This window comes from Schistocerca piceifrons, chromosome 10 (assembly GCF_021461385.2).
Source record: "Schistocerca piceifrons isolate TAMUIC-IGC-003096 chromosome 10, iqSchPice1.1, whole genome shotgun sequence".
NCBI lineage: Eukaryota > Metazoa > Arthropoda > Insecta > Orthoptera > Acrididae > Schistocerca > Schistocerca piceifrons.
The window spans coordinates 79,517,093-79,661,271 of NC_060147.1; the positions used below are offsets into that span (position 1 = coordinate 79,517,093).

At 43.1% G+C, this 144,179-nt stretch overlaps 1 protein-coding gene across 1 annotated transcript; it reads left to right on the forward strand.

Moving 5' to 3' along the window:
- The first annotated feature begins 13,212 nt into the window (after window positions 1-13,212).
- Window positions 13,213-97,635, forward strand: LOC124718708 (homeobox protein Hox-C4-like). Its single transcript, XM_047244329.1, has 3 exons — window positions 13,213-13,675; window positions 41,654-42,035; window positions 97,338-97,635. The coding sequence occupies exons 1-3, from the start codon at window positions 13,213-13,215 to the stop codon at window positions 97,633-97,635; spliced, it is 1,143 nt and encodes a 380-aa protein (XP_047100285.1).
- Window positions 97,636-144,179: the final 46,544 nt, after the last annotated feature.

The window sequence follows — 144,179 nt, forward strand, 5'->3', positions numbered from 1 at the left end:
GTAGGGTCAGAAAATGGTTCAAATGGCTCTGGGAACTACGGGACTTAACATCTATGGTCATCAGTCCCCTAGAACTTAGAACTACTTAAACCTAACTAACCTAAGGACATCACACAACACCCAGTCATCACGAGGCAGAGAAAATCGTAGGGTCAGTATTGCCTCATGTGCTCCAATATTTCTACGGAATCCAAACTGATCTTCCCCGAGGTCGGCTTCTACCAGTTTTTCGATTAGTCTGTAAAGAATTCGCGTTAGTATTTTGCAGCCGTGACTTATTAAACTGGTGTCGTATCGCAAAGAATTATTCCGGTTCCGACAATAAAGATGGCCGATTACATCCCATGGTCAGTTCCCCATGTAATTCGTTTTCCGTGCGGCAGGCGACGCCGCCGATGCTGCCGGGACACAGGGGTGCCGGAATGTTTCGTACGAAACGACTGGTTATGATGATTAGCAGACGTGCGCCTGCGAACTACAACGTGTACCTAGCAGCAGTAGGCTACGCAGCAGAGGTCCGGGTTCCCACAAGCCGGGCCCACAGTCCGTCCCGACTACTTGCTGCTACCGCCGCGGGGTCGCTGCGTCAGACAATGCGGGCTGCCTACCGCGTGATTACAAGACGCAGGCCGCTTTGATGTCCGCCGCCCCGCGGGGGCGGGGCGGGACCCGGAGATGTGGCGGGGGATCTGGACCCACGGACCCGCCGGCTGCGGAGGCGGACCTATCGCCCTCTCCGATCTTGACTGCCCGCCGCAGGGCTGCCAACCTAGGTGCTCCACGACCACCACAGTCTACCGTTTCATACCGTCACTGAAAACAGCTGTCCGCCATAGGTTTATTTTTTATTCTACTGTATGCTATCTGTCAACCACTCGCAAACCCTGATGAGGTCATATTAAACCACTTGATGTAGTATGCCTCACAGCTACTTGTTATCAACAACAACAGCTAGCGTTATACAGCGCGTATCAAAATCATCCGATCCGTACCCTGCAGGCACTGTGAAATGCATAGCACCAATTGCCAAGACGCAACACCATTCAAATGAGAATCACATACTCATTCCGTGTTGACACGTACACTACTGGCCATTGAAACTGCTACACTACGAAGATGACGTGCTACAGACGCGAAATTTAACCGACCGGAAGAACATGCTGTGATATGCAAATGATTAGATTTTCAGAGCATTCACACAAGGTTGGCCCTGGTGGCGACACCTACAACGTGCTCACATGAGAAAAGTTTCCAACCGATTTCTCATACACAAACAGCAGTTGACCGGCGTTGCCTGGTGAAACGTTGTTGTGATGCCTCGTGTAAGGAGGAGAAATGCGTACCATCACGTTTCCGACTTTGATAAAGGTCCGGTTGTAGCCTATCGCGATTGCGGTTTATCGTATCGCGACATTGCTGCTCGCGTTGGTCGAGATCCAATGACTGTTAGCAGAATATGGAATCGGTGAGTTCAGGAGGATAATACGGAACGCCTTGCTGGATCCCAACGACCTCGTATCACTAGCAGTCGAGATGACAGGCATCTTATCCGCATGGCAGCGGATCGTGCAGCCACGTCTCGATCCCTGAGTCAACAGATGGGGACGTTTGCAAGACAACAATCATCTGCACGAACAGTTCGACGACGTTTGCAGCAGGATGGACTATCAGCTCGGAGACCGTGGCTGCGGTTACCCTTGACGCTGCATCACAGACAAGAGCGTCTGCGATTTTGTACTCAATGACTAACCTGGGTGCATGAATGGCTAAACGTCATTTTTTCGGATGAATCCAGGTTCTGTTTACAGCATCATGATGGTCGCATCCGTGTTTGGCGACATCACGGTGAACGCACTTTACAAGCGTGTATTCGTCATCGCCCGGCGTGATGGTATGGGGTGCCATTGGTTACACGTCTCGGTCACCTCTTGTTCGCATTGACGGCACTTTGAACAGTGGACGTTACATTTCAGATGTGTTACGACCCCTGCCTCCACCCTTCATTCGATCCCTGGAAAACCCTACACTTCAGCAGGATAATACACGACCGCATGTTGCAGGTCCTGTACGGGCCTTTCTGGATACATAAAATGTTCGACTGCTGCCCTGGCCAGCACAATCTCCAGATCTCTCACCAACTGAAAACGTCTGGTCAATGGTGCCCAAGCAACTGGCTCGTCACAATACGCCAGTCACTACTCTTGATGAACTGTGGTATCGTGTTGAAGCTGCATTGGCAGCATTGTACACGCCATCATAGCTCTGTTCGACTCAATGCCCAGGCGCATGAAGGGCGTTGTTACGGCCAAAGGTGGTTGTTCTGGGTACTGATTTCTCAGGATCTATGCACCCAAATTGCGTGAAAATGTAATCACATTCAGTTGTAGTATAATATATTTCTCCAATGAATACCTGTTTATCACCTGCATTTCTTCTTGGTGTCGCGATTTTAATGGCCAGTAGTGTATACAGTGATTTTTTTATGAACAGGAGCCCGTATCTCGTGGTCGTGCGGTAGCGTTCTCGCTTCCCACGCCCGGGTTCCCGGGTTCGATTCCCGGCGGGGTCAGGGATTTTCTCTGCCTCGTGATGGCTGGGTGTTGTGTGCTGTCCTTAGGTTAGTTAGGTTTAAGTAGTTCTAAGTTCTAGGGGACTCATGACCATAGATGTTAAGTCCCATAGTGCTCACAGCCATTTGAACCATTTTTTATGAACAGGAAACTCACAAAGTTTTTTGTTATACATTTTCATAGGTGTTCAATATGACCCCCCCCCCCCCCCCCCCCCTGTTGAGATGCATTCCGCAGCGTGTGGCCTAGCGGTAGCGTTCTCGCTTCGCGAGTGTGAGGTCCCAGGTTCGATTACCGGAGCGGTCAGGGGTTTTCACCTGCCTCGAAATGACTGGATGTGTCGTCTTCATCATCATCATCATCATCATCATCATCACCATCATTCATCCTTATTGCGGTCGGAGGAAGGCAATGGCAAACCACCTCCACTAGGACGTTGCCTAGTACAGCAGTGCAGACCTCCCGCACTTTTCCCCTACGCTCTGTCAAAGAGTATGGGACTTCATCATCATCATTGAGATGCCCGACATATGTCAATGCTGTATTCCAACTGTTACCCCATTGCAGCGAGCATGTCTTAATTTACAGCATCCACAGCTACTGCTACGTGGTGTCTCAGTTCATTCATTGTTGTTGATAATGGAGACACATAAATAGTCTTTTATAAACCTCCACAAGATATAATCACATACAGTCAGGTCCGGTGACCTTCGAGGCCAGTAATGTAAGGCTGAATCATTTGAACCAGTGGGACCGATCCATAGTTCGGTAATTCAGTAATTCATCCTGTTGCTAAATGAAGTCTTTAGAATCAGTCTCGAACTGTGGGAAAAGGAAACTCTGAAGCATATCGAGATATGTGCTTCCTGTAACAGTGTTCTCAACAAAGAAAAATGGACCATACACCTCTCCCTGAGAAACTACACAAAACACATTAAATTTTGGAGATTCCCTCTCATGTACAACGTCATGTGGTTGTTAGGTACCCCATATTCTCACATTATGACGGTTCACCTTTCCATTTAAATGGAATAGCGCCTTGTAAGTAAACACTACACGTGGAAGAAAACTGTCATACTCCATTTTTCCACGAACGAAATTACAGAACTCCACACATTGTTGTTTGTCACCTTCTCGGAGAGCTTGCAGTAGCTGAATTTTGTGTTGTTTCACGTGTAAACTTCAACTCAACAAACGCCAGATGGACATCGGGGGCATGTTGGGCTGTCGAGCTGCACGGCGAACGGATTTCTGCGGACTCCTTGTGAAACTATGGAGGATGCGTTCGACGTCTGTGTCAGACACTCGGGGACGGTCCGGCCATTTTCCTTCACATAAACATCCTGTCACTCGGAATTGTTCATGCCATCGTGTAATGTTCTGCGCTGCAGGAGGATCCACACCATACCGAGTACGAAAGTCACGCTGAACAGTTATTGCCGACCCGCACTGCGCAAAAAGTACAACACAATACGCTTTCTGTTGTCCCTACACCACTTTTACTAGAACTGAACACTGCTGCAACCTAGCGGGAACCATGTAAAACTCGAAAGTTTGTCTTTACAACTAAACGTTGTTCACGCACGTATCTCAAATAACGTGATAGTTGTATTTTTTTTTAATCGGATGAGTCTTTCTGATACAAACTGTATCTATTCATGATCGAATCAACTGGCTTTATTTTTGCTTTTGTGTATACAATATGTCATCGATTTCTGAGTTCTATAGCTCCATTTGGTTTCTGTTTGACTGTTCAGTCAATTCACTATGGTATACGGCTAACTGTAATATGTGAAAAATATAGAGTGTAGTGTAAGCATGAATTCTTCCCTTAATGCAAAAATTTATTTCTAACAAGGGAACCTCCCCATCGCACCCCCCTCAGATTTAGTTTATAAGTTGGCACAGTGGATAGGCCTTGATAAAGTGAACACAGATCAATTGAGAAAACAGGAAGAAATTGTGTGGAACTGTGAAAAAATAAGCAAAATATACAAACTGAGTAGTTCATGGGTGACATAGGCAACATCATGGACACTGTCAACTCAGGAGCGTCGTGGTCTCGTGGTAGTGTGAACAGCTGCAAAAGGAGAGGACCATGGTTCAAGTCTTCCCTCGAGTGAAAATTTTACTTTCTTTATTTTTGCATAGTTATTATCTGTCCGTTCGTTCATTGACGTCTCTATTCACTGTAATAAGTTTGTGTTTTGCGACCGCATCGCAAAACCGTGCGATTAGTAGACGAAAGGCCGTGCCTCTCCAATGGGAACCGACAAGATTTGACGCAAGGTCATAGGTCAACCGATTCCTCCACAGGAAAACACATCTGATATATTCTATACGACACTGGTGACGGCATGTGCGTCACATGACAGGAATATGTTGTCGACCCACCTAACTTGTACACTTGGCGAATGGGTAAAAAGATTCTTCTACCTTGCCCGATTTAGGTTTTCTTGTGGATGTGATAATCACTCCCAAAAAAGTGATGAAAACGTAAGAGTTTGTCACATAAACTGAAAATAAAAAATTAAACTTTTCACTCGATGGAAGATTTGAACCAAAGACCTTTCATTCCGCAGCTGCTCACGTTACCACGAGACCATGGCGCTCCTGCGTTTCCAGTGTCCTTGATGTTGCCTATCTTCCCATGAACTACTCAGTTTGTATATTTTGCTTATTTTTTCACAGTTCCACACAACTTCTTCCTGTTTTCTCAATTGATCTGTGTTCAGTTTTTCAAGGCCTATCCACTGTGCCAACTTATAACTAAATCTGAGGGGGGTGCGATGGGGAGGTTCCGTTGTAAGGATCTGGACGAGACAGCTGTGCAGTTTGTTGCAAGTGGTTGATTAACTCATCAAGTTTTTTATGGCTATGTCCACCGTTTGGCGCTCGTGGAAAGTGTAGACGACACTCAATTTGTCTCCACGTGTTTGTCAGTATCTCTTCCGCCACTGCCGCTACAGCTTCTCGCATTCATGCCCCTATAGTCTGCACGTCATGAACTGGTCATCTCAATACGTTATCCTTAACGTAGCCGCACAAAAAAAAATTCAAGATGGATCTTGTCTGGTGAATGGGGCGACCATACTGTTGAACAGTGTCTAACGATTCGCGTGTCCGGAAAGGTTTCATCCAAGTACTGGAAAACAAATAACCCCAGTGTGACTTTGCACCGTGTTGATGAAAGACTGCCCATTCCTGCAACTGAGGCGGTAAAGTACAAGCAGAAGTGTACTCATAAATACTTCTTTACTCCAGCTACTATTTGAAATAAAACGACACAGGCACGCGTGTAGATTGTAAGCTTTCTACGTAATTTATCTATAAATATAACAGTGACTATTTTCTTTCAAGAACTTTCTCCTCGTGCAACGCGTCCTTAAGATATCCTATTCAACTGCTGAGCAAGATTGACGGTTGCTTGGCCCTGTACTGTGCCTCTGAACAATGTCGTTAAGAAAAAACAAAACAACAAAAAAACTCGAATCTTAGTGAAACGCTGAATTTGGAGTAGTGAAAATGAATCTAATTAAATTCGAAAGGAAACTAATTGTGTTCCCACTGAAAACTATTTAACTGAAATTCAATACCGAATTAAGTTATGAAAGTTACGCAGCATGAACGTCCATATCTGACTTTAAATATCCACAAAATAAAATACTGTTGAACTCGGAAAAAATTTGCTGTTTAAGATTGCCTTCACTGTTCACTATAAATTAATCTGCTTATTAGCACGACACCCGAAAGTTCTAACTACGTGCTGTTTGCTCACAAGAATGCAAAGTGAGATCTGCCCTGAAAGAAATGTAACTTTTGCTCAGCATGGTATTTTGTTTCTAATGTACGACTTTCTCGAAAGCAAACTGAAATCAGCAAATGCAGCAGCTGATAAAAAATAATCTCCTCACTAATAAATTTTCTTTGCTTGTCAGCAACAATCTATGGCTGCGCGTGGCGTAAGGTGCAATCCACACACGACAGAACGTTAATGAACTACCTATTGACTTCTGTCTCGGGTTCTTCGGTCGACGTTCGTCTGATGATTTTACTGACGTCAGTAAAATCATCAGACGAACGACGCCCGAAAAACCCGAGAGAGAGGTCAATACGCAGTTTGTCAGCCGACCGCTGTGGTCGAGAGGTTCTAGGGGCTTCAGTCCGGAACCACGCGGATGCTACGGTCGCAGGTTCGAATCCTGCCTCGGACATGGATGTGTGTGATGTTCTTAGGTTAGTTAGGTTTAAGTAGTTCTAAGTCCAGGGGACTGATGACCTCAGATGTTAAGTCCCATAGTGCTCAGAGCTATTTGCGGTTTGTCAACAACTGGCCACGAAAGTCTTAACAATTTTGTAGAACGTTAATACTTTACTAACAATGGTGGAGGACAGCTTTTTAAAGAAAAGACTTCTTGAAAAATTTAATTCTCGTTATTATTAAAAAAAAAAAGAAAGAAAAAGAAAATTAACTGGGGTATGGCAACATTGGCGGGCAGGCCCCATCCGGGGAAGTTTGGCGGCCATGTGCAAGACTTATACCAGTCGACGCCACATTGAGCGACTTGTGCGCCAATGATGAGGATGAAATGATGATGAGGACAACACAACACCCAGTCACCGAGCGGGGAAAATATCCAACCCGGCCGGGAATCGAACCCGGGCCCGTTTGCATGTTAGGCGAGCACGTTACAACCCAGTAAAGCAGGCGGAAATTCTCAAAAGAGACTGTACAGCATAGGAACACTAACAAGTCACTCATTATAAAAATTACAGACCTTTAAAGCAATTGCGTTATTTGTGGCATAATAAAAACAAAGAGATTAAATTAACACTAGTCATGAATATTATTATTTACCTAAGGGACAAAGACTTCCTTCAGTTAATAGGTCTGACAAACGAACATTTCATTGCTGGGCATGCATTGGTTAGATTTTAGTATTCAACAAACATGTTATGAAGTTGCTGAGAAAGCAGAGAAATTTGCACAGTCGTTTTAAATGTAGTCACTGCCCCGCTGACAAACAGAAATTAAGCGAAATGAAAGCAGCTGTCAGAAGGATTCTTTTAACGAATTTGAAAGGAATATTTTAACTGCAGATTCTAAAAATAACCCCAAAGAATTTTGGCCGTACATAAAATCTATGAACGCTATAAATAATTCAATACCTTCATTGTTGACAGTACGGGTAATGTAACTGACGATGATAAACAGAAGGCCGAAATACTAAACCTAGCTTTAAAGAAATTCGTTTACGTAGAGAAATGCAGCACCATTCCCCCTTTTAATTATCGAACAAACGCAAGGATGGCTGACATGGTATTTAGTGTATCTGGGATTGTAAAACAGTTAAGATCCTTAGACGCGAGGAAGGCATCTGGCCCAGACGGTATCCCCGTAAGATTATATGTTGACTGTGCTACAAATATAGCACATTCTTATCCATCATCTATAAGAGATCATTCGAACAGTGGAACGTTCCACGGGACTGGAAGAAGGCGCAGGTCATAGCAATTTACAAAAAGTGTAGGAAATCGGATGCACATAATTACCGACATCGATTTGTTGTAGAATCATGGAACATATTTGGTATTCAGACATAATGGACCTTTTTAGACCGAGAGGCTCTTCTGCAGAAACCAGCACGGTTTTAGGAAACAGCGGTCATGCGAGACACAGCTGGCCCTCTATGTCCAAGATATACAACAGGCTCTAGATACCGGCTCCGAGGTTCATGCCATATTTCTCGACTTTCGAAAGGCGTTCGACTCAGTTCCACACTGTCGCTTGCTCCAAAAAGTGCGTGCTTACGGTCTATCCGATGACATATGCGGTTAGATAGAGAGTTTTCTGACAGGGAACAGTATGTCGCCCTGAACGGGTAACTTCAACAGAAACAAGAGTAACTTCAGGTGTGCCCCAGGGCAGCGTAATGGGTCCTCTGCTTTTTACGATTTACATAAACTATCTGGTTGATGGTATTAACAGCGTCATTAGACTGTTTGCCAATGATGCTGTAGCCTACAGGAAAGTAGTATCACACGAAAGTTGTGAACAAATCAATGAGGATTTGCAGAAAATAAATGCGTGGTGTAATGCCTGGCAGTTATCTCTCAAGATTAGTAACTATAACCTCCTGCGTACAACAAGGCGAAAATCCCCATTAATATACGAGTACAAAATAAATGCCCAGTCTTTGGAAGCGGCAACGTCCGTCAAGTATCTGGATGTGACTGTTCGAAGTGATCTCAAACGGAATGATCAGATTACACAAGTAGCGAGTAAGGCGACCTCTAGATTGCGGATTATTGGTAGAATCCTGAAGCGATGCAGTCCTTCAGCAAAGGAAATGCTTACAATACGTTAGTTCGTCCAGTGTTAGAGTATTGTTCGTCCAAAGAAGAGCGGCAAGATTCGTGACTGTGGTACATTTAGCCACCGCGAGAGCGTTACAAATCTCATAGATTTGTGGGACACACTTGCAGATAGACGGCGCACTGAACAGAAGGGGCTGCTCACTAAATTCCGAAATCCGATCTTCACCGAGGATGTAGAGCATATACTATTACGACCAACTTTCACATCGCGCAATGATCACCATTCAAAGACAAGGGCAATTAGAGCTCTTACTGAGGCGTTTAGACAGTCGTTTTCCCTCACGCGATCCGCGCGTCGAACAGAGGGGGGGGGATATGACTTCGGCGCGAATTGTGCCCTCCGCCACACACCGCTTGGTGACTAGCGGAGTATATATGTAATGTAGATTCTTCCAAAAATCTTTTCCACCTATACAGTCAAGAAAATACCTTTACTAAGAAATTTGCATCTCCATAATAAAGTATTCCAGATAATTTCTCCCAGATTCACAAATATAAGATGTCCTTCTCAAAAACTCAACTGCTTGCTACTGTGCCTATAATAAGAATGCCCCAACGCTGCATAACGCTGCTTAGCTGATTGTCAACCAAGCGCACCACAGATTACAGTGAAAACAGAGTAAAGGATCTCATCCACTATTTCTCCAGAGCGCTCATGCATCTGCGTTCCAGCAGAGTAAAGGTGAAATATTAGCAATGGCAGAAAACACATGAATACGTCACACACACACGCACACACACACACAAACACACACACACACACACACACTCACACACTCACTGGTCATATCGGACTCGAGAGTCCATTACCGCAGCAACGTATTTTCGCCACCTGTCCCTGTCTTGGGCTATTTCCTTCCATTCACCTTCAATACCTAGGCTTTTCAATCAGCCTTCACATTGTCCTCCCATCTACGCCTCGGTCTCCCCACAGGACGTTCTCCCTCTAGGTGCCCTACCAGTACTTGCGCGCTGCCCTGCTCTCATCCAATCGAGCTACGTGTCCCGCCCATCGCAGCCTACGTGATGTAATAATACTGGTTATGTCAGGTCTTGAATAGAGTTCGTGAACCTCTTCGTTATGCAGTTTTCGCCAATCTTCGCTAATGTCATCCCTTTTTGCTCCGAAAATTTTCCTCAAAATTTTGTTTTCAAATACTCGAAACGGCTTTTCATTTTGCACATTGAGAGACCATGTCTCACACCCATACAGTATAACTGGTAGAATAATAGTTTTGTGTATTCTAATCTTTAAATTCCTAGACAATACACGTGATGAAAGTAATCTCTTCAGTGAGAAGTAGCACGCATTTCCCGAACGTAATCATTCTTCGGATTCAATCTCATTTCTCGAAGTGATGTCCACGCCTAGATACTTAAATGTGTTCACTTTTTCAAACTGCCTGTCTCCAACTCTTAACATTTCCTGAGCTACTACTGTTGACATTCTAGTAGTAACCAGGTATTTAGTTTTGTCTTCTCTTATCCTTAGACCTACATCTCTACTAGCCTAGATTAACGCATTCGCATTTGCTGTTACAGATTCTTTCCTATCGCTAATGATGTTTGGATCATATGCATACCCTTAATATCTTAATATTTCCATTTAACTCCACACCCTCTGAATTATCGGCTGCCATTCGTACAATATATATTATAGGACTAAATTAAAAAGTAGCGGAGACAGGGCATCTCCCTGCTTAACTCCGTTATTTATTTCAAATTCTTCTGACTCCAATTTCCCCACGCTTACTCCACCTTTTGTGTTTATGTATATGAATAAACAATTCCGAAGACGGCAAGAGCTGACAAGTGCGAGAATTATCGCACAATCAGCTTAACAGCTCATGCATCGAAGCTGCTTACAAGAATAATATACAGATTAATGGAAAAGAAAATTGAGAATGCGCTAGGTGACGATCAGTTTGGCTTTAGGAAAAGCAAAGGGACGAGAGAGGCAATTCTGACGTTACGGCTAATAATGGAAGCAAGGCTAAAGAAAAATCAAGACACTTTCATAGGATTTTTCGTCCTGGAAAAAGCGTTCGACTATATAAAATGGTGCAAGCTGTTCGAGATTCTGAAAAAAGTAGGGGTAAGCTATAGGGAGAGACGGGTCATATACAATATGTACAACAACCAAGAGAGAATAATAAGAGTGGACGATCAAGAACGAAGTGCTCGTATTAAGAAGGGTGTAAGACAAGGCTGTAGCCTTTCGCCCCTACACTTCAATCTGTACATCGAGGAAGCAATGATGGAAATAAAAGAAGGGTTCAAGAGTGGAATTAAAATACAAGGTGAAAGGATATCAATGATACGATTCGCTAATGACATTGCTATCCTGAGTGAAAGTGAAGAAGAATTAAATGATCTGCTGAACGGAATGAACAGTCTAATGAGTACACAGTATGGTTTGAGAGTAAATCGGAGAAAGACGAAGGTAATGAGAAGTAGTAGAAATGAGAACAGCGAGAAACTTAACATCGGGATTGATGGTCACGAAGTCAATGAAGTTAAGGAATTCTGCTACCTAGGCGGTAAAATAACCAAAGACGGACGGAGCAAGGAGGACATCAAAAGCAGACTCGCAATGGCAAAAAAGGCATTTCTGGCCAAGAGAAGTCTACTAATATCAAATACTGGCCATAATTTGAGGAAGGAATTTCTGAGGATGTACGTCTGGAGTACAGCATTGTATGGTAGTGAAACATGGACTGTGGGAAAGCCGGGACAGAAGAGAATCGAAGCATTTGAGATGTGGTGCTATAGACGAATGTTGAAAATTAGGTGGACTGATAAGGTGAGGAATGAGGAGGTTCTACGCAGAATCGAAGAGGAAAGGAATATGTGGGAAACACTGATAAGGAGAAGGGACAGGATGATAGGACATCTGCTAAGACATGAGGGAATGACTTCCATGGTACTAGAGGGAGCTGTAGAGGGAAAAAACTGTAGAGGAAGACAGAGATTGGAATACGCCAAGCAAATAATTGAGGACGTAGGTTGCAAGTGCTACTCTGAGACGAAGAGGTTAGCACAGGAAAGGAATTCGTGGCGGGCCGCATCAAACCAGTCAGTAGACTGATGACAAAAAAAAAAAAAAAAAAAAGAATACGTCACAGCGTAAAAACCTTTACAGGTTAAGCTACCATTTGCAACTAACCACATTGCTGTATCTAACACACTTTTGTAATCAGCGAAAGACTGTGTTCATCCTGTAATGTAAATAGAGCTGATCCATCAAGAATCGAAAGTGGTAAAATGGATTAAAGGAAAATACAAATAGATCTTAAAATTCCCACTCACTACAAAAATGTCCTTCGCTGGGGTTCCTGTGTTTCCATTCTCTGGGATGAGAATTTGGACAAAATCACTGGATTTGTTTTTTATTCCAGTCTTTGATCACAATATCAGTTCTTTTGACGACGACCGGTTTCAGTCCGTAATGATCATCCTCGGATCTTTTGTACATCACGTCCTAAAGTGATAAGGCTATAATGGCATGGTCAAAACATATAAATATAGTCAGCACAGTATTGTCACATAAATATAAAATAAATTGTAGAATAGGCTACATCGTCCACACAGTCACTATTGCAACTCAGTAATGACTGTGTGGACGTTGTGGCCTGTTCTACACCTTATTTTAGATCTATGTGACAATGCTGTGATGACTATATTTATGTGGTTCAAATGGCTCTGAGCACTATGGGACTTAACGTCTGAGGTCATCAGTCCCCTAGAACTTAGAACCACTTAAACCTAACTAACCTAAGGACATCGCACACATCAATGCCCGAGGCAGGATTCGAACCTGCGACCATAGCGGTCGCACGATTCCAGACTGTAGCGCCTAGAACCGCTCGGCCACTCCGGCCGGCTATATTTATATCTTTTGACGATGAAATTACGGCCTTATCACTTTAGGACATGGTGTAAAAAATATCTGAGGATGGTCATTACGGACTGAAACTGGTCATCGTCAAAAGAATTGATATTGTGGTCAAAGACTGGAATAAAAAAAAACTTTTGAGAGTATTCGATTACTGTTCATACACGCGACTATGTCGCAGCTGGTATCCCTGGATTTTATGTGTATGTGATTTTTCTTTCTTTTTTAAGGCAGAAGCGATAGGTTCTCATTTTATACCACAGAGTCCGGTTGGAGGAGCAACTTTTTTGTAATGCGACTGACTCGCAGGAATGAACTGCCGTCCCTGGCGTCGTCTCTGCCCCCCTCGTGACTCAGCAAGCAACCCCCATGCGGGATAAATTCGCAGCCCTGCAGCCGCCGCCGTCGCCGCCGACACTGCCAGGTCCCGTCCGGCGCCCACATTCCGCCCCCTGTCGGCGGCCAAACAACAGCCTGCTGCTGCCCTGTGGGAGGGGCGCCGCCGGACGCCGTATATTGGCTGCCGCCGGCGCTGCCTTCTCTTTTTTTCCGCCTCCGCCCCCCGCACCCCGCTCCCATTCCCGGAACGCGAGGCACGCCGCCTCCGGCCTCCCAGATTCCGCACCCCCAGGATTCCAGCCGGACAGTGTCCAGGGCAGGGAATGCGAGGCCCGAGCATTCCGACAGCTCCACACTGCTATCCAGTTCTCTCCAGCTTGTTTGGATGGAGTGGCGGCTCCAGCAGAGGCCAGCGGACGCTCTGGCACGCACTCTATTGTCTGGCCGACAAAGTCTGCTCTCAGGAGGAATATGATAGCTTCTGTAGGTTCCAGTAAGAGCCGAGAGCATTAATCAAATACATATTTTTGTTGCAGTAAAAAATTTAAAGGAAGCGCGGTTGAAGGGGCTATTCCTCTCTGCGAATAATAATTATTCGTTAATAATCTTTTTTCCAGCACAATCACGTGTAGTGTCAACGAGATATTACTAGTTCCTGCCATGACTGGCCATCTTCTGACTATAGGAATGAAGCAGTACTTCACTCCCAGTGACTTTCCTTGCTTATGATTTTCTTTTTCTTTAGTACTATTTGGTCATCCACAGTCAGCCATCCATATACTTAGTATGGACTGAAGATGGCTCCTCAGGGTTGAAATCGGTAAATTCTTCGAACTGCGTTTGTGCTGGAAACAAATCCATTGCCTGAACAAAAAAAAAAAAAAAAAAAAAAAAAAGGAATTGCGATGGTATCTGATATTATTTCAGTAATTACAGTATCGCGTCAAATATATAAAGATGGTTCAAATGGCTCTGAGCACTATGGGACTTAACTTCTGAGGTCATCAGTCGCCTAGAGCTTAGAACTAATTAAACCTAACTAACCTAAGGACATCACACACATCCATGCCTGAGACAGGATTCGAACCTGCGACCGTAACAGTCGCGCGGTTCCAGACTGAAGCGCCTAGAACCGCTCGTCCACCGCGGCCGGCAATATATGAAGGACTTGGGAGTGTGAGCTCAATTGTCAATATGACCATACAGTTTCTTTAGCCTGATACTGTTGGGAATGGCATCCAACGTATGAGCTGATCCGCCTCGAGTTCGAAGAGGACAGTTCTAGGGCCTGGCCACGGAAGTAAAGCCGTCGGCACACGGACCGTGCTATGGAACGTCAACGTTGAGCGTGCTAAGTTCAACGTGCTGAAGAACGCTCAGAAATGATGCGACTTGTGCATACGGTACGTGGGCCCCAACGTGGGATATGCCATCACAGCGCACTCCAGCGGCAGTTGCGGGATGTTTCTAGTTCGTAAATCACACTGTTTACTCCACAGGCGCGCGGAAAATTCCTACGCTTAGCTCTATTAAAATGCACATTTCCTTCATCGTCCACGAAAAGGAAAGTACCATGTCCAATCAATAAGGACACAGGCTTATAAAAGTTCCATTACAAACAGTGCGGTACAAATTTTGAATACTTCTCCGCATAAGATAAACATTACTTCATCATTCCCACATTTTAGTGAAACCCCAAGGTCAGTCTTACTTGATCACTGTTCCTAGACAGTAGCAGAATCTTTGCAACTTGTGAATTACGAAGCGTAAAAGAAAAAGGAGCAAAATATCTTTACACAAGTAGCACAAGCTATCCTGTAGATTAAGCCGAAGGAATAGTCACCCCTCTGAAAACGGTGAACTTATATTTACATAACATCATATACTTACATTAAACTAGTAATAAAGTATCAGAACCTAATAAAAACGCTAATGTTACGAAAAAAACTTGGAAGTGTAGAGACGCGAACCACCGCCGTAACAAACAACACAATACGAATTACTGACGATACACATCACGCTAAACCAACAACACACTGCTTCTTTCAAATCTTAGCATGTTACAACTTCCTGAAACCCTTAATCGTAGATATGTTACCAACTGAAATTTAATTATAACATGTTGTACCAAGAACAATGCGTTTTGGGTGGATGTTCAGTGTGTCGCTGCCTTCAAATAGCATACTCTCATATACGCAAGTTACAATAATTATTTTGCCCCGTATACGGTGTTTCTTATTATTTTATTGGAACGAATCTCATAGTTAACAACGGGTTTTCCAGTGATTCTCTATTTGCTGGTGCTTATAAACGGCATATATACGTATAGGCTTGAAATAAGCCTCACAACTCTGTACTGAAGGGAGACGGCGTGCGTGTGACGCAGGTGGCGTTGTGCTATCTGATTGGTCAACGCTCAGACGCACTCTCAGAATATCTGACGTCAGAAACTTGGCACGCTCAACGCTCAACGATCGGATGCACGGTCCGTGTGCCGACGGCTTAACCAAGCTCCACGCAGACAGGACTTAAAAACACGGGTCGTCTGCGGACTTGCATTGTCCTGTTGAAATTTGGCACCACTGTCGAATGAGAGCTGACACCTGAAGAAGGAAAGAGGAACGAAGATTGGGTTTCAAATGGTTCAAATGGCTCTGAGCACTATGCGACTTAACTTCTGAGGTCATCAGTCGCCTAGAGCTTAGAACTAATTAAACTAACGTAAGGACATCACACACATCCATGCCCGAAGCAGGATTCGAACCTGCGACCGTAGCGGTCGCTCGGCTCCAGACTGTAGCGCCTAGAACCGCACGGCCACTCCGGCCGGCGATTGGGTTTAATGTCCCGTCTACATCGAGGTCATTAGAGACGGAGTACATGCTAGGATTGTGTCAGGGATGGGGAAGGAAATCGACCATACCAAGGAACCATCCTGGCATTTGCCTGGAGCGATTTAGGGAAATCACGAAAAACCTAAATCTGACTGGCCGGACGTGGGTTTGAACCTTCGCCCTCCCGAATGTGAGTCCAGTGTGTTTTACACTGTGCCACCTCGCTCGAAATACCTGAGGACGCAAGATGAGTCTGGCGTACCGTTGTGCTGTCAGTGTTTTCCCAATCATTACCAGCTGTGATAAGTCACATCCAATGGCTCCCACACCATCAATCGAGGAATAACACCGCAGTGCCTTTCCGAAACAAAGACTGGGACCTCTCCCAAGGTCGTAGCTGACGACAGTGATTCCAGGTAGTGCAGAACCGCGATTCATCACTGAACACAATGCGACGCCAGTCATCAGACGTCCATGCTTCCCAGCCACGCACCACTTCAGAGCAACCAGTTGTGGTATGGCGGCCGGCAGACGTGGCCGTGCGGTTATAGGCGCTACAGTCTGGAGCCGCGTGACCGCTACGGTCGCAGGTTCGAATCCTGCCTCGGGCATGGATGTGTGTGATGTCCTTACGTTAGTTAGGTTTAAGTAGTTCTAAGTTCTAGGGGACTGATGACGACAGCAGTTAAGTCACATAGTGCTCAGAGCCATTTGACCCATTTGGTATGGTGTTAACAGCAGCTTACATATGGGATCGTTATTTCCTACTCTAGGTGGTGCTAGTCTCAGACCAATGGTCTGGGATGACACAGTGTTACAGGGGGTCCGTTACTGCGTCTCGGATGGCAGACGCTGAAGTGAAGGGGTTAGATGAACTAGCACAATATGGTGGTAGTGTGTCGTAATGGTCAGGCGACGACTATGCCCGCTCTCACCTTCCCAGACGGGCAACATCGTGTCACGGTCACATTCAAATGCCCCACAAACCTAACCGGTTTGGTGCAGAATCGTTTCGACATATTCTCAATCTAAATATATTAAACTTTCTTGAGGCTGAAGAGCTTACGTCCACGGATCAGCACGATGTAGAAAGCATCACTTGTGCGAAACTCAGTTTGGCCTTTTCACACATGAGACACTGAGAACTATGGATGGGCAACAGGCAGATTCCTTATTTCTACATTTACGGAAAGCATTTGACACGGTGCACCATTGCAGGCTGTTAACGAAGTTCACAGAGACGTGAGTGGCTCGAAGACTTTTTAAGTAATAGATCCCAGTACGTTGGAGTGTTCATCTGAGGCAAGGGCATCGTCAGTAGTGCCCCAGGGAAGTGTTCCCTATATAGATAAATGATTTGGTGGACAGGGTGCGCCGTTGTTCGCTGATGATGCTGTGGTGTATGGTAAGCTGTCGAAGTTGATTGATAGTTGGAAGATACGACTTAGGCAAAATTTCTAGGTGGTGTGATGAATGACAGCTAGCTCTGAAGAGGAAAAATCTAAGTTAACGCGGGTGAGTAGTAAGAACAAACCTGTAATGTTCGGATTGTCCTACTTGACACAGCCAAATCGTAAGTGTCTGGACGTAACGCTGCAAAGCGATATGAAATGGAACAGGTATGTGAGAAATACGGTAGAGAAGGGAAATGGGCGACTTCGGTTTATTGGGAGAATTGTGGGAAAGAGTAGTTCACCTGTAAAGGGGGACCTCATGGAGGACGCTGTTGCGACCTATTCTTGAGTACTACTAAAGTGTTTGGGATCAGCACCGCGTCGGATTAAAGGAAGACATCGAAGAAATTCAGAGGCGGGCTGCTAGATTTCTTAGCAGTAGATTCCAACTACATGCCAGTATTACGGAGATGCTTCGGGAACTCAAATGGGAATCTTTGGGGGGAAGGCGACGCTCTTTTAGAGAAACACTACTGAGAAAATGTAGAGAACCGTCATCTGAAGCTGACATCCGGACGACTCTACTACTACCGCCAACATACACTGCGCGTAAGGACCGCGAAGGTAAGACACGAGAGCCGGCCGTTGTGGCCGAGCGGTTCTAGGCGCTTCAGTCTGGAACCGTGCGACCGCTACGGTCGCAGGTTCGAATCCTGCCTCGGGCATGGATGTGTGTGATGTCCTTAGGTTAGTTAGGCTGAAGTAGTTCTATGTTCTAGGGAACTGATGACCTCAAATGTTAAGTCCCATAGTGCTCAGAGACATTTTTTTAAGACACCAGAAAATAGGGTTGTTTTTGATTGGAACAGCAAAGGAAACGAGTAGTAGCGGTACTGGGTACCCTCCATCACGCACCACACGGTGTCTTGTGGAGTATCTATGTAGATGTAGATGAAACCTGACCTGCCCGCCAAATGGAAACTCGCAATGAGGTCCCCTTGAAACTCTGCCAGGTGCTGATAACGCTGTCTCATACACGTATACGACTCCTCCGTTCCTTCACAGTGGTCTCTCAACATATTGCGCTGTTCACGCCCCTTATGTAGGCTACTTGGCGTGGTAACGACACTAAACACGGACAACATTAATACAGTCTGGTTGCCTTACTACGTGTCATATAGAATTGCAACTTGCAACACCCTCCGACGGCGCATACGCGTGCGAAGTTACACAAACATCGGACCGTGCTTTCACACTTTTTGTAAGGCAGTATATTTTTCAAAAGGATTTTAACAGTTACGTCGTATCTAGCACAACGGAAAATTTTTTCTTCCCGAAATATTTATTTCTTATTCGTAACATCAACTAACAGATTATGTAGTATAACACGATATTCAGTTTAATAATTCGCACTAGCAGAAACTAGTGCGTATTATTTACAGAGGTACCAAGCCACTGATACCTGAGCTCGGGAAAGAACAGTTTGGGTACTCGAGAAATGTAGGAATTCGTGAGGTGATACCAACCGCACGACTTACAAAGGGACCCTCCATACTGTAAATTACGGATTTTGATGCGCTTCAAGTATGTTGTAGAGGCACTTACCCCGAGTACCTGGCTGTCCGGTTTTTTTAGCGACAGGCCTTGGTTCTTGAGAAAATCGATTTTGAAGTTTGTGCACCTGTAACATTAGGCTACATACATTCCGAGAAAGTCAGCGTAGCGCAGCGGTAAAATTTCACAGCTACCGCGCTATAGGTACCGTCTTCGAATCCTGCTCGCGTACTTTTTTTCCTTCAAAATCGACAGAACTTTCCAATTTTATTTCAAAGAATATCAACAAACAGTGTAAAGTGTGCGAAATTATAAAGATATATTCAGTTATTAATTTTTTCAGATATTCATTCCGTTTGTGGTTCGCAGTTGGAGTTCGAAATGTTCGTACAACGGTCGTTTATTGTATTACCTGAAATCGATCTCGGCCCATTATCGTGCCCTCTTCCGTGAATTCCGTTAGCCGTAACGGGGACCCCAGCTCCTAGTTGCTGCCAATGAGGATGCGAGTTGCATTCCTTTACGTTCGCATCTAACTACAGCGTCAGTTGCTCGTAAAGCATCTCTAGTGCCGTGAGTTAGAAAAATTCTGTGAAATGGAAGAACCAAGTGTTTCTGCAGTAGTGCAGCCAGAAGAAGATCCACAAGTAGAGGAGTTCAACGAAGAATCTAAAGGCGACATCACTGATGCCATTAAATACGCCGAGAATCTACTCCGCGAGCAGGATTCGAACACGGTACCGTCAGCGCGGTAGCCCTGAACCTTTACCGATACGCTGATTTGCTCGGTATATATGACATGTTACGAGTATACAAAGCGCGCAATGAACTTCAAAATCGATTTTCTCAAAAACCAAGGCCCGTCGCTAAAAAACCGGATAGCCAGGTACTCACCGTAAGTGGCTCTACAACATATTTGAAGTGCATCAAAATCCATGATTTACAGTATGGAAGGTCCCCTTGTTAATGTGTATCATACGAAGGGCGTTCAATAGTCCATAGGATTAGATCGAGAGAGCGTGGAGGCCGTGACATGAATTGCTGACCATCAACCCCACCATGACCGATTCATCGGCTTCCCAATTTTCTGTTCAAGAATTCACGACCATCGTGCTGGAAGTGGGTTGAAGCACCATCCTACTGGTAGATGAAGTCCACACTGTCGATTTCCAGTTGTGACATGAGCCAATTTTCCAACCTGTCCAGGTACATGTGTCATGTAATCGTCCTTTCGCAGCAGGAAAAGGAACCGTAAGCTTTAAACAGTGAGACTAAAAAGAAAAAAAGGATTTTGGTGAATCTCGAATGCGATACACGATAGAATGGCGATTCTCTGGCACCCAGATTCACACATTGTGACTGTTGATAGTGCCATTCACAAAAACGTTGATTCATCATTGAATATGAGTTTCTGATAAAACCCATCCTCTTCCATAAAGCTGCTGCAACTGTGCCGAAAATACTGACTTTGTCGTGGCGAGCCTGGGCTTGAAGCAATTGCAAGAGGTAAGGCTTCGGCCCTGCTTGCTCTGTTCGTCGATTTCTGTGGGCTGCGTGCAAAACTCGCCCGCAGGCGGTTAGCCATATGGGGCTCTGAGCACTACGGGACTTAACTTCTGAGGTCATCAGTCCCCTACAACTTAGAACTACTTAAACCTAACTAACCTAAGGACATCACACACATCCATGCCCGAGGCAGGATTCGAACCTGCGACCGTAGCGGTCGCGCGGTTCCAGACTGACGTGCCTAGTACCAATCGGCCACACTGGCCGGCGGTTAGCCATATCTTCACTGCAGATCGACCCATTGATTTCCCCTTGCTTTTCTGAAAGTCAGTCGGTTTTATTGAGGAATCCAGTGCACCAAATTATACCCAGTTGATTGGCTACAAATCCTTATTTTTCAACATAATCTCTGTTCAATGGCATGGCCTTACGCCACCTTACTGGGAGGGCATTTATGCCCACATGATGCCACTGATCGAAGTCGGAGCCAACGTCTAACTACATCAGTAACCTCGCCATCATCCACCCACTGCCTCCTGCAGAGAGCATCCTTCCTGAACGCTTGTGTTTCGAAGTTAGCCGCCAAGCATTTGCATTCTGGTGCGAAGACTGTGGAGATTGCGACTTTCCTGGCAGTGAGCAGCTTCAACGAAGGGTATTCTGCAATTCTGAAGACCATGACAACGATGGACCCCACCCTGGGACTTCATTCGACGCAGTTCACCAAGCATTCGGACGACCACCGGTTTCAAGCGGCCGAAAACTGCTTGTCACCGGCCGTACGAGCAGCTCTGGAGCAGCGCAGGGTGGTCCAGATCGAGCAGAACGCCCTCTATGAGGAAGAGGAAACACTAGTTTACGGACCCGAAATAGCAGATTGAACGTACGTTGCATAATATTGCATTTACATGTAGTCAAAGCTTGAAACCCGTATTCCTCGAGCCGGCCGCGGTGGCCGTGCAGTTTTGGCGCTACAGTCGCAGGTTCGAATCCTGCCTCGGGCATGGATGTGTGTGATGTCCTTAGGTTAGTTAGGTTTAAGTAGTTCTAAGTTCTAGGGGACTGATGACCTCAGATGTTAAGTCCCATAGTGCTCAGAGCCATTTGAACCATTTGAGCCGTCTTCCTCGAAATATCACGCGGTATGGTAACTTCAAATATACTGAACCGGTTGGCATGATTCTTTGTTTCCGACGAAGCTAACTAAATTGTCTAGGAGTTGTACCACTTTTATTCCGATCCATCAAATATAAATATTTTTACTTGGCCGATGAAGTCGAAAGATCGATGAAAAAAGCACTATTTTTTTCAAATGGCCGCCATTTTGTTTCCTATGGTCCAGATAACTTAAGCGAGGTACAACTCCTGAAGAATCTTATACACTTCGTTAGCGTCAACTCAATTTTGATTTCAGACGTGCCGGCTGACTTGTGACATACCGCGCGTGGAGGACTAAATCGAAATTTTGCTTCGTTCCGACGGCACTTCCGCCTTTGCTGTTCGACATTTCAGGTCGAAAAAATTTCAGTTTGTGTAGGAAATATCAATAAACATTTTGTCCAAATTTGACATTGATATCTATAACACATTCCGAGGATAAAAAAAACTCTCAAAGAACGTGTTTTTTTCGGACTAAAGATAGTAAACCTACCCTTAAATACATTTGAGATTGACGTGGTGAGTCTGATGTTGGTCAAGAGTGACTTTAAAACGACGAAGTCGCCGTTATCAACAGCTCACTGAGTTTGAACGAGACGATGGATCTTGCTTCTGCGATCCTACAGAAAGGCTTAGCAGGAATAGCCACTGTACATGACTGCTGGCAGCGGTGGATACGGTAAGGTAGGGTCTGCCGCGTTTCACTGCCAGAAGGGAAGATCATCGTGTTTGTCCTGAGGCTGTGGTGCATCGTACTGCATCTGCAGCAGCAGTCTGAGCAGCAGTTGGCACCGCAGTGGCGCAATGAACCGTCACAGAGCTCTGAGTCAGTCGCCCTGCATCGTGCATTTCACTGTCCCCAAAGCATCGCCGTCTGCGAATTAAGTGGTATAATGCGTGAGCTCATTGGAAGGCGGAGTATAGGTCCGTTGTGTTTTCTGAAGAAGGCCGATCCTGCTTCGATTGCACTGACGGCCGTGTGTTGGTTAGAAATAGGCCAGATGAGCGCCTGAAACCAACCTGTCTACGCGCTAGACACATCGCATCTACCACTATAGTTATGGCCAGTCCTAAAAAAACTCTTACATCTGGTGAGCAAAATGTATGAGACAGGCGACATACCCTCAGGCTTCAAGAAGAATATAATAATTCCAATCCCAAACAAAGTAGGCTTTGACAGATGTGAAAATTACCGAACCATCAGTTTAATAAGTTACGGATGCAAAATACTAACGCGAATTCTTTACAGTCGAATGGAAAAACTGGTAGATGCCGACCTTATGGAAGGACAGTTTGGATTCCGTAGAAATATTGGAACCCGTGAGGCAATACTGGTCCTCAGACTTATCTTAGAAGCTAGATTAAGAAAAGGCAAACCTACGTTTCTAGCATTTGTTGACATGGAGAAAGCTTTTGACAATGTTGACTGGAATACTCTCTTTCAAATTCTGAAGGCGGCAGGGGTAAAATACAGGGAGCGAAAGGCTATTTACAATTTGTACAGAAACCAGATGGCAGTTATAAGAGTCGAGGGGCATGAAAGGGAAGCAGTGGTTGGGAAGGGAGTGAGACAGGGTTGTAGCCTCTCCCCGATGTTATTCAATTTGTATATTGAGCAAGCAGTGAAGGAAACAAAAGACAAATTCGGAGTAGGTATTAAAATCCATGGAGAAGAAATAAAAACTTTGAGGTTCACCGATGACATTGTAATTCTGTCAGAGACAGCAAAGGACTTGGAAGAGCAGTTGAACGGAATGGACAGTACCTTGAATGGAGGATATGAGATGAACATCAACAAAAGTAAAACGAGGATAATGGAATGTAGTCGAATGAAGTCGCGTGACGCTGAGGGAATTAGATTAGGAACTGAGACATTTAAAGTAGTAAAGGAGTTTTGCTATTAGGGGAACAAAATAACTGATGATGGTCGAAGTAGAGAGGACATAAAATGTAGACTGGCAATGGCAAGTAAAGCGTTTCTGAAGAAGAGAAATTTGTTAACATCGAATATAGATTTAAGTGTCAGGAAGTCGTTTCTGAAAGTATTTGTATGGAGCCGTGTGTGGAAGTGAAACATGGACGATAAATAGTTTGGACAAGAAGAGAATAGAAGCTTTCGAAATGTGGTGCTACAGAAGAATGTTGAAGTTTAGATAGGTAGATCACATAACTAAGGATGAAGTATTGAATAGAATTGGGGAGGAGTTTGTGACACAACCTGACAAGAAGAAGGGACCGGTTGGTAGGACATGTTCTGACGCACCAAGTGATCACCAGTTTAGTACTGGAGGGCAGCGTGGAGGGTAAAAATCGTAGAGGGAGACCAAGGCATGAATACACTAAGCGGATTCAAAAAGATGTAGGCTGCATTAGGTACTGGGGGATGAAGAAGCTTGCAGAGGATAGAGTATCATGGAGAGCTGCATCAAACCAGTCTCAGGACTGAAGACCACAGCAACAACAACAGTTATGGTCTGGGGCTCGGTTTCTTATGACAGCAGGAGCACTCTCGTGGTTACCCCACGTACCATCACTGCAAATTTTTACGTCAATCTGGTGATTCGAAATGTTGTGCTGCCATTCATGGACAGCGTCCCAGGCGGTGTTTTCCAACAGGATAACGGTCGACCACATACTGCTCTACAGAGTGTCGAGCTGTTGCCTTGGCCTCCTCGACCATCAGGTTTGCCCCAATCGAGCAAGCATGGGCCATCATCAGACGAGAACTCCAGCGATATCCACAAGCAGCATTAACAGTCCCTGTATTAATTATACAATGTAGGCTTTCACGGCCGGTGTTGTCTTCAGTTAAAACTTCCAGGCTGAGAGGCCGTGGTCGACGTATAAAATTTCCACCTAACGTTTCGTCTCCATCTGCGGGAGACATCTTCTGAGGTCGTCTGGCTACTGTTACTGAGGATCCAGGTACTCTCGCATTTATAGAGCGCTTAGAGGTCACCAACATTCGTCGACGGTATGCCCATCTTTGGAAGGCGTCATCATTCTCGATTAAGAATAATCAATTGTCATTCTGCTGGCGCAACGTCGACATCCGTATTTTGTCTAACTTTAGAGCTTCCTCTTCTCTGTTAAAATTGTTATGATGTTTGTGAATCTCTATTGCCTCTGTATACATGCGCTCATGATAATGGGATGTTCGTGCTAGAACGAAATTTAATTTCGTGGTTCCCTTCACGAAAAACATGCTCAGCTACGGCCGATTTCTCGATGTGTCCTAAGCGACAATTTCTTTTATGTTTGGCCAAGCGGGTGTTTACAGTTCTTTGTGTTGTTCCAATATATACTTGTCCACAACTGCATGGAATTTTGTATACCCCAGGTGTTGCTTGGGTGTGTCGGGCGTCTTTTGCAGTTCTTAATTATTCCTTAATCTTCTTGGTGGGCCTGAAGACTGTTTCGAATTTTTTCCGACAGACTTGTAAGAATAATGGAATATATGTTTGTGACTCACTCCTCTCCCTGTTTCTCGGGCATAAACAAGACATTGCCACCACCCTCACCTAGCCACTTCGTCAGGCAATTTATATTCTATGTAGTAGAAGTGTCTCTTCACCAAAGAATTTTATGAAACCGCATGGTCGAGTTTCTGGGACACCTATCACAGTCACACCAGCAGTTCCATCAGGTTCGCCGCTCAGACGTTTTACTTCAGCGCACACTCGGAATAAACCTCGCGCTTGTAACGCTTCACGCCTGCCTCTATTCGGCCTCACCTGCGGCTATTGTTCTCGCCTTTTTTTTTTTTATCTTCTCCTTCCTTCCTCCAAGCACAACCCGACAGTCACAACAAAGACACGCAATAACCACAATCGGCACTGAATCGATTAATCGATCGATCTCGGGGGAAACGGCCCGGTCGACATTGCCGTCCTGATGTGTATTCCCCTGCAGCGCGCAACACAATAGCCACCACCAGCCGCACGCCGACTGGCACCGTTTCATTTTCATCTGCCCAGTTCTACCTTCCTACTCTTTTTCTCTGCCTCCTCATCGCTACCTCCTTCTCCCTTCATCGCCGCCCCTACCTGTTCGCGGACTCTTCCGCCACCTGCCGCCGCTCCGACAACAGAGGGCCTCGTACACATAAAAAATAAAGGCTCATCTCTTTGTCTCATTTTTTTATTGTTTTCCCCCCGGAGTTCTCCGCTGGGCGGCAGGAGTGTCGTTGCTGTTCGGTTGGCCGCCCTGCCAGTCCCTTCCCCGGCATCTCGGGGAATCCCCCAGCGATCGGCTCCTCCTTTTGTCTGGCGCGCCGGGCAAGACGTGGCTATTAAGATCCCCGGGAGAGATATCCCGCGGGATTAAGGGGCACCGGCCGCTTCTCCCGGTGGGTCCCTGTCTGTTCCGGGGACCAGCGCCATAGGCAGATACAGTATTTTCTTCTGTTCGTCCCCAATACACTCCCACTCCACCACTGCCTAACTCCATACCTCTCTGATGTTGATTAGTCGTTTGATTATAGACCCTTCCACTAAAAAAGACTACATACACATGTACATCACCGGCCGCTGTGGTCGAGCAGTTCTAGGCGCTTCAGTCCGGAACCGCGCTGCTACTATGGTCGCAGGTTCGAATCCCGCCTCGGGCATGGATGTGTGTTATCCTTAGGTTAGTTAGATTTAAGTAGTTCTAAGTCTAGGGGACTGGTGACCTCAGATATTGAGTCCCATAGTGCTTAGAGCCATAGTGCTTAGAGCCACATGTACATCCATGCCATTGCTTCTGCATAGGGCCAAGGGGCATAGGGCCTGAGACACATAAGTTCTACTGAAGTTTTGGTGAGGTCGGTATGAGTGCACTCTTTAACGTAGCACGCTGGAGTGAAATCAGTCACATCCAGGAAACATCACTCCAATCCTATGTAATAGAAACTCCAGCGTTGATAATGACGTCAATTCAACTAGGTACGGAAGCGAGAAGTTTCTGCCGGCCGGTGTGGCCGAGCGGTTCTAAGCGCTTCAGTCTGGAACCGCGCGATCGGAACGTTCGCAGTTTCTAATCCTGCCTCGGGCATGGATATGTGTGATGTCCTTAGGTTAGTTAGGTTTAAGTAGTTCTAAGTTCTAGGGGACTGATGACCTCAGATGTTAAGTCCCATAGTGCTCAGAGCCATTTGAGAAGTTTCTTACGGTATGTAAATCTTGGCTGTTGTTACTGAATGTCAGATCTTTTGTGAAGTCCGTGGCAGATTAAAACTGTCTGCCAAACCTAGATTCGAACTCCGGACGTTTGCCTTTCCCGTACAAGTGTTTTGATCCCTGAGTTCGAGTCACGGTATAGCACACAGTTTTATCTGCCAGGAAATTCCGCATCAGCGCTTACTCCACTGCAGAGTGAAAATTCATTGTGGTAATATCTCCTAGTCTGGTAGGTTCCGTCATGCTCCCTTTCAGTTCCTTCTACACGACAGACGCTTCGATCGCTCTGCTGGGACTTTCTTCAGGGTTTTGTGTTGTTGAGAGTTGGCTGAAACCGTCAAAGAACAGTCTTTTGTCGCATTCATTTATAAAAGTGAGTTATCCCTCGCTTATGCCGAACAAGTGGTGGAATTGGGTAAGATTCTTCCGGCTTCTACTGCTGGGCCATCACAATAGCTTCTCTCGCGCTGTATTAACCTGTGCTCTTCAAATTTTAATCAAATGTGTGTGAAATCGTATGGGACTTAACTGCTAAGGTCATCAGTCCCTAAGCTTACACACCACTTAACCTAAATTATCCTAAGGACAAACACACATATCCATGCCAGAGGGAGGACTCGAACCTCCGCCGGGACCAGCCGCACAGTCCATGACTGCAGCGCCCCAGACCGCTCGGCTAGTCCCGCGCGGCCTAATTTTAACCACTTAAATATGTTACGTAGACAAATGTATTCCGCAAATTACATTACTCTACATTAATTATATTTTGGTGCTGCAATTTTTTCCGTCAATGTATAATACAAATATTGTTGTTTGCCTATTTAAGCCAGGATTGAAGGAACTACCGTATTTTACGGACAATAACACGTTAAGGACTATAAGACGCACCTTAATTTTTAAGCATTTTTAAATAACATTTTTACCATTTTTATTATTAGACCGAAAAGCCAGACTAAAAAAAATTCTTTGCGTATGAAGCAGAACAGACCTTTAACATTCAAGAAAATCGACGTCTGAACTTTCTTCTTCTTCTTCAACTTCTTCTTCCTCTTCGTCGTAATCGTTGTCCTCTTCATACATACGATGGTCTCCACTGCCATAGAGAGCGTTACCTGTGCCACACTTCTTGAAATATCTAACAATAATGTCTTTTCTCACTGTAGACCGCGACTGTTTTATCCAACGATGCACTGTTTGATTATAAATCGTTGTAAAGTTTCCTTCACAGTGAATTCATGATGGTTTTCATCCATTTTTCCCATTCCTCTCTCATACGCACTTTAATTTTTTTTTTAACAGGAAGCTCTGTATTTCCCTGCCTCAATTTCTCTTTCATAGCACCTTTGAAAATTTTTCTTAACTGATCTAGCACAAGAAGAGAGCTCTTCTTCAATACAACACCTTTACTTCTCACCCGCACTCTATGTTAATTCATAATTTTATACTAGTCTCGTCCATCCAGCCGTTGTCTTGTATGTGAACAACTGCACCTGGCGGTATTTTAGAAGGTTTTGGCATTGTTCTGCGCTTGAAAATAATCGCTGTTTTACGTTTAGTACCGTTAGTCAGACATGAAAGGACAACAGCGTAGAGTATTTTTTCGTGTACACTTGTTTTTACAATTGCAGATTTGGCAACCTTCATGGCAACAGTTCTCTTACTGGGCACGCCAAATGTCAGAAGCGTTTCGTCCAAATTCGCTGTTTTGCTTGGTTCTGCACTGGTCTTCTTTAGATATTGAATAATAAAGCTATGGAAATAATATTTTCTCTACGTGACCTTGTGGAACTTTCTGAGATATTTTGGTTTTGGTTCGCATGCTAAGTCCATTACGCTGTAGCGCTAGCCTTACGAGGGGGGACTTGAATCACTTTTTATTAATTCCAGTGCCATTTTGGCGCTTTATTCGAATCCATTTCGATACATCTTCTAGTTCAAACCATTCTGAATTCAGTCTTCTACAGGGTGTTACAAAAAGGTACGGCCAAACTTTCAGGAAACATTCCTCACACACAAAGAAAGAAAATATGTCATATGGACATGTCTCCGGAAACGCTTACTTTCCATGTCAGAGCTCATTTTATTACTTCTCTTCAAATCACATTAATCATGGAATGGAAACACACAGCAACAGAACGTACCAGCGTGACTTCACTTTGTTACAGGAAATGTTCAAAATGTCCTACGTTAGCGAGGACACATGCATCCACCCTCCGTCGCATGGAATCCCCGATGCGCTGATGCAGCCCTGGAGAACGGCGTATTGTATCACAGCCGTCCACAATACGAGAACGAAGAGTCTCTACATTTGGTACCGGGGTTGCGTAGAGAAGAGCTTTCAAATGCCCCCATAAATGAAAGTCGAGAGGGTTGAGGTCAGGAGAGCGTGGAGGCCATGGAATTGGTCCGCCTCTACCAATCCATTGGTCACCGAATCTGTTGTTGAGAAGCGTACGAACACTTCGACTGAAATGGGCAGGAGCTCCATCGTGCATGAACCACATGTTGTGTCGCACTTGTAAAGGCACATGTTCTAGCAGCACAGATAGAGTATCCCGTACGAAATTATCATAACGTGATCCACTGAGCGTAGGTGGAAGAACAAACTAAAATGAGCTCTAACATGGAAATTAAGCGTTTCCGGACACATGTCCACATAGCATCTTTTCTTTATTTGTGTGTGAGGAATGTTTCCTGAAAGTTTGGCCGTACCTTTTCGTGACACCCTGTATTTGCACATTTAGTTTTCCTCATTTTTTTTGTTCTTCTTTACTAGCCAGGCAATCGCGAATGGCTTTTTCTGCTGGTGTGGGGCCGAAATCCCGCTCAATTACTCTGTTCCCATGTTCTTCTGCATATGCCATTGCTTAAAATTTATAGCCTGCATCATATGTATACATTTAATTTTTTGCATTACGGAAAGAGCTACTAACAAAAATATTGCACTTTTACCGATAACAGAAATCACTTGCCAGTTCACCGGTACCGTAGACTGCAATATCGCATCATGGGCTAGACATGTTCAGTGTTTTTAATGGTGGGACGGAAGGGAAACAGTGTTAGTAAGCTTGTGATCCCTCAATTGATGTTCGTCGCATCGGTTCACTTCTGCTGCCGGTTGAATCCAGTGTTGGCCAGATAGAGGTACGTTTCCCACGGTATCGAATATATGGGCATGTTTAAGACTGGTGAGAATTTTAAAGAGATGCGTGCCAGCTCCAAATTTATAGATTTCAAAGCAACTAATGATAGCATAAATAGAGAGCAGTTATATCAAGCTCTAGATGAACTCGGAATCTCTAGAAAGTTGGCAAGGCTGGTGAGAATGACAATGAGCGAAACACAAGGTAGTGTAAGAATGATGTCCAACACATTGAGTATTGAAAATGGAGTGCGACAAGGGGATGCATTGGCATGCCTTCTCTTTAATGCCGCCCTGGAGAAGGTGATGAGAAACGCAAACCTTCTGAACAGAGGAACGATCTTCTATAAATCAGTGCAGATACTGGCCTACGCAGATGGCATTGATATAATAGCAAGAACCCAAAAAGCAATGGAAGAGACATTTACAGCTCTTGAACAGACCAGTAGGAACATGGGGTTAATTATGAATGAACGAAACACAAAATATATGGCAGCTGGAAAAGCATACAGAGAAAATATGCCAAATGCAATAACAATGGGCAATTATACATTTGAGAGAGTTGAGTATTTCAAGTATCTTGGCTCGACAGTTACACATCTAAATAATACCTCCTATGAAATTAAGCAGAGATTAATACTAGCCAGCAGAGGCTATTTTGCCCTAACAAGACTTCTATCCTCAAGGCTCCTGACTCGTACCACGAAATTAACTATGTATAAATCACTTATACGACCAGTGCTTACATATGCCTCTGAAGCCTGGGCATTAACAAGACATTGAAACACTGGATGCATTTGAAAGAAAGGTACTTAGACGAATTATCGGCCCAATCTGTGAAAGAGGAAGATGGAGGAGGAGATACAACCATGAGTTGTATATCATATACAAAGACCAACCCATCAGAAGGACAGTGAAATCATCCAGACTGAGGTGGGCGGGACATGTGGCTCGCATGAATGATACAGAAGTACCAAAAAGAATATTACAAGGAAAGCCAGGAGGGCAGAGAGGACGTGGTCGAGCAAGAGCCAGATGGGAAGATGGAGTAATCGAAGATCTTAGGAAGATGGGCTATAGAACCTGGAGAGTATTGGCAAAGGACCGAGAGAGATGGAAGGAAATTGTAGAAGAGGCCAAGGCTCATCATGAGCTGTAGAGCCAAGAAAGAAGAATAAGAGAATTTTAAATCAAACACTGTACATTTTAATATAAATTTCGAGTATAAGACGCACCCGAATTTTGGAGGCAATTTTTCGGAGAAAATAGTGTTTCTTATAGTCCGTAAAATACGGTATGTTTTATACATAACAGAGCAAAATATTAAAAAGAGTTTTTGTCTAATGCCAGAACATCATCCATATAAACCGAAGCTAGTAGCACATTTCAGTAAAGTTTATACAGCAGCTGATAGTGTATACAAGGTCATTGAGAAGTATATCTGGGGTTTCAGAAGGCGATCGTGCGTAAACTACAAAACACGCTGAAAAATTACTCGTATAAGCTGAAATAGCATCCTTCCAAGTTTCTATTCGTAATACATGCCATGGTGTAATTGCAGAAGAAACCACTAGGGAGCAGGTGTGTCAGAACGTATATACAAATTATCCGCTCCGTACTGTTGCATCAAATTAGTCCGCGCCTGCAGATAGGCAACCAAATGAACAGAGTGGGGTTGCAGCCGCCGCGGCTTCCCAAGCTGAAAGCGAATTCAATGTACAGCTCGTCGGTAACGGATGTTGCGTAAGAGCACGGCGTACGTGAACACCCTAACTTTTGACACCATGCTCATTAATTGGTTATATTTCTTTGAATGCTATTGAACGTATTATAATTGCACTAAATCTACTTCGCTACGCTACATCGCTGCTCTTCTAGGCACCATGGAACTTGGCATCAGGGTCATGAGCGCATCCTCAGTTGCGCACGTTTTAAGGGGTTTTTGTGCATGAGCAAACGGAGTGACGTAATTGCTTCACGGGCTAAATAAACGCGGATTTGATAGAGAACGTGCATTATTTACGGCGTACACAGCTACCTCTCTCCACTCAACTACAAGTTTACGTCTATGCCACCAGGTGGCAGCACGCTGCAGGAGATGTTTAGCCCCGTTCGCTTCGCATAAACCCCGCTAGACGATATCACACTCCTCAAATATGCCAATTCACTCACTCTGTAGTGAAATTAGAGCAGACGTCTGTATATGTTATAGTTATACTGGCATAAAAACCTATTCTGTCCAGTTCTGAACGAGAAATAGTATATCAAGTTCTGGACTTTATCATACAGTACTTTATTTAGGCACTGAGAATCGTAAACCCCATCATCGTCGATTGTGAGACTGTAGCATTTACTCACGCTTCTGACAGCTGTTGACCTTATGGTGGGTCATGTTAGTGTGTGCTGTAGGCCGACTTTATATTTATGGACATTCACGAAAAGTTGTCTCACTGGTTTCTCTGATATTCACTTAAATATGGAGTCGACGACGGTGTGGTTTAGGCCCTTAGCGCAATCGGCGCCTCATTTGTATTCTGATCAGATGACTATGTTGGTAGACAGTACTACCTGAATTAATCATTTCCACAAATTGCAGTTTGCATTTGGAGTTGGTTGTTTACTGTGCAGGAATCGGGTTTCGTGTGCAGTGACAACATGAGCACTGTTGAATCTGATATACAGGACATAAAATCCCGTCTGAGGCCTGCGATCATTTTTATGTTAATAATTGGCAAACAATGCTGTACAACCGCAATAAAGTCATCAGATGTTCAATTGACTCTTTTATTACATCATGTTAGGCGTTTCAGGATTACACTCAAAGACATCACAAACTCCAACTCCTTCCTAACCAACCAGGCGTACAGCCATGATAACTCAAAGATAGTGTCCAATAACATATGACTATAACTATTCGTCGCAGGTATAGTCATATGTAATTGGACACTTCCTTTGAGTTGTCAAGGCTGTAGTCCTGGTTAGTCAGCAAGGAGTTGGAGTTTTTGATGTCTGAAGATGGGTGTAATCCCGAAACGCGCAGCATGTTCTAATAAAAGGGTCAACTGAGCATCTCATGACTTTATTGCAATTGTACAGCATTGTTTGCCAATTATTTTTGTTGAATCTGTTTTAAATGCTAACAAAACGAAAAATTACCAGGAAAAGTTAATCACAAAAGAACTAGGGCCTCCAGACTAGATCTGTTGACTGAGAAAGTGACGAAATCAAGTAACTGAGTTCAAGCGAACATTTAATAAAGAAGTGTATAATAAACTTAAGCCGTTATGCGGCTCTAGCGTAAGAATGCCTGATTTTCAGCCCAGAAGTTAATTCGTTAACTAATACATGGATTGGGAATCTTGTACATTTGCTCGAAAAAATAAAAAAGCACAAAAACTCCCACTTACACAAAACTGCAGAACGGAGAGTAGCGAAAGCTTAAACAATATTTCATCCTTGCCATAAACTTAATTATGTATAAAACAACAAAATTCCACGAAAACAATTATTTAATTTTCAGACATTTTACACTAATTATTATTTCTTTACTTTCTCAGACGTTAAGTCTGGTTAAAAATGGAAAGTGACGCGGACCTTGATCAAGCGTCACTTCCTTTTAACTGTACGGTATATGTTATATTGCATTTAGGAACTTTCGGGTAATTGAACATGTATCAATAATTACAGATTTCTGTAGTTGTATATATTATTATCATTATTATTATTATTATTGAAAGTGGCTGTGATTCTATAAATCTGTTGACAGGCATAACAGTTATGGAGCACATGCTATTAATTTCACAATCTCATATTTATCTGAATCTAAAAATTTATGAATACGCAGAATTATATTCACGGGCCAGCACTGTTGCTCGCACTTGGTCCTTCAACAGTATTTTCTGCCTCACAAATGGTACCGGTACTGAGCACCCGTGCTAATATACGTCTATTTACTGTCTTTTTCTATCGTGCAGTCGTCTTCTGAAACAGTGGAGTTACTTATAAGCACGTTCTTCATCATATGTGTTACAACTGTGGAGCATCCTCAAATGGTTCAAATGCCTCTGAGCACTATGCGAGCCCGCATCTCGTGGTCGTGCGGTAGCGTTCTCGCTTCCCACGCCCGGGTTCCCGGGTTCGATTCCCGGCGGGGTCAGGGATTTTCTCTGCCTCGTGATGGCTGGGTGTTGTGTGATGTCCTTAGGTTAGTTAGGTTTAAGTAGTTCTAAGTTCTAGGGGACTGATGACCATAGATGTTAAGTCCCATAGTGCTCAGAGCCATTTGAACCAGCACTATGCGACTTAACTTCTGAGGTCGTCAGTCCCCTAGAACTTAGAACTACTTAAACCTAACTAACCTAAGGACATCACACACATCCATGCCCGAGGCAGGATTCCAACCTGCGACCGTAGCGGTCGTGGAGCACCCTCTTACAAAAAAACCATACTAACATTATGAATGCGAAAGTAACTGTCTTACGCTTTCACGACTTAACCGCTCAACCGATATCCATGAAATCTGGTACGGAGATAGCTCGAACGCTGAGGAAGAGCATAGACTGCTATAGAACACGAAATATAGAACAATAATTACTCTTTGGAATCGCTACTTACTCGTTGGCTTTTAAACTTCATAATATTTGTGAACATGCTTTTATTGGTTAATACGTTCTACATAATACGATTCAAAGTAATGAATAAAATCTTTATACACTCCTCTAGCCGACCGCTGTGGCCGATCGGTTATGGGCGCTTGTGTCCGGAACCGCGATGCTGCTACGGTCGCAGGTTCGAATCCTGCCTCGGGCATGGATGAGTGTGATGTCCTTAGGTTAGTTAGGTTTAAGTAGTTCTAAGTCTAAGGGACTGATGACCTCAGATGTTAAGTCGATTAGTGCTTAGAGCCTTTTGAACCATTTGAACACTCCTCTACATGTTTAATCCAGACTTCCATACTAATATCAGTCACTAGCCTGACGCATTTTAACCGCTGAGCGACACGCGTCCCTTGTAAGTTCTTTGTTGCGTTCAAATTTCTGTCGTCGGGTGGCGGCCATACGTTTATCGTTGCAGATTCCCGATCGTGGGTTTCCGGGATTAGTTGCCAATTGGGTCGTTTCTTTTTTCCTGCTTGTGTCTGGATATGAACCCTATGCTCATCATCATTTTATCATCATCGGCGTGCAAGTAAGGGTAGGGCGTCAAATGAAAAGATTTGCACCAAGGTCCGGAACATCTCAACGGGGCGTCTCCTGGCCAGTTAAGCAATACGCATATATCATTTCATTTTACTGAAACGAAAGAACAACAGCTACGATACAATACTTAAACAATCCTGAACGTGGTTAATCCACGGCAATCAATACTTCCATTCTAATGTTATAAATGCAAAAGTAAATGTTATTTTTTCACGATTGAACCGGTGAACCGATATCCATGAAATTTGGTGTGAGATAGCTTGAACCATTATGAAGAAAGGTTAGTCTACAAAGTGAGTAGTGCAAGATTGGTTTGAAGAATATTACGCAAATTAATTAAAGTAATTACTCTTTTAAAGGGTTACTTTCCCTTTACTTTTGAATTTTGTCATATTTGTGAAAATGCTTTCATTGGTTGATCTGTTGAACATAATATGATTCAACGTGATCAATACAAGGTTTTTTTCAGTTCTCAGCGTGTTTAATACATACTTCTAATACCAGTATTATTAATAGCGAGAGCAACTCACTTTGTTACCTTTTCACGACTTTAGCGCTGAACGTATTCCGATGGTATTTAGTTTGTTGTGGAGACAGGTTCAACCCTGACCGCTGTGTCTTTTTCAGTATAATCAACATTTTTAAATATGGCGTAAGTGAGTGGCATGCAGACGGTTCTGGCGCGATGGTCGGCGACTCTTAGCGTCTGTACATTATTCCCTGACACTGCAAACCCGATGTTATTGTGCACATGGTTTATGATACTGTGTTTCTACACCATCTGGCATAGCTGGAGTGTTTTGGTGGAGATACAACAATAAAATCAGAGGGTAAGCCCGAGTACCATACTTAAAACTATTCCACATCTACATCTACCTGGTTACTCTGCAATTAACACCTAAGTGCCTGGCAGAGGGTTCATCGGACCATTTTCATACTACTTCTCTACCATTCCACTCTCGAATGGCGCGTGGGAAGAATGAACACCTAAATCTTTCCGATCGAGCACTGATTTCTCTTATCGTATTATGATGATCATTTCTCCCTACGTAGGTGGGCGTCACGAAAATATTTACGCATTCGGAAGAGAAAGTTGGTGATTGAAATTTCGTAAATAGATCTCGCCGCGAAGAAAACCGCCTTTGTTTCAGTGACTGTCACCCCAACTCGAGTATCATATCAGCGACACTCTCACCCCTACTGCGCGATAACAGTAAAAGAGCTGCCCTTCTTTGCACTTTTTCGATGTCCTCCGTCAATCCTACCTGGTAAGGATCCCACACCGCGCAGCAATATTCCAACAGAGGACGGACAAGTGTAACGTAGGCTGTCTCCTTAGTGGGTTTGTCGCCTCTTCTAAGTGTTCTGCCAACAAAGTGCAGTCTTTGTTTCGCCTTCCCCACAATATTATCTACGTGGTCTTTCCAATTTAAGTTGCTCGTAATTGTAATTCCTAGGTATTTAGGCGAATTGACAGCCCTTAAATTTGTGCGATTCATCGTATACCCAAAATTTATCGGATTTCTTTTAGCACCCATGTGGATGACCTCGCACTTTTCTTTGTTTAGTGCCAATTGCCACTTTTCGCACCATACAGAAATTCTCTCTAGATCATTTTGTAATTGGAATTGATGGTCTGATGATTTTTCTAGACGGTAAAGTACAACGTCATCTGCAAACAACGTAAGGGGACTGCACAGATTATCAACTAGATCATTTATATAAATGAAGAACAGCAGAGGGCCTATGACACTACCTTGCGGAATGCCAGATATTACTTCTACTCGATGATTTAGCGTCTATCACTACGAACTGTGACCTCTCTGAGAGGAAATCACAAATCCAGTCACACAACTGAGACGGTACTCCAAATTTACGCAGTTTGATCAATAGTCGCTTGTGAGGAACGGTATCAAAAGCCTTCTGTAAATCTAGGAGTATGGAATATGTCATTTGAGTTTACTGATACGCAAGAGCAACAGCTACGATACAATGCTTAAATAATTATGAACGTGTTTAATCCAGGCAATCCATACTTCCATACTAATTTTTTAAATTCAAAAGTAACTCTCTTATTTTTTAACGACTAAACCTGTGAAACCATATCCATGAAATTTGGTGTGAGATAGCTTGAACCCTGATGAAGAAGATAGGCTACTTTACAAAGTGAGTAGTGGAGAATATTACGCAAATTAATGAAAGTAATTATTCTTTCAAAGGGCTATTTTCTCTTTACTTTTGAATTTTTTCAATTTTGTGAAAATGATTTGATTGGTTGATCTGTTCGTAATATGATTCAACGTAATCAATATAATGTTTGTTTAAATCTCAGCGTGCTTAATACATACTCCCGTACTAATACCAGTATTATTAATAGCGAAAGCAACTCACTTTGTTACCCTTTCACGACTCTACTGCTGAACGTATTCCAATAGTATTTAGTTCGTTATGGAGACAGCTTCAACCCTGAGGGGTGTGTCTTTTTCAGTATTATCAACAAATTTTAAATATGGCGTATGCAGACGATTCTGGCGCGATAGTCGGCGATACTCTTAGTCTGTATACAATGTTATTGTGCCCGTAGTTTATGATATTGAGTTTCTACACCATGTGGCATAGGTGGAGTGTTTTGGTGGAGATACAACAATAAAATCAGACGGTAAGCCCGAGAACCATATGTAAACCTATTACTGTAAGTATCGCAAATATAAGTCTGATTTAGCCCATTGTACTAGCTTTTGAGATGTGGTGGTACAAAAGAATGTTGAAGATTACATGGACAGATCACGAAAGTAATGAGGAGGTACTAAATAGAATTGGGGAGATGAGAAATTTTTGGTACAACCTGACTAGAAGAAGGGATCGGTTGTAAGGGCACATTCTGAGGCATCAAGGGAAGCGTGGGGGGGGGGGGGGGGGGAGGGAGGAGTAAAAATCGTAAAGAGAGGCCAAACGATGAATACAGTAAGCAGATTCAGAAGGATGTACGTTGCAATAATTACTCATAGATGAAGAAGTTTGCACAGGATAGAGTAGGATGGAAGCTGCATGAAAGCAGTCTTTGGACTGAAGACCACAACAACACCAACATCTAGTGGTATATGTGAATACTGTATGCGAAATGTATCAGAAATACTGGCAGTAGTAAAGAAGTAGTAAATTAAAACGTCATACTTCATGTGGCGGTTTTACTGCATGAATAGCGAAAATGTAGTAAGCGATAAACAATTTCCTTTCATCAACTTATGATGGTCATCAGTGGAAAAAGTTTCTTAAAGCTTTGAAATTTTGTGTCAAGTTTGTCGCAAGTCTCTAAGAGCTCTCATTCTGAAATACTAGATGACTGAAATATGGGTATTCTCGCGTAATGGGCTACACTGTTTTTTCATCCTCACATCCTTTGATAGGTGGATGGTTCTTATCTATAAGGTGATTATTTCCAGACAGTAAATGATATGTGTACTAAGTTTGGTTGAAACTGGTCCAGTGGTTTAGAAGCGGACGTGGAGCATACATGCATATATACATGAAAATTATTATAATTTGTATGGATTCAGTATAAATGGTTTTGGAAATGAAAGCTACATCGCCATTTCTAACTCGGGAACTGATTGGACTGTCCATAAAAATGTGACTAATATTGGGGGTACTGCCACTCAGGTAGGTGTTGCATTGCCGTAGGCACGGACAACTTGTTCGAATAGGTGTGTGAAGGTAACTGGCGACACCTTTGGGTTCGATGTCCGGAATGAAGAAATTGACAGATATCCCCAACTATGTATGAATGCATGGTTTCGCGGCATTATGAGTTAATACAATTTTCTCGGTCTTCCACCCGCGTCAGGTGGTTAAAATCCCACGAGCTTACCACCGAGCTCTCCCCGGTCATTGTCAAGTGATAAGAATGACTGCTGTGTAGCCGTTGCCGCGTCGTTATTCAGTCGCACTGCTGGCTGTGACGTCACTAGTGCTCTCTTCCTCGCCATATATGGTAATGTTTTCATCCCGCGTCCGTCGCGCCCGTTTCAACCTCGCGATAGCCGGCTCCCAGGCTGTGCTGAGCTGCAAACCTCCGTCCTTGTTGATGGTGTTTTCAGAGATTTTTATTTCAATAGCGTGTTGTATGACGCTATCCCAAAATCCCTTCGTCTTCATAAGGACATACGTTCCGTCGAATAGAATTCGGTGTCCATTTTCCAAGGCGTGTTCTGCCAAGGCTGAATTTTCTGGATAGCGCAGGCGTAAGCACCACTCGTGTGCCGTCCGGCATTGCTCCACAGTGCGTACTGTTCGGCCGACGTAGTAACGGCCACACTGACATGGTATCTTGTACACTCTAGGCGTTCTAAGCCCTAGATTGTCCTTCACAGGCCTCATGAGCTGTTGAATTTTTGCTGGGGGCCTGAACACGGTTCAATGGCTCAAATGGCTCTGAGCACTATGGGACTTAACATCTGAGGTCATCAGTCCCCTAGAACTTAGAACTACTTAAACCTAACTAACCTAAGGACATCACACACATCCATGCCCGAGGCAGGATTCGAACCTGCGACCGTAGCGGTCGCGCGGCTCCAGACTGTAACGCCTAGAACCGCTCGGCCACTTCGGCCGGCCCTGAACACGGATGACGTGTTATATCTCTTCAGGAGTGGATTATTGGTAGTCCAGGCAAAGAAGTATTCTACCGCGACTAAGGGGCATTCAACACAACTTCAAATGACGCACTATTTGTCGTCATGGGAATCATCCACATAGATATCACCATCAGGTACCGCGCAGCAATGTACTGGCTTAGGATGGAGAGAATAGACCAGGTTCGGCAGATCACTGGTGTGCCGATTGAGATAACACGCCCACCCAGAGCATGGCGAGTGGATACCTGGCAGAGCGAGTGGGCCAACAGCGATAAGGGCCGCCGTGTATACAACTTCTTCCCTGACATCCGGGGAAGACTAAAATTAAAACATATCGATCCCAGCCGCGGTGTGGTACATTTCATGACAGGACATGGCCTTATCCCCTGCACGTGTACCGTGTGAATTTGCAGCAGACTCATAGATGCACATGCGGGGAAAAAGGTTCCCCTGAACATACTGCCTTCTTCTGCGGACAACGCACGAACACAAGACACACAGTACACATAAATCGCCTGAACACACAGAACGGAGTACATGCCTTAATACGCGACCCGGAAAGGTGGACTAGTCTCAACAAACTAACTGACGAAATCTCGAAGATCCAACAAATAGAATACTTGCGCAACAGACCCTACCGAAGGCATGTCGGTCCAAACAGACGTCACGATGCCCAGGGGGTCACAGATATGATTAGCACCACGAGTGATGAAGAAGAAACAGATACAGACCAGGCCACCAACACAGATATTGAAGCGCCCAGCGCGGATGATCCATAGTGTCAACCACGTCCACTTCAAAGAACAGTCTGGAACAACCGACAAGAGGTGCACAAGTCACACACAATCCTAAAAAGAGATTGCACCTTATATGTAAATAGTTAACAGTACCTCCATGTCTAATGATAGCTTAAAGCTAGGTACCTCTTCAAGGGACCTACGCCTTCCGTTAAGAGGCAGCACACAGTCTGGATGGAAGGATCTTAATTGTGGTCCCTCTCTTTTGAGCCCAACCCGACGGATACCTACGGTAGATCGGGGAAAACCACCGTTCAGGTCGTGTTGTCGGCGGGGCCGGGAGGTGCTTGCGCCTGATGTACTCTACTGGGAGCCTTGTAGGCTCAACACAAACCGTTAGCGTCATTACCTTTATTACTATTACCACAAGAACCCTTTCATTAGCAACTCTGAGCCAAGCACGAACTCAGTTACCTCTCTATTGTATATCGTAAATAGTTTAGCAGGCTGGACATGGAGGTCTTAGTCTTAGTTTCTAGCTTTAACGTACCCTAATCTCTTCTAGTTATTTACTTTTTAGGATGGTAGATGATAAAGGCATCGTGAGCGATGGCCAGCGTCTTGAGGGTCATTCCAAGACCCGGGCCGCCGCCCACAACCAGGTGACGGGCAATATTATACCTACCTCTTCTCTATTCAATTCTCTTCCTTCCTTCTTTCTGAATATTTAATTCCGTTTTTTATTAATATCTCACTTGATTTTGTATTAGTTATAAGTTTTTATAATGCTGCACAAAAAAAGATATCAAATGGATGTAAACAAATAGAGCCCGCCTCCACGTGGCGGGACACGGGCAACGGTGTGAGTGGGGACGGGAGCCGGGGTGGTGTCACTTTCAGTCACATCGGCCTCCGGACCCATTCACAGCGGCTATATGGCAACATACGACCCACCATAAGAAATTAGACGGTGGGTCATAAAAGATAAGCAGCTAGTGAAAAAAAAATAAAGAGTAGGTGGTCTCGGCGCCTGAGGGAGGAAATTCTTAATAACGTCCTCTTCCAGTGTTTGTTTTAGAAGCTCTGATGTCTTCCTCATTATTCTTGATGTCGGGTCCTCTTCCTTTATTAATCCCCCTACTGTGTGTGTTGCAGCGAACGGGTCGTACCAGCCGGGCATGGAGCCGAAGCGCCAGCGCACGGCCTACACGCGCCACCAGATCCTGGAGCTGGAGAAGGAGTTCCACTACAACCGCTACCTGACGCGCCGCCGGCGCATCGAGATCGCGCACACGCTGGTGCTGTCCGAGCGCCAGATCAAGATCTGGTTCCAGAACCGCCGAATGAAGTGGAAGAAGGACAACAAGCTGCCCAACACCAAGAACGTGCGCCGCAAGACGAACCCGGCGGGCGCGCCCGTCGCCGCCGCCTCCGGGGGCAAGGGGAGCAAGTCGAGGGCCAAGGACGCCGGGGGCGGGGGCGGAGGGGGCGGAGGAGGCGCCGCCGTAACCGCCAGCGCCAAGAGGACGGCCAACAGGTCAGTCTCTCCGGTCTGTATTTCTCACTAAGGTGACGAAAGTCATGGAATACCTCCTGAAGTCTAAATCTGTATCTTGAGCAAGCAGTAAAGGAAACAAAAGAAAAATTTGAAGTAGGAATTGAGATCCATGGAGAAGATACAAAAACTTTGACGTTCGCCGATGACATTGTAATTCTGTCAGACACAGCAAAGGACTTGGAAGAGCAGTTGAACGGAATGGGCAGTGTGTTGAAAGGAGGATATAAGATGAACATCAACAAAAGCATAACGAGGATAATGGAATGTAGTAGAATTAAGTCGGGTGATGCTGGGGGAATTAGATTAGGAAATGAGACACTTAAAGTAGTACAGGTGTTTTGCTATTTGGGAAGCAAAATAACTGAAGATGGTCGAAGTAGAGAGGATATAAAATGGAGACTGGTGATGGCAAGGAAAGCGTTTCTGAAGAAAAGAATTTTGTTAACATCGAGTATAGATGTAAGTGTCAGGAAGTCGTTTCTCAAAGTATTTTTATGGTGTGTAGCCTTGTATGGAAGAGAAACGTGGACGATAAATAGTTTAGACAAGAAGAGAATAGAAGCTTTCGAAATGTGGTGCTACAGAAGAATGCTGAAGATTAGATGGGCAAATCACATAACTAATGAGGAGGTACTGAACTGAATTGGGGAGGAGTTTGTGGCACAACTTGACAAGAAGAAGGGACCGGTTGGTAGGACATGTTCTGAGGCATCAAGGGATCACCAATTTAGCATTGGATGGCAGCGTGGAGGGTAAAAAACGTAGAGGGAGACCAAGAGATGAATACACTAAGCAGATTCATAAGGATGTACGTTGCAGTAAGTGCTGGGAGATGAAAAAGCTTGCACAGGATAGAGTAGCATGGAGAGCTGCATCAAACCAGTCTCAGGACTGAAGACCACAACAGCAACAACAGTGCTGTAGCTCAACGTAGAGTCCCCTGCAGAAATACTGAGTCTTACTGCGTCTATAGCGGTCCATAACTGTAAAAGTGGTGCCAAATCGAATGGCTCTGAGCACTATGGGACTTAACATCTGAGGTCATCAGTCCCCTAGAACTTAGAACTACTTAAACCTAACTAAAGACGATACACACATCCATGGCGGAGGCAGGATTCGATCCTGCGACCGTAGCGGTCACGCGGTTCCAGACTGAAGCGCCTGCGTGCCATGTAACTCAGGCGGAACGAGGGGACCAGCCCAGTATTCACCTCATGCAATGTGGAAAACTGCCTAAAAACAACATCCGGGCTGGCTGGCACATCGGCCCTCGGGCCCTCACCGTTATTCCGCCAGGCGGATTCAATCTGGGGCCAGTGCGCCTACCAGAGGCCAGGTACCTAGAACTTAGAACTACTTAAACCTAACTAAGGACAATACACACATCCATGGCCGAGGCAACATTCGAACCTGCGACCGAAGCGGTCATGAGGTTCCAGACTGAAGCACCTGCGAGCCATGTAACTGAGATGGAACGAGGGGACCAGCCAAGTATTCACCTCGTGCGATGTGGAAAACTGCCTAAAAACAACATCCAGGATGCATGGCACACCGGCCCTCGTCGTTAATCCGCCAAGCGGGGCCAGTGTGCCTACCAGAGTGCAGGAAGCAGCGCGTCAGCGCTCTCAGCTACCCTGGCGGGTATTTCCACACATAGCACATTCCTTCAAAAAGAACTCCCTCACACTTATATCTATACTCGCTGTTAATAAATGTCTCTTCTTCAGAAACGATTTTCTTGCCACTGCATGTCTACTTTGTATACCCTTCCTACTTCGACGATCAAACTCATACTATTTTAAGTGTGTCATTTCCTAGTTAATTCCCTCAGCATCACTTCATTTAATTCAACTAAATTCCGCTATCCTCGTTTTGCTTGTTGTTCATCTTATATCTTTCAGGACACGGTCCATTCCATTCAACCGCAAGGCCACAGCGAAAAGTGGTGCCGTTGCAGCATTTTCTACACCAGCTAATCTTCCGACTGTGTCGCATAAATGTCTGATTCTATCATTTCGCTAGCCAAACCATTCGTTCGAGTTGTCCAGAATATTATTCAAACCAAACGCGAACAGTTGTTGCCCGGTGACACGTCGCATTGTGATCCATAAAAATTCCATCGTTGTTTGGGAACATGAAGTCCTTGAACGACTGCAAATACTCTCCAGGTAGCCTAACATAACCACTACCAGAATGAGATTTTCACTCTGGTGCGGAGAGCGCCCTGATATGAAACTTCCTGGCAGATTAAAACTGTATGCCGGACCGAGATTCGAACGGGGCCGGACCGAGACTCGAACTCGGAACCTTTGCCTTTCGCGGGCAAGTGCTCTACCATCTGAGCTACCCAAGCACGACTCACGCCCCGTCCTCACAGCTTGAAGTTTGGAAGGCAGGAGACGAGGTACGGGCAGAAGTAAAGCTTGGGCAGCTCAGATGGTAGAGCACTTGGCCGCGAAAGGCAAAGGTCCCGAGTACGAGTCTCGGTCCGGCACACAGTTTTAATCTGTCAGGAAGTTTCATAACCACTTCCAGTTAATGATCGGTGCAATTGGACCAAAGGTTCCAGTCCACTCCATGTAAACACGGCCCACAGCATCATGGAGCCAATACCAGTTTGCACAGTGGATTGTTGCAAACTTGGATGCATGGCATCGTGGGGTCTGTGCCACACTCGAACCCTACCATCAACTCTTACCAGCTGACAACGGGACTCACCTGACCAGGTTTTCAGTGGTCTAGGGTCCGACTGATATGTTCACGAGCCCAAGATAGGCGGTGCAGACCATGCCGTGCTGTTAGCAAAGGCATTCGCGTCTGTCGAATGCTGCCGTAGGCCATTAATGCCGAATTTCCCCGCACTGTCGTAACAGGTATGTTTTTCGTACGTCTCACATCGATTTCGGCAGCTATTTCATGCAGTGTAACTTGTCCGTTAGCGTTGATAACTCTACGCAAACCCCACTGCTGTCGGTCGTTAAGTGAAGGCCGTTGGCTACTGCGTTGTCACTGGTGAGAAATAATGCCTGAAATTTGGTATTCTCGGCATGCTCTTGACACTGTGGATCCCTAATGATTTCCGAAATGGACTGTCCCACGCATGTAACTCTAACTGCCATTCTGCGAGATGGAAGAAAGGAAGATATTTAAAAAAAATCCTATGTCCTAAAGTCCATAACAACAAACTAATCGACATCAGGAAGAAACTCTTTCCCACATAACCAGAAAACTCACAAGCAAACTGATTTGTATACACTCATCCTCAGAATGAATCCAAAATTAGTAACCAAAAGAATTTCAGACTACTTCCGCTACAGAAAAAACCAAACCGAATTGTTTTAAGGAAACAGGGAATGAATTAAAACTGGAAAAATAACCGACAATATAGAGAGGTTCCAAGTCAAAATCAAAACCAAACGAATTATGCGAATGTCTGAAGAAGAAATGAAAGCAATAACAGAAAGAATGAAATAATACTGGTCTAAAAGAAAAGCGTAGAACTCAAATAGCCCACCCAACGTAGATCATAAAATAAAAAGTCGAATACGAAAAGAAATTCGTGTAGCCGTAAATTTTTGTACATTAGTGGAAGAACAACGTACTAAATACCCTGTCAGGTTGGGTTTTAGCGTGGGAGTGGGAAAGAAGTGTGGCATTTCAAGGTATCTTTCTATCTTTTCCTCGAATAGCTCGAAAACCGCGGTCTCTAGCAAAAATGTATTCCGGTATTGAATTGAACTACGTTAAATGTCCTATAGTGAAGGTCCAATTCATTTTTTCCCAGTACTATCAGTTTCCATGTTGCAGAGGATGGAAAAATCGCAGGTTATTAAAACAGAGTTTAATATTAAAGAATTTGACGTTTGCTGTTAAATGAAGTGGGTTAAGAAGAAATATTAAATGTGTGTACCATATACAAGGACAGTAGAACCGCAATTCATACCAGTATTGTACATACGAAATTAGCTCTGTCTGTTACGCTTTCACGACTAAACCGTTGAACTGATTTTGATAAAATTAGGCATGGAGATAGCTTGAATGCTGAGGAAGAACATAGGCTAATTTACAAAGTGTGTGTACAGCCTCTTTTTTCATTTGAAGAATATGTGGAACAAGCTATTTATTCTTTGACTTTTGAACTTACTGGATCCAGAAGCCAACGGACCCTGGATCACATCTATGAGGGGCATTGTCTGTTGATTGACGTAGGCCGACAAGAACATATTTTAATCAGAAAAGTGATAACACTTCGTGATTTTAAAACAGACAAGACATTCATCATAGACGATTGTTTTTTATTAACTCATGGCTGAGAATTTCGCCTGGTCACGCCAATAGTTACTCCGCGGCATTCTGTAACTACTCCCAACATCATATCACATAGCACTCATATACATCAGAAGATGCAACTTAAAAGTTTGGAAACTGGTTGGGTGGGTCAGTAATTGACTTGAATAAATACGGCTACAGCAGACTATTGCACTTTTCATTCAGTTTCGTATTTAATAATTTTAATACCCGTATTAAAAAATTTTGTTTACTGTATGAATTGTCAATGAATCACGTGTATTAAAACGGTTCTAAGGCGACAAAACGATAGCAGTCTAGAACTGTGCGTTCAGAACTAAAACGAATAACATACACTCCAACGTTAATGAAAAACGTATAGTTAACACGTGGAGTCTGCGTGCGGTAAATCAAGTTATGTAATCAGACAGAGCTATGTAATACTTAGGCAAGTACAGCAGGAAAAATGCCGTACACTGAAAACAATGTCATAGAGCCGTAAAGACATTACAGTCACCGGTAATTTCCAAGAATGATTGCCTCTCGAAGTCTCGGGGTCCAAACGATACATATAGAACTTGCGATCCTAAATTGATCAGTCGACTTTGGTGGCGGATGTTATGACTATGTTTACGGTGGTCTCTACAGCAACGACAAAAGAAGAGCGTTACAAAAATACTAGTCATTACAAAGGAGACGACTTACCTCTGTCGTTGTCGGTATTGTCATCATGTGAAAGTCCATGTGATGTGTATGCTACGGGAACAGTTCTCTTTTTGCCATTAATTCGCGGAGGTGTGTAACTTAGAGCAACTAAGGGAACGACGGAAAACAGATAAAAATGACGATCACAAATAATTGATCATAACCTCGCCACCAGAGTCGCGTGATCGATTTTGCATCGCACTTTCGATGTGTATCGTTTGGACCCCGCGACTTCGAGAGCCAATCATCCTTGGAAATTACACAGTCACCTAATAAGAAGCTTAAATAGACCACTCATCTAGAAGCGGGAATCTCTCTATCGGCTGCTCATGTAATCCCAGCTCTCAGCAAGAGGAATAATAATTATTCTTGCCATTATTTTCGGAGGGGTGACTAAATCAAGCACTGTACTCTTCTTGCCTTGAGTATGAACGTATTGACTTCTCATTGCACCGTCTCCCACTGTTTTATAAAAATTTGAACAATACTTCCTGTTACATGGTCAAGTTTTCTTTTTCTCTGAAACTTTATTTTTTTTGATCGGTGTCTTCATCTTCTCCTTTCCAAGCCGTAGCCTCATTAACGGACGTCTGACACCGTACCAAGCTTTTCCACGAACACTTCGGTCGTGACTGAGAATGGCGTTGAAACTTTTTTCCACTGTGGCTCCCTGACGGCACTCAGCTTTCAATAACAGCGGTTATCGGACATTCTGTACGTGACAGCGCCAATTACGCCGGTAAATAGGGCGGAAGGCGAGCAGTTAATGGCTTGATGAGTACATCTGGACCTACGAGTGCATCTACTTACATACTCCGCTAGCCACGGTACGGTGCGTGGCGGAGGGTGCACTGTCCCAGAACTAGTCATTTCCTTTCCTGTTTCACTCGCAAACGGAGCAAGTGGAAAACTAGTGCGGATCCCCAACACTCGAGCAGTAATCAAGATGGCGTCGCACTAGTGTCTGTATGTGGTCTCCTTTACACATGAATCACACTTCCCTAAAATTCTCCCAATAAACCGATGTCGATCATACACTATCCTTACTATAGTCTTTACATACTCTTTCCACTTCATATCGCTTTCTCGAGTTACGCGTATATATCTAATCGAAGTAGCTGTGTCACACAGCACGCTACTATACTCCGAATACTATCTACATCTACGTCAATACTCTGCAAATCACATTTAAGCGCCTAGCACCTTCACAATTCTCTGTTAATCCAATCTCGTACAGCGCCTGGAAAGAACGAACACATGTATCTTTCCTTACGAGCTCTGATTTCCCTTATTTTATCATGGTGATCGTTTCTCGCTATGTAGGTCGGCGTCAACAAAATATTTTCGCATTCGGAGGAGAAAGTTGGTGATGGGAATTTCGTGAGAAGATTTCTCCGTAACAAAAAAAGCTTTTGTTTTACTGATGTCCATCCTAAATGCTGTATCATTTCAGTGACAGTTTGTCTCCTATTTCGCAATAGTACAAAACGTGCACCCTTTCTTTGAAGTTTTTCGATGTACTCCGTCTATACTATCTGGTTAATATCCCACACTGCGCAGCAGTTTTCGAAGAGGACGGACAAACGTAGTGTAGGTGGTCTCCTTAGTAGATCTGTTCCATTTCCTAAGTGTCCTGCCAATAAGATGCAGCCTTTGGTTTGCCTTCCCCACAATATTTTCTATGTGTTCCTTCCAATTTAAGTTGTCCGTAATTGTAATTCCTAGGTATTTAGTTGAATTCACAGCCTTTAGATTTGACTGATTCATCGTGTAACCGAAGTTTAACGGATTTCTTTTAGCACTCATGTGAATGACCTCACCCTTTTCGTTACTTAGGTTCAAATGGTCCAAATGGCTCTGAGCACTATGGGACTTAACTTCTGAGGTCATCAGTCCCCCAGAATTTAGAACTACCTAAACCTAACTAACCTATGGACATCACACACTTCCATGCCCGAGGCAGGATTCGAACCTGCGAACGTAGCGGTCGTGCGGTTCCAGACTGAAGCGCCTAGAACCGCTCGGCCACACCAGCCGGCTTTACTTAGGTCAATTGCCAATTTTCGCACCACACATATGTCCTTTGTGAATCGTTTTGCAATTTGTTTTGATATTCTGATGGCTTTACTAGTCGGAAAACGGCAGCATCATCTGAAAAAACAACCTAAGACGACTGCTAAGATTGTCTCCGAAATCGTTTATATAGATAAGGAAAAGAAAAGGGCCTATAACACTACCTTAGGGAATGCCAGAGATCACTTCTTCTTTACTCGATGACTTTTCGTCAGTTACTACGAACTGTGATGTCTCTGTCAGGAAATCACGAATCCAGTCACATAACTAAGATGCTATTCCATAGGCACGAAATTTCACTACAAAACCCCTTGTGTGGTACAGTGCCTAAAGCCTTCCGGAAATCCAGAAATACGGAATCAATTTGAAATCTCTTGCCGATAACAGTCAACACTTCGCGCGAGTAAAGAGCTAGTTGTGTTTCACAAGGACGATGTTTTCTAAATCCGTCTTGGCTGTGTGCCAATAGACAGTTTTCTTCCAGTTAATTCATAATGTTCGAACTCAATACACGTTACAAATTCGTACTGCATATCGATTTTATCGATATAGGCCTGTAATTTAGTGTATTACTCCTACTACCGTTCTTGAATAATGGTGTAACGTGTGCAACTTTCCAGTCTTTAGGTACAGATCTTTCGTCGAGCGAAGGGTTGTATATGATTGTTAAGTGCGGAGCTATTGAATCAGCATACTCTGAAAGGAACCTAATTGGTATACAGCCTGGACCAGAGGACTTGCTTTTATTAAGTGATGTAAGTTGCTTCACTACTTCTAGGATATCTACTTCTAGGTTAGTCATGTTTACAGGTGTTCTTGATTCGAATTGTGGACTATTTACTTCGTCTTCTTTTGTGGAGGCATTTCGGGTTTGTTTTTCGTGCTCATCTACAGTAACCTACATTTTTGTGCATTTAAATCCAGTTGCCATTCATCACACCGGCTATAATTTCTAAGTCGTCTTGTATCCTCTTACAGTCACTCAACGACGACGACTCCCTCTACACCATGGGATAGTGAGCAAGCCGGCCGCTGTGGTCGAGCGGTTCTAGGCGCTTCAGTCCGGAACCACTCGACTGCTACGGTCGTAGGTTCGAATCCTGCCTCGGGCATAGATGTGTGTGACTTCCTTAGGTTGGTTAGGTTTAAGTAGTTTTAAGTCTAGTTGATGTTAAGTCCCACAGTGCTTAGAGCCTTTTTTTTTTATATAGTGAGCAAACATCCGTAGACTGCTGCTTATCTTGTGGGACAGATCATGTATGGGTATAGAAAATAACAGCGATCCTATCGCACTTCCTTGGGATACTCCTGACTATACCAATGGCTCTGATAAATATTCATCGTCGAGTATAACGCACTGAGTTCTGTAACCTAAATGGTCTTTCAGCCACTCACATATCTGGGAATCTAAACCGTATTCTCGCATCTTCGTTAACAGTCTGCACAGTGGGTCGGAGTGTCAAACGCTCTTCCGGAAATCTAGCAATACGGAATCTGCCTGTGGCTTTCCTTCCGTAGTAGGGTAACACGTGCAAAAACAGCAAGCTCAGTTTCGTTTGGGCGATGCTTTCTAAATTCGTACTGATTTGTGGACAGAAGCCTTTGTGTATCAAGCAAATTTATTACATTTTAAGTCAGAATGTGTTCAGTACAACTTACTGTGTGGAATAGTATGAGGCGGCACTCTCTTACCGGTGTGAAGACAGGGCAGCCCGGCGTTGGGAAGAGTAGAAGTGGCCGACACGAGTGCCTAACATGGACTAACAGGGTGGCGGAAATTGAAACTGTCTATGCGGACGGTGTGACGTCATGGACTCATAACCGAGGCCTACGAGAAAGACAGGCCGCGGTGCGCACATCACGAAGGTAGTCCTGCGCTCGGTCGCTCAAATCAGCAGACAAACTACGTTTCTACACCTGTTAACTCGTAACTAGGCGTGTCCGTACGAACGAAAACTGAATCTTCTGTTGGAATCCGCTATCACGGAATCTTACTGTTATTAGTCCTATAGTGATGAGAAGTCCTTGGGCCTACTTATAATTTGTTACGGCTGTACTGGCGTACAATAAAATAAAATCATGCTAAAATGATTATCAGTTGCATAAGGCACCACTTCCAGCATGTAATGAGTACTGTTAAGCAGAAGAGAGTAAATGCTATAAAGAAGCCGCTATACCGTTTATACCGAGTATTGATCTTAAAGTTTGCTCTAGTACTGTTAATCAGTAAGACTTCATAATAGCCGATTCCAGTGGAAGGTACAATTCTCGTTAGTACTTACACGCCCAGCTGGGAGTTGACAGGTTTAGAAACGCATTTTGTCTGCTGTGCTGAGCTGAGCGAGCGAGTTCAGGACTACCTTCGTGACGTAAGCGCCGCGGCCTGTCTTTCTCGTGGCCCTCGCTCGTAACTAGCAGCTCTGGATCGCGCTCTCTTTACAAGCCAGGTTAATACTGAATTTTATCGCGTTGAAATACTTAATTGCATAAACAATCAAACTTTGTCCCTGCATGATAGAATATCAGTTTAATAAGTCACAGCTGCCAAATACTAACGCGTATTCTTTTCAGACTGATGGAAAAACTGGTAGAAGCCGACCTCGGGGAAGATCAGTTTGGACTTCGCAGAAATGTTGGAACACGTGAGGCAATACTGATCCTACGACTTATCTTAGATGAAAGATTAAGGAAAGAGAAACCTACGTTTATAGCATTCGTAGACTTAGAGAAAGCTTTTGACAATGTTGATTGGAATACGCTCTTTCAAATTCTGAAGGTGGCAGGGGTAAAATACAGGGAGCGAAAGGCTATTTACAATTTGTACAGAAACCAGATGGCAGTTATAAGAGTCGACGGACATGAAAGGGAAGCAGTGGTTGGGAAGGGAGTAAGTCAGGGTTGTAGCCTCTCCCCGATGTATATTGAGCAAGCAGTAAAGGAAACAAAAGAAAAATTCGGTGTAGGTATTAAAATCCATGGAGAAGAAATAAAAACTTTGAGATTCGCCGATGACATTGTAATTCTGTCAGAGACAGCAAAGGACTTGGAAGAGCAGTTGAACGGAATGGACAGTGTCTTGAAAGGAGGGTATAAGATGAACATCAACAAAAGCAAAAGCAGGATAATGGAATGTAGTCGAATTAAGTCGCGTGATGTTAAGGGTATTAGATTAGGAAATGAGACACTTAAAGTAGTAAAGGAGTTTTGCTATTTGGGGAGCAAAATAACTGATGATGGTCGAAGTAGAGAGGATATAAAATGTAGACTGGCAATGGCAAGGATAGCGTTTCTGAAGAAGAGAAATTTGTTAACATCGAGTATAGATTTAAGTGTCAGGAAGTCGTTTCTGAAAGTATTTGTATGGAGTGTAGCCTTGTATGGAAGTGTAACATGGACGATAAATAGTTTAGACAAGAAGAGAATAGAAGCTTTCGAAACGTGGTGCTATAGAAGAATGCTGAAGATTAGATGGGTAGATTACATAACTAATGAGGAGGTATTGAATAGAATTGGGGAGAAGAGGAGTTTGTGGCACAACTTGACCAGAAGAAGGGATCGGTTGGTAGGACATGTTCTGAGGCATCAAGGGATCACCAATTTAGTACTGGAGGGCAGCGTGGAGGGTAAAAATTGTAGAGGGAGACCAAGAGATGAATACACTAAGCAGCTTCAGAAAAATGTAGGCTGCAGTAGGTACCGGGAGATGAAGAAGCTTGCACAGGATAGAGTAGCATGGAGAGCTGCATCAAACCAGTCTGAGGACTGAAGACCACAACAACAACAACAACAACATGCTATAGTTCTTTAATTCTGATTATTCGACGAGAAATATGCATTTTTCTTTTTATACTTAAAAATTTCCACTCCTTCTGATATAACCAGACTATAGCTTTCTTTCTATTTCATGAGGGATAGTTAAATACATATTCAAGACAGGCAAAAACACAGTCTCGCGTCCCACAACAGAGGAAATAGTATAAAATGCCGGACACCTCTTATGGTTGTCGTTGGTACACATTTTTCATCAGTCGCTAGACTGAAACAACGGCCACGAAAAGTCATTTGTTCCTAGATACTCTATCCTTCAGGTACAACACTCTTCCTTATGTTTCATCTCTATTTATGTGGATACCACATAAGCACAAGGGCAATTGTAGAAGAGGAGAAATGGAACGATCAGCTGTTGCAGAGCATGCTTTCCAGCCAGGTAACCACCATATTCGTTTTGAGGAGACGCAAGTACCGGGTGATCAAAAAGTCGGTATAAATTTGAAAACTGAATAAATCACGGAATAATGTAGATAGAGAGGTACAAATTGACACACATGCTTGGAATGACATGGGGTTTTATTAGAACCGAAAAAATACAAAAGTTCAAAAGATGTCCGACAGATCTTCATCTGATCAGAATAGCAATAATTAGCATAACAAAGTAAGACAAAGCAAAGATGATGTTCTTTACAGAAAATGCTCAATATGTACACCGTCATTCCTCAACAATAGCTGTAGTCGAGGAATAATGTTGCGAACAGCACTGTAAAGCCTGTCCGGAGCTATGATGAGGCATTGGCGTCGGATATTGTCTTTCAGCTTCCCTAATCATGCCGGTCGATCACGATACACTTGAGACTTCAGGTAACCCCAAAGCCAATAATCGCACGGAGTAAGGCCTGGGGACCCGGGAGGCCAAGCATGACGAAAGTGGCGGCTGAGCATACGATCATCACCAAACGACGCACATCTGTCGGACATTTTGTGAACTTTGTTTTTTTTTGTTCTAATAAAACCCCATGTCATGCTGAGCATGTGTGTCAATTTTTACCTCTCTATCTACATTATTCCGTGGTTTATTAAGTCTTCAAATTTATACTGACTTTTGTATCACCCGGTACTAGCGGCCACAAGCGGTTTTTACGAAAGGCTCTACAGGGAGGCAATCGAAATCGCCAAACGCCCCAATAATAAGGAGGAGGGTGTGAAATTAAATGGTATATGGATGCCGGTGTTGAAGAAGATGTGTACCACCCGTCCACTACTTGGGTGATGGCAACGGCGATCGACCGCAGCGGACAGCGGCCAATTGCACTGACGTTTTAAAAACACGTGACGTCACGCCGCGGCGCGGGAGCGCGCGGACAAGGAATTTAGCGGCAGTCAGTAGCGAGCCAGTGGGTGTGTTGGACCTTCCATCGAGCTACAGACCCCCTTGAAGATGTCCTCCGCAGACGGGGACGAAACGTTGGGAATTGACACAGAATTCATCAACAGACCACGGCACAACAGCCCGGATAATTATAATGGACATTCTATTTATACTGCCGAAAAAAATAGTACACATTTTTAGAAGTTTCCAATTCACTCAAGATTTCGTTGCAGCAAGAGTGCGCATAGAGTATATGAAATGATTATATTTATAGATCAATGGCACAATCGGTCCTGAGGTACTATTTATTGATCCATGTTGAAACACCCATATTAGTACGTGGTGCAGTCTCTGCGGATACCAATGCCGGCGCTGATTCTCGCATCCATTTGATCTTACAGGTGACGAATAATGTCCGGCGATACGTTATGCCACCTCTGCTCGTCCTGTTCACGTAGTTGTGTAAGAGTTGTTGGCTGACAAGTCGCACGAGTCACTTCTCGTCCCATCGTATCTACATCCACATCTCTACGTGATTACTCTGCCATTCACAATAAAGTGTCTGGCAGAGGGTTCAATGAACCATCTGCAAGCTGTCTCTCTACCTTTCCACTCTCGAACGGCACGAGGGAAAAACGAGCAATTAATTTTTTTCTGTGCAAGCCCTGATTTCTCTTATCGTGATGACCATTTCTCCCTATGTAGGTGGGTGGCAACAGAATGTTTTCGCAATCGGAGGAGAAAACTGGTGATTGAAATTTCATGAGAAGGTCCCGTCGCAACGCCTTTGTTTTAATGATTGCCACTCCAGTTCACGTATCATGTCTGTGACACTGTCTCCCCTACTTCGCGATAATACAAAACGAGCTGCCCTTCTTTGTACTTTTTCGATACCATCCGTCAGTCCCACCTGGTGCAGATCCCACACCGCACAGCAATACTCCAGAATAGGGCGGACAAGCGTGGTATAAGCAGTCTGTTTAGTAGACTTGCTGCACCTTGTGAGTGTTCTGCCAATTAATCGCAGTCTTTGGTTTGCTCTACCCACAATGTTATCTAAGTGTCCGTCCCCGGTAGCTGAGTGATGAGCGCGACAGAATGTCAAACCTAAGGGCCCGGATTCGATTCCCGGGTGGGTCGGAGATTTTCTCCGCTCAGGGACTGGGTGTTGTGTTGTCCTAATCATCATCGTTTGATCCCCATCGACACACAAGTCGCCGAAGTGGCGTCAAGTCGAAAGACTTGCACCAGGCGAACGGTCTACCCGATGGGAGGCCCCAGTCACACGACATTATCATTATCTGAGTGATCGTTCCAATTTAGGTTATTTGTATCCCACACGCGCTCGATTGAGGACAAGATCGTGATGAGCAGAGAAGTTCCTGCAGGTCCTGCGGAGCATGTTAAGTTTCACTGACAGTGTGCGGGTGAGCATTATCCTGTTGGAACGACACATCACCTTCCTATTGGAAGATTTGCAGCAGAACGGATCTAACAACATTCTGCATGTGCCGAGCTCTGGTTTTCGTCCCCTCCAGAAACACCAAAGGTGAACGAGAGTTGTAGCTTATCACGCCCCAGACCATAAGCCCAGTGTTGTGAGAATGTGTTTTGAACGCGTGCACTCTACGAGGCAGCGCTTACCAGGTCTATGTCTTAGGTGCAAACGACTGACACTTGCGTGCAGGTAAAATCTGCTTTCATCGCCGAAGACCAGACTGCGCCATTCCAAGTGATCATCCGTCGGTACCGTCGATGTTGCTGAGGAGTGTCCAAGCGGTTCTAGGCGCTACAGTCTGGAACCACGTGACCGATACGGACGCAGGTTCGAATCCTGCCTAGGGCATGGATGTGCGTGATGTCCATAGGTTAGTTAGTTTTAAGTAGTTCTAAGTTCTAGGGGACTGATGACCTCAGCAGTTAAGTCCCATAGTGCTCAGAGCCATTCGAACCAGCATCGTTGCACGACTAGCGCAGCACTTCCAACTTGTGGGGAAAATCCCCGAAAGGGCTATCTCGCCCATCGGAAGGCCACAATTTGACCCTTCTCAAAACGCGCTCATTTGGCTCTAGGAAGCACGTGTGTGTCTCCGTGGCACGATTACCTGCTTGCTCCACACGTCTGCACCACATTAAGCCTTCTGGCTGTGATCGTTCCCTCTAAAGGGTAGACACAGGTGGCACTCTGGTAACTATGCCACTACGCTATTATTGTCAGATACCGTTGAAACCATTAACATTATACCCGCTACCCTGCAGATGGCATATGCCGTACGATTATTTTTTTCCAGCAGCGTATTTTTAAAGCTCTTCTTGGCTCAAGACCTGAATGTTGTTCCGCTCACAGTTCACTTCCTCTAGTTCCCCTATTCCTCTCCCCCCCCCCCCTGCCCCCCTCCCCCGGCCCACATTGTGAGAGGGGGATGTAATGAAGAAAAAAAGGATATCGTAAATAGACCGGTAGTGAATACTAAATTATCTGATATCCAGAAAAAGTGTATGTACCAGATGGGCTCAAGGTTTTAACTCTCAGCGCGTTACCCTGCTCGCATTTTGCATGTGGTGCGATATCACGCTCGTGACACTCGGCGCGTGTGTTGGCAGGCCCCCGCCGCCCCCGCAGCCGCCCGCGCCGCCCGTCGTGCCGGAGGTGGGCGTGTCGCTGCCGCCGCTCGCCGCCCACCACCACCTGGAGGGCCACCAGCCCCCACCGCCCCCGCCGCCCGCGTCGCAGCACCAGCCGCCGCCGCAGCCGCCGCCCCACCACCTACACCACCACCACCCGCACCTGCACTCGCCGCCCCCGCCGCCACCCCCACCGCCCCCGGGGGCGGGACTGGCGCTCGCCTCCCTGACGCCGCTGACTCCGGCTTCCGTGCAGGTCTGCGGTCCAGCGGGGCTGCCCATCAAGTCAGACTACGGGCTCACTGCCCTCTAATACCCTGCTGGAAGCATTCTCGTGAGATCTATGCAAAAGTCTCTAGGGTCTTACTTGCACCGGCCCATAAGCCACAGGAAAATGGAGCGACGATTTCCTCAACATCGGCTATACAAGAGAAGCTATCAGTGCTCTAGAACGCCGGATTTGGGTTCCAATTGGTCATCAGAAGTTAGTCGCCAGCACGGTGTCTTCATTTGTACCAGTGGCACACCCAAACGCCTCACACCCTATTTGTTTCCCGAGGGATACTGCACAGTAGCCAATGTCACTGACAGAACAGTTTATGATGAAACCCTCAAGGTTCACTGACATTGACTAGTTGTCAATGGTGTGGCTCGAGTTCTTGTTGTCCCATGCGGACTTTCTCAGAGCCTCCTGATTCTGATGAATTCATGGTGCAACCTCTCAAGAAATACAGCCACTGACTAGTCACATAAGGGTCCAGTTGGCAATGGTGTGTTCGCAGCTGTGGTAGTCCCATGTAGACTTTGACTTCCTCAGCTTCTTGGACTTTCCTGTGAAGAAGAGTGCGTTATGAAACCCCTGAAGAAACGCTAACACTGGTTTGTGATAGAATTGGCAATGTTGTGCTAGCAATTGTGATACTCCCATCTGGACTTCTGACTGAATTGGCGCCATGGGCCGCTCTGAGAATCACTGTTCGTGACGAACGCTCCCAAGAAATACTACCATTCACTAGTCATAGAAGTGTATTCGAATTAGCAATGTTACAGCTCTGGTTTGGTAGTTCTGTTTAGGCTTTTGACTTCTACAGCGCCTTGGACCATCCTGAGAAGAACGGAAGTAGACCTCTACTATGTCTACAGCAGCCCAGTCCAAAATGCTCACCGGTATGGGACACTTTCTGTATTAATTCTGTGTTTCGAGATATGTGAGTGTATCAATAGCATCTGGAAAGCCTGAACTATATGTTACTTCATCATATTTATTTCCTATGCTTGTCATTATTAAAACACATAGCTTCTTATCCATATGGCAGTGATGTATGTAACTACACTTTGTCTCATAGAGACTGTTCACAAACGCCGTGGAAAGTGGAAGGGAATTTTACAGCTGCACGTTTCCAACGCAAATGTTCGGTTGCTATGATATGGGACACATTTTATGGACGACAAAGCAGCGAGTTTTGCGGCTAGATAATTATCTCAACGTCCTTTAGAAAGCTATATTTTTTTAAAATTATTTACGATATTTATTTCCTTTATTTCGGCACGTTGTTGAAGACGAATCAGCATTAATCATTAAATAATCCAGAGGGCTACTGAACACAAGAGATTCGCAACAAGAACGTTTATAACCAGCTTCTAGGCAATGTGAATTGCTGGGATGTCGAATGCAATGTGGCATGTCAGCCGTTATACCTGGTTTATGTGAATTAACACTCTTTAGCCAGCCAGTGATCAGTCAAACATCTAGGGTCAAGTCAGGGCAGCTTCGGTGGAACTCAAGCCCTGATTCTGTACAAACACACCTTATAAAACCCAAAAAGCCAAAAGACAAACATGCTGCTCGCATCTCTTAACATATAACTTGCAGTTCTCGATCTGATCTCAGTCCCGTATCTCTCAACAGCTTCAAAGACAAACTAATAAAACCACCAGTAAAGGCAAATATACTGTCAGCCAGAAATATTGTATGAGAAAAATGATCAATATCTTGTAGCCTCACAATAACAATAGATAAACAGAAATTACTTGTATTTCACATGTAATATTGTTGTGATTCAGATAAGCAACATCAAATATCTCGCTGCGTAGACGTACCAGTGTCGAATTAATACATATGAATCGTAGAACCTGGCGACTCCACTGATTGTAGCCTGGTAGAATGACATGGAAATTCCTTATGACTTGGAAATTTTTAGTGTATTCCATTATAATCCCACAACAACTAGACAGAAATGATTATGTATCGTTTCTCACTTCTTTTTTGAAAGGAAGTGAAAACTATCACTGTAATGAAAGGATTAAATTATTCGTGTCGTGTTAAAATTTTGGAAATATACTCCAGCGTCAACTCCGCGCATTGGTTGAGGTTATAATTTCAGTCCTCTATATTAATAGCACAACCCTGAGATCGAGGTAGCCTGTGATCCTATGAATGTCACAGTTGCCGTTCTCCTACGCTTCGTATCCTTTGCAGACGCGTGGTAAAGGAAAGTTTAATTTCCTTGCCACATCAGCAACGAATAATTCAACAATCTTTCACATTGCTTATGTCGCTCATTTATGTAAGATTTAATAAAGGCACTATTTGTATTCCTGTTAGAAGCTAGGTAAGTCTTACCATTTCCAAATCTATTTACAGTCTTCTTCTTTCTTCATTGTTAAATTTGCTGTGCTTCGATGCCCAGCATTTCTCATTAATATGCCCTCCCCTTCTTGTAAGCAACGAGACATTATAATTTTCATTTTAGAGTCTTCTTCTCTTTGCACTGTCAAATTTTCTTTTCATTGATACTTTGAGTTCTTATTTAATCTGCCCCTCCTCTTGTAAGCAACGTGAATATTGCAATTTTCAACTCATTTTACATTCTTCTTCTCTCTACATTGTCAAATTTGCTGTTCATCCATGCCTTCCATTTTTCATTCATCTGCCGTCCACTTCTTCTAACCAGTTTCCCCAGACTTACATCTTCATCCAATCTTTTTAACACTTGATATATTCTTGCTGTATCTATACACTTTTTTTGTAACTTCCTTTAGTAAGATTGCAATTTCTCATTTTGAAATTTTCCAAAGTGAATGCAGTTCTCCCTCATATCACGCTGCACTCAATACACACGTTTTCACAAAACTACTATTTGCACTGGAAACCAATGGCTTTCTTCACTTGCTTCAGTACTTTTTTTTTTAATTTTCGTATTGACCAACTAAGATCACGTAACGGCTTCAACTCTTCCTCTTTCTTTTTTGTTTCCAATTTTTCCAGTACATCTTCATCTTCTTCCCATGTTGCCTTTCCCTTCCCTCTGTCCATGTTGTTCCCAGTTCGTTCTTTCTGCTGCACTGAAAGCCTTCTGAATTTACTGTTTTATTCTTAAGAAGTTTCTGTCCGCGATTTCCGATCTTTCGATGTTATTCGCTTTCTAGTTCTTTCCTTATTTCTGTAATCAATGCTACTGTCGATTTATTCTTCCACAAACGTAGGACTATTTGTTTCATGAGCCGGTTCTCAAGCATTCGGTAAAAGATCAATCTTCTTTTAGCCATCACTTCTGATATTTTCTCTATAATTATGAAGATCTACTTTTCACTCCTCGTTTTCTAGCAATCTGTAGTTCGTATTGCACCCATTGTTGTTCTTGCAATCCGTCTTTCAAGTATGTCTGTACTGTCCAGTTTATAGTTCGTCGTTAAGCAACCACATTCATATAAGCATTCTGGCCTTACCACTGTGGTATAGTGTTTTAGTATTGTTTTTCTGGCTATGCATTTCTTGTTGCAAATATTCTTTGTCGGACCATACACCTTCTCCATGTTGTTAACTCTTACATCTACTGCAAATTTTGTTAGTCCGTTCTGTTGCATAGTGTTTTCAAAACATTTCAGTTCACGTACTAGCTCTGTTTTACCTATGCCTGTTTTTATGAAATTTGGTGCATTTTTTTTTCAGCTGAAATTCTGAGACCAATTCTATTTGCTATTTGTTCCAGAACATTTATCTGAATAACTGCGTCGCTAGGCTTTCTGAAAGTATTGCAAAACCGTCTGAAAAAGCCAGGCGTTTACCTTAATTCTATTTCTTTTCCTTCCTAGGATTATTGCTTCGCTTTTATGATTTTTAGCTCAAAAATGCAGATCCTTGCACTTTTTTTAGAACTCAGTTAAACAGTAAAGGTGACAAACCATACCCTTCTCTAACACCAGTTTTTATTTCACATGATTAAGATACTTCTTCCATAAATTTAACTTCTGATATCATATTGGTTAGAGTTTCATGAGTTATGTTTGGTAATTGGCCTTTGACAACAAGTTCTCTAACGATTTTATCTATTATGTCTCTGTCTACCGAATCAAATTCTGTACTTGAAATCAATAAATGATACTATTATAGTGTTGATGGTTTACATTTTGAGGCGAATTATTGATTTTAGTTAAAAATCTATTCTCTGCAGGACCTTCTTTACTACTTGCACTGTTCCAGTTTTCCCCATTTGTGCAGAGCAATTCTCTTTTACGGTTTCACCCACTCTACTCCCGTTCTCTGCACATAAATGCTACATTTGTGACGGAGTTTTTTTATTGCTTTGTTGTTGAAATTTTTTCACGAGCCATTCTCATGGTGAATCTGGAATTGTATTTAGTGGATGCTCACAACCTCCGAATTTCCAGCAGGGAATTTGTACACACCTCGTGAAAAAATGGTTCCTGGAGTATTCTAGGATAGTAGGAGCATTGTTTTTCTGCACGTCGGCCAGTTCAAATTTTGCATTATTCTGATAATTACTGTGAGAACAGCATGTCCGCGAGAGTTCTTCGTACACTCTCGATGGTCTCTGTAGGTTCAAATTGATAACTTTCTTCATAGGCCTTTTTCCCTCAAGTTTAATTAATGTTCAGGTGTCTATGACCCTTGCCCTGTGTAGTGTCACAAGATGATGCTCGCAGACATTCAGTTCGTTCCTCAAGTCAGTCGCTACAAGCCTTCAGAATTTGTCAGTATAATTTTGTTAGATTCGGTGCTTACCCAATATGTATTACAAAACCGAATTATGAGTTACATGCTTACTTCTGCAGTCAGGACAGTAGAAAAGAGAGCAAAGTCTGAAACCTTGAAGTAAATAAGTGGCAGCTGAGGTGTGAGGGTTGTGTTATTCAATAAAGCACACAGATGTGTTGAAGAGTTCCAGAAATCTTTTGGGCTTGCAAATGGCGGTACTTAGTGTGTACATACATATAAATGCTAATGCCTTCTCGATGCAAGCAGTCGCTTCTGTTATTGGTTGTTTGTTTCAGTCTCATGTAGGCCTAATTTTCACATTGTGTTCTCTTCTCTATGTCTTCCAAATAGTTCGTCTTTCCGTCCGACGACTTTCCTTCCCTTCGCAAACGGCAATGACCAAAATGGTGTGCCTAATGACACGTCCGATAAATTTAATTTTCTCATTTCCGTACCATCAAAGAATCTTCTCTCCCCGTTGACTTCCCTTAAGACATCCAGGGTGGATTTTCTTTCCCTTCTCCTCGTTATTCTCACTTATCGCTTTATCGACATTTTAGCAACTTCGATTACTTTCCATTTTACCCAGAGACCGGCTTTCGCTTCCACAGACAGCGTATTCCATACAAAAAACTTTTCAGAGGGTTTTCTTACAGCTATGTTCATATGTTCGCTGGTTAAAACGTCTTTCCTTGTCATAAATGCCAGTTTTACCAATGCAATCCGTCTCTCCATTTCCATTAAGCATCTATTGTCCTCTATGACTATACTATCGAGATAAGGCAATTGTTTAACCATACTCAGTTCTGGTGTCATAAATTTTGACATTGCTTTTAATTTCTTCCACATTTTCCCCTACTATACCTTCCGTCATTTTACTTTGTTTCTCTTATAATTTCTACAGTTTAAGAGCGTCTGACAGGAATTTTATTTCTATTTAGGAGTCCGCAGCTATGACGCTGCCAGCAGCAAATCTGATACAATATATCCTTTCACCATTGGCTTTTTTCCGCTTTGTCTTTTTCTTCATGATCTCCTCAACGAACACATTTAGTAAATACAGAGATAGTGGACATCCTTGTCTAGCTTCTTTCCTACTCCTGGCTTCTTCCTCTATCTTACTAATGTTTATTTTTGTATCTTTTTCTGTTGCGATTGATTAATCATCCTTTCATCCAGGTCCAGAGTGCATATCGTTAAAAAATTTCTGGTCCACATAATTACGTGAGTGCGACGGTCGTAGGCGCTTGAAATTGCCTTTTCTGCTGGTTCATAAAATGTAATGGATTAGACCAATCATTTTTAAACTTTCACCAGCTGCGGCATACTGGCGTATATTAACGATGATCCAGTACTGTCAAATGTTTTTTTATTCCAGTCTTTGATCACAATATCAATTCTTTTGACGATGACCGGTTTCAGTCAGTAATGACCATCCTCAGATCTGCAATATAAAAATATATACACCTAGTGAGCAGTGCGTCTTTCAACACAATACAGAATTACGTATCACAATATAACCAGGGAAATGTACAGATAAAATACGGTAAAACGTACCTTTTCTACGTCATGTCCTAAAGTGATAAGGCCTTAATGGCATCGTCAAAACATATACTCAGCACAGCATCGTCACATAAATCTAAAATATGGTGTAGAATAGGCCACATCGAAAACACAGTCAGTTTTGCAACTGGCTATTGAAGTACAGTAGCTACCAGAAATATGTTTGCCTACATCATACATAGATGTCGCTACTGTGGGCTTAGATGTAGTCGTCATTTACGTAAGAAACATATCTGTCTACCTATCTCACTGGTCATACCGGACTCGAGAGTCCATTACCGCAGCAACGTAAGAAACACAATCCGATAAAAACACGTTAGGTCAAATACATGTAGCAGACTTTTAAATATAGACAACTATTATAGAAACCAATTGTTATACAGTAAAAGGCTTCAGTAGCCAGTTGCAGAAATGACTGTGTGGACGATGTGGCCTATTCTACACCTTATTTTAGGTCTACGTGACGATGCTGTGCTGTGTCTATTTATATGTTTTGACGATACCATTACAGCCTTATCACTTCAGGACATGGTGTAGAAAAGATACGTTTTACCGTATTTTATCTGTACATTTCCCTGGTTGTAGGATAGTATATTCTGATACGATAGCTGTATTGTGTTGAAAGACACACTGCTCACTAGGCGTATATATTTTTATACTGAAGATCTGAGAATGGTCATTACTGACTGAAACCGGTTATCGTCAAATGAACTGCTATTGTGATCAAAGACTGCAATAAAAAACATTTGATTTTTAAACTTGCCGTGGAAATTACATCAGTTTTCCTCGTAACGCCGGTCATAGAACCGCGTGCGGGAATAAACCGACCATAGGGCTACGTAAACGCCAACTGAACAGCACGCAACTCGCAGGAAATCTCGGTCTGGAGTCCCACTATAATGCCGAGGTGTTTCCGACATTTCGAATGCGGAACGCTAAAAGTCGGGCCGCACCCCCTACCGCGAGCCCATTTGCATCCCATTTACATATAATGGAAAGCGTCGGAACGCCTCACCGGGCGCGCAGCCACGAAGAAGTGTGCGCAGGTTCGAAACGCCTACGTCTTAGAACAGGAGAATACCGCGTGTCGCCCATACTGAAGACGACAGTAATTAGCTTTCGTGTATCTTGCTGTCACGCTGCCAAATCGTTTTACAACCTTCCGCGCTGAAGAGGAGGTACACAGAGTACTGAATGAAAATATGACTATACCAGTCTATCAGACAGCAAAATTTTCCAAGTGCTTATATGTCGAAAATGCACCTTCGTCGAGTTAGTTTCGTATCACTTTTAGAACACCTTCCGGTGTTGTCTGATGTCCAGTTTCCAGGACTATCGTTCCACTGGCCTTCTCTTATCTCTCTTGATCCTTAAATAAATTATTTGCAGCCAAGATCGCGAGAAAAACTGTTTTTTATCGACCGGTTTCGACAGCTAAGACTATCATGTCCAGACCTTTAAAAACTTTGTTCTATTGTGCCATGTCAGCATTTTAATGGAGAGTATGCTGCTCATTCCACGCAGATTTGCCAAAAATAAAATTGCAAACTGGTTTGTCACAAATAAAAATATACACAGCAGAAATGCACCTTGTGGAAGTTGGCATGCATACGTATGTACCATAGTATTCCTTTGATTCTCGTCAGCTGTTAAAATCCGCAATATACAGTAAATGTACGCTATTTATTTAGTGTGAGAAGGTTACAAGATGTGCTTCATTCGTCATCTAAATTTAAACATTGGTATAAACGTGCGTAAAATGCTGTTTTTCTGGTGGAACGCTGGGGGATGCGTACCCCTACACTTTTTCGTCGACAAAGTAATTTTTTTACGATGTAGAGAACTTGTAAGAGTGTCAAACATTTATTTCACGGACGCAAATTTCTTATTTCATTTATTCGTGTTGGTAATTGCAATACTAACGATACCAGTGCAGTTTTTGGTGTGAAAATCGATGTCATCGACTGTTTCAAGCATTTCGAAGCTGCCGCAACCGTTCTCGACAACTGAATCACTGGCAGCCAGTTCGACAAGCATGTAGTGCCCTCGCCCGCTAATAGTGGGGATGGTAGTGCTAAACGGACATGTATACGCTCAAATCGCATGCTTCATTTGAGGTGATGTAAACTGAAATGTTCGATACCACTTTCTCTTGTATTTTTGTGTGTTTGTTGGTATAGCCTGCTTCATTCGAGCTGTAACGTCAACTGAAGAGTCCGATACCATTTTCTTTTTTTGTAGTTCGACATGTTGATGACGTCATGGCTAAAAGTAGACGGGTTGTATCCCATGCTTCAATTATAACTAATTTTCGCTGCATTATATCGCATGTCGGAGTACCCTCAAACGTTTTTTTAGAAGAAAAGCACTGACTCTTACTATATATTGTGGATTTTAATAACTGACAAGATCAAAGGAATGCTATGGTATATATGGATGGATGCCAAGTTCCACAAGATGAATTTCCGCCTTGTCGATTTTTACTTATGACAAACCTGTTTGCAGTTTTATTTTTGAGGAAACTTGTGTGAAATGTGCCAATATAATCTACCCTGTACTGTTAACATGGCGCGAGCAATGAACGCACAGTGGAACCAAAGAAGTTTTTAAAGATCTGAGGATGACAGTCTTACCTGTCGAAACCGGTCAATGAAAAACAGTTCTGAAGGCGGTCTTGGCTACAAAAAATTTCTTTAGCTACAGATCGCCCCTTCTCATTTCTCATTGTGAGATCCTTCAGCCTGTTAAACTCATTGCTTTCACAATTTTCTCTTTCCACAATGTTGGTGATATCCGCAGCATAGTCTACTTAGGTAATCTGGATTCGTCCATTCTTTGGACATGACCATACCATAAGGATAGACGCAGAAGTAATGAAGTAAAATATGTGCCAAGGGTGGGACTTGAACCCCTCTTCTTCCTGGAAAGCTAGGCTAACCACTACACCGCATTGGCGTTGTAGCTGACAGACACGGACTATCCTAGTCCAATGCTTTATCTAACACAAACCTCAGTTCAGATATCGGCCAACCTTGTTTTTGCCCTTCTTAAATAGTCAGTATTGCAGGTTTCAAAGCCCAGCATTGGCACAAATTTTAATTCATGATATCAGCTTCTTTCCTTACCGACGATAAAGTTACGAGTCAGTCTGTCTCCAGGAAACCGTAATTCAATCAGATCAACGACCATATACCATGCTAACTGCTTCCATTCATTGTCAGTTTTAATGACCCTTCTACATTCAGTTCTAATCGAACGTTTTCGTTATGTATTTTCTGTCTTCTGGATTCTCACAATGACTGTCTGTCCCTGGTCTCCAAATTCTTCTCCTTTCTGTAACTCTCCATATGTCTGCTCCACACAACACGGTGCTTTTAATTAGAGTTTCATAGATGACGTATTCCCATTTCATTCCTATTTCGCTACTCGAAAGAATTCCCTTTAAAAAAGAGGCCAGTCTCACAGCATGAGTTATTCCTTTTGTAATTTGTTAATCGTCTTTCCTTATATCTTTCTCTACATTCGTACTCCGCAAGCAAGACTATGGTGCGTGGTGGAGGGTACGTTGTAACTACTGGTCGTTACCTTTTCCGTTCCACTTGAGACACAGCGAGGGCAAAACGACTGTCTGTATGTCTCCGTACGAAAACTAATAACCTTATCTTCGTGGTCCTCACCTGAAATGTATGTTGGCGGTAGTAGAAATGTTCTACAGTCAACTTCAAATTCTATTTCCTTCGAATGCTGGTTCGCAAAATTTTTCTTAATAGTGCTCCTCGAAAAGAACATCGCATTCCTTCCAGTGATTCCCATTACAGTTCCCGAAGCATCTACATAATACTTACATGGTGTTCGAACCGACCGGCAACATGCCTAGCAGCCCGCCTCTGAATTGCATCGATATTTTCCCTTAATCCGACCTGGCGGGGAACCCGAACAGTATTCAGCAGTGGGTCACACTAGGATCGTATATGAAGCCTTCTTTACAGATGAACCACATTTTCTTAAAAATTCTGCCAAGAAACCGAAGTCAGCCATTTTCCTTCCATACTACAGTCCTTAGATACTTGTATTTCATTCTTCCTTGCAACGTTACGCCTAGACATTTAATCGACGTGACTGTCTAGAGCATCGTATGTGTAACTGCTGCAATCTGCAGTTTCCTCTGTACAGAGGCGGATGCTAGAAACTTCTGTGCGTCTTGTGGAACTTCATACATAAAGCTGCAGTCAATCAGCAGCGACAGCGCAAATGTCCGTGCTTTTAGACAAATTTGTGACAATAGCTAAGTATGAAAGTATCCACTTCCTGGCTAAAGTAGGAGACGGGGACGGTTCTTTCCGACCAGCCAAACCTTGGCTAGTTTTAAAATCCTAGTCACTCCTCTGACGTTAGACGCGGTTGTTCTGTAACGTTTACTGGGTAAAGTTTGACTATTAAATCAATGATACTAAATGTACCGTAATGCCATTAGCCTTTTGAGTTAGTAGGCTGTACTGCCGAAACAGCATGCAATAAGACCGTCGACATGTGGTCACTGTTCGGTGTAATGTTACCGACAATGAACTGTGAAAGGTCACGTGTCCTAACTTCTGCTTAAGTATAGACAGGAACTTTTGTTGTAACAAATACAGTAGATTTGTAAGCGTTAACTAACAACACATTGAAACAGAAATCAGAACCAAATTTTGTACAAGTAATGTTGGTTAACACTGTCTTCTGCGAATGTAATAAAACTCTTAATTATACCATGCAGTTTCAGTTTATTTGAATCCATCTCCAGCGGTCACTGCAACAATGTCGTTTGTCTGACAAATCTGTTTGGCAACATCGTAAACAGTTCTCTAGCTTTGAAATACTACTGCTGAACGGTATTAAATTACTTTTATTAGTTCCTTCCTTCGTTCCTAATGTTCTTCTGGATATAGCTGCTCGAGTTTCACTGACACTGAATACATTTTCGTTTTCATGTTGTGTACGACCATATTGCTGAACATATATGCTAACAAAAAAGAACTTGCTTGTTCATCGAACTAGGCTACATACTAAGCGCATTTGTTTTAATTAGACAGTTCTGTGACCTCATGTGATTATTTAAAAAACGACGGAAGTTGAGGAATCAAGCCGAATATAATGACAGAAAACTGATAATGTACTTACCTATGTACTTGTACAGATTTTTAACACATTTATGCAAATTTTACTGAAAAATTTTTACCCTTGGATGAAGAACATTTTGATCTCTTTTTCCTTTTTTTCTCTGCACTTACAGCAGTTACCAGTAACATTCGATGCCAAAATTTGTAGTTTGATTTAGATATTGCTTACTGAGTAGCACTGATTTGATTTATATGGTGTCTTTTCCATAGAAACAACCCTGGTTGCTGAGAGTTTCTTACCTTGGGAGAGGCGAAAGAAACAAACTGTGGAACACCACATTCTCCTCCCACTTATTTTCAGTGTGAAAGGATTACACAGTGAAAATACGTATAACCAAATGATGTTTTCTCTAATACGACGAAAAATAAAATATCGAAAAAATCTGCAACACCATTCGTTCAGATGCCGCATACCTAGAAATTCAAGCACGTGGTGCTTTGCTAAGACACAGTGAATTCCTCTATCTTGGATAATGCGTAGGTAATTCTTATAGCTTGCGCACTTCCGATTTTATTGTTTCCCTTATTCACGTTTTTAATCAATGTTAATCAAATGCCTGATGGAGGCTACTAAGGAACCTATAATCAATGAAAAATACTAGTCTTTCAGTCCAGCAACAATATCAAAAGAATTTGACGCGTTTTGTCTCGTTAGAACTGTATAATATTTTATATTTTTTAATTTATCTAGCGATAAAAGGGCTACAGAATATAGAAGAATGAATAACATTTTCTTGCGGTCATATTCCTATGAACGTGAAATGCTTCGTTTCCATTTTCGAATTGGAAATCCGTAAACTGATTTTCGCAATTTAACCATAAATTGTTGTAGGCCAGTCTACAAAGTTATCTCACTTCTTCGTAGATACATTTGGATAAGCTGAGGAATATTGTTTACGTTCACCCACTTGTCTAAAGCGACGATATTCTCACTCACCTTCGCTATAAACTGTTCACTTGTTTTGAAGGGAGTAAACTTTTCGCATCTATGAAACGAACCCAATTTCTAAATAAATCTGTTGTTACTCTACAAGCAACAAATAAAGAATTATCTCATTTATGTGTTGTGACACATCACCATAAATCTCAGCAGCGTATGAAAAATCAATTCAATCGCTTTTGAAGATGACTGAGCCGTACCTAAGCTCTTAACTTTATTTAATACTACTTTTTTTAATTTAATTGTAGTCTAATACAGGCGAGCTTTGTGTATATGTAAACGGAGAATGTTGATGTTAACTGGTTAAAAATAACAGCTTGGGATCGAAACCGAGTATTTAATATCTTGAAAGAGATCAAAAATGACTATGAGAAAAGATAATAATATGTGCCACACTAGTTTTGTAAGTCATTAGCGTAAATCGAAGTTTGTGAGTGTATTTGTGGAAACGCGCGCATGATAATAGTATTGTAAATGGTACATTGTTTTTGCTTCGTATCGTACATTCGGCTGTCTTACGGAGAATTTTTGATTTGTAAGTTCAAAGATAAGCTCAGGGTGATGTTAAAAGTAACCTAGTTTTAATGAGATTAATCAAAAAGGAAAAAAAATCCAAATGAGGACAAGTAGATCATTGAATGTACGACAGAAAAAAATGTATAAACATTGTGTTAAAGTGTAACAATTACTTATTTGCGTTTATTTTGTGTTTTAAGACTGTTTGCTGAACGATAGTTCCTGAATTGTGTGTATTGTAAAAAAAAAAAAAATTACGAGGAAGACATCAACAGAAGAATGTGTGTGTCATGGATATATTAAGTAAATAAAGGAAATTACAGAATCTAACACTGCATGTGATGTGATGTTTTACAATTTCTTACGGACACTACCTTACTCCCATTTAAACACTATGAAGTTTAAAAGAAGTAGCAACTGTGATTATAAAATGAAAATTACATAAATCTTAATAATGTGCTTTTACTGTCTCTACAATTGACATAGCACCTGACATTGTCAGACTACCAGTGACGTTGAAAAATTTTCTCGAGCCTCGTGTAGCATCAAGTGACTAGATACACACAAGCTTTTGGACGAGTGCTGTTTGGCCATTGTCAACAGTTGACAGTGTTTGAGGTGCAGTTGTCCAAAAGCTTGTGGATATTTTATGGCTGAACATGGCTGGAAGCTTAAGAAAATTTCATTAATTTATGTAGCCCTGAAACAATGCATTTCCAAATCCTAATAATGTTGTTTCCCACACTTTTTATAACACTCCGTATGTCAATACTGTCAACATCCAAGACTTTTTAAATTTTGTTTTGTACGGAAATTTCCACCATTTGAATGGTATTAATGAAAAAGGAAAAAAATTCAAACGAGGGCAAGTACATCATTGAATGTACGCCAGAAAAAAATGTATAAACATTGTGTTAAAGTGTAAAAATTACTTATTTCTGTTTATTTTATTTCACACAATCATGATTTTGGCTTCATAGCCATTCCCAAGTCTATGTTGAAATGTTCTTATGTATCTTAGATATGTACTCATATCATCTAATACGACGAGGCAAGAAATACAGGGTATATGGGTTAAACATCTGATAGTATAAAATTTAATAACTTGAGACATTATTGAGATATTAGCTAAAATTTACAACTGGCCACTCATGCGCAGATGCTGGTAACGCCTATGCGTGTATGATTAAGAGCGAACGTCTTATTGCTTTCGAAAGTAAAAATTGATCACTTATCTTCACTCATCTCTCCTCCCCCCCCCCCCCCCCCACTAGCCCCATGATTTAATTTTAAAAAAATCGTGTGAGGCGTTGGTTCACATTTCAGCTGTTCTGCCATCTTAGATTTCCCTTTGTAAAATTTTACCGAGATATTTATTGGCGATTTGTTTCCACAAACGTCGCCATGTGTTTGCTTGACGCATCTGGTTCCTCGAGCGCATGTGCGTGACTGCTTTCTTCACGAAAACGAGCACCGGCAGTCATGTTCTGTGTGGAGCTAAAGCCTGTTACAGTGGTACAACGTCGTTTTCGCCAAGTGACGATGATCCCATCTACGTAACAATCAAGAAATGGGACAAGTGACTTCAAGAAACTGTGAGTATGCTTTAAATGTCGTTCGTATGTCCTTCCGCGGAGCTCCTGTAAGTCAATTCGACAACCAATCACGCAGTTAGAGCTACTTCGTACGACAGTAAACGATGTCCTCCATAAAACGTTTCGTCTACCGGCGTACAAACTGCAGCTTCGTCAAAAAATCAAGCCTGTGAACAAACCGCGGGGGAAAGCATTCGCAGAGACAATTCTGGCAAAAATGGGTGAAAACGGCATTTCCCGATTTAGCTTGTTTCTCGGACGAGGCTGCATTCCACACTTACGGCACTGTAAATACTCACGATTGCCGTATATGAGGAACTGACCCCCCCACCACCACCGTCAATGTGCGGTGTCTATTGTTGAAGGACAGGGCTATAGAACCACTTTTCTTCACGGGGCCTACAGTTAATGCAATAATGTACATAGGCGTACTGGAGCTGTATGCTTTGCCACAACTTTGTCTGCATCTACATCTACATGGATACTCTGCAAAACACATTAAAGTGCCTGGCAGAGGGTTCATCGAACCACATTAACAATTCTCAATGATTCCAATATCGTATAGCGCGCGGAAAGAATGAACACCTATATCTTTCCGCACGAGCTCTGATTTCCCTTATTTTATCTTGGTGATCGTTCCTCCCGATGTAGGTCGGTGTCAACAAAATATTTTCGCACTCAGAGGAGAAAGTAGGCGATTGGAATTTCGTGAGAAGATTCCGTCGCAACGAAAAACGCCTTTCTTTTAATGACGTCCAGCCCAAATCCTGTATTATTTCTGTGACACTCTCTCCCATATTTCGCGATAATACAAAACGTGCTGCCTTTCTTTGAACTTTTTCGATGTACTCCGTCAGTCCTATCTGGTAAGGATCCCACACAGCGCTGCAGTATTCTAAAAGAGGACGGACAAGCGTAGTGTAGGCAGTCTCCTTAGTAGGTCTGTTTCTAAGTGTCCTGCCAGTAAAACGCAGTCTTTGGTTAGCATTCCCCACAACATTTTCTATGTGTTCCTCCCAATTCTAGTTGTTCGTAATTGTAATACGTAGGTATCTAGTTGAATTTACAGCTTTTAGATTAGACTGATTTATCGTGTAACCGAAGTTTAACGAGTTCCTTTCAGCACTCATGTGGATGACCTCAAACTTTTTGGCATTTAGGGTCAACTCGCACCATTCATATACCTTTTCTAAGTTTTCCAGTTTGTTTTGGTCTTCTGATGACTTTATCAGTCGATAAACGACAGCGTCATCTGCAAACAACCGAAGACGGATGCTCAGATCGACTCCAAAATCGTTAATATAGGTAAGGAACAGCAAAGGGCCTGTAACACTACCTGGAGAAACGCCGGAAATCACTTCTGTTTTACTCGATGACTTCCCGTCAATTACTACGAACAGTGACCTCCCTGACAGGAAATCACAAATCCAGTCATGTAACTAGACGATATTCCATAAGCACGCAATTTCACTACGAGCCGCTTGTGTGATACAGTGTCAAAAGCCTTCCGGAAATCCAGAAATACGGAATCGATCTGGAATCCCTTGCCAACAGCACTCAACACTTCATGTGAATATAGAGATATTTGTGTTCCACAGGAACGATGTTTTCTAAACCCATGTTGACTGTTTGTCAATAGACCGTTATCTTCGAGGTAATTCATAATGTTCGAACACAATATATGTTCTAAAATGCTGCTGCATATCGACGTTAACGGTATGGGCATGTAATTTAGTGGATTACTCCTACTACCTTTCTTCAATATTGATGCGACCTGTGTAACTTTCCAGTCTTTGGGTACGGATTTTTCGTCGAGCGAACTGTTGTATATGATTGTTAAGTATGGAGCTAATGCATCAGCACACTCCGAAAGGAAGCTAATTCCTTGATGTGATCTTACAACAGGATGGCACACCATGCCATTTTTCGAACACTGTGAGGTATGCCCAGATCGCTGGATTGGAAAAAATGCAGACATTACGTTATTTGACCTTTTTTCCACTTGTAGAGGTTTACCAAGAATCTAATGTACTAGATACCAGTCCGTTGTCTATTGGATATGCGCCATCGCATTCGTGCAGCTACCGCAAGTGTTGTGTCAGCACTGCTGCAAAATACTTGAAGAGAATTGGAATACAGGTTAGATGTCTCTTGCACCACTAATTGCGCGTGTATCGCGGTGTATTAGGTGTGTAAAAACCCATTTTGAGTTACCACTCTTCTAGAAACACACAGTCAGAAATTATCTCAATTACTTCTCAAGTTTTTACATTTTATGTAACTATATGTTTCACTCAGACACCCGATGATATGTCGTGGACACGTCATGTATACTGTAACATTTCAACATACATCTGAGAATCATGATTGCGTTATAAATGAACAGTTTACAGCAGAATTGAGGAAATTTCTTTCAAAAACATTCTACATGGCTATGGTCACCCAAGAAGCAAAAATAATCAGCTAAGATCATGATCCGCAGCAATATATAACGAACCATACTTACATTAGGCTCCAAGGAAGGTCAGCACTGGAGATCATCCAAGAATGAGGACATCGTCTGAAAACAAATTGGCAGTTAGTAAGTATATACTCATTAAATAACTAAATCAACATAAGTAACTCAAAAAGCATATTATTATCCACTAAAACAATAAGAAACAGAGATGTAGAACACAACCAGACTAAATAATAACTTCATCCGTCCCCGGAATGGAGAATATCAACGATTTTCGCCCGTTATCGGTATTGCTACTGGCAAGATATCGGGGCTGGGAATTACTGGAATTTATTAATTTTAAGTTTGAAATTGCATAAGGAATGAAAACAGAAATATTTTTGTGATCTAATTACAAATTAACAATTTGTCTTTTTTTCCCTTCACTTGAACTTTGAATCATTGGTTCTTGTCAAATTTCATGCTTATAGGTAAATGGGAAGTCCCAACACGTTTTAACGAGTGAATTTGCGAGTATCAAAATATGTGACTTAAACGGCCGTTTCGTATGGCTGCATTTACTTATGAGCTCAACGGTTTTACACCACCAATAGACCAGAAATCTTAGTGTGTGACACAAATTTCGACTTGATACATGTACCTATTCCTGAGAAAAAGGGGTATTAACAGACGGAGGAACGGACGGACAATGGAATAAGAAAATACAATTTTCTTTTCGTGAGATGTAATGACGTATTAACAAATTTCCGGATTTTTTCCCGGTTACCTGTACTTTCAAAGCTTACATCTTTCCAAATTTGAAAATTCAAGGTCAAAGAAAAGTACCCTATGAGTTTTGATGTGTTTGCGAAGTCGGCTGGTGTGGCCGTGAGGTTCTAGGCGCTTCAGTCTGGAACCGCATGACCGCTACGGTCGCAGGTTCAAATCCTACCTCGGGCATGGATGTGTGTGATGTCCTTAGGTTAGTTAGGTTTAAGTAGTTCTAAGTTCTAGGGGACTGATGACCACAGATGTTAAGTCCCATAGTGCTCAGAGCCATTTGATCCACTTTTTTGTGTTTGCGAGATTCGAAGCACATGACGTAAATAGCGGTATCTTTTGATTGCAGTAACTTAAAAGCTTACATTTACTACATTACCAAGGGAATACAAACTTTAGTAAAAGAATAAAATTTCAGCTTCATGCTTCTGCCCGTTTCTGAGAAAAAGGAGTCTTAACAGACGGACAGACAGACAGCAATCGGATTGTTGTTGTTGTGGTCTTCAGTCCAGAGACTGGTTTGATGCAGCTCAACATGCTACTCTATCCTGTGCAACCTTCTTCATCTCCCAGTACCTACTGCAACTTACATCCTTCTGAATCTGCTTAGTGTATTCATCTTTTGGTCTCCCTCCACGCTGCCCTCCAATACTAAATTGGTGATCCCTCGATGTCTCAGAACATGTCCTACCAACCGATCCCTTCTTCTAGTCAAGGTGTGCCACAAGCTCCTCCTCTCCCCAATCCTATTCAACACCTCCTCATTAGTTATGTGATCTACCCATCCAATCTTCAGCATTTTTCTGCAGCACCACATTTCGAAAGGTGCTGTTCTCTTCCTGTCTAAACTATTTATCGTCCACGTTTCACTTCCATACGTGGCTACATTCGATACAAATACCTTCAGAAACATCTTCCTGACACTTAAATCTATACTCGATGTTAACAAATTTCTCTTCTTCAGAAACGTTTTCCTTGCCATTGACAGTCTACATTTTATATCCTCTCTACTTCGACCATCATCAGTTATTTTGCTCCCCAAACAGCAAAACTCATTTACTACTTTAACCGTCTCATTTTCTAATCTAATTCCCGCAGCATCACCCGATTTAATTCGACTACATTCCATTATCCTCGTTTTGCTTTTGTCGATGTTCATCTTATATCCTCCTTTCAAGACACTGTCCATTCCGTTCAGCTTCTCTTCCAGGTCCTTTGCTGTCTCTGACAGAATTACAGTGTCATTGGCGAACCTCCAAGTTTTTATTTCTTCTACATGGATCTTAATTCCTACTCCGAGTTTTTCTTTTGTTTCCTTTACTGCTTGCTCAATATACAGATTGAATAACATAGGGGATAAGCTAAAACCCTGTCTCACTCCATTCCAAACCACTGCTTCCCTTTAATGCCCCTTGACTCTTATAACTACCATCTTGTTTCTGTACAAATTGTAAGTAGCCTTTCGCTCCCTGTATTTTACCCCTGCCACCTTCAGAATGTGAAAGAGAGTATTCCACTCAACATTGTCAAAAGCTTTCTCTAAGTCTACAAATGATAGAAACGTGGGTTTGCCTTTCCTTAATCTTTCTTCTAAGATAAGCCGTAGGGTCAGTATTGCCTCACGTGTTCCTTCTACGGAATCCAAACTGATCTTCCCCGAGGTCGGCTTCTACTAGATTTTCCATTCGTCTGTAAAGAATTCGCGTTTGTATTTTACAGCTGTGGCTTATTAAACTGATTGTTCTGTAATTTTCACATCTGTCAACACTTCCTTTCTTTGGGATTGGAAGTACTATATTCTTCTTGAAGTCTGAGGGTATTTCGCCTGTCTTCTACATCTTGCTCACCAGATGGTAGAGTTTTGTCAGGACTGGCTCTCCCAAGACTGTCAGTAGTTCTAATGCAATGTTGTCTACTCCCGGGGCCTTGTTTCGACTCACGTCTTTCAGTGCTCTGTCAAACTCTTCACGCAGTATCCTATCTCCGATTTCATCTTCACCTACATCCTCTTCCATTTCCATAATATTGTCCTCATCTCCCTTGCATAGACCCTCTATACCGTTCTGCTTTCACTTCTTTGCTTAGAACTGGGTTTCCATCTGAGCTCTTGAGATTCATTCAAATGGTTATCTTTTCCCCGAAGGTTTCTTTAGTTTTCTTGTAGGCTGTATCTACCTTACCCCTAGTGAGATAAGCCTTTACGTCAAAATTCACCTTACCCCAGAGCAGGTTTCCATCACAAGCGATAACAGGCGCTAATAAAATTTTAACAAACGAATATCAAACAAAATGCGCAGGCGAAATCACAAACAAGAGACGAACGAAAAGCACACAATGACAGTTGGCATAACTATATACTATAAACACACACGACCACCACAAGGTGAAAGTGAAATATCCGTTAGAAATGTGTTCAAAGGCTACGAGAATCGGACATCCTGGTGTACGCAGGTCAACTGAGTACAACTTCAGGGCTCCACGTATGCAATAATAAGATAAAAAACCGGCAATCAGAACAAAATAGTAGTTTAACCACACGAAAAGTGTGTTCCAAAAAGTTGTTTCTTGCTTAAAAATAAGAGAAGAGGAAAAAACAGTAATATAAAAAAATTATCTGGAATCATTATGCACCACAATTATTATACACTCGAAACAAACATGTGTGACGGGGTATTGCAAATACCTCATAAGTCCGAAAAAGCGAAATTCGTATGGCACAAATAAAAAGCCTTTCATCTATTTGCAAAAATGGACCACATCTTCATGAATAGAGAAGCAACTAAGAAATAATGGGAAACATAAAAAATAGCGAAAAATTTAATGTTCCATTTCCCGCATTCGTCGTTCATTAATTTTCATCTCAGTCGCTTCTCTTAATCAATTGTACGTTATTAGGGAATATATCTTTGGCATCGGCACCCACTGAGAGGGTGCCATCTCACTCTCCTCTCTCGACATCCAATCTAAATCTGCATCCAAACTAAGCAAGCCACCTGACGGTGTGTGGCGGAGGGTATCTTGAGTACCTCTATCGGTTTTCCCTTCTATTCCAGTCTCGTATTGTTCATGGAAAGAAAGATTATCGGTATGCCTCTGTGTAGGCTCTAATCTCTCTGATTTTATCCTGATGGCCTCTTCGCGAGATATACGTAGGAGGGAGCAATATACTGCTTCACTCCTCGGTGAAGGTATGTTCTCAAAACTTCAACAAAAGCCCGTACCGAGCTACTGAGCGTCTCTCTTGCAGGGTCTTTCACTGGAGTTTATCTATCATCCCCGTAACGCTTTCGCGATTACTAAATGATCCTGTAACGAAGCGCACTGCTCTCCGTTGGAACTTCTCTATCTCTTCTACCAACCCTATCTGGTACGGATCCCACACCGGTGAGCAGTAATCAAGCAGTGGGCGAGCAAGTGTACTGTAACCTACTTCCTTTGTTTTCGGACTGCATTTCCTTAGGATTCTTCCAATGAATCTCAGTCTGGCATCTGCTTTACCGACGATTAATTTTATATGGTCATTCCATTTTAAATCACTTCTAATGCCTCTTCCCAGATAATTTATGGAAATAACTGCTTCCAGTTGCTAACCTGCTATATGATGATGGATTTTATTTATACTCGTTTTACGCAAATATGGGGGCAGGAATGAAGACGGTACATTAAAGTCGTGTTGCCCGATTAGTATTACAAGCACATCACGGCTGTAACCGGTAAACCACATCATAACAAACTGTGGTCTACAATCGAGGAGATTTTATTCGAAAAATTGTTATTTATATTTGTAACTCACATTTTGAGACATCCTCCATTTATAAGCCGCAGTGCTGCAGGTCGTCTTTAGTCCGCCATCTTGATACGTGTTCGTCGCACACATAAGAAATAGTAAAGGGAAACAAAACTAAAGATATGAAATGCAACAAGACGCTGAAGCCTAGAGAAAATAGACACAGCGAAGAGATATAGTACCCAGAAACAGAACAGATAAACGAACCAAACGATGTCATATCCACGGTAAGCACAGGAACGCTTTTCTCGGCGTGACTGACAAATTCTGTACTTTACGGTACTAATGAACTTGTTAACTTAGCTTTCTCTGCAGGGTATGACGCGTGGCCACAAAATAATTAGACCGAAGCTGTCATGGAGTAAACGACCAATAGCGGCGACGAGTGGAGCCTTCTCAGCCAAATTAGTATTGCGATGGCCTTTGTTTGAGGAAAACCTACGATTTTGTTTTTCCGGAAAAGTGATTATTTTAATAACAGAGCCACGAACTTTTCGTGGAGTTTCACATGAAATTTGGAAAACCTGCTACTGAAACCCGACTGTTACAAAAACGAAATGCATGGTGAAGGCTGTTTATCACGTACCCGAGTTTATGAGTGGTTCAAGCTTTTCCAAGATGGCCGAGAAGACGCTGAAGATGACTCACGCCCGGGACCCCCTTCAACATCACAAATGGATGAAAATATGGAAAACGTGGGTTAACGTGATTCGACCTGACCATCGGTTCAGTATTCGATCGATGGTTGGAACTGTAAGAATTGATAAAGAATGCATAAGGCAAATTTTACATAGCCAATTTAACAAAAAGAGAAGCGTATGCGAAACTGGTGCCAAAACTCTCACGATCTAACAAGAAGAAGCTCGTGAAAACGTTTGTACTGGCATTTTGAATACCATTTAAAATGATCGTGATTTGTTGGAAAAAGTGATCCTTTCTTTCAGGAGTGCTAGTTTTGCAAGGTTCGCAGAAGAGCTTCTGCGAAGTGTGGAAGGTAGGAGACGAGGTACTGGCAGAACTGAAGCTGTGAGGACGGCTCGTGAGTCGTGCTTGGGTAGCTCAGATGGTAGAGCACTTGCCCGCAAAAGGCAAAGGTCCCGAGTTCGAGTCTCGGTGCGGCACACAGTTTTAATCTGCCAGGAAGTTTCAAGAGTGATAACATTGGTTTTTCACTTACGATCCAGAAACTAAGCATAAATTCATGCACTGGAACGGCTCAGCTTCGCCGATGAAGAAAGCTGACATGAGCAAATCAGGATTCAAAACGATCAAGAATGGTGCTTGTTTCGATATGCAAGGAAATCTGTATCTTCACTGGGTTCTTAGTTCAAAAATGGCTCTGAGCACCATGGGACTTAACTTCTGAGGTCATCAGTCCGCTAGAACTTAGAACTACTTAAACCTAACTAACATAAGGACATCACACATCCATGCCCGAGCACTGGGTTCTTGAAAGTCAAAACTTACTACCTTGAGGTTCTCGCTTAATGAGAAAAAAGGGTCTCGAATTGTGGAAAAATAAATCATGGGATATGCATGAAGACTATGCACCTGCTCATGCCACATCGTTTGTTAAGAGATTTCTAGCGAAGTGCAGCGTCTTATTGTCCTGACCTAGCACCGTGTGGTGTTAATTTACACCGACGAGCCAAAACGTTATGACCACCTGGTTAATAGTTTGTCTGTCCACCTTTGGAACGAAATACACCACTGATTCTGCATCCGAGGGACCCAACAGTTTGTTGGCCGGTTTGTGGAGGATTGTGGCATTAGATGTCTACGCACAGGCCTTGTAAAACGCATAAATAACGGTCTGCTGATTTATGTACGCGGTGACGCCCGACAGCGACGCATGTAGCTTCCACAGGATTTACGTCTGGCAAATTTGGTAGCCGATACATCAACGTGAGTTCATTATAACGCTGCTCAAACCGCTTTAGCACAGTTCTGGCTGCGAGACACGGCTAATTATCCTGCTGAAAGATGATGTCAGTGCGGGGGAAGAAATCGAGTAGTGTGCCTTCGATTACTACCACAGGTCCCATGCAAGCGTCAGCAGAATGCTTCTCCCACAAGCCTGCGCTGCACTTTTCGAGCCGCCGTTCAATCGATGACGTTTGTGGAGACGACCAGCGACCTCGTGTAGCAAATGTGATTCACCCGAAGAGCCGACACGTTTTCATTGAGCGACGGACGAATTCCGTTCCCACTGCAGTCGTAGTTGACGGTGACGTTCGGTCAACATGTGAACGAGTAGGTGTGGTCTGCTTCGAACTCCACGTTCAACAATATACGATGAACGGTGTGCTCCGAAACACTTGTGCGTACACCAGCATTGTGGTCTTTAGGCAGAGATGTCACAGATCACCACCAACCCAACTTCACAGAGCAGACAAGATCTGAAACCCCGCCTTCTGGCCGGCCGCTGTGGCCGAGCGGTTCTAGGCGCTTCCGTCCGGAACCGCGTGATCGCTACGGTCGCAGGTTGGACTCCTGCTTCGGGCATGGATGTGTGTGATGCCCTTAGGTTAGTTAGGTTTAAGTAGTTCTAAGTTCTAGGGCACTGATGATCTCAAATGTTAAGTCCCATAGCGCTCAGAGCCATTTGATCCATTTCTTGAACCACGCGTTCTGTGAAGAGTCATGAACACCCAACCACTTGGCGCTTAGTGGTGGCTTCACTGTCCTTTTACCTCTTTCCGTAGACGCTCACGACAGTAGCACATGAACATTCGAGATACTCGTTCACAAGCTCTGCATAATAATTATCTGACCTTTGACAAAAGTCGCTTATCTCAATGGGTTTCTCCATTTGCAGCCCATATCTTCACTAGTATAATACCCAGTCCGTATCTGCTCCGCTTACATTCTTTCGCCACTGCCGACAGCGCCACCAGTTTGCGTTGCGGTTGGCAGTGTTCTTAATGTTTTGGATCATCAGTGTATTCGCCAAGGTGAGACTGCATTAAAAGGAACAAGATTTCAGTCCGTTGAAGCAGTAGAAGTTCAAAAAATGGTTCAAATGGCTCTGAGCACTATGGGACTTAACAGCTGTGGTCATCAGTCCCCTAGAACTTAGAACTACTTAAACCCAACTAACCTAAGGACATCACACACATCCATGCCCGAGGCAGGATTCGAACCTGCGACCGTAGCAGTCGCGCGGTTCCGGACTGCGCGCCTAGAACCGCGAGACCACCGCGGCCGGCGAAGCAGTAAAAGAAAAATCAACACATACCATCATGGGCCCACAACGGAAGACTTCCAGCACTGTTTGCATCGAGGATAAATTCGCATGGAGCGTTCTAGGAATAGTAGGATGACAGTATATAGAGGGTGACAATAACTGTTTGCTACCTGCACTCCAGCCACACTGTCAGAGTCATCATCGCCTGAGGAACACGTTTAGACTGCCGAAGGAAAAGAAGATAAGAGAATTGCTTCCCTCCCTTACCTCCTGAACCCTTACCTTCTGAAAGATCTACAGAAACATGCCATACAATGCGTTGGTTGGTGGATTTGGGGAAAGGGACGAAACAACGAGGTCAGTGGTCCTATCAGCTTATTGAAAGAAGTCGGCCGTGCCCTTTCAGAGGGATCATCCCGGAATTTGCCTGAAGCGGTTTAGGGAAATCACGGAAAATCTAAATCACGATGGCCGGACGCGGGTTTGAACCGTCGTCCTCCCGAATACGAGCCCAGTGTGCTAACCACTGCGCCACCTCGCTCTGTCCAATGCGTTCGGCTCCTGTCAACAAAGATAAAAATTCTTCTTTGTAATGTTAAAAACGACCTAGGTATCCGAAAGGCGAGTCTGGCATGTCTTGTATTCATCAGACAGAAGAGTCAAGGATAGATGGAAGGTGCGTCAGCGAAAACCCGACTGAAGCAAGTATGAAAGCCATCTGTCACCCAACACTGCCTCGAATTTAATCGCCAAATGAAATACGACAAGACCAGCATCGTGTTGTAAACGCTAAGTTTCTACGGCAGGGTAACTAATGATTTAATCGAAATAAAGATATAGGGAAATCTGATCTGGGACATAGACTTCAGTTTAAGCGAGATTTGTGCCTGGGCACTCAATTTATTATGATCTTGCTGGCCATTTTATTCAACGCTGAAAGAATGTGTGTTTTACGAAAACACAGTGCGGACTCCCAAAAACGAATGAGCCCCAAAGAGCGTAGCAGGTGCCACATGTTGAACCCTGTTATAAATAGTGGGGTGACACCAACGATTTTTGACAGTCTCTTTGGACGCCACGCACATTATAGGAAGATTACTTACGAAACACTGATGAGAGGTCCGCAACGGTGGCTTCGACATTTTGAAACCATGTTTACGGTTACGTAGGTTAAGATTCCAGGAATCGCACACTGCAGCCATTCAACCTCGTGGCCCTTCATTTTTGTATAATTGACGAAAAAAATTTTCAGAATTTTGTGTCATACTCAAGAGCGCTAAAAAGTGTGTAGTGAATAGTATAGTAGTTCCAATGGCATGAGGTTGCATGTTTGGTTCTCGCCAGGTACAGTAATTTTTTTTTCATTTTTAAATCTTTATCGGGAAATAACGATGATCATCATATTCAATTAACTGATTTAAATGTAATTTTTAAGAACATTTTAATCATACTATCAATTTCCTCATTTGATCTAATTTTTCTTCCCATTTTTTCACTTTAAACCTCTGTTCATTTCTAATTAATTGTATGTACTAATTCCTATTTAATTTCTTTCGTTTTATCACCCTGTATTTCTGTCTCCATTATTATGTTCTTTATATCTATTTCTCATTTTGATTGAATTTCTTTATGCTTATTAACTCTTCTTTCATGTAAATCTTCATCTGCATTATTCTGTCCATAGTGCAATAGGTATTTAGGCTATATTTTAAATGTTTGTATGACCATTACCAAGCAAAAAAACAAAAAAAAAAACAAAATTGGACAACTGGTAACGAAAGATACATTTTTCACATCATTGCACAGTCAATATACATAAATTCATATTCACAAAAATTCCGACTGGAAAAAGAATGATATAAAGAAAACATGAAAAAAAAGAAAGTTATACGGTGATTAACATAATGTGACAACGAAATAAAAATAAAACATTACATTTAAACCAATTAACAGAAGAAAAATAATGATCAAACTAATTTCTACACAGTTTTAAAAATAGAATAATAGCTGTACCAGACGAGATTTGAGCCCTCAAACTTTTGTCTATACAGCCTTTATCCTATCCATTACACCGTGCAACGAGACTATGCGTTTCGACCTTTTTAACGTTATTGAGCATTACGGAAAATTCCGAATTTTTTTCGTCACTTTCTTGCAAACGAGCACCCACTGGGGTGAATGGCTGCAGGCGTGATACCTGGGATCTTACCCTACATCACCGTATTTCTGTTTTCAAAAAGTCGATCCCAGCACTGGAGACCCATTACTGTCAGTGGAGCAGGATCCATACCAAAGAATACTATCAAAGGGTAGGCAGCGTACACAAAGGTCAACACAAATGGTCATAGGTTTATTTGAACCATTGTGGATCGTCACTGAGATTATTTTCGAAAACGTTATTGGAGATACCAGAGGTAAAAACATGATCTTCGATATTAATTATAACAGTGTGGATAGCAAGGCGGATTTATTAAAAACCGCTGTCCATTACTATAGCTATAAGAGGTCTGAAGATGATCATGAGACGATGGAAGATGATCATGTGATGATTGCGCCGGTCACCTTTTAATAAACGTGAATTGCGATATACACAGCTATAAATAATTTCAAACGTCACAGAGATGCTGGGACACTTGAACCGATAGACGCCTCAAGATAGGTGTTAACTGTGGAATGTGCACCTGTTTACAGCCGAGCGGGGTTAGCCGAGCGATCTAAGGCGCTGCAGTCATCGACTGTGCGGCTGGTCCCGGCGGAGGTTCGAGTCCTCCCTCGGGCATGGGTGTGTGTGTGTGTGTGTGTTTGTCCTTAGGATGATTTAGGTTAAGTAGTGTGTAAGCCTAGGGACTGATGACCTTAGCAGTTAAGTCCCATAAGATTTCACACACATTTGAACATTTGAACACCTGCTTACAAAGTTTCAGAAACAATCATTAACTTCCAAAAATACAACAACCCCCTATGTATGGCTTCCATGGGAACAGCAAAGACAATGTTAGACTAACCACAGCACACACGGGCGTTCATGGAATCATTCTTACCACGTCGCATACATGAATGGAAGCAGGAAGGCGTTATAAAAAATAATACGAAGGGAAATACTCTCTTCCATACACTTTACAGAGCAATAGCGCTCTAGATCTAGGTCAGCCAACTGGCAGGACCTGAAGAAGATCACTGATTTGATTGTCCGAATATTCTTTAGAAAACGTAATGACTAACTCATCTGAATACCGGAAACCACACCATGAATAAACAAGCCAGACACATGAATGTGATGAGCCAACTGAAAACAAATTGATAGACAAAGCAGATAAAGACGTATCGTACAGGCAAGGTAAATACAAGCATCAAAATGTCTGAAGAAAAATGTCGATTCACAGGCAGACGAAAAATACATTGAAAACATTACAGTATAATAACATAGTATTCGCGTACAGGAAAATAGATACGCAATAAATGAAGTAGACATTGCTTTAACGAGAGAGCTAAGAAGCAAAGAAGTCGAAAACATATTGATGCAAATGAAAGAAAATATTGTAAACCAAAACAATATTCACTCCATAGCACTAACAAACCTCAAAAAGCAAATAAAGGTAACACGGCGGAACTCATGGATAAAGTGCAATAACTAAGAGTGAATCAAAACAATGTAATCAGTTCCAAATAATAGAGTCAAAGGTTAGAAACACTCCAAAATTCAGGGACTGCACATTAGAAGACAACGAAAAGAGAAAACACTGACAAACTAACAGATGACAATGACAGTTACACAAGAAAGACTTTCCAGTCAGACATATTGTACACTATAAAAACACTTCTATATACCTACCTGGAAGACATATGAGTGTGTTAATAATGCTATCATATAACTACAAATTACATGAGGATAGAACTATAATATCTGCTATACAGTTGATTTAACACATGAAAGACTCACAAATTCCAGACACAGTCAGCTACCTTTCATTTTATTTAGTGAACATGTGTTCTCATATACTAGCAACAGAAATAACAATCATTATTGCAGAAAATCTTAGGAGACGCAGTTCACTTCCAAATGAATACATCAAAGAAACAGTCAAGCTGGAGAACTAATAAAAGAAAAGAATTACTTCCAGGTAAGTATAAATTCAATTTACAATGATTGCCTTGAAATCACCAGTGTCTGGTATCATAGGAAATACTTATGTATTATATAAGACATGTCATATTCAACAAAACAGTGCAATGGGGTACAAAATACTGAACTAAATTAGATTTATAGATGTCTGTGTATTACCCGTATGAACCAAGCAGTAAAGCTTACCAGTTACATAAGACATGAATTCTATTCATGGTAAGATAAATTTTGCGATTAATAAAGAACACAATAGTTAAACTTATTGGACAATATCACAAAGATTCAGAACAACCAACACACATTTGGTTTATATGGAAAATCCAAAAGGACAGACATAACCATACATCAGACACCAAATCACTCAAACTCACACAAACAGGCAGATCTTAGGTACAAACAGACTGGACACATTAGCATCAGACACAGGCTGATACTACAAAGAAATTAATACCAAAATCAAACATTGAAACATTGAATACAAAGAAAACTTAATAACAAAGCTGAAAAATAAAATCAAGATACAGAAAAGAGCAAATATGCAGCTAGCACCATTCTAGTACAGACTCCAGTATGGACAAACATAGAAGACACATGAACAGGAACAACCCAAACTGAGAAAAAAAGAAAACAAAATACTGTAACTACAAATACACACACAGGATATCTAACATGGAATGTGTGGAACTACTGAACTCTTCCTCTTGGGAAGTTTCGCATAAGCGAGGTGAAATGAAACTAACAACAATGGAGTGTAGGGAAAAGTCAGTTCAAAAAAAGACTAAGAACTGCGAAGAGTAAATGTGCAACCAAGCTTTTCGCTTTGAATGTCCACTAACTGTGAAGGAAAAAGCTACAGTACGCAGAGTATATAAAAAAAGAGGCAAAAACACGGTAATTTTATGAGGAAATACTGTTTTTAATCTCTGAATATCGAAATGTAAAGATATATAATAAATCTATATTTCCAGATTGACCATAGACGATCGGATGATATTTTATAAATAAAACCAAAATATGTCTTGGTGAAAATACTTTTTATTTGTAGTAAGTTTAAAATGGAAAAGCGGTAACAATTGATTATAACACATGCTGTGAAAGATAGCTACGCAAACAGACATTATATCATGTTGTACAGGGTCAACTTCACATACAAAAGGAATCTGATTTACGAAGATGCTACAGTGTGATAATAGAAACGGACTTTGGAGTGGCAGGTATTTTCTGTGGGTGAAAAGAATTGTAATCGTGATTTGCAGCAATTATATTTTGATGACAAAAATGAAATCATTTCTTCTGTGTCTGTTGCCAAGTGTGTTTGTCAAAGAAAGTCCCCAAAGTTTGCAACCAAGTATTTAAAATATTTATTTTTTGAGCTACTAATATCGAAATTCATATCTCAATATTAATACGATATGCCTACGATATTCATTCTTTCTTCCACGATAAAGAGCTTTCTAACACTATTTTCTATATACTTCTACAGAGTTTTTCACATAATGTTGTTAACAAAATTAACGAAACGGTATTTGTGAAGCATTTCTTGCAGCACTTTGTTACCTCAGCTCACGTATGTGGTAAGTCCTTTACCATATTTTAATGAACAAATTTGAGTTCTTGACATTCTAGATAAATCATGTATGTCATACACATTTGTATTCTCTCTTAATAGTAATGGCAAGAAGCTCTTTAGCTTGAGATTAAATCTTTTTTTTGCCCATGTTTGGTTTCAGTTACAGATATTTTAGGAAAAGTTTTCTGTCTACAGCAAGCACAATTTTCTTCCTCTTCACACACACACACACACACACACACACACACACACACACACACGCTTCATACGAGTTTCATAATCGTGAGTGGATTCGTTCCATTTTCCGTCAAGGATGAAGTAAGACGTTTGCTTGAAAATATATACAGTAAATGTAATATTTAAAGTATATTCTATTCATAACATTTTACAAAATATATGTCTTAATTATACATATTGGTTTTGGTGTACTTGTCTGTTATCTGCAGAACATCTGATATTTTCACACAGTTTCCCATTTGCAAATAATCAGAAATTCTGAGTAGTGTAATACATACATCAAACAAAATATTAGTTCTGAAAAGAAACTTTTAGTGTTTTCCTGCGAAACATTAAAGTTAAATTGTATCACAGCATTATTTATATGTTACAGTCGGCTGTTAGCATTGAACTGTTCATCACATTTTAACTATTGTTTGATAGTTTATTGTAACAACTTTCGAAAATGTTTCTTCTAATATGCAGAGGCGTTCCTTGGGAAGGGAGTGAGCTACTGTTGTAGCATATCCCTCACATTCAGTCTGTACATAGAGTTAGAATTAAAGAAACTAGGAGAAATTGGGATTAGATATTGAAATTAAAAAAGCAGAAATATAAACATTAATATTTGCAACTGATACAGCACTTCAGTCAGACATAACTAAAGAGTTGGAAGAACAGTGGAACGGAATGTACAGTTAATTGAAAGGAGGTTTATAAAATGAATGTCAACAAAAGCAAAACACGGGTAATGGAATTAAGGTCAAATTAAATTAGGTGAAGTTGTAGGAATTACAGTAGTAAAAGAGACACAGAAACTAGTACAAGAGCTTGTGTACTATATGCAGTACAGGGGAGAACAGAAGCTTCAGAGGTATGCTGCTGCAGAGAAACACTTGAGATTAGATTGGCTATCCAGATGACTCAAGAAATGATACTGAATCGACTTGTTGTTTGGAGAACATAATAACTTATAATGGAAAAAGCAGAAACGGTTTAAAATGGAATAGCAGGAAAGACGTTTCTGAAGAACAGACGTTTGTTAATATGCATCATGATCTTAAGCTTTAGAAAATTTTTTCTGACTCGTAAATTGCGATAAATATGTCCTGATATACTTTAAAGAAATGTAGAATCAACTATGTAATGACTAAGGAATAAGGTGCAACCTGTCTGACTCGAATAATCTGTCTAAAGTACAGTAATCATACAACAGCCTTTCAGAACTAAACACAACAGAAAGAATAAAGCGTGCATACCTTATTACTGTACATGGTACGTGACAGTTTCATGAAATTAACAAATTGCTTTGAACATGTTTCAGGTTTTCTCTTACGGACTACATCTGCGCCATATAGAAATTTCGTCGTTTGTGTGCTCCCAAATTCGGTTTGCTACAAATAGTTAACTAGCTGAAAGGGCATTTAACGGAAGCTTACGTTCCTATCGGAAATGTAGTGACAACAGTTGTCACAGAGACTTATATCAGCGATAGGTCACACAGCATCATACATAGCCTTAGCGTACTCATTCCCCGAAAAGTAAGTAGCGTGCAAAGAGATGGCATTATTTGTTGATAATAATCAGTCACTACACCATAGATGAATAACGGTTAATGAAAGTGTCTGTGCAGAACAGCTCTGAGTTTCACTAGATGAGAAGATGATGGCTCAGCAGCGTTGTAGTTTAAAATAAACCATGTAATGTATACTGGATAATATGTTTCTGGCAATTAAGATAGCAACACTCGGTTTTGATAGCTGTTATCAATAACTGACACTACTTACAACCTCTTATGCAGCGATAATCCACTCTATGCTACTCTATGCTATTCTGTTCCAAGACCAAGACAATGTCACTGGAAACGTAATCCTGAATCGTCACTACAAAAAAATAGTGAGTCGAACATTTAACATCGAAGAATTTAAGATAATATAGAATGAAATGAAGAACAAATTACCCATAACCAGCCTCTAACGTATTAGGAATTCACTACCCCTTCGCACCTATTGCAGTGCTTGAAAGCATGCAGAGCAGTACTGGTGGAGAAAACCAGCTAACCCCACACCGAAAATTATACCTCAGCAGTGAATAAATATTTGACTGAGGTTACCAGATGTATTATCTGTGGTAAAGACTGTTCAGTAATACGGCTCTACACGAAATTAATGTGACATCACAGCCCGGGTTCCCGGGTTCGATTCCCGGCGGGGTCAGGGATTTTCTCTGCCTCGTGATGACTGGGTGTTGTGTGATGTCCTTAGGTTAGTTAGGTTTAAGTAGTTCTAAGTTCTAGGGGACTGATGACCACTACAGGAAATTAATGTGACATCACAGCCCGGGTTCCCGGGTTCGATTCGCGGCGGGGTCAGGGATTTTCTCTGCCTCTTGATGACTGGGTGTTGTGTGATGTCCTTAGGTTAGTTAGGTTTAAGTAGTTCTAAGTTCTAGGGGACTGATGACCATAGATGTTAAGTCCCATAGTGCTCGGAGCCATTTGAACCATTTTTTGTGACATCACAACAACATACATCCTCGAAAAATAGTTTCCGCACACGACTCATTATAACACTCCAAGGTACTGTGCTGCAGTATAATGGTTGACTTCCTTCGAACAAACCGAGCGAGCTGGCGCAGTGGTTAGCACACTGGACTCGCATTCGAGAGGACGGTGGTTCAATCCCGCTTCTGGCCATCCTGATTTACGATGTGATTTTCCTAAAATCGCTCCAGGCAAATGCCGGGATGGTTCCTTTGAAAGGGCACTGCCGACTTCCTTCCCCGTCCTGCCCTATTCCGATGAGACCGATGACCTCCCTGCTTGGTCTCTTCCCCCAAATTACCCGACCAAACCCAACCCCCCTTTGAACAACGAACCCACATGCACCAACGGACGCTATTCGCTGGGAGCCAACCGTGTCGCTAAAAACGTAATACTGATGCACTGACTTAACAAAGAATTTGCGAACGTGTCTCCATTGACATATATTAGAATTGGTTAATGTAAGATCTTAAAGGCAGTAGTAAAATAAACACCATAATTCACGAAAAAATAAAGTATGTCGTGAGGAAGTGAAAAAGCCGATTAACAGGCACCTTTCAACTTGTCTGACACTCAGTGGCATCAAAGAGTCATCAGTCTGGTAATAGAGAGGATTTCAGTTTCCTGATCAGTTTTCAAGTATGCATTGCTACAATTGTATTAAAAAATTAAGAAACCAAATTAACTTCGTTTAAAGTACGTTTTCAGGATTCCAAGAAATTCCTGCTCTCCTCTTGACTTTTTACTGTTTTGTTAATAAAAATAGATGTTTTATTAGTATTCCTGAGTTGATGCTGACGAAAACCATTGATGTAAGTAGTGTAGTGTTTTGTTACAGTATTGTATTGTTTCAGTTGGGAAGAAACAGCTGACGTAAGCAAGCTCAGTTGCTCTGTTGAGAGGTGAATAATGACACTGTGCAAGTGCAACAGTATCCACAGATGGGGCAAACAATGACAGAGGTGGTTAAGTTCTCATGGTCGTAGAATGCAGAGTTTTTTAAAGTAGAACATATTCGCCGTTGACTGAACACGTTCTTTATTTCACCACTTGCAGGTTGTACTGCAAAAGGCTTTGCTTCAGCACATGACAGACTTTAAAATACTCCAACATACATTCAAGTCATCGTCGTAAATAAGTCTGTGTGTCCACAGTGAAAAGGCTTATTTCAACATCAGACATACAGAGTGCATTAGAGCATACACACACACAACAGACACACAACTTCAGCAATAACCTTACACATACACAAAATACAGGACACCCATTCGGAAACACGATGTTAAATTACTCCACTGATTCACAAAACTCACGAAACGGATCTGTTCGAGAGCCGAGGATACGTTCATATGAGAAAAAAGGTAGATAAAATATTGAATACGAAACTGGGAAGTGACTCAGTGAATTTTCTGAGGATGCCTGGTTTATGGTTGCAGGTATCAGGGATTCGTAAGAGGTGAACCCATTCTCAGCTGAAAAATTCCACAAACAATTTATATTAGGCACAGACTGTTAACCGGAGTGCTTCTAATTATTCGGTTAAGTACTTGTAAATAATTGTTAAACTGTCAACAATACATCAAATGCTGTAAGTATGATAACGTGCGAAGGCGCCATTGAAACAACCAAATATTTAAAAGTGCCACTAATTAAAGCATCAACATAAGGTCAAAACTTTTACTTTTTAAGCCCCAATGATTACAGCACACAGTTTAACACCAAAATTATTTAATCACATGGGAAGAGATTGGGACAGTATAGAGATGTGAGCGGTTTCACATGCTGCCAAGGTTGCATCGACTATGAAGAGTTTCACTGGGGAACCCTTACACATCCTCCATACAGTCCCTAACGATCCCCAAGCGATTTCCATGTTTTTGGAGCCCTGGAGAAAGACATTCGTGGCATTTGCATCAGCAGAGAGGTTCACACCTGGGTACAATCATGGTCCCATAGGCAACTGCAAACATTTTTCCGTAAAGGCATTGACTGTCTTCCCCGCATAGTGCGATAAATTTATTAAACAGTTATGGTGATTACTTTTGAAATAATAAACAAATGGTTCAAATGGCTCTAAGCACCATGGGACTTAACATGACCTCACACCAGTCCCCTAGAACTTAGAACTACTTAAACCTAATTAACCTAAGGACATCGCACACATCCATGCCCGAGGCGGGATTCGAACCTGCGACCGTAGCAGCAGCGCGGTTCCGGACTGAAGCGCCTTAAACCTCTCGGCCACAGCGGCCGGCTAAATTATAAACAGCTTACTTACTTTTCTCCCATGTGGCTCTTTTTCATTTGATTGCACCTTATAAATAAATACAGTGTGTCCCAGCAGGAATGGTCAGTATTCACGTATATGACAGGGACTAACATCCGAAGCAGAAAAGCCTAGTAAACATGGGCCCTAACAGTCAAATCGTAAGAGCTATGAACACTTGTTGATCTTCGCCACTGGGAAACAGATCTCTGCTGTAAGATCTTTCCCTCCCATATTTTAGGAGAAGGCAGTATGGATAACAACAAGAAAAAACCTTCAGCGGACGTGGAATGTAAAGTGTCTACCTTGACAGCTACATCCACATGACTCCTCTGCCATTCACAGTCAGGTGCTTGGCAGAGGGTTCTTCTAACCATCTACAGACTATTTCTTTACCGTTCCACTCTCTAACAGCACGCGGGAGAAATGAACACTTAAATCTTTCTGTACGAGCTCTGATTTCTCCTTGTTTTATTGCGATGATCATTTCTCCCTGTGAGGTTTGCGACTTAAAAATATTCTCACACTCAGAGGATAAAGTTGGTGATTGAAATATTGTGAAAAGACCTCGCCCCAACTGAAAACGTCTTTGTTTTAATGATTCCCACTCCACTTCGCGTATCATATCTGTGACTCTCTCTCACCTATTTCGCGATAATGCAAACGAGCTGTTATTACTTCGATTTCTTCGATGTCCTCCGTGAATACTATCTGGTAAGGATCCCATACCGTACGGTAGTGCTCCAGCAAAGGGCGGCCAGACTATTGTAGACTGTCTCTTAAGTACACCAACTGCATCTGCTTAGCGTTTTGGCAATAAAGCACCGTCTTGGTTTGCCTTTCCCACAAGATTATTTTGGTCGTCATTACAATTTGTGCTGTTTGTAATTGCAGTCCCTAGTTATTCAGCTGAATTGGCAGCCTTTAAATTTCTGAGAATTATTGTCCAATCGAGATTTAAAGTTGTTGGATGTGAGGTCCTCCAGTTATGCAAAACACCGTTTTTTCTCAGTACCCAAACATGTTTCGGCACTACTGTGCCGTCATCAGTGGGTTTTCGTTTTTATTTATTATGCAATATGAACGTTCTTATTAAATGATTATAAAATTATGTGAATGTTTAGTTCTAACAATAGATCGTTTCTTTTTGTAAGTACCTTTAAATTTGGTGTGCACGAATTTTCTGGATCACTTGTGAGTTAATTAGTACAGGTAGCCTGTCATCTGCAACCAAACGATGTTGATGAGAAAGTTTCTTGCTAGGAGTTAACCTATCTTCTAGAATGTAATTTAGTTTGTCGAGAAGTTTTCGCGCCTATGTTCGTTTTTACTTACGTTTTCGTAAACGTACACATTGCAGAATAAATTCACACTGCAGAATAAATGAAAACGAAAACCCACTGATGATGGCACTGTGGTGCCGAAACATGTTTGGGTACTGAGAAAATACGGAGTTTTGCATAACTGGCGGACCTCACATCCAACACTTTTAACTGCAAACACGGCCAATACAAGGAGCTGCAAATCAAAAAAATGATGATATTTAAAGGATGTCTTGTTGTGACTTGGCAAGACAGCCAAGCCACTAGGAGGTGAAGCCGAAAGGCACGCGTTTAAACTCACGCAGGCTGGCGTGAGGTCTGGAACTGGACAAGGTAATTAATATAGCCAATAACGTACGTAGCTGCTGGAATACTTAACTTTAATCCACAATTGGTGAACATCGGTCTGACGGTACATGCATCACAAGATAAATAGCAAATGATAATGGCGCCTTGCTAGGTCGTAGCAAATGACGTAGCTGAAGGCTATGCTAACTATCGTCTCGGCAAATGAGAGCGTAATTTGTCAGTGAACCATCGCTAGCAAAGTCGGCTGTACAACTGGGGCGAGTGCTAGGGAGTCTCTCTAGACTAGACCTGCGGTGTGGCGGCGCTCGGTCTGCAATCACTGATAGTGGCGACACGCGGGTCCGACGTATACTACCGGATCGCGGCCGATTTAAAGGCTACCACCTAGCAAGTGTGGTGTCTGGCGGTGACACCACATTTCTTTTCCTGCTCATGTGGATGACCTCATGCTTTTCCTAATGCAGAGAAAACTGCCGCTTTCGTACCATACAAATATCGTGTCCAAGTCATTTTGGAGGTGGTTTTGATCTTCAGATGAGTTGTGTGTTCAACTTCGGTATTGTGAACACATCTCTTCTATTGAAAGTGTGCTCATAGTTTTTAAGGTGTGCACTTCGGAGCCCCTACTTACTGGACATTTTTTTCCTGCTTTGGTCCATACTAACTCCTCCGAAAATATGGAAAGCAAAGAGCTCGAAGTAGAAGAGATCTATTTCACAGTATTCAAGATGTGGAAGTGCACTTACGTCTTAAGGTGTACGTTTTAGAACCCATGTTCACTACGTTTTTTTGCTTCGAATGACCATTCCTGTCATATTTCTGAAGACTGGCTGTTCCTTGTGGGACAGCCTCTGTAGGCAACGAGGCAGAATCGAACCAGGTGAGTGGGACAAAGGAAGAACAGAGATGCTAGAAGTCTAGGCTAGTCCCGCCAGCTGTGTCATTTATAGTGTAATCGTAATTTTAAGCATTTCTTTGTTTACTCATGTAGATGAATCGTACTTTTCTTGATACAGAGAAAACTGATGCTTCTCACACCATACAGATATCGTTTCTAAGTCATTTTGCAATTGGTTCTGATCTTTTGATGAGTTACTTGTTCATCTTCGCTACTGTGAACACCTCTTTCTATTGAACAAGTGCTCAAAGCACGTATTTTAGAGCCCATGTTTACGAGACTGTTTTTTTGTCTTGTTTTAGTCCATTCTATCTCTTCCCAAAATATGGAAACCAAAGAGCTTGAAGTAGAAGCGATTTGTTTCTATCGAAGATGTGGAAGTGCCCGAAGCTCTTAACGCATGCGTTTAGCAGCCCATCTTCACTAGGATTTTTTTTTTTTTTTTTCAAACTGAAGGAAGGAAAAAAGTCAGACGGAAAATCCGTCATTTATTGCAGATCTGGAGTTCGATTATAACTTAGTCATTATCGGTACATTACCGAAGAGTCACATAGGTCCCAACGTTTCAGAGCATAACATACGACAAATGACGCTAACATTTGCGTAGCAGACACGACTCTTTGGTAACGCACAGATGATGACTATGTCATAGTCGAAATCTAGATCTGCAATAAATTAAAGATTTTGCGACTGAGTGCCGTTCCTGCTTCAGTCTGAATATTCAACGGTCACTGCGCACACAGGAATTCAATGGATTCCAACTTAGGCATTTTTTAATTTTTATTTTTTTTACATCTATATTCTTAATATTGGTTTGACCTACTATGGATCACATGAAATAACTTACGTATTCTTTCTTTTCTCCTTTCTTTCCAGTAATTTTTCAATCTTTCCCTATGTTTTTACCGTCTTTCTTGTGTCCATATTTCACCTGTCTTTTTTTTTTTTGTTTTCTCCTGGAAGCCCTTGAATTTTTTTAATTTATAATTTTCTTTACATATGTATTCTTAATACTGGTTTGGCCTACTATGGATCACATGAAATAACTTATGTATTCTTTCTTTTCTCAATTTCTTTCCAGTAATTTTTCAATCTTTCCCTATGTTTTTACCTTCTTTCTTCTGTCCATATTGCACCTGTCTTTTTCTTCTTGTTTTCTCCTGGAAGCCCTTGAAAACTTTTATCTTTGCTCTGAGACTTTCTCTTTCTCCTATTTCTTCCTCTATTATTTCCATTTCCTTCATGTCTGCTTTAACGTCATTTCAAATATTCAAATGTGTGTGAATCCCTAAGGGACCAAACAGCTTAGGTCACCGGTCCCTAGACTTGCACACTACTTAAACTAAGCCGCGCGGGATTAACCGAGCGGTCTGAGGCGCTGCAGTCATGGACTGTGCCGCTGATACCGGTGGAGGTTCGAGTCCTCCCTCAGGCACAGGTGCGTGTGTTTGTCCTTAGGATAATTTAGGTTAAGTAGTGTGTACGCTTAGGGACTGATGACTTTAGCAGTTAAATCCCACAAGATTTCACACACAAACAAACTATTGCTAAGAAGAACACACACACACACACACACACACACACACACACACACACATGCCCGAGGGAGGACTCCAACCTCCGGCGGGAGGGGCCGCGCAATCCGTGACATGGCGCCTCAAACCGCTCGGCCACTTCGCGCGGCTAACTTCATTTATCCACGTCATTAATGTTTTGGGGTTTGCGTCAAAGAACTGAAAGATTCTTTTTGTTATCCTGTTTTCATCCAGTTTTTTAGGTGTCCTCAGAATACAACTCTTTCTCATCGTGTCTGATACTCGCTCTATTTTTCCGTAAACTTCTTTGTTATTTCCTAACTTCCATTACCGAGTCTCATATTTTACTTCCAAGATTTTCCCGATTATTTTCCTTCCCTTCTTTTCTCTTTCACTTTTTTATTTATTTTTTAGTTTATCTCTTTATTTACTTTCGCTTCAAATGATCATTCCTGTAATAACCCAGACTGTTGATTACTGCTCCAAGGAGATCCTGTGTAGGCAACGAGGCAGATGAAAACCACATGTGTGGGACAAAGGAGCAGCAGAGACGCCAGAAGTCTAGGCGGGTCCTGCCAGCAGCATATGTATGAGTGTGTGTGTGTGTGCGCGCGCGCGCTACTATTTGCGTGGTAGCCATGTCCCGCCGGCTGCGACAACGTCCGCGACACCGCTGCGAGACGCATTGATTAATGGAGGCCCAGCACAGCAGGACGGCAGCTCTTCTCGGGCGAACGTAAGACGCCGGGAGCCGCTAGACGCCACAGCAGCGTCTGCTCCGAGGGTACGGCGTCTGGGACGCTGCGGGCGAGGCCCGGGAATCTGGTTGGCTGCCTGGCGGGCGTGGGGGCGGATCTGGACGGCGGGGACCGTGGGGGCGGTGCGGGCGGCGGGGGCGGCGGGGGCGGCGGCGTGGGTAAAGCCGCCCTCCCGCCGAGACGGAAAGGTGCTGGGTACAGGAGAGATTCCCGGACTGAATGGACTGCACTGCAGGCTCTATAGTGGCGTGGTCCGGAATGTACTCTGCCTCACCGATAAGAGGGAGGTGCCAACATCTGCGAAGATACTACACAACTGGCCATTAAAATTATTGCACCAAGAAGAAATGCAGATGATAAACGGGTATTCATTGGACAAATATACTAGAACTGACATTTTTACGTAATTTGGCTGCATAGATCACGAGAAATCAGTACCCAGAACATCCACCTCTGGCCGCAATAACGGCCTTGATACGCCTGGGCATTGAGTCAGAGCTTGGATGGCGTGTACAGGTACAGCTGCTCATGCAGCTTCAACACGATACCACAGTTCATCAAGAGTAGTGACTGGCGTATTGTGAGGAGCCAGTTGCTCGGCCACTATCGACCAGACGTTTTCAATTGGTAAGAGATCTGGAGAATATGCTGGCCAGGGCAGCAGTCGAACATCTTCTGTATCCAGAAAGGCCCGCACAGGCCCTGCCACACGCGGTCCTGCATTATTCTGTTGAAATGTAGGGTTTCGCAGAGATCGAATGAAGTGTAGAGCCACGGGTCGTAACACATCTGAAATGTAGCGTCCACTGTTCAAAGTGCCGTCAGTGCGAACAAAAATAGACCGAGGCGTGTAACCAATGGCACCCCATACCATCACGCCGAGTGATACACCAGTATGGCGATGACGAATACACGCTTCCAATGTGCGTTCACCGCGATGTCGCCAAACACGGATGCGACCGTCATGATGCTGTAAACAGAACCTGGACTCATACGAAAAAATGACGTTTGTCATTCGTGCACCTAGGTTCGTCGTTGAGTACACCATCGCAGACGCTCCTGTCTGTGATCCAGCGGCTAGGGTAACCGCATCCGTGATCTCCGAGCAGACAGTCCATGCTGCTGCAAACGTCGTCGAACTATTCGTACAGATGGTTGTTGTCTTAAAAAAAAGTCTCCATCTGTTGACTCTGGGATCGAGACGTGGCTGCACGATCCGTTACAGCCATGTGAATAAGATGCCTGTGATCTCGACTGCTAGTGATACGAGGCCGTTGGGATCCAGCACGGCGTTCCGTATAACCTTCCTGAACCCACCGATTCCATATTCTGCTAACAGTCCTTGCATCTCGACCAACGCGAGTACCAATATCGCGATACGATAAACCGCAATCGCGATAGGCTACAATCCGACCTTTATCAAAGTCGGAAACGTGACGGTACGTATTTCTCCTCCTTACACGAGGCATTACAACAACGTTTCACCAGACAACGCCGGTCAACTGCTGTTTGTCTATGAGAAATCAGTTAGAAACGTTCCTCATATCAGCACATTGTAGGTGTCGCCACTGACACCAACTTTGTGTGAATGCTCTGAAAAGAGAATCATTGCATACCACAGCATGTTGTTCGTTTCGGTTAAATTTCGCGTCTGTAGCACGTCATCTTCGTGGTGTAGCAATTTCAGTGGCCAGTAGTGTAGCATACAAATATCAAGAGCTCACAAGGGAAGCCAGTGCTAAGCAAAGAATGGAAAGATAGAAGGTGGAAACAATATACACTGACAAGCCAAACCATTATGACCACCGGGTTAATAACCTGTTTGTCCATCTTTGGAACGTAATAGGTCACCGATTCTGCCTATCATGGATTCGACAGATGGTAGGTGTGTGGAGATGTTGTGGTCTTCAGTCCAGAGACTGGTTTAATGCAGCTCTCCATGATACTCTGAGCAAGCTTCTTCATCTCCAAGTAACTACTACAAGCTACATTGGTCTGAATATGCTTAGTGTAATCATCTCTTGGTCTCCCTGTACTATTTTTACCCTCCACCACGCTTCCCCCCAATACTAAATTGGTGAAGCCTTGATGCCTCAGAACATGTCCCACCAACCGATCCCCTCTTCTAGTCAAGGCTTGCCACAATATCCTCTTCTACCCTATATGTCGCTCCAAATGTCCACACCAAGTCATGCAATTTTCTTAAACAGGGTTATACCAATCAGGTTCCTTTCAGAGTATGCAGACACAATAGCGCCTTCCTTAGCAATCATATACAATCGCTCACTTGACAAAAGGTCTGTTCCTAAACAATGGAAAGTAGCACAGGTCACACCAACATTGCAGAAAGGAAATAGGAGTAACCCATTGAATTACAGCCTGATATCACTGACCTCAATTTGCAGTAGAATTTTGGAGCATATACTGTACTAGAACATCATGAGTCACCTTGAAGAAAATGACTTACTGATACATAACCAACAAGGATTCAGAAAATATCGTTCTTGAGCAACACAGCTAGCTCTTTATTCCCATGAAGTAATGAGTGCAGTCGACAAGGGATCTCAGATCGATTCCATATTCCTAGATTTCCAGAAGGCTTTTGATACCGTTCATCACAAGCGACTATTAATCAAATTGCGTGCATATGGGGTGTCGTCTTAGTTTTGTGACTGGATTCGTGATTTCCTCTTAGAGAGGTCACAGTTCGTACTGATAGACGGTAAATCATCCAGGAGAACAGAAGTAATATCTAGCGTTCCGCAAAGTAGTGTCATAGGCCCTCTGCTGTTCTTGACTTACGTAAATGATCTAGGTGATAATCTGAGCAGCCCCCTTAGATTGTTTTCAGATGATGCTGTAATTTACCATCTACTAAAATCATCAGACGATCAATTCCAATTAAAAAATGATCCAGAGAGAATTTCTGTATGGTGCGAAAAGTGGCAACTGGCAGTAAACAAAGAAAAGTGCGAGGTCATCCACATGCATTCTAAAAGAAATTCTATAAATTTTAGGTATACGATAAATCGCACAAATCTAAAGGCTGTCAATTCGACTAAATACCTAGGAATTAAGAACAACTTAAATTGGAAAGACCACATAGATAATATTGTGGAGAAATCGAAGCAAAGACTGCGCTTTGTTGGCAGAACACTTAGAAGATGCGACAAACCCACTAAAGAGACAGCCTACAATACACTTGTCCGTCCTCTGCTGGAATATTGGTGCGCGGTGTGGGATCCTTACCAGGTAGGATTGATGGAGGACATCGAAAAAGTGCAAAGACGGGCAGCCCGTTTCGTGTTATCGTGCAATAGGGCTGAGAGTGCCGCTGATATGATACGCGAGTTGGGGTGGCAGTCACTGAAACAAAGGCAGTTCTCTTTGCGGCGAGATCTATTTTCGAAATTTCAGTCACCAACTTTCTCTTCCGAAAACGAGAATGTTGACACCCACCTACGTAGGGATAAATCATCTTCATAATAAAATAAGAGAAATCAGAGCTCGAACGGAAAGATTAAGGTGTTCCTTTTCCCACGCGCCATTCGAGAGTGGAGTGGTAGAGAAGTAGTATGAAAATGGTTCGATGAACCCTCTGCCAGGCACTTAAGTGTGAATTGCAGAGTAACCATGTAGATGTGTGGGTGCCAGTGATTTGTATATGCGCGTAATATCAATCCCAGTGGGTTCGACTGGATTCACATCAAGCAACTTTAGTGGCCAAGACGTCAACATGAGTGCTCTCTCGTGCTCCTCAAACGACTGTAGCTCGGTTCTGGTTTGAGACGCAGACAATTATCCTACTGGAAGATGACGTCGCCGGCAGGGAAGGCATCAAGCATGAAGAGGTGTAAGCAGTCCACAGCTGTCAGCGTGTCACAGGTCCCATGCGAACACAGCAGATTGTCTCCCATAGCGTAATATTTCTCCCACCAGCCCGCGTCCCTGGCGCTCTGCACGTTTCGAACCGCCGTTCACCTGGATGATGGCGTTTGTGGAGACGACCATCGACCTGATGTAGCATAAATCCCAACCATCCAATGAGGTAACACGTTTCCATTGATTCACGGTTCAATATTCACAATATCGTGTCAATTGCAATGGTAATTGACGATATTGTAGGGCCTACAAGTGAACATGTAAAGGTGGTCTGCTGCGGAGCCCCATGTTCGACAATGTACAGGGTGATTCAAAAAGAATACCACAACTTTAGGAATTTAAAACTCTGCAACGACAAAAGGCAGAGCTAAGCACTATCTGTCGGCGAATTAAGGGAGCTATAAAGTTTCATTTAGTTGTACATTTGTTCGCTTGAGGCGCTGTTGACTAGGCGTCAGCGTCAGTTGATGCTAAGATGGCGACCGCTCAACAGAAACCTTTTTGTGTTATTGAGTACGGCAGAAGTGAATCGACGACAGTTGTTCAGCGTGCATTTCGAACGAAGTATGGTGTTAAACCTCCTGATAGGTGGTGTATTAAACGTTGGTATAAACAGTTTACAGAGAATGGGTGTTTGTGCAAAGGGAAAAGTTCTGGACGGCCGAGAACGAGTGATGAAAATGTAGCACGCATCCAGCAAGCATTTGTTCGCAGCCCAGGAACATCGACTCGCAGAGCTAGCAGAGAGCTGCAAATTCCACAATCAACTGCATGGAGAGTCCTACGAAAAAGGTTAGTTATGAAACCTTATCGTCTGAATTGAACGTCAACTACCCGAGGCGATGGATCGTCCGCCAGGCAGCCCGTGACAGAGCACTTCATGACTGGCCTCCAAGAAGCCCTGATCTTACCCCCTGCGATTTTTTCTTATGGGGGTATGTTAAGGATATGGTGTTTCGGCCACCTCTCCCAGCCACCATTGATGATTTGAAACGAGAAATAACAGCAGCTATCCAAACTGTTACCCCTGATATGCTACAGAGAGTGTGGAACGAGTTGGAGTATCGGGTTGATATTGCTCGTGTGTCTGGAGGGGCCATATTGAACATCTCTGAACTTGTTTTTGAGTGAAAAAAACCTTTTTAAATACTCTTTGTAATGATGTATAACAGAAGGTTATATTATGTTTCTTTCATTAAATACACATTTTTAAAGTTGTGGTATTCTTTTTGAATCACCCTGTACTTTGAACGCTATTGGCTCGAAACACTTGTGCGCGAACCAGCACTGTTCTCTTTCAGCAGTGATGCCACAGATTGCTATCTATCCTACTTTGCAGAACATACAAGCCTCAAATCGTTTCAGGCAAATGCCGGGATGGTTCCTTTGAAAGGGCACGGCCGATTTCTTTCCCCATCCTTCCCTAATCCGAGCTTGCGCTCCGTCTCTAATGACCTCGTTGTCGACGGGACGTTAAACAACACTAACCTAACCTAACCTACAAGCCTCCGAACTCCACGTTCTGTGAAGAGACGTGGACATCCAACCACTTATCGCCCAGTAGTAGTTTCACTGTCGTTCTACCACTGTCCGTAGATGCTCACTAGAGTAGCACTAAAGCACTCGAGCAACTACGATATACTCGATCACAAGCTCTGGGTATTAATAACCTCACCTTTGTCAGAGCTGCCTGTGTCAGCATATTTCCCCATTTGCAGCCCGCGTCGTCTCTAGAATGATTCCCCATCCCTTCCGTCGCTGATCCAGTTATATACTTTCTTTACCGTGTCACATCCCCACAACGCCAACAGGGGACATCCAACTTTGCGGTGGACAGCGGACATAAAGTTTTAGCTTTTCAGTGTAAACAGGCTCTTTGACTGTCGCAAGGAAAGGGCCGAGTAGAGTACAATGAAACAAGCAAACGATCCTAATAAACATAGATCGGGGAATCAGTGGTTTCCCTGATGCTACGTTTGCTCAGGTGCAGTCATGTCAACGTTACAACAATGCTGGATGTTTTTCCAAGCGGTAAAATGATGTGTATGTGGTACATGCATGGTGGTGCACCGTCACACTTTCATGTGGGTGTTCGAGAATGTGTAGCACCACTCTTCGACAGCAAGTGTACAGGTCTGTCAACTACCCAGGTGGAGTCCGATTTTTTTTCTTTCCTTTTTTGTGTGACTTTGGTGTATTCCAGCCCCTGGTTCAAAAGTTCATCTGTGATGATTGGCATTTGATCACGGCGCTGCACCCGTCGTTTCACAGCTGATGGTGGTGGTGGTGGTTAGTGTTTAACGTCCCGTCGACAACGAGGTCATTAGAGACGGAGCGCAAGCTCGGGTTATGGAAGGATTGGGAAGGAAATCGGCCGTGCCCTTTCAAAGGAGCCATCCCGACATTTGCCTGAAACGATTTAGGGAAATCACGGAAAACCTAAATCAGGGTGGCTGGAGACGGGATTGAACCGTCGTCCTCCCGAATGCGAGTCCAGTGTGCTAACCACTGCGCCACCTCGCTCGGTGTTTCACAGCTGAGACGCCCGCTAAACTAGCTGGGTAGAACAGGTGACTAGTTTCGCTTCAAAATTGTAATTTATTAACACATTTAAACCAAAACGGCTCATAGCCGAACCTTTACAACTACGAGTTTCAATATCCAATTCTTTCACGGCTGAACGCCTCCAAACAATAAATCTTAAAAATCAACAAGGTAAAAAAAAAATGGCTCTGAGCACTATGGGACTTAACATCTATGGTCATCAGTCCCCTAGAACTTAGAACTACATAAACCTAACTAACCTAAGGACAGCACACAACACCCAGCCATCACGAGGCAGAGAAAATTCCTGACCCCGCCGGGAATCGAACCCGGGAACCCGTGCGTGGGAAGCGAGAACGCTACCGCACGACCACGAGATGCGGGCAACAAGGTAAACTTCGAGTGACAAGACATGCAGTTAAAGATATGTATATAGGGTGGTCAGAAAGTGTCTGAAACGCTTGTCGTTATGTTGTAGGGCAGATTGTACTGAGACATAAATGTTAAGAAAAAAATGCGATACGTTGCTCCGTTTCCGAGTTATTAAGCACTGAATTTAGCCAATCGGGGCGTCGCGCGCTCACATTCACGCGGCCTGCCAGGGGCGGTGTTGCCCAACGAGTGCTGTGTCTCGTCAGCTGAAACTTGAATTTACGCGCGCGACGCCCCGATTAGCTAAATTCAGTGCTTAATAACTCGGAAACGGAGCAAGTGTCAGTACAATCTGCCGTACAACATCACGACAAGCGTTGCAGACATTTTCTGACCACCCTGTCACAGCTAGGCTGAAGGCCTCAAGGCTAAAGTGGACGGACAAACATAAACAAGTTGCAATACGAACGGCTGAAGGCCCACAATATAATTTTCAATATTTTAAAATAAATGTCCATAACCTTTCAAAGGCAGAAGGCCGCAATGTTTTGCTTAAAGGGTAATTTTAAGAATAAGGTTTTGAGCGGCGTAAGGCCCACAAGTGATTTTCCAAGATTCTAAAAGTACCATAAACCCTTAAGGGCAGAGGGCCGCAATGTTTAAGCTAGAAAGGTAATTTTAATAATAAGGTTCCAAGCGGCTGAAGGCCACATAATTAATTTTCAAAAATTAAAAAAATTAAATATGACCATAAGCCTTAAGTTTTAAGTGGCTGAAAAAGCCCAGAAAAAGACAACACAACGACAATAACCTTTCAGCAAATATCCACTTGCTGGAATTCAAACTTACTTACACGTGGCTGAAGGCTTTTGATTTACATAAAACACAGTAAAACCAAGAAATTTTTAAATCATTAGCTATGATAGATCATAAATAGACAATTAAACACCCGTGAGAAAGACAGTAAAGACAATGACACTCAGAAGCCAAAATGTAATTAATTTTATTGAAGTCGTCCATTATGTAATATGTCTGTAATATATTTGTTTACATAATAACTCATAGGTTACTGATGTCAATTGGTTGTTGTATGTATGGTATATTTTATAGCGCCTGAAGATGACGTTGTTACAACGTTGAAACTAGATGCCAAAATAAAATCGACACCTTAAATAGAGCTGGAGGAGTTTCTTCATTTTTAATATACATGTTGCCTTGGCCTGCTCGATGAGCAGATCTATCTGCAACCGAGCACGTGGAACACATTAGACGACAACAGAAGCGTCATCGAGCACCAACTGCAACAGGCAAGGAACTCCAGCCCACAAAACGACATTCGCCACCTGTGCAACACAATTCGCGCCCGTTTTCGAACTTGAATTCAAAATTCTTCCGGTCACGCCTTTTATTAATGCATCAGCATTTCGCATTTACAGCCCTTATCTTGCTTTTACGTTAACCTGTGATCTTGCAACGTCAGTCACTTAGACATGTTACCTACAATAATGTATTCCCGACATTTCATTACTATACATTAATTATTTATTGCAAATTTTTTCCGTCAGTGTGCTGAAGTGGAGGGCAGGCGAAACGTACCAACACAGCTGGAGGAAAAAATAGTAAGACGGTGCCGTGCAGCCTCATGTTCATCCCATTAATTGTTTCTCATCTTCTGTTACGGTAGTGCCGCCTCGTTTTCTTATTCCATTTACTGGCGTCACTAACTTCCTGCCTCACTTGCCCGTGAGTGGCATCAGCAACGCGTATCGATAAGTGCACTGTCGTACCATCTCTGGAGCGACCGATAGTATTCACGGGTCGTCGTGTGTCGGGTAGTCAGTGAGTGGGAGACGCACCAGCAGTGCAGTCGCGACGGAGCAGCAGTCGCGGACGGACCAGCAGTCCAGTCGGTCGGTTGGCGTGGAGCAGCAAGCAAGCCCCTGTCACGCAGAGTCGGGCTGGAGCCGCTGGCGGCGTGCACATGCGGTTGGAGTGTGAGGTGCTGCTTGCGAGTGCTACGAAGTACGTCACCCACCGATCTCGGGCATGAAAGTTGAGTCCTCACTTAACTTACTACCGAGCCTCAACTGTTTATATTTCTTCGTTTTCTTGTGTGTAAGTCTGCTAGGATTGCAGCTGTCCTCCTGTGAAATTTAACTTAATTTATTCCCTGTTATGGAAGTTCACCAGCGGTATCTTCTGCTTTGTCACCATTGACGTTCCGGTTACCTGCCCTGGTCGTTGACGTAATTTTCAGCAGTGTATTTTCCTCATCTACATCTACATCTACATCCATACTCCGCAAGCCACCTGACGGTGTGTGGCGGAAGGTACCTCGAGTACCTCTATCGGTTCTCCGTTCTATTCCAGTCTCGTATTGTTCGTGGAAAGAAGGATTGTCGGTATGCCTCTGTGTGGGCTCTAATCTCTCTGACTTTATCTTCATGGTCTCTTCGCGAGATATACGTAGGAGGGAGCAATATCCTGCTTGACTCTTCGGTGAAGGTATGTTCTCGAAACTTTGACAAAAGCCCGTACCGAGCTACTTAGCGTCTCTCCTGCAGAGTCTTCCACTGGAGTTTATCTATCATCTCCGTAACGCTTTCGCGATTACTAAATGATCCTGTAACGAAGCGCGCTGCTCTCCGTTGGATCTTCTCTATATCTTCTATCAACCCTATCTGGTATGGATCCCACACTGCTGAGCAGTATTCAAGCAGTGGGCGAACAAGCGTACTGTAACCTACTTCCTTTGTTTTCGGATTGCATTTCCTTAGGATTCTTCCAATGAATCTCAGTCTGGCATCTGCTTTACCGACGATCAACATTATATGATCATTCCATTTTAAATCACGCCTAATGCGTACTCCCAGATAATTTATGGTATTAACTGTTTCTAGTTGCTGACCTGCTATTTTGTAGCTAAATGATAAAGGATCTAGCTTTCTGTGTATTTGCAGCACATTACACTTGTCTACATTCAGATTCATTATACTCGAACATAATACGTGTTCCAAAATTCTACAACTGATCGACGTTAGAGATATAGGTCTATAGTTCTGCACATCTGCTCGACGTCCCTTCTTGAAAACGGGGATGACCTGTGCCCTTTTCCAATCCTTTGGAACGCTACGCTCTTCTAGAGACCTACGGTACACCGCTGCAAGAAGGGGGGCAAGTTCCTTCGCGTACTCTGTGTAAAATTGAACTGGTATCCCATCAGGTCCAGAGGCCTTTCCTCTTTTGAGCGATTTTAAATGTTTCTCTATCCCTCTGTCGTCTATTTCGATATCTACCATTTTGTTATCTGTGCGACAATCTAAAGAAGGAACTACAGTGCAATCTTCCTCTGTGAAACAACTTTGGAAAAAGACATTTAGTATTTCGGCCTTTAGTCTGTCATCCTCTGTTTCAGTACCATTTTGGTCACAGAGTGTCTGGACATTTTGTTTTGATTAACCTACCGCTTTGACATAAGACCAAAATTTCTTAGGATTTTCTGCCAAGTCAGTACATAGAACTTTACTTTCGAATTCATTGAACGCCTCTCGCATAGCCCTCCTCACACTACATTTCGCTTCGCGTAATTTTTGTTTGTCTGCAAGGCTTTGGCTATGTTTATGTTTGCTGTGAAGTTCCCTTTGCTTCCGCAGCAGTTTTCATGTTGTTGCTGTCCAGTGCGGCGTGTAGTTCGACAGCTGAGATTTGTCGGTCGTTCTTCCGATCCATATGTGGCATACAGCAAACCAGTGCTTAACAGTATTGTTTAAAAACAGTCTTGGTTGTAATTTTTAATTTTCTATTTTTCAACGACGCGTTTCGGCTTATTTAGGCATCTTCAGGTTATCTAAATAGAAAACAGAGAACAAATACATCTATTTAAGAATCGCGATCGCGTTGTGCAGACTTGGATAACCTATAAGCGTGTATAAACAGATCAAGTATTGAAAGAGCAAATACCTTAATTTGGTATTTCTTAGAAGAATCGCTTAGTCAGTGTAGCCAAAGGGCATCCTCAAATATATCAGCCCAACATCGCCTTCGTTAAACTCAGTAAAAACTAGAAATATAAAATAGTAAAATCATTACCTTTTATAGATGGACGCGAGAGGAACCAAGATCTGCATAACGCGTTCCCGTTCACAGGAGCGAGTAACAGAGTAAGATGGGGGCTCAGGTAGTAAGCATAATGCACGATAGCGTCGTGTGCCAGTACTGAAGCCTAATACAGAATCACCTCAAGAGGTGGCGCTGCGGCGCAGCACTGATTAAAAATGAGAGATCGTAAACTGGATATACATACCCACTATATAAATGTAATGCACATAAAACATTGACAAGATGGAATTACTAGGGGCAGCACCTGTGCTTAACTTATCCTAAAATTTTGACGAAGTAAAATATAAATGAAGGCGGTAAATTTAAAATGAGAAAACAAGGTGTATAATACAACACAGTCCGCCCCCGGTAGCTGAGTGGTCAGCGCGACAGACTGTCAATCAAAATGGCCCGGTTTCGATTCGCGGCTAGGTCGGAGATTTTCTCCGCTCAGGGACTGGGTGTCGTGTTGTCCTAATCATCATCATTTCATCCCCATCGACGCGCAAGTCACCGAAGTGGCGTCAAATCGAAAGACTTGCACCAGGCGAACGGTCTACCCGACGGGAGGCCCTCGTCACACGACATTATTATTATTAATACAACACACAGTTGCAATACATAAACAGATTTTTCATACCATATACCACTAGAACGAAACATTAAAAAACACAGGACTGTAATTTCAGATAAAGAGGCCGCCCATATAACACTCAATACTGCGTCATTCGGAGCTAGGACTTCTAGCAAGGCAGAATTACGAGAGCTCCTGTATTACATTAATAACACCGATTTCATAACTTCTAAAAAGGCCAGGTTGGCGCCAAATTGGTCGTTGTGGGCGCCAATATTCTGTGTGTCGTTGTATTGAAATCTTGTGGTCGGTTTGCTGGTTGCGTGGAGCGGAACTGATTTGGGTGATTGGTCGGTCAGCTGTCTGTCGGTTGGGTTGCGTCCAGATTAAGAAGTTGTTGGACAGGCTGCCTGTCTCACCTAAACAGGCGTTACTGTTACAAACCCAGGCTGACCCTTGGAAACTTCTCAGTGCCGTTCCTTGTGTGTTATGTAGTAATTTTCCTGTTTGGATTTTAGTTATTTGTTTCATGTGTGGCTTTCACCCGAGCATCAATATCTCTTAAATTAATGTTCTTGCCTTGCCCTTAAGGCATGAGATTATTATATTTTTATATGGGGCCATAGAAATGTTGGAACACGTGAGGCAATACTGACCCTACGACTTAACTTAGAAAATATATTAAGGAAAGGCAAACCTACGTTTCTAGCATTTGTAGACTTGGAGAAAGCTTTTGACAATGTTGACTGGAATTCTCTCTTTCAAATTCCGAAGGTGGCAGCGGAGAAATACAAGGAGCGAAAGGCTATTCACATTTCGTACAGAAACCAGATGGCAGTTATAAGAGTCGAGAGGCATGAAAGGGAAGCAGTGGTTGGGAAGGGAGTGAGACAGGGTTGTAGCCTACCCCGATGTTATTCAATCTGTATATTGAGCTAGCAGTAAAGAACACAAAATAAAAATTTGAAGTAGGAATTAAAATCAATGGAGAAGAAATAAAAACTTTGAGGTTCGTCGATGACATTGTAATTCTGTCAGAGACAGCAAAGGACCTGGAAGAGCAGTTGAAAGGAAAGGACAGTGTCTTGAAAGGAGGGTATAAGATGAACATCAACAAAAGCAAAATAAGGATAATGGAATGTAGTGGAATTAAGTCGGATGATGCTGAGGGAATTAGATTAGGAAATGAGACACTTAAAGTAGTAAATGAGTTTTGCTATTTGGGGAGCAAAATAACTGATGATGGTCGAAGTAGAGAGGATATAAAATGTAGACTGGCAATGGCAAGGAAAGCGTTTGTGAAGAAGAGAAATTTGTGAACATCGAGTATAGATTTAAGTGTCAGGAAGTCGTTTCTGAAAGTATTTGTATGGAGTGTAGCCATGTATGGAAGTGAAACGTACACGATAAATAGTTTGGACAAGAAGAGAATAGAAGCTTTCGAAATGTGGTGCTACAGAACAATGCTGAAGATTAGATGGGTAGATCACGTAACTAATGAGGAGGTACTGAACAGAATTAGAGAGAAGAGAAATTTGTGGCACAACTTGACTAGAAGAAGGGATCGGTTGGGGGGGGATATTCTGAGCCATCAAGGGATTACCAATTCAGTATTGGAGGGCAGCGTGGAGGGTGTAAATCGTAGAGGGAGATGAAGAGATGAATACACTATACAGATTCAGAAGGACGTAGGTTGCAGTAGGTACTGGGAGTTGAAGAAGCTTGCACAGGATAGAGTAGCATGGAGAGCTGCATCAAACTAGTCTCAGGACTGACGACCCCAACAACAACAACATTGGGCCTTCAGCAGAATTTTACTGGAGAGGTTTTAAGATGAGGCCTTCTGCCTTTTAGATTGAAACTCTTTCCAGGCCTAATGCCGTTAAAGATATTTGTTGATATGTGGCTTTCAGCCGAGATTAATAGCTCTTAAATTAATCTTCTCTTGCTCTTAAGGCATAAGACTGTTATGCTTTTGAATGGGGCCTTCCGCCCAATTTGCATGAAATGTTTTAAGATAAGGCCTTCTGCCTCTCGATTGAAATTCCTCTTATTGGTTGATATGCGACCTGCAGCCTAGTTCCATTAAAATTAAAATGCTAAGGGCTTCATCCGATTTGACTGAAGATTTAGAAAATATTCTTGGGTGAAGCCTTGTGTCTTGGATTTTGAATGTGGCCTTCAGCCGATCTAATCAAAGGAGGTCGATTAAAGTTTTGCGTGTTTCGCATCCTTTATGTAATATTCTGTGTTGATAAATAAAGTATGTATGTTGACTGCAACTGACAGGAACTCATTTTGGCCCCTTTCCCGAACCTAATCCGCTCGGTCCTGTTAGCCCACGCATTTCAAAGACAACGGCGTTTGTTCTACAGAACAACAAAAAAATGTGGGTTCGTGCATACTGGTAGACCTTCACGTGTCAGACAAACACGAAAAGAAATCAGAGCTGACTGACAGCTTTCTTTGAGTCCTTCATCTGAGAGGCTGCTATTATTTGCGGCAGTGACGTAAATATTTTGAAAAGCGCCGACGGAACATGATCCTTGTCCGCAAACACTGTGCTCCCAAGACGTCGCAGCGCGCTCCAAGACCAACAGCTGCCGGCTCCCCGCACATCACACACGCACCCTGTTGTCTCTGCCGCGCAGTGTGAAGAGTCACACGTTGTGGCGCCATTAATCAGTGCTGCTCTGTGAGTGGCGCGCCAGACGCCAGCAGCGACTGTCTCTGCTCGTCTCCCACTGGCTCCTGAGCGTCTCCACGCGCCCCGCCTCCACGAGGCGTGAAATACGCCCGTCAACCTGCCACAGTCCGGGGACAATTCTCTTTTATCCGGGCGTCCTCTAAAAGTGTCCTCGAGTCACGAAACCAGTACGAGAAATGTCGACACAGCTTTGCCGTGATAACTAACCCATCACATACTCTCCCACCATCCCGAAGGAAACACATGTTAATGAACATTGGGCAGATAATGAAAATTACACTACTGGCCGCTACACCACGCAGATGACGTGCTACAGACGGGAAATTTAACCGACAGGAATAAGATGCTGTGATATGCAAATGACTAGCTTTTCAGAGCATACACACAAAGATGGCGCCGGTGGAGGCACCTACAACGTGCTCACATGAGGAAAGTTTCTACCCGATTTCTCATACACAGACAGCAGTTGACCGGCGTTGCCTGGTGAAACGTTGTTGTGATGCCTCGTGTAAGGAGGAGAAATGCGTACCATCACGTTTCCGACTTTGATAAAGGTCGGATTGTAGCCTATCGCGATTGCGGTTTATCGTATCGCGACATTGCTGCTCGCGTTGGTCGAGATCCAATGACAGAATATGGAATCGGTGGGTTCAGGAGGGCAATACGGAACGCCATGCTGGATCCCAACGGCTTCGTACCACTAGCAGTCGGGATGGCAGGAATCTTATCCGCATGGCTGTAACGGATCGTGCAGCCACGTCTCCATCCCTGAGTCAACAGATGGGGACGTTTGCAAGACAACAACCATCTGCACGAACAGTTCGACGACGTATGCATCAGCATGCACTGTCAGCTCGGAGACAAAGGCTGCGGTTACCCTTGACGCTGCATCAGAGACAGGAGCGCCTGTGGTGGTGTACTCAACGACAAACCTGAGTGTACGAATGGCAAAACGTCATTTTTTTGGATGAATCCACGTTCTGTTTACAGTATCATGATGGTCACATCCGTGTTTGGCGACATCGCGGTGAACGGACATTGAAAGCATGTATTCGTCATCGCCATACTGTCGTATCACCCGGCGTGATGGTATGGGTGCCATTGTTTACACGTCTCGGTCACCTCTTGTTCGCATTGACGGCACTTTGAACAGTGGACGTTACATTTCAGATGTGTTACGACCTGTGGCTCTACCCGTCATTCGATCTCTACGAAACCCTACGTTTCAGCAGGATAATGCACGACCGCATGTTGCAGGTCCTGCGCGGGTCTTTCTGGATACAGAAAATGTTCGACTGCTGCCCTGGCCAGCACATTCTCCAGACCTCTCACCAATTGAAAATGATGGCCGAGCAACTGGCTCGTCACAATACGCCAGTCACTACTCTTGATGAACCGTGGTATCGTGTTGAAGCTGTATGGGCAGCTGTACCTGTACAAGCGTATCAAGGCCTTTATTACGGCCCAGAGGTGGTTGTTCTGGGTACTGATTTCTCAGGATCTATGCACCCAAATTGCTTGAAAATGTAATCACATGTCAGTTCTAGTATAATATATTTGTCCAATGAATGCCCATCTATCATGTGCATTTCTTCTTGGTGTAGTAATGTTAATGGCGAGTAGTGTACATTATGTTATTCGTTTCCATAGCTTCCTCGGAGGGTGGAGTTTGTGGTGTGGAAACAAGTCAAACACGTACATTTCATTTCATGTAAGTGTAGTACAGTGAAATGGCTTTATCCTGCTGCTAATTCTAGACTGAAGCGCCAAATAAACTGGTTTAGGCATGCGTATTCAAATACAGAGACATGGAAACAGGCAGAATACGGCGTTGCGATAGGCACCGCCTATATAAGACAAGAAGTGGAGCAGTTGTTATATCGGTTACTGCTGCTACAATGGCAGGTTATCAAGATTTAAGTGAGTCTGAACCTCGGTGTTATAGTCAGCGTACGAGCGATGGGACACAGCATCTCCGTGGTAGCGATGAAATGGGAATTTTCGTGCATGACCAGTACACGAATCAATATCAGGAATCCTGTAGAACATCAAATCTCCGACATCGTGGCAGCCGGAAAAAGATAATGCAAGAACGGGACAAACGACGACGGAAGAGAATCATTCAACGTGACAGAACTGCGACCCTTCCGCAAGTTGGTGCAGATTTCATTGCTGGGCGATCAACAAGTGTCAGCGTGTAAACCATTCAACGAAATACGGATAGCCGGCCGTGGTGGCCGAGCAGTTCTAGGCGCTTCAGTCTGGACCCGCGCAATCGGTACAGTTGTAGGTTCGAATCCTGCCTCGGGCATGGATGAGTGTGATGTCCTTAGGTTAGTTTGGATTAAGTAGTTCTAAGTTCTAGGGGACTGATGACCTCAGATGTTAAGTCCCATAGTGCTCAGAGCCGTTTGAAAGATGGATATTGGCTTTCGGAGCCGAAGGCCCGCCCTTGTACCGCGCGATGACTGTACGATACAAAGCTTTACGCATCGCCTGGGCCCGTCAACAGCGGATTGTTGATGACAGGAAACATGTTGCCTGGTCGGACGAGTCTCGTTTCAAATTTTATGGAGCAGATTGACGTGTACGGGTATGGAGGCAACTTGCGAATCCATGGACCCTGCTTATCAGCAAGGGACTGTTCAAGCAGCTGGAGGCTCTGTATTGGTGTGGGGCGTGTGCAGTTCGAGTGATAAGACACCTCTGATACGTCCAGATACGACTCTGACAGGTGACACGTAAGTAAGCATCCTGTCTGATCACCTACATCCATTCATGTCCATTGTACATTCCAACGGGCATGGGCAGTTCCAGCAGGAAAATGCGACACCCCGCATATCCAGAATTCCTAGAGAGCGGCACCAGGAACACTCGTCTGGGTTTAAACACTTCCGCTGGCCACCAAACGCCCCAGACATGAACACCACCTCGCACTCTTACGGATTTATGGACAGCCGTGCAGGATTCATGGTGTTAGTTCCCTCCAGCACATCGTCAGACATTAGCCGAGTCTATACCACGTCACGTTGCGGCACTTATGTGTGCTCGCGGGGACCCTATACGACATTATGTAGGTGTACCAGTTTATTTGGCTCTTTAGTATAATTGTTTACGCAGAGTGTTTGTTTCCACCAAGTATCGCGGAAACGATGCATCGCACGGAAAAAAATGCTGCAGGTGAAAAGGTAATATTAATAAAGGGGACATGTGTGATAACTTCCTGACCACCCATCTTGTGTGGGTGGTGTCAACTTTGTACTTTCAGATGAACACCACCTATTTTTATTGCCCATTCAGATTCTACGTCACAAAATACTTACAGTGCACTCAAACCACTGTTTATCATTCGTTTTAGAAGGCACTGTAATCGACGAATATCAAGAGTGAATGTTTTTGCAATGAAGAAACCATGCATGTGATTCGTCATTTCATTTACCATGTAAACGGAAACATTTGCGCGGTAACGGTTGATATTTATGTTTCAAATTCTTTTGGTGTAGCAAATTTTACTGTACAGTACAATATGGTTTGCCCTTTCAATTTGTGCCTAAAAATAGCATTATCCAGGAACAATGACCTGGATACAATAATTTTCTTGCTTTGGTCAGTGCTCTTGCCTCTCGCAATTGGGGTGCACGATTTTGGTGAGCCCCCATGCCTGTCACCATTGGTGTGCTGAATTTCGGTGAGACCACTTCCGTCTCACGACTATGGTGCTGGATTTTACTGAGTCCCTTTGTCTCTGAGCAGTGGGTGTTGTATTTCGGTGACGCCCGTTGCTTCTCGCCATTGGGTGCCGTATTTCGGTGATTCCACTTGCGACTCAAGACTGTGGGCTCGATTTTGATGAGTCCCTTTGCGTCTCACCATTGGGTGTTGTAGTTCGGTGACCACCTTTGCCTCTCACCATTGGGTGCTGTATTTCGATGAGTCCACTTGCGACTCGCGACTGTGGTGCTTGATTTTGATGAGTCCCTTTGCCTCTCACCATTGAGTGTTGTAGTTCGGTAACCCCCTTTGCCTCTCACCATTTGTGTGCCGTATTTTGGTGAGTCCACTTGCGACTCACGACTGTGGTGCTCGATTTTGATGAGTAGCTTTGCCTCTCACCATTGAGTGTTGTAGTTTGGTGACCACCTTTGCCTCTCACCATTGGGTGCTGTATTTCGATGAGTCCACTTGCGACTCACGACTGTGGTGCTCGATTTTGATGAGTCCCTTTGCCTCTCACCATTGGGTGTTGTAGTTTGGTGACCCTCTTTGCCTCTCACCATTGGTGTGCCGTGTTTCGGTGAGTCCACTTGCGACTCACGACTGTGGTGCTCGATTTTGATGAGTCCCTTTGCCTCTCACCATTGGGTGTTGTAGTTCGGTGACCCCCTTTGCCTCTCACCATTGGGTGATGTATTTCGATGAGTCCACTTGCGACTCACGACTGTGGTGCTCGATTTTGATGAGTACCTTTGCCTCTCACCATTGGGTGTTGTAGTTCGGTGACCACCTTTGCCTCTCACCATTGGGTGCTGTATTTCGATGAGTCCACTTGCGACTCGCGACTGTGGTGCTTGATTTTGATGAGTCCCTTTGCCTCTCACCATTGAGTGTTGTAGTTTGGTGACCCCCTTTGCCTCTCACCATTTGTGTGCCGTGTTTCGGTGAGTCCACTTGCGACTCACGACTGTGGTGCTCGATTTTGATGAGTAGCTTTGCCTCTCACCATTGAGTATTGTAGTTTGGTGACCACCTTTGCCTCTCACCATTGGGTGCTGTATTTTGATGAGTCCACTTGCGACTCACGACTGTGGTGCTCGATTTTGATGAGTCCCTTTGCCTCTCACCATTGGGTGTTGTAGTTTGGTGACCCTCTTTGCCTCTCACCATTGGTGTGCCGTGTTTCGGTGAGTCCACTTGCGACTCACGACTGTGGTGCTCGATTTTGATGAGTCCCTTTGCCTCTCACCATTGGGTGTTGTAGTTCGGTGACCCCCTTTGCCTCTCACCATTGGGTGATGTATTTCGATGAGTCCACTTGCGACTCACGACTGTGGTGCTCGATTTTGATGAGTACCTTTGCCTCTCACCATTGGGTGTTGTAGTTCGGTGACCACCTTTGCCTCTCACCATTGGGTGCTGTATTTCGATGAGTCCACTTGCGACTCGCGACTGTGGTGCTTGATTTTGATGAGTCCCTTTGCCTCTCACCATTGAGTGTTGTAGTTCGGTGACCCCCTTTGCCTCTCACCATTGGGTGCTGTATTTCGATGAGTCCACTTGCGACTCACGACTGTGGTGCTCGATTTTGATGAGTCCCTTTGCCTCTCACCATTGGGTGTTGTAGTTTGGTGACCCTCTTTGCCTCTCACCATTGGTGTGCCGTGTTTCGGTGAGTCCACTTGCGACTCACGACTGTGGTGCTCGATTTTGATGAGTCCCTTTGCCTCTCACTATTGGGTGTTGTAGTTCGGTGACCCCCTTTGCCTCTCACCATTGGGTGATGTATTTCGATGAGTCCACTTGCGACTCACGACTGTGGTGCTCGATTTTGATGAGTCCCTTTGCCTCTCACCATTGGGTGTTGTAGTTCGGTGACCCCCTTTGCCTCTCACCATTGGGTGATGTATTTCGATGAGTCCACTTGCGACTCACGACTGTGGTGCTCGATTTTGATGAGTCCCTTTGCCTCTCACCATTGGGTGTTGTAGTTTGGTGACCCTCTTTGCCTCTCACCATTGGTGTGCCGTGTTTCGGTGAGTCCACTTGCGACTCACGACTGTGGTGCTCGATTTTGATGAGTCCCTTGACCCTCACCATTGGGTGTTGTAGTTCGGTGACCCCCTTTGCCTCTCACCATTGGGTGCTGTATTTCAATGGGTCCACTTGTTTCTCACTACTGGGGTGCTTGATTTCTGGAGTATCCATGGCAGATACGCCAGTAACTATTATTTCGTGTACATTTTAATTTATTATAATGGATAAGACTGTTATTCCGCCCAAGTTTTCGTAGCGGCCAGGGCGTAAGTTACAGCTCTTCGATGGAAACACATCGCAATCAGTCACGCTGATGGCGCGGTTCGAGGACGGTCAGCAAAATATAGCAGTTCCATGGTTTGGGGACTCTGCACAATCAACCACGTAGGGAGCAGAAAACTTTGTTAACACACAAGTAGCTTTCTCTGCCATGAATGCCAATGTCTAGCCATATTATTTCTACTGCAGTCTCATCTGCAACACTCGCCTAACGTTTGAACATCAATATCAAACGTAGACAATTCCATCGGGTCACTGAGTCACATTAAATTATTATTATTGACTGAATTTGGAGATGTAAAATGCCTTCATAATCCGCACATTAAGAGAGATAGTGCTACGTTAAACGTATGATACAATATCTCAAAATTGTTCAAATGGCTCTAAGCGCTATGGGGCTTACGATCTGAGGTCATCAATCCCCTAGACTCAGAACTTCTTAAACGTGACTAACCAAAGGACATTACACGCATCCGTGTCCGAGGCAGAACTCGAAGCTGCGACCATAGCAGGAGCGTGGTTCCGGACTGATGCCCCTAGAACCGCTCGGCCACAGCGACCGGCCATAATATCTCATTTATTAAAGTTTTTAGGCTGGATAACTCCAGGCGTGAAAATTACGCAGACAATACACTGATAAGCCAAAACATTATTAGCGCTGCCCAGTGCGACGCTGAATGCCGCCTTGTGGCGTTGCGAACACGTGACGCGGTAACAAAAGTACGTAAGCGCAAAAAAGACATAAGGGGGAACACGCTAGGGAACATGATATGGGCTGCAAATGACGTATACATTGAGATAAGCGACTTTATCAAAGGACAGACTATTCTTTTGCAAAGCCTGTGAGCGAGTATCTCAAAAACTGGGCGAATCTTCGAGTGCTATTTTAGTGAGCATCTACGGAAAGAAGTAGAAGGACAGTGAAACTACCTCTAGGCGCTATATGATTGAACGTCCACGACCCTTCACAAAATGTGGGGTTCGGAGGCTTGCCTGCTCTGTAAAGTAGGATAGATGGTGATCAGTGGCATCTTTGCACAATTCTGGTTCACCCACTAGTTTTTTTGGAGCACGGCGTTCATCGAATATTGTTGAACACGGAGCTCCGCACCTGACCTCCCATCCGTGTTCACATCTCGGCCCAACGACATTGTCAGTTATTAATTAAGTGTGCACGAGACTATCGGGGTTCCATCATCGATCAGTGGAACCATGTCTGCTTTTCGGGTGTATCACATCTATGCTATACTAGGTCGACGGCCCGTCTCCACAAAAGCCGTTATCGAGATGCCAGTGACTCGAAACGTGCACGGACCGAGGTGGCGCAGTGGTTAGCACACTGGACTCGCATTCGGGAGGACGACGGTTCAAACCAGCGTCAGGCCATCATGATTTAAGTGTTCCACGATTTCCTTAAATCGCTTCAGGCAAATGCCGCGATGGTTCCTTTGGAAGGGCATGGGACCGATGACCTCGCTGTTTGGTCCCCTCCCTCAAATCATCCACTCATCCGTCGAAACGTGCAGCGGGCCACGGACGGGGGCTATGGGTGACATTCTCCTGCGCTTGCATGGGACCTCTAGTAGTAATCGAAGACACGCTGACAGCTGCGAAGCAGCTGCATGCCTTCATGCTTGATGTCTTCCCCTACAGCGACGTGATCTTTCAGTAGGACAATTGTCCGTGTCTCGGAGCCAGAACCGTGTTACAGTAGTTTGTGAAGCGACCATATTCACCTGATGTAAATCCTATGGAATCTATCTGGGTCACTATTGAGTGCCCGTTATTTATGCGAATTACGTGACCTGTCCGTAGACTTCTGTTGCCACATGGCTCCACCCACCTACCAACAACCTGTCGGGTCCATCATACGTGGAATCAGTGATGTGTTTCGGTCCAAAGACGGACAAATAGCCGGCCGCGGTGGTCTCGCGGTTCTAGGCGCGCAGTCCGGAACCGCGCGACTGCTACGGTCGCAGGTTCGAATCCTGCCTCGGGCATGGATGTGTGTGATGTCCTTAGGTTAGATAGGTTTAAGTAGTTCTAAGTTCTAGGGGACTGATGACCACAGCTGTTAAGTCCCATAGTGCTCAGAACCATTTGAACCAATTTTTGAACGGACAAATAAGCTACAAAGCGGGAGGTCATAACGTTGTGGCTTATCAGTGTATTCAGCGGGTGTATGAGAACGTGAGCTCCCAGTGACTTTCAACAAAATTTGCGCATAATTTCAAAGATTTTGGTGCACCTTTTATTAGTGCCACTGTCCGCACAGTAAGGGAAGGAAAAAAATCATTACATACTACGTTTTCGATGTTCAAGCACTAAAACTTCAGTATCAAGAATGTCATTTTAATTTATTACTTCTTTACTACCAATTCTACTCTCAACACATTTCTCAGACTGTATCCACATATACCGCTGAATGTACCTGCAAAATTACAATATTCTACGACACATAGTAGCCGGCCGGAGTGGCCGTGCGGTTCTAGGCGCTACAGTCTGGAGCCGAGCGACCGCTACGGTCGCTGGTTCGAATTTTGCCTCGGGCATGGGTGTGTGTGATGTCCTTAGGTTAGTTAGGTTTAATTAGTTCTAAGTTCTACGGGACTGGTGACTTCAGATGTTAAGTCCCATAGTGCCCAGAGCCATTTGAACCATTTGACACATAGTCCAGAAATGTTGTTGTGGCATCAGTCCAGACACTGGTTTGGTGCAGCTCTCCATGCTGCCTCTGTGGAAGCCTCTTCATCTCCCAGTACCTACTGCACCCCACATCCTTCTGAATCGGCTTAGTGTATTCATCTCTTGGTCTCCCTCTATGATTTTTACCCTCCACGCTCCCCTCAAATAGTAAATTGGTGATCCCTTGATGCCTCAGAACATGACCTACCAATCCATACCTTCTTCTAGTCAAGTTATGCCACAAATTCCTCTTCTCCTCAATTCTATTCAATACCTCCTCATTATGTGATGTACCCATCTAATCTTCAGCATTCTTCTGTAGCACCACATTTCGAAAGCTTCTATTCTCTTCTTGTCTAAACTATTTATAGTCCACGTTTCACTTCCATACATGGCTACACTCCATACAAATACTCTCAGAAACGACTTCCTGACACTTAAATCTATACTCGACGTTAACAAATTTCTCTTCTTCAGAAACGCCTTCCTCGCCATTGCCAGTCTACAATTTATATCCTCTCTACTTCGACCATCATCAGTTATTTTGCTCCCCAAATAGTGAAACTCATCTGAGCACTATGGGACTTAACGTCTGAGGTCATCAGTCCCCTAGAACTTAGAACTACTTAAACCTAACTAACCTAAGGACATCACACACATCCATGCCCGAGGCAGGATTCGAACCTGCGACCGTTGCGATCCAGACTGTAGCGCCTAGAACCTCTCGGCCACTGCGGCCGGCTTGCTTTTGTTAATGTTCATCTTATATCCTCCTTTCAAGACACTGTCCGTTCAACTGCTCTTCCAGGCCCTTTGCTGTCTCTGACAAAATTGCAATGTCATCGGCAAACCTCAAAATTTTTATTTCTTCTCGTTCAGAAAATATGACATCATAAACACTTATCCGGAAAAATTACGTATTTCTTATAAAGTAGCGTGGAAGTGTACCGTGGAACACTTTTCACGCTTTAGCCTTTAGAATTTATTTCAGTTCTGCTTTCACTGCAGTCTTCTTATGAAATTACAAAAATTACTTGAGCAAAGTAAGGTATTTCAAAACGAAAAAAACTGTACTAAGGTACAACATTTTGATCTGCTTAGGAACAAACGCTCTATTCATATTTTAAAAACTGCAATCGAGAAAATATTGTCAATACTATATTTAATAGTTTATGTCTTATTCCTCTACAGTTTGTCTGTTTGTGTTCCCGGTCGCGGAGCACGGGGAACGGTTTTTGTGGGGTTTACGTCCCTTTTATCCTCTTGACAAGGAATCTTTGGTTGCATGAGAACATTGGGGTGAGGATGACCTCAAATGGTTAAGTGATTTAATTTTTTATACCAGATGATGGAACTTCAAGTATTCCGAAACAGGATGTGTACACAACAACGGATTGTGGATATAGCAACTGTTCCACAGATTCTTCATTTTACAAAACCTTTACTACATAGTAACAAACAGTAAGTGAACTCAAGTTAAGATGTATTACCAAAAACAAGCTACACGTTGATCACTTCCCGAAATAGAAGTTATTGGCAACTAACAAAAAATTGCGTTTTCGAAATGGGGGGAGTTGTCAAGACATTAAAGAAATTCTGTTCATTTGCGGATATCACGTGTTCCACAGTAAAGGGACCACCATTCCGAAGTAGAATGTCGTTCACAATCGGCGAAGTATGGTTTAACAGTACACGCGTTACGCAGCTAGTTTCAAAAATTTACATAATTTTACTCACCACAAAATTCTGTAACTGAAGAATTAACAACAGAAGAGAAAATCAGTCTTGGTTGCACAAGATAGGTTTATTTAATCTGCATATGTGACGCGTTTCGCCTGTATTCATTAGACAATCTGCGGAAGTTACAAATTGGTGTAAGTATAAATTGCCGGCCGCGGTGGCCGAGCTGTTCTAGGCGCCGCAGTCTGGAATCGCGCGACCGCTACGGTCGCAGGTCCGAATTCTGCCTCGGGCATGGATGTGTGTGATGTCCTTAGTTTAGTTAGGTTTAAGTAGTTCTAAGTTCTAGGGGACTGATGACCTCAGAAGTTAAGTCCCATAGTGCTCAGAGCCATTTGAACCATTTTTTGTAAGTATAAATTGCGCTTAAAGGCAATAAAAATGAAGAAATTAAAAATAAGAGGAGGAAGATATACGTAGACTGGACTATGGAACACAGGCCAGATTTATGTTTCACGGGGTGGAGAACCATATGAATTCCGACTCGTAAAATATTGCCCCATAGCTGAGGTTACCGGTAAAAATTGTTGCTAATGGCAACCAACGAGTCAAACGTAATTAAGAATCCCGTAGAACAGTGAGGTAACAGCCAGAGAGCCTCTGTCAGTGCTTCATTACATCCCCTTGAAGCAACACGGAAAACGGTAATGTTGTAAAGATCGATTACGGTTGCTGTACCAGTGGCCACTGTGGTAGTCATGCAGTGGAGTGATTTGAATTAACAAGAACCATATTGAAAGTGGTGCCATGCACGATAGGAAACGCGCACTGTATTGTTCTTCAAAGACACTTTCTGACCAAGTTTGGTTAAGTGCCATCACATCGTCACAACATTGCTTCAGGGCCAAACATTTCGCGGAGACACGATGTACGAGGCGTGTTTTTTTTTTTTTTTTTAAGTAGGTACCGTTTTGAAATTTAAAAAAAGACATTCTAAGATACCTCGATAATTTTATTTTGACATGAAAGCCTTTACCTTTAACTACGCACTGACGCCATTACAGTCTGATTCTTCCTTGCTTACGTTGTGTACTGAGTGTTTAAGATGCCTCCGATAATCGTGAGTCCCGCCGACTGTGAAGTACGGGCTGTTATAAGATTTCTTAGTGCTAAAGACCTAAAAGCGATCGATATTCATCATGAGATGTGTGCAGTTTACGGAGAAAACATTATGAGTGATGGAATGGTAAGAAAGTGGGTGAGAGAATTTAAAGATGTCCGCACAAATGTGCATGATGAACAACGGAGTGGGCGTCCTTCGGTCGTTAATGAAAGTTTGGTGCAGGAAGTGGACAAGAAGGTGAGAGAAGACAGGCGCTTTACGATTTCCTCCTTGCGGGATGACTTTCCTAATGTTTCAAATAGTGTTTTGTATGGCACTGTGCCCGAGCACTCGAACCACCGAAAATTGTGCGCACGTTGGGTACCGAAAATGTTGACGGATGTGCACAAAATTAAACGTTTAGACAGTGCAATGACTTTCCTTGTGCGGTACCACAACGACGGTGGTGATTTCTTAAGCCAAATTGTTACGGGCGATGAAACATGGGTGGCCCACGTCACACCAGAATCAAAGCAACAGGCCACGGAAGTTGAGCAAGGGCATCGTTTTGCTGCAAGACCATGCCCGTCCGCATGTGGCGAATCAGACCAAAGATCTCATCACATCTTTTCGATGGGAAACTCTAGATCATCCTCCGTACAGCCCCGATCTTGCGCCCAGTGACTGCCGTCTGTTCCTGCACTTGAAGAAACACCTGGGCGGTCAGCGTCTTCAAGGTCTATGAGGAAGATATTCAAAAACTGGTACAACGTTATGACAAGTGCCTCAATATTGGAGGAAATTATGTAGAAAAGTAGATTAAGATACAGGCTTTCATGTAAAAATAAAATTATTGAGATATCTTAGCACGTATTTTTTTTTAAATTTCAATACGGTACTTACTTAAAAAACACGCCTCGTATATCCAGGGAGAGAATCACAGGACGGTCATACATGGAAGATGAGGAGCTAGAGAACATTCGTACGCACTACGAAAGAAACCCCAGAAAATCTACGCATCAAGGACTACAGAATTCAAATGCTACAGGCTCTAGAAACTGAAGATAAACAAAAACGGAGGTAAGTATGTATTTATTTTGAAGCACTAATGGAAGTGGATGGTTTGACAGAGAGACTTGCGTTCTCTGAGAGAGACACATTTCACGTAAGGGCAGGTTCTCATTCAAAAGGTATATGTGTCTAGAATGTTGGGACGAAAAGTTTTTTAATCCGTGCATTACAGAAGTTTCTACAGCCACAATTGTTCGAAGCAGTGTCACGACCGCCGTGGGACGCCCGGTTCAGGTAGAAAACTTGTCGTGCCGGGACGCAAGTCCACAAAATGATTTATATTACAGTTCGTGTACAAACACATTCGCCAAAAAAGCTGACGAAATACGTGTGCAGGCTGTCGAACGCATCACATCCGCTCAGCCAGATCCGCTTTTTCCGCCAAGAAGAACGAGGGAATCGCTCTCCAGGAACATTGGGAGCTAGCGGAATAGTTGATGTACGGTCTTGCTGTTGCCGACTACACGTAAGTAACGAAAACACCTTTTTTGTCAAATTTTGGTCAAATTCGGTCAAAACATAAATTCGGTCCGCCATATTGGATTAGCCATTTTGAATTTTGGAGATCTAACTTAGGACCTCTATTCAGCGACATCTAAAATGAATAGTAATGAGTAGTTTTTATGCAAAATGAACTAGTAATACATATAAAAGTTTTAAATGTTTTTTTATTCCAGTCTTTGATCACAATATGAATTCTTTAGACGATGACCGGTTTCAGTCCGTAACGACCATCCTCAGATCTACAATATACAAATATATACACCTAGTGAGCAGTGCGTCTTTCAACACAATACAGCAATACGTATCACAATATACTATCATACAACCAGGGAGATGTACAGATAAAATACAGTAAAACGTACCTTTTTTACACCATGTCCTAAAGTGATAAGTCCATAACGCCATCGTCAAAACATAGAAACATAACCATCACAGCATCGTCACGTAGATGTAAAATAAGGTGTAGAATAGGGCACATCGTCCACAGAGTCATTATTGCAACAGGCTACTGAAGTACAGTAGCCACCAGAAACCTGTTTGCCTACATCCTCCCTAGATGTCGCTACTGTCGGCTTGGATGTAGTCATCATTTACGAAAAAAACAGAATCTGATAAAAACACATTACGTAAAATACACGTAGAAAACTTTTAAAATTGATAACTATCATAGAAACTAAAGTGTGATACATTAAAAGACGAATACAGCTACCCATATAAAATTATTAAAAGGAAATATATGAACAGAATGGGACCGATCCTTTTTATGGTGAATTTACGGTCAACAATTAATATACGTATGACATTGCCTGTAGCAACCTATAAATTGCCTATGAAAGACAAAATGTCTATATGACAGCCGAAAAAAAAGGACAGATCAATGATCGGCGCCCTCTGTTGGGTCGGCCGCCAGGATGTTATGTAGGCGCGCACCGATCTTAAGAACTTAACAACTAGTGGGATTTACATACAACGTGATATATCTCCCACAGGAAACTTTTAAACAACATATTAACAGTCAATAAATAAAATTATACAGTGGTTATACATGCAATGAATAGGTAGGACATAATCAGTTACAGGATTAGAGCGACTAATGTATGGAAGTAACGCAAATGCCTACTGTCCTCGACATAAATCATCAAGTAAGGCTAGGTATAAATACGCGAGGCATTATATGGGTATCGTAGTATGTTATCAAACAAAGCAAAGTAGGCGTTGGTTGTATGATAGTATATTGTGATACGTATTACTGTATTATACTGAAAGTCACACTGTTCGCTAGGTGTTTATATATTTGTATATTATAGATCTGAGGATGGTCATTACGGACTGAAACCGGTCATCGTCTAAAGAATTCATATTGTGATCAAAGACTGGAATAAAAAAAAAAATTGACAGTATTGGATCACTGTTTGTATACGCGACCATGTCGCAGTTAGTGAATACAAAATTTTCCCTAGACTAAGCAGGTTTATCTCGAGAAAAGATTTGCCACAACTGCATGCAGCATAAAATAAAAACGGTTCAACCTATTGACTTCTACCTTTGACCTGCGGAAAGTAAACAATTTTATTGGGAGCTTACACCTTTATTATATACGAAATTTGTTAATATTAACTATTTTTTGTAAAGCCATAATGAGAGAAACAAACCGTAAAAAATGTAAGTCAAAGTTCGAGTTAGCACCATCTCGTTAAATTTAAGGTTATTTCATTGAGGTAAGGCGTAATCTCCCATAAATTTAATGTAGTATCGACTGATGTTATCCATTTTTGGTTTCAGGCAATTCCTGAGGGGCTACACACTGCACGCAGTCTGCCTACTTCAGACTCACAGGAGCCGGCCGGTGTGGCCGAGCGGTTCTAGGCGCTTCAGTCTGGAACCGCGCGACCGCTACGGTAGCAGGTTCGAATCCATCCTCGGGCATGGATGTCTGTGATGTCCTTAGGTTAGTTAGGTTTAAGTAGTTCTAAGTCTAGGGGAGTGATGACCCCCAGATGTTAAGTCCCATAGTGCTCAGAGCCATTTGAACCATTTTAGACTCGCAGGCCCTTGATCAGTTCATAATTACGGGTGCCATTATGATTTTTTTGTTTTTTTTTCTAGTACTGAAAATCTAAAATAAAGTTCAAAGTACGATCAATCATAACCCACAAGCAGATCCTTTGTATGTCTTTTCACTGTCTGAAAAAAAAATGCTCATTTCAGTCAGGACCTGGCCTTAAGTGGCAAAGTGAAGAAGCCTAATTTGAGAACATGGGGTGCATGAAAGCCGAATGACTATCTGGAACACGAATGTGATTTTCCGAAACCTTAATGTTTTCTGTGCCATAACTATCCTCAGAGTCTTTGGCCGTTTCTTTCACAGAATCTACCGTTACAGGTATAACCTTTCTCACTAAGCTTTCTCTTTGGTTGTTGTCTTAATTGGCAAAGAGGCACCAAACTTCATTTTGCAGCAGGACGGAGCTCGGGATATTGATGTGACCTCCAATGTCGTGATCTCAACGTGCACCGCTGGTCCGAATGGCGTGCAGTTCATGTTACTGCAACTTCTCCCCCCCCCCCCTCCCCCACAAGGTCGCGTCATGAATTTTTTTCTCTTGCGGACGTGTGAAGGACATGCTTTACGTATCCCCATTTCCGTTTAATCGGCGCGGTTATCTCCGTTGATCGGGCTACGTTGGAACGGGTCTGGTAGGAAATGCCGTGTAGGATTGACATCTGCTGTGTCACAAATGGAGCCCACAACGAACATCTGTCAATGTACGTAGGAACTGTGAAAGCTAAACTTTTCAGTCTCTATGTGGATTTCTTAAAGTCATTTCTGTAGTCACAGGAATACTTTCTTTTCGTGCCATTCGTTTTGAATCACCCTGTAAGTAACGCAATATACTTTTTTCCTGATCAGCTCCGGTTGAAAAAATGTACAATTTGTTGTGTGACATAGTGGAATATTCACGCTCTAGCCCTCTCCTTTTTTTTAAATTGAATCAGTAGTTTTCTCACTGCTTTGATGGTGCGGGCCGCTACGAATTCCTCTCATGTGCCAATCTCTTAACCTCAGAGTAGCACTTTCAACCTAAGTCCTCAATTATTTGCTGGATGTATTCCAGTCTCTGTCTCCCTCTACCGTTTTAATCCTCTACAGCTCCCTCTAGTACCATAGAAATTACTCCCTGGTGCCTTAACAGATGTCCTGCTATCCTGTTCCTTCTTCTTGTCAGTGTTTTCCAAATATTCCTTTCCTCTCCGATTCTGTGCAGAACCTTCTCATTCCTTACCTTATCAGTCTACCTAATTTTCAACATTCGTCTGTAGCGCCAGATGTCAGATGCTTCGATTCTCTTCTGTTCCGGTTTTACCACAGTCCATGTTTCACTACCATACAAAGCTGTGCTCCAAACGTCAATTCATAGAAATTTCTTCCTCAAATTGAGGCCTATATTTGATACTAATAAACTTCTCTTGGCCATGAATGCCCTACTTGCAAGTGCTAGTCTGCTTTTTGCGTCCTCCTTCCTCCATTCGTCATAGCTAATTTTCTTGCGTAGGTAGCATAATTCCTTAACGCCATATACTTCCTTATTCCCAATTCTCGCCTTGATTTTTCTTCAGACTTGCTTCCATTATCAACCGAGATGTCTTAACCGCCTCTCTGGTACCTCTCCCTTTCCTAAAGCCAAGCTGATCTACATCTAAAAGATCCTCAATTTCCTCTTCCATTCTTCTGTAAACTATTCTCGTCAGCAACTTGAATGCATCAGCTTTGAAGCTGATTGTGCGATAATTCTCGCACTAGTCGACTCTTGACATCTTCAGAATTGTGTAAATGCTATTTTGCCGAAAGTCTGATGTTATATCGCCACACTCATACATATTCTACTCACAAAAGTGAACAATCATCTTGTTGCCATTCCACCCTCCACCCCAAAACGATTTTAGAAATTTCGATAAAATGTTTTGTATCATTTCTTCCTAATTAGATATCTGGTCTTCCAAGGCTCTTTCAAATTCTGATTCAAATACCGGATCCACTATCTCTTTCCCATCAACACCTGTTTCTCCTTCTAACACGTCATCATAGAAGCCTTCAGTGTAATCTTTCCATCAGTCCCTCCCTGCTGGGCATTTAATAAGTGGAATTCCTAGTGTATTCTTAATGTCACCGCCCGTGGTTCTAATTTTATCGAAGGTTGTTTCGACTTTCCTGCTACTGACTCAGTCTTTCCGACAATCATTTCTTTTTCAGTTTCTTCACATTTTTCACGTAGCCAGTTCTCTTTATCTATACTGAATATCTTATTTATTTCATTCCAAGAGAGTTGCGTTTCTGTATTCCTAAATTTCCCTGTAGATTTTTGTACTTCGTTTCTTCATCCATCAGCTGCAGCATTTCTCATGTTACCCACGGTTTTGTCGCAATTACCTTCCGTTGGCCTCTGTTTTCCTGTTCAACTTCTATGACGACAGTTGGCGACTTCCAACGAACTTTAAACGCAATTTCAAACCTCCTCCAAATTTTTGTTGTTCGCATGATTAACGACGTATATTTAACACGTTAAGTCATTTGTAAAGGAATCAGACGTTGTTGTTGTTGTTGTTGTTGTTGTTGTGATCTTCAAATGGTTCAAATGGCTCTGAGCACTATGGGACTCAACTGCTGAGGTCATTAGTCCCCTAGAACTTAGAACTAGTTAAACCTAACTAACCTAAGGACATCACAAACATCCATGCCCGAGGCAGGATTCGAACCTGCGACCGTAGCGGTCGTGCGGTTCCAGACTGCAGCGCCTTTAACCGCACGTTGTGATCTTCAGTCCACATACTGGTTTGATGCGGCTCTCCATGCTACTCTATCGTGTGCAAGCTTCTTCATCTCCCAGTACCTACTGCAACCTACATCCTTCTGAATCTGTTTAGCGTATTCATCACTTGGTCTCCCTCTACGATTTTTACCCTCCACGCTGCCCTCCAGTACTAAACTGGTGATCCCTCGATACCTCAGAATATGTCCTACCAACCGATCCCTTCTTCTAGTCAAGTTGTGCCACAAACTCCTCTGCTTCCCAATTCTATTCAATACCTCCTCATTAGATATGTGATCTACCCATCTGATCTTCAGCATCCTTCGGTAGCACCGCATTTCGAAAGCTTCTATTTTGTCTAAACTATTTATTGTCCACGTTTCACTCCCATACATGGCTACACACCACACACACTTTCAGAAAGGACTTCACTTAAATCTACAGTCGATGGTAACAAATTTCTCTTTTTCAGAAACGCTTTCCTTCCCATTGCCAGTCTACATCTTATATCCTCTCTACTCCGACCATCATCAGTTATTTTGCTCACCACATACAAAAACTCATTTACTACTTTAAGTGTCTCATCTCCTAATCTAATTCCCGCAGCATCACGCGATTTAATTCATTTCATTATCCACGTTTTGCTTTTGCTGATGTTCATCTTATATCCTCCTTTCAAGACACTGTCCACTCCGTTCAGCTGCTCTTCCGGGTCCTTCGCTGTCTCTGACAGAATTACAATCTCATCGGCGAACCTCAAAGTTTTTATTTTTCTCCATTGATTTTAATTCCTACTCCGAGTTTTTCTTTTGTTTCCTTTAATGCTTGCTCAATATACAAATTGAATAACATCTGGGAGAGGTTACAACCCTGTCTGACTCCCTTCCCAACCACTGCTTCCCTTTCATGCCCCTAGACTTTTATAACTGCCATCTGGTTTCTGTACAAATTGTAAATAGCCTTTTGCTCCCTGTATTTTACCCCTGCCACCTTCAGAATATGAAAGAGAGTATTCCAGTCAACACTGTCAAAAGCTTTCTCTAAGTCTACAAATGCTAGAAATGTAGGTTTGCCTTTCCTTGCTCTCCCAAGGCTATCAGTAGTTATAATGGAATGTGGTCTACTCCTGCGGGCTTGTTTCGACTTAGATCTTTCAGTGCTCTGTCAAACCCTTCACTCAGTTTCATATCTCCAATTTCATCTTCATCTACATCATCTTCCATGTCCATAATAATGTCCTCAAGAACATTGCCCTTGTATTGACCCTCTATACACTCCTCCCACCTTTTGCTTTCCCTTCTTTGCTTAAAGCTGGGTTTCCATCTGAGCTCTTGATATTCATACAAGTGGCTCTCTTTTCTCCAAAGGTCTCTTTAATTTTTCTGTAGGCAGTATCTATGTTACCCCTAGAGATATAAGCCTCTACATCCTTACATTTGTCCTCTAGCCATTCCTGCTTAGTCATTTTGCACTTCCTGTCGATCTCATTTTTGAGACGTTTGTATTCCTTTTTACCTGCTTCATTTACTGCACTTTTATATTTTCTCCTTTCATCAATTAAATTCAATATTTCTTCTGTTACCCAAGGGTTTCTACTAGCCCTCGTCTTTTTACCTACTTGATCCTCTGCTGCCTTCACTGTTTCATCTCTCAAAGCTACCCATTCTTCTTCTACTGTATTTCTTTCCCCCATTCTTGTCAATCGTTCCCTAATGCTCTCCCTGAAACTCTCTACACCCTCTGGTTCTTTCAGGTAATCAAGCTCATATCCTTAAATTTCCACCTTTTTGCAGTTTCTTTAGTTTTAATCTACAGTCATCGTAGACGTAGAGGTTTTATATCTGGAAGGTTGAATTTTTAAAGAGTCGAGTGTGAGTGCGTGTAGTTATTGGATGACTACAATAGATGTAGGGACGTGGTTGGGATTTGGAATGGGGAGGTGAGCGGCAGGAGCAGAAAGCAGATGTTGTCAGAGAGCGGTAGGCCTCGAACACACGCAGCCTGCGGCCGGCACGCCGGCCAGCGGAAACGGGCTCCAGCCGCGCCTGAGGACGTGATTAATGGCGAAACGTCAGCGGCAGGTAGCGGCGATCCTGCACCACGAATCGCTTCGCAGAGAACCACTAGCACGCCACACGGCTGGGGGCTGCACATATTTTCTTTCGATCTTGCAGATTCTGAGGATTTTGAATTCTGTTTGCTTCGTATATGAATCTGCGATTTTTGATGTCTTTTATAAACATTTCGTCTCTAATGTTTTTCCGTCACACTAGCATGCTAATCAAGTATATTACTAATGAAATCCACACATAGGCCAGACATAATTAACAAACAAGTTCTGTTCTGCGTAACAGAAGTAAATAGTAATTTTTTTCATATCAACACCTACAAAGTTAATAAGAGGCAGTTCCATTTTCCATCTTTACTCCATTAGAATCACTGTCGTTTATTTCACACGTTCGACTGATTTCAGTGGTTTTCCATTTTCAAGCGTTAACTCAACATGTACAGTCGAGGACAAAACGAGCGAGACCCCCCGCCTTTTCATTATGCTGATCCGCACAGCTTTAAAGTCTGCTACACTGCATAACAGGCAAAGCGACGAAGTGCTACCAACATACTATGCAAGTTCGCTCAGCTGATGTGCTGAGATAGCTAGCACTGGAGAAACTCGCTCTTCGAAGACGCCACAGCATCGTCTGCCACCACTTCGTGGGAAACGAAATACCTCAAGTATAACCCAGTGTGTTGTGTTCACAAATCTGTGACTATGACTTGGATCTAAAGTGTGGTTATGGATAGTACGTATGCTCAGATTGCGAATCTAACATCATGGATAAAGACATGGGGAAATGAATTAGGCGTCCTTACTCTCCCGTAACATCAAATATATTTTAGTTATTCTTTCTTAAATGAGCTGCTCAGAAAATCATTCACCAGAAGTAGACAACTTTTTAGCAACACCAGATGATATTAAGAGCTGGCTGGAGCGGGTTAGCCGTGCGCTCAACGGCGTCATATCGCGGACCGCACGGTTGCTTGCGCCATCAGTTCGAATCCTTCCCCGGGCATGGATGTGTGTTAGGTTAGGTAGGTTGAAGTAGTTCTAGATCTAGGGGACTGATGACCTAAGCAGTTTGGTGGCACAGTTCTTAGAGCCATATTTTGACCTTTCGCATAAATTTTCTTTGCATAAACGGCCGTATCTTTACATTGCGTTGACATAGCACACTTTCTTACACCACCAAGGGACCGTATACCGCAGGAAGTGCGATACATTTCCGCTTATTATGTCCACTGTACTCGAGGTAAACGGGTTTTAAGGGTTAGGTAGACAGAAAGACGGTCAAGAAAGTGAGACTAGTAGGGTTCCATTTTTACCGATTTACGTGACGAAATCCTAACAACGAAAATAGCTACCACAGTAACTGAAGCTGAGGGCCGCATAATAATTCCCCCTACTCTTTATTCGAAATGTTCCAGTTTCAGTCGATACATCAGGATATTAATCGTAGCTACGCTTTCGATCCAAATCACGTTTACAAGAATGCAAATAAAATCCATTTGCCTATGCACGTGGTAATTCAGATCCCACCATTAATCCCACCGCGTCTTAGATGTGCGAGCGTTCCCATTGGTAGCTACCTTAAGGAACACTTCGGCTAATGAACGTTTTCTGGCTGGGGCACGTCTAATGGAGAATTCGAAACATTGTAGAATACGTTTGGCAGCTACGTCGCCGTTTATTTCCTGGGGTGCTGCAGAATTATCCTACTACATTTACTCACTAATAACAGTTTTTTCCGCCGGCCGTGGTGGCCGAGCGGCTATAGGCGCTACAGTCTGGAACCGCGCGACCGCTACGGTCGCAGGTTCGAATCCTGCCTCGGACGTGGATGTGTGTGATGTCCTTAGGTTAGTGAGGTTTAAGTAGTTCTAAGTTCTAGGGGACTGATGACCTTAGAAGTCCCATGGTGCTCAGAGCCATTTTGAACAGTTTCTTGCCCGAATGATTGTCACATAAGCGGTGACAAAAAGGTAGACAATTCATGTTTTTGAGTCCAAAAAGCTCTATGCAGCAGAAACTGCAGATCATTTTGCCATTTTCATTGCGAAATTGCCGGCTTATTCATGTCTGGGGTAATAATAGAGGGCTGTTTGCCTGGGTTGTCTGCTAGTGTAGTGAAAGGTGTTTGCTACTGCAAGGGAGGTCTGGTTAGTTTTCGGTTCTAATCTCGATGGAGGCAGATAGACTATCAGTAAAGGAATTTTAAGAAATTCTCGCGCTGCCAATAAGTTTTATAGCTACCTTTATTCTGTACTGGCGCCCTGTGGATGCCGATATGAAACTGTTGTAGAATTTCATACTTGTTACTGCCTACTTTTTCCGCTTCTGTCAATAATTGAATTGGCTTAAGTGTTGCTCTGAACGATTTTTAACTGAATTTCGTTATGAATCATCACGCATTGCTAAATTTGCACACTTTCATGGTAGGTCAGAGAACGGTAATCCATTATGGCTGGTCTGAACGTTGACACAGACCATTTCGCGGCCGAATGAGCATAATATTTTGCTAATTCGTAATTATTTCGGGTACTTTGTCTTACTAAAACAGTTATGTTATCTCGATAAGCTGACATTCGTTTTTATTAGTACAGTTCATACTAATTAGCGTTCTTCTTTCATTTATATCTTATATTTAGGTGTTGTGGTTAACACACTAATCAGCATTAACATAGTCTCACATATGATTGAAAACAGTCTGACAAATTTCTGATAGTTTTTCAATTTCACGCCTGTGCATAGTATGTTGATAGCACTTGGTCGCCTTGTCTGTTATGCCGTGTTGCAGACTTTAAAGCTGTGCGGATCAGCAGAACGAAAAGGCGAGGGGTCTCGCTCATTTTGTCCACCACTGTACGTCTTTAATTTACATACGTAACTGTTGTCTTATGTCTGAGTAGACATGACTCTGCTGCCGTCAAATCAACATTTGTATACAAAACACTGGGAATTATTTAACAGCAGCATTGAATACATATAAAGGCGAAAGTTTGTTAGCAAAACTCTCAAAAAGTTCTTGGTTAATATACATCAAATTCTTACAACGTAGTCAAATGAGCAGTCAGATGGACATAGTTTATACATGTTTTTAATACTCTGAGACAGAGATGGGCTGCATATTTTCTAAATACTGGGTATTTGCGGTATGAGTGCAGAGCCTGTGATCATTGTTACCCCATGTGTACTCACTTCTGTGTGTTAAGTCTTTCTACAGTCTCCTCACACAATTTTCCACCCGATGTTTTCTGCAAGGCTGGAACTGCACCACGAAGTGGGCTAAGCCTGTCAGTATATACCAACCGCTTTGCTTCCACATGTCCAAACTTCAACACCTGACCTTCTCTCCAGGGAAAAATAGGCATTAACGGCTTGCTCTCACCATATGTACTTGGAGGTACTAACGAACCTCGATACTTACTATTCCTACTAGCTACAATTACTAGTCTCCAAATGATGTAAATGCTGATGTAATGTTCTCCAGTACGCTCTACTCAGTCACCAATAGAAACATCTGCACTCACACCCCAAACAGACTGCATATAAATATACAGGATGCAAATTTTAAGTTGACAAACCAGAATAACTCCAAAAATAATCTTCACACGAAAAAATGTGTAGAATCCAAAATCGATTATTTTGAGGGGGACATCTTCTGGTACTAAAATTAGCCCACCACCACAGACCCATGGGGGTGGGGTGGGATGGTGGTGTGTTGGGGGTTATGGGCGCTCAACATCGAGGTCATCAGCGCCCTGACACACATTAAAAGGAACGAATGTGGACAGACCTAAGAAAACTAAAGCACACACTCAAAGAAAGCAGGAAAAGAAGGAAAATACTACATAAGAAAGTAAAACTGAAGGAAAGGGAAAACATAGCAACAAGAATGCCACACAAAAGTGGGGTGGGAGGCAACTTAAAAATTTCAAATGGGAACCCCCATTTTTATTGCAGAATGAGATTCTACATAAAAAACTACGTTCATTTTGTCTTAAACATTTGTTTTGATTCTTGGTAGTTGGCGCTGTAATTCAAGAAAATCCATGTTCTCATTTTTGCGTGGAAATCGTTTTCATGCAGCTCAATGTTTTTCATGTTATATCTCCAGAATTATGTGTCGCACAGTGGCATAATTTTACAGGTATATCCAGTGGTGTATGTTGTTAATGTCTGTGAAACGTGTCGTCAATGGCGTTCGTAATAACGAAGTAATAAATTAAAACGTCATGGACAATGCGGCAGATTTTCACGAATCTCAGTGCTTATGACGTCATATCTACTGAACTATGCGACGTGCATTGGTATGTTATGGCAGGTCCATCGAGTGGTATATATGAATACTGTCTGCAGATTGTAGTAGGGTTACTAGTAAAGGATTTCGAAGTGAAAAGGTCACTTTTACTGCATGAACAGCGAAAATGTAGTAAGCAATAAATATTTTACTTTCATGATTTTTTTGGGGATCTGAGGGAGCAAGAGAGTCTCATGACGCCTAGAAATTATGCATAAACTTCGTTGCAAGTTACTAACACCTCTCATCCTCGAGTGGTGCCTGAATAAATTCTGCCTATTGGCATAATTTGAGCTACGCTTCCTTTCAATCCCCGCCCTTTGAGAGGTAGGTTATTCTTACCTTCCGAAAGGTTCTCTCCATAGGTGATATACACTGAAGCGACAAAGAAACTGGTATAGGCATGCGTTTTCAAATACGGAGATATATAAACAGGCAGAAGACGGCAGTCAACACCGCGTGTTGTAGCCGCGCGGTCTCAGGCGCCTTGTCACGGTACGCGCGGGTCCGCCGCCGGAAGTTTGAGTCCTCCCTAGGGCATGGGTGTGTGTGTTGTCCTTAGCGCAAGTTAGATTAAGTAGTGTGTAAGCTTAGGGACCGATGATCTCAGTAGTTTGTTCCCATAAGATCTTACCACAAATTTCCAAAACTGTGCAAAAACAGACATAATGTCTTATGGGATAACAGCAATCAGTGATTTTATAATGTTACTTTAAATCCGTCTTGATTGCAAATTTTTTATTATTCATATGACCGGTTTCGGTTCATTCAGAACCATCTTCAGATCTGATATTTAAGTTACAGGAGTAACCCGTCCAATTCACCAACTTTCACATGCTACGTAGCATGTGAAAGTTGCTGAATTGGACGGGTTACTCCTGTAATTTAAATATCAGATCTGAAGATGGTTCTGAATGAACCGAAACCGGTCATATGAATAATAAAAAATTTACAATCAAGACGGATTTAAAGTAACATTCCAAAACTGTGGTCGGCACAACCCCCTACATGAGACAACAAGTGTCTGGCGCAGTTGTTAGATCCGTTACCGCTGCTACAATGGCAGGTTGCCAAGATGGAAGTCTCAACGTGGCGTTGTAGTCGTCGCACGTGAATTGGGACACAGCATCACCGAGACAGCGATGAAGCGGTGATTTTCCCGTAGAACAATTTCACGAGTGTACCTTGAATATCAGTAATTGGGTAAAACATCAAATCTCCGATATCGCTGCTGCCGGAAAAAGATTCTGCAAGAACGGAACCAACGACGATTAAAGAGAATTGTTCAACGGGACAGAAGGGCAACCCTTCCGTAAATTGCTGGAGATTTCGATGCTGGGCCATCAACAAGAGCTAGCGTGCGAACCATTCAACGAAACATCATCGATATGGGTATTCGGAGTCGAAGGCCCATTCGTGTATCCTTGATGACGGCACGACACACAGCTTTATACCTCGCCTAGGCCTATCAGCACCGACACTGGAGTGCTGATGACGGGAAACATGTTGCCTGGTCAGACGAGACGCGTTTCAAATTATATCGAGCTGAACTGGTAGAAGCGGACCTCGGGGAAGATCAGTTTGGATTCCGTAGAAATGTTGGAACACGTGAGGCAATACTGACCTTACGACTTATCTTAGAAGAAAGATTAAGAAAAGGCAAACCTACGTTTCTAGCATTTGTAGACTTAGAGAAAGCTTTTGACAACGTTAACTGGAATACTGTCTTTCAAATTCTGAAGGTGGCAGGGGTAAAATACAGGGAGCGAAAGGCTATTTACAATTTGTACAGAAACCAGATGGCAGTTATAAGAGTCGACGGGCATGGAAGGGAAGCAGTGGTTGGGAAAGGAGTGAGACAGGGTTGTAGCCTCTCCCCGATGTTATTCAATCTGTATATTGAGCAAGCAGTAAAGGAAACAAAAGAAAAACTCGGAGTAGGTATTAAAATCCATGGAGAAGAAATAAAAACTTTGAGGTTCGCCGATGACATTATAATTCTGTCAGAGACAGCAAAGGACTTGGAAAAGCAGTTGAACGGAATGGACAGTGTCTTGAAAGGAGGATATAAGATGAACATCAACAAAAGCGAAACGAGGATAATGGAATGTAGTCAAATTAAATCGGGTGATGCTGAGGGGATTAGATTAGGAAATGAGACACTTAAAGTAGTAAAGGAGTTTTGCTATTTGGGGAGTAAAATAACAGATAATGGTCGAAGTAGAGAGGATATAAAATGTAGACTGGCAATGGCAAGGAAATCGTTTCTGAAGAAGAGAAATTTGTTAACATCGATTATAGATTTAAGTGTCAGGAAGTCGTTTCTGAAAGTATTTGTATGGAGTGTAGCCATGTATGGAAGTGAAACATGGACGATAACTAGTTTGGACAAGAAGAGAATAGAAGCTTTCGAAATGTGGTGCTACAGAAGAATGCTGAAGATAAGGTGGGTAGATCACGTAACTAATGAGGAGGCATTAAATAGGATTGGGGAGAAGAGATGTTTGTGGTACAACTTGACTAGAAGAAGGGATCGGTTGGTAGGACATGTTTCGAGGCATCAAGGGATCACAAATTTAGCATTGGAAGGCAGCGTGGAGGGTAAAAATCGTAGAGGGAGACCAAGAGATCAATACACTAAGCAGATTCAGAGGGATGTAATTTGAAGTAGGTACTGGGAGATGAAGAAGCTTGCACAGGATAGAGTAGCATGGAGAGCTGCATCAAACCAGTCTCAGGACTGAAGAGAACAACAACAACAACAACAAGGACGTGTACTGGTATGGAGGCAACCTCATGACCCATGGACCCTGCATGTCAGCGTGGTCTGTGATGGCTTGCGGCGTGTGCAGTTGGAGCGACATAGGATCCCTGATACGTCTAGATGCGACTCTGACAGTAGTCGGATCACCTGCATCCAATAACGTCCTTTGTGCGTTCCGACAGACTTGGACAATTCCAGTAGGACAATGCGACTCTCCACACAGCCATAATTGCTACAGGGTAGCTCCAGAACCACTCTTCTGAGTTTAAACAGTTCCGCTGTCACCGAACTCTCCAGATATGAACATTATTGAACATATGTCGGATGGCTTGCAATGTGCTGTTCAGAAGAGATCTCCACTCCTTGTACTCTTACGGATTTATGGACAGCCCTGCAGGATTCGTGGTGTCAGTTCCCTCCAGCACTACTTCAGACGTTAGTCGAGTCCATGCCACGTCGTGTTGCGGCACTTCTGCGTGCTCGCAGGGGCGCTACACGATGGCAGGTGTACCAGTTTCTTTGGCTCTTCAGTGTTTATACCAAGTTTGATTGAGATCGATCCAGTAGAGGAGATGTGTAACACATATACATACATCTACGCATATGTACATACATATATAAATACACTTTTATAATTTGTGTGGATTCCACTTTTAAAGGCGTATTCTGTAACTAAAAGTTTATTCTGCTATCTTGCAGTTACTACAGCCCTCCATGTATTCCGGTCCACTGTCAACATTGTTTCCTTCCCTTCGGTCACCAGTAAACCAATGATTTTTTAAAAGAAACGAACTCCCATGGATAAAACACCTTCGAGCTTGTAATTACTTCGCAAGTTTAAGCTGTTTATTTGGATTTTTAATCTTAAACCTGCCTTATGTTATGAAATTGCTATGAAACGTTGCTGCTTATTACGTGTGAATAATGAAAGATAGTTAGCCAGACGGTTACTGAAGCAACGAACAATAAATTTATAATCCTAGAGGCACTGCTCCCCCTACTCAATAAACAAGACGACGAGCGAGTGGAAACATCGTTTCCTTTCACTGAATGACAAGTGAATGATTGTTGAGCTTTACCACTGTGCACAACAATAACAGCGTCATTGTGAGAGCAACAAGCTTAGGTGTGCAACATGTTAAATTTGTTTTTAGTAGGTCGCCGAATTATGGAAAAGTTGTATGACAGTTTAAAGGATCTTGTAATTTGAATTAAGTCTGAGTATAAAGGTTTTTTATTTGCTCTAATTATTGGACACAACACACACGTAATAAGCAGGGACCACGTTTTCAAGAAATTAGTACTGAATTCACAGAAAATGACGCTCACACTATGTGGAGCTACCAAATCATATGGGACACTCATTGAGAACACGTAAGTTATCCTTATCTGGGCAGCTCGCGACACCAACGATAATAAGACAAAATCACAAGTTATAATCAGGTGGGCAGTTCAAGTTGCGTGGCAGAATAAGTAATTAGGATGCTGCTTAGAGTACAGATCGCTCCCTCAGAGATTGTGAAAGATATCCCCAAAATCAGCGAAGCATGTACTCATAGGACAGCTCAGTAGAAAATTCAACATTCGATATAAAGAGCACACTAGAGAAAGTGAAAACAACCCATCCTACAAACAAAAACACACGATGTAAACCCCATAAACGAAGCACCAGAAATCATCCACACTGCGCAAAAGGGAGCAATCATGAATATCCTTCAGGAACTAGAGATAATGGATACAGCAATCTCACAAATTTAGTGAATGAATAAACCGACGTAAAGCACTAAAAGTAGATACATTACTGGCCATTAAAATTGCTACACCAAGAAGAAATGCAGATGATAAACAGGTATTCATTGGACAAATATATTACACTAGAACTAACATGTGATTACATTTTCACGCAATTTGGGTGCATACATCCTGAGAAATCAGTACGCAGAACAACCACCTCCTGCCTTCATACGCCTGGGCATAGAGACAAACATAACTTGGTTGGCGTGTATTGCTCGACCACCATTGACCAGACGTTTTCAGTTGGTGAGAGATCTGGAGAATGTGCTGGACAGGGCAGCAGTCGAACATTTTCTGTATCCAGAAAGGCCCCTACAGGACCTGCAACATTCGGTCGTGCATTATCCTGCTGAAATGTAGGGTTTCGCAGGGATCGAATGAAGGGTAGAGCAACAGGTCGTAACACATCTGAAATTTAACGTTCACTGTTCAAGGTGCCGTCAATGCGAACAAGAGGTGATGGAGACGTGTAACCATTGGCCCCCCATACCATCACGCCGGGTGATACGCCAGTAAGGCGATGGCGAATACACGCTGCCAATGTGCGTTCACCGCGATGTCGCCAAACACGGATGCGACCATCACGATGCTGTAAACAGAACCTGGATTCATCCGAAAAAATGACGTTTTGCCATTCGTGCACCCAGGTTCGTCGTTGAGTGCACCATCGCAGGCACTCCTGTCTGTTATGCAGCGTCAAAGGTAACCGCAGCCATGGTCTCCGAGCTGATAGTCCATGCTGCTGCAAACGTCGTCGAACTGTTCGTGCAGATGGTTCTTGTCTTGCAAACGTCCCCATCTGCTGACTCAGGGATCGACTCGTGGCTGCACGATCCGTTACAGCCATGCGGATAAGATGCTTGTCATCTCGACTGCTAGTGATAGGAGGCCGTTGGGATCCAGCACGGCGTTCCGTATTACCCTCCTGAACCTACGGATTGCATATTCTGCTAACAGTCATTGGATCTCGACCAACGCGAGCAGCAATGTCGCGATACGATAAACCGCAATCGCGGTACGCTACAATACGACCTTTATCAAAGTCGGAAACGTGATGGTATGGTACGCATTTCTCCTCCTTACACGAGTCATCACAAGAACGCTTCACGAGGCAACGCCGGTCAACTGCTGTTTGTGTATGAGAAATCGGTTGGAAACTTTCCTCATGTCAGCACGTTGTAGGTGTCGCCACCGGCGCCAACCTTGGATGAATGCTCTGAAAAGCTAATCATTTGCACGCCACAGCATCTTCTTCCCGTCGGTTAAGTTTCGCGACTGTAGCACGTCGTCTTCGTGGAACAGCAGTTTTAATGGCCAGTTGTGTAGAAAATTTTGTTCAGATTATAAAGCAGAAAAACGGGTAAAGTAGTAGATCAGACACACTAATTAATGTATATCCACAGCAATAGCGATAACGACATGCCGCGCGGAGTGGCCGCGCGGTTAGAGGCGCCATGTCACGGACTGTGCTGTCCCTGCCACCAGAGGTTCGAGTCCTCCCTCGCGCATGGGTGTGTGTGTTGCCCTTCTCGTAAGTTAGGTTAAGTTAGACTAAATACTGTGTAAGCTTAGGACCGATGACCTCAGTAGCTTGCTCCCTTAAGACCTTACCACGAATATCCAAAAATAACAACATGAAGAGTATGCAACAAAGACATAACACCATGAAAATATCACTCATCACAGGCAATAAGAAAATTATTACGAAAAAATAAAAATATAAGATAATAACCTCAACTAAATCTAAAACAAATTCCAAGTGAAAACATAACTAGAACGCAACCTATAAAAATAATAAAAAACAATTGATTTTTTCCACACATCTCTTACTTACAATTGTAACTACGTAAACATGTAACATCGCTGATCCATTATCGTCCAACCTGTCAAGAGAAAAACAGCATACATAAAAACCACTTAAGTCAGATATACGTCTCCAACGTACACCTAACGAGAACCAATAATTTTAAAACAAAGCAGGACATGACAGCAACGGTATTACATGTAAGGTAAAAACAACAAGCGAACGTATTATAACTTTTCTGATCATAGTTACAGATCATTATGTTAGTACCATCACTTACCTATGTATTTACAGAGCACCTGACGATGCCAACTTGGCAAAATGTGCTCATCGTGATTGATTACTAAAATAATAACCATTTAAGGAGCAGCGTAGCTGGCTGATATTCAAAACAATCTGTTAATTCACGTCATGCGGCCATAATGACGTCGAAAACCGTTTCATATGTCGCACCTAACACGGGAATCTCCCCATCGCATCGCCCCCAGACTTAGTGGTAATATGGCCCAGTGGACGGCCCGTGAAAAACTGAACAACGACCAAGAATGAAAATGTGAGAAAAAAGCAAAATAAGAAGAGTGAACTGTCCAGCGTTAGCACCTGCAATATCGAGACGAATAGAGTAGCCGCGGCGTCGTGGTTAAGAGGCCATGGTGATGAATTGTAAACCGGACGAACCTTGTTCAAAATTCTCTCGTGGCAATTATTTCATTTACCTATTTCACCACATTATGAAAGTCTTGGCAGCTGTCATACTATACATTGGTCACACGAGCGTAGCCCAGAAATTAAGTTCCGATAGGTCGCTAAATGGAAACCACAGTGAGAAACAGAAACATTTTATTTGCAAGAGTTAGCTACACTTTCCAGATACTTCTCTAAATAATCGCCACTCCGACTTAAACATTTGTCGGAGCGTTGTACCAAATTTCCATCGTCATACAAGGCAGCCACTTGAGCTTTCCGATAATTCTCTACACTGGTCTGTAGTGCGTAGCCTGCCCCCAAGTGTTGTCTTCAGCGTTTTATGATGAACAGAAATGACACTTAGGGCTGTGTTGTGGGTGATCGAACACTTACCATCGGAAAGGCTGCAGCAGCGTCTTCACTGCCCCTGCAGAGTGCGGCTGAGAATTGCCACGAAGAAGGAAGTGCGTGGCAGTTGTGTTAGGAGGGCTGCGTTCATTAAGGCGAAGCCTCTCAGCGGGCCCTCCTACTTGGCGGCAGACATCGTTGTTCTAGGCACCTTAAATCGCTCACAGTGCGCTCACAACTGGAAAGAGCGTCTTGATGCGATCGACCGACATACTAGAGACACTGCCCAACACATCTGTGCAAAGCTTCATCGGGTTTTCACTGTGGTGTCCATTTCACGACCTATCGATACTTACTTTCTGGACAACCATCGTTGAATATGAGTCATGCAATAAGAATACGTTACCGTCGCCAGTAAATGTCATGAATAGTGAGAGCAGGCGATATACCACATAGACATCTCACAGAAATGAAAACAGCATATAAATGGGTGTGAACTGTGTTACAACAAAGGAATTCAAGAGCCAAAACTTCCAAAACGGAATACAGCTTCAAAAACGTTGAAAACAAATGTCCTGACAGAGCACAGAGAAGCTGTGTGGTTCTGAAACCATTGCGTTCATTTTCTACAGCGTATTTGACAAACTATTATGTTTTCGTCATTTCTTTGGGGATGATCACATCCACATTAACATCCATACGAACTCCTTAATCGATCAAGGAGGCATATCTTACTCATTCACCAGGCATACAGTCCGCCCCTGGTAGCTAGTGGTCAGCATGACGGAATGTCACTCCTAAGGGCCCAGGTTCGATTCAAAAATGGTTCAAATGGCTCTGAGCACTATGGGACTTAACATCTGTGGTCATCAGTCCCCTAGAACTTAGAACTACTTAAACCTAACTAACCTAAGGACATCACAAACATCCATGCCTGAGGCAGGATTCGAACCTGCGACCGTAGCAGTCGCGCGGTTC

Bases quoted from the DNA above. Each gene is read 5' to 3' on its own strand.
- LOC124718708 (XM_047244329.1), top strand. From the start codon at position 13,213: ATGCGGGATAAATTCGCAGCCCTGCAGCCGCCGCCGTCGCCGCCGACA. The intron at 13,676-41,653 runs GTAAGAGCCGAG...TGTGTGTTGCAG, and splicing joins GATAGCTTCTGTAGGTTCCA to CGAACGGGTCGTACCAGCCG. The intron at 42,036-97,337 runs GTCAGTCTCTCC...ATGGAGGCCCAG, and splicing joins GCCAAGAGGACGGCCAACAG to CACAGCAGGACGGCAGCTCT.